This window comes from Nesoenas mayeri (assembly GCF_963082525.1).
Source record: "Nesoenas mayeri genome assembly, chromosome: Z".
In the NCBI taxonomy this organism is placed as follows: Eukaryota; Metazoa; Chordata; class Aves; order Columbiformes; family Columbidae; genus Nesoenas; species Nesoenas mayeri.
The window spans coordinates 37,320,122-37,464,300 of record NC_137542.1 but is presented as its reverse complement, the minus strand read 5'-3'; the positions used below and the strand labels follow the sequence as shown (position 1 = coordinate 37,464,300).

At 38.7% G+C, this 144,179-nt stretch overlaps 3 protein-coding genes across 7 annotated transcripts; 1 reads left to right on the top strand and 2 right to left on the bottom strand.

The window, feature by feature from the left end:
- The first annotated feature begins 26,042 nt into the window (after window positions 1-26,042).
- Window positions 26,043-91,697, top strand: CHD1 (chromodomain helicase DNA binding protein 1). Of its 2 annotated transcripts, XM_080362042.1 has the most exons (37): window positions 26,043-26,389; window positions 28,279-28,475; window positions 52,287-52,491; window positions 53,475-53,579; window positions 54,875-54,942; window positions 58,280-58,429; window positions 58,712-58,980; window positions 62,436-62,661; window positions 63,506-63,606; window positions 63,852-64,030; window positions 65,059-65,186; window positions 65,748-65,964; window positions 66,569-66,658; window positions 67,503-67,693; window positions 68,328-68,516; window positions 68,832-68,994; window positions 70,649-70,801; window positions 71,317-71,388; window positions 73,185-73,334; window positions 73,936-74,084; window positions 74,351-74,447; window positions 74,539-74,634; window positions 75,604-75,780; window positions 75,969-76,129; window positions 77,447-77,488; window positions 78,208-78,338; window positions 78,751-78,889; window positions 79,598-79,748; window positions 80,730-80,852; window positions 81,199-81,336; window positions 83,584-83,847; window positions 84,271-84,411; window positions 86,481-86,659; window positions 88,487-88,583; window positions 88,785-88,842; window positions 89,710-89,893; window positions 90,095-91,697. In XM_080362042.1, exons 2-37 carry the CDS (start codon window positions 28,423-28,425, stop codon window positions 90,456-90,458), a joined length of 5,400 nt encoding a protein of 1,799 aa, XP_080218168.1. In that variant the 5' UTR covers window positions 26,043-26,389; window positions 28,279-28,422; the 3' UTR covers window positions 90,459-91,697. The 2 variants fall into 2 exon arrangements, with proteins under 2 accessions (XP_080218168.1, XP_080218169.1); XM_080362043.1 differs by lacking the exon at window positions 83,584-83,847.
- Window positions 91,698-107,226: 15,529 nt separating this feature from the next.
- Window positions 107,227-126,481, bottom strand: RGMB (repulsive guidance molecule BMP co-receptor b). Of its 3 annotated transcripts, XM_080362780.1 has the most exons (4): window positions 126,428-126,481; window positions 125,943-126,145; window positions 122,536-123,047; window positions 112,211-113,210 (listed from the first exon to the last, which is right to left on the bottom strand). In XM_080362780.1, the coding sequence occupies exons 2-4, from the start codon at window positions 126,046-126,048 to the stop codon at window positions 112,545-112,547; spliced, it is 1,284 nt and encodes a 427-aa protein (XP_080218906.1). In that variant the 5' UTR covers window positions 126,049-126,145; window positions 126,428-126,481; the 3' UTR covers window positions 112,211-112,544. The 3 variants fall into 3 exon arrangements, 2 of the variants coding, with proteins under 2 accessions (XP_080218906.1, XP_080218905.1); XR_013923543.1 differs by lacking the exons at window positions 112,211-113,210; window positions 122,536-123,047; window positions 125,943-126,145 and adding exons at window positions 107,227-108,617; window positions 109,922-110,117 and having other exon boundaries at window positions 126,428-126,465; XM_080362779.1 differs by having other exon boundaries at window positions 125,943-126,450.
- A 986-nt stretch (window positions 126,482-127,467) lies between these two features.
- Window positions 127,468-142,836, bottom strand: RIOK2 (RIO kinase 2). 2 transcript variants are annotated; one of them, XM_080362098.1, is made up of 10 exons: window positions 142,704-142,836; window positions 141,477-141,615; window positions 140,469-140,585; window positions 139,306-139,481; window positions 137,598-137,686; window positions 136,287-136,478; window positions 135,776-135,868; window positions 134,296-134,832; window positions 133,234-133,330; window positions 127,468-128,220 (listed from the first exon to the last, which is right to left on the bottom strand). In XM_080362098.1, exons 1-10 carry the CDS (start codon window positions 142,767-142,769, stop codon window positions 128,059-128,061), a joined length of 1,668 nt encoding a protein of 555 aa, XP_080218224.1. In that variant the 5' UTR covers window positions 142,770-142,836; the 3' UTR covers window positions 127,468-128,058. The 2 variants fall into 2 exon arrangements, with proteins under 2 accessions (XP_080218224.1, XP_080218225.1); XM_080362099.1 differs by lacking the exon at window positions 142,704-142,836 and adding an exon at window positions 142,417-142,650.
- Between the last annotated feature and the right edge of the window lie 1,343 nt (window positions 142,837-144,179).

The window sequence follows — 144,179 nt, the reverse complement described above, 5'->3', positions numbered from 1 at the left end:
AGTCTTTAAACATGTAGTTTTAAGTATCAAAGTATCTGAAGTTTTCAGACCAGAACTATGTTAGCAGCTATCATGGCAAAGCTAAATATGCTATTTCAGGAATATTTTTATTGATACTATTATTGATATATTATTGAAGGATGAAAATGAGGAAATTATAAAGATATTGGTTTAGTCCTTCTGGTACATGTTTACTGGAATTTAGGCAGCTGAACTTTAATGTTTGTTATATAGCAACAAGCTATTAATTTGTATCTTAGCACTAGTAAGGAATCACAGAATCACAGAATGTTAGGGACTGGAAGGGATCTCAAAAGATCATCCAGTCCAATCCCCCTGCCAGAGCGGGAACACTTAGATGGAGTTACATAGGAATGTGTCCAGGTGGGTTTTGAATGTCTCCAGAGAAGAAGACTCCACAACCCCTCTGAGCAGCCTGTTCCAGTGTTCTGCTACACTTACTGAGAAGAAATTTCTTCTCAAATTTAAGTGGAACCTCTTGTGTTCCAGTTTGAACCCATGAAGGAAGTTACTTTATATCTAATCAGGTAGTAATCCATGCAGAGAACTGGGCTGTCTCAGTGTCACTGTTTTCAGTTACAGAGCATAATCTAGAACACATGCTAATTTTATAGTGCATTGCTAATACTTGTTGTTAGATACGCATATTTGAGACTCAATTTCTCTGAGGACCAAGGCAAAGCAGAGATAGTATTATATGGAAGAAAAAGGTGTGAGGAACAGTATAAGAAAGAGGGTAAGTCTTTACTCATTCAACATTTGCACTTCTTCTCACAGAAAGATTTTGCACAGGACCTCAGAGTAGATGAGGAATTTTAGAACAGTATCAGCCACGCTGAAATGTTAGTGCAGCTTGGCTGAGATGTACATTTTGTAGTAACTCAAAGGCAGTATTCACCAAGCAAGCATACAGGAAACTACAGAACCAAAACTGGCTTAACAATGCACATAAGACTGCAGCTAGAGAACATAGTACTTGGTTTGGCGGTAACAAGGAGAATGATCAAATGTGCCCTTAAGCTGAACAACTGATCTACTCAATCATTTTGATGGTATGAAAAAGGTCAATTTTTTTTCATATGAATCTGTGATGATGCGTGATGTTGCAATACTAAATTGGATTTCTGTTTGGCAAAAGATTTCATATAGAGTCTGAAGGAAATGGATTTGGAGACTTGAAAGTTTGAGGGGTTTTCAGGTTTTTGTTTGGTTGGGTTTTTTTTCTTAATAACTTCAGAATATTAATGCCTTTAAGTTACTGAAAATAAAATCTACTTTTTCTTATTCTATAATCCTCTTTATCCCTCTAAAAATATTTGGCACAAGAGAGTTTTCATTTGTTACTTTCATTGCTATGCTCCTCTCTCTCCAGTTTGGTTTTGGCTGTTAGCTATGATTTATCCAGGACTAAGAACAGCTCAGATCAACCACAACATATACAAGATCATGTATTGCTGTTTCTTTGGATGATTTACCATATGAAAGAGATATAAGGGACATCAGAAAAAAAAAAGGAAGACAGAATCCTAGCTCAGGTTAATCTTAAAAGCAACATGTTGTTCTTGGTTCCTAATAAAGAAGAAAATTGCCATGCTGTGTTCCAGGAGAAATGTTAATTACCCACATAAAAATATCTTTTAGATGCTCCTTACTAGAGTGTTCTCTTTTTTTTAGTCAATTTCAAATTTTTTTACCTCAGTAAGTTTTCCCTTCCATCCAATCTCACTGTCCAGGAGGGAAAAAGAACACAAGACAATAGAGAAAGTAATTACTCTTTACCAGGGCAAAGTAACCCTCATAGATTTGCTAGTATAACAGATAGACAGCATAGCCATAACTAAGGTAATTTAAATTAAGTTACGCACAGTTCCTCAAAGCTGAAAGCAGATTTTTATGTCTAAATTGCACTGCATTTGTGCTTTGAACCTACAGTCACATACTTGCAATGTTTTGATAAGATGTTAAGCTGGTTTCAAGAAATGCTGTAAACAATTTGGATGTAAAAAAGCAACTTTCCTCTCCTTAACAGGAGTTAAGGGCAGGTCACATTTGTTTAAAGTCACCCAATTAATCATAGCCCAAACAAACCTAAAGATAAATACAAAATATTGGCTTTAGTATCTAAATTCCTTTCAGTTTTAAGACTCGGACAATGTGAGATTGTGAATATATAATCAGTGTCTGCATAATAAGTAACTACGAGTACCAGCTTCAGCTCCTCTACCCTAACAATTTGTGAAGTCATTCTAGCCCTTCCACTGTACTAGTGAAGTTAAGAGCATTTTCTAACTCTGCTTTTTATACAATTTCCTTGTCTAGAATATGTCTCCAAGGCACGACAGCAAATGTGTTGTCTCCTCTCACCTTCACACTCCATAAGTCTCAGTAGAAACACAACACATAGGGGGATAATTTTGAAGAAACCTGTCCCTGTGAACTGTACAGAAACTGTAATTTACTTTGCATAATGGAACTCTGCCTGAAAGCACTTTATAGATCTAATAAAGTCCTGTGCATATAGAAAATTGGAAGTAGAAACTAAGCAGTAAAGATGTTAAGACCCTTCAATAAGTGGCATCATAATAATAGTTACACATTACAGTCTGAAAACATCTCTTGCATGTAAATGTATACTTGTAATGGCTCTGGCTGGGATAGTTACATTTCTTCATAGCAGCCCATATTGAAAAGAAACTGCTAAATTAATGTATCCTGCAATTAAGTTACAAAAGATGTACCCATCATCAACCAATTGACATGATAAATGCTTTCCAACTACCTGAAAAATGAAGGCATATTTTTCAAGTTTTAGATCCTTCTGCATGACAAGAGGGAGACAGAAGATTAAGTAATACATTTGATTAAAAGGTAAGAGTGAATTTATATACTATTTGGAAACAAGTGACCCAGCAATGTGAAATAAGTCTGGAAAACAATCTTAATACTGTAAATAGGGTACAAATAGGAACAATTAGAAAAAGGAAATGTAACAGGATTTCATTGGCAAATAAATTTCTTCAAACTCCCTAGAAAAGGGGGGTATTGGTATTTGGTGGTCTTAATAGATCCCTTCTTAAGTTGGCCAGAAGCATTCCCCTGTTGAACTAGTAAAGCCAGAAAAGTAACAAAAGCCCTACTAAATGAGATCATACCCCGATTTGGGGTACCCGCTGTGATGCCCTCTGATAGAGGGCCACATTTCGTTGCACAGGTAGTGCTGCAAGTCAATAAAGCACTAGAGATTGAGTGGCAGTTGGATACTACCTACAAATGTTAAGCAAGTGGGCAGATAGAGAAAAAAAAATAGAATTATATCATCAAACAGCAGTCAAATAAAATTTGTCAATAAACTAACTTGAAATAGAGTCAAGCACAACCTTTAGTGCTGCTCAGAATTTGTTAGTCAATCCCTGAGCCAAGGAAAACTTAAGTTGTTTCTTTCAAGCCAAGACATTAAGTTTATGTTAAAGCTAAACTGTAAATATACATTTGCAAGCTTTTGTATTTTTATAGTATCATTTTGATTTGCAATTAAAATGACACCAGTTTCTGCATAGGTTGATATTTAGCACAAGATTTCTAATATTGTGAAAAACATTTGCTCTAATTCAAATCCCTTAGTAGAAAAGCATTTCTACTCCAATTTCCTTTTGTTCCTCCTAAAATGGGGAGTGGGAGCACAGGCAGGCAGGTAGAGAGTGAGTTTACCAAAGGCAATGGACTCGTATCAGCTCAAGTGGCAAGGACTAAAGATTTATATGTTCAGGAAGTAAAAATGTATTATCCTACAGGGCGAGTATGTGTATTTCTTTTTTAGATCAAATTAATATGCAGTCTCTTCACATTTTCTTGGAAGAAATAAATAATTTACTCAGAAAAGCATTTTTCCCATCTTTTATTCTATTAAAAAAATTGTTAACTAACAAATTCTGCATGGGTGAGCCAGCAGCAATTTTTTATAGGTGTTAGTAGCTGGTAAATGTGAAAAGTTTGGTTTGGTTTTTTTTAAACTGCACCTGTATTAACCTAGGATTTTAAATGTTACAGAGTTACTTTGTTTCCTCAGGTAGATACAGAAAAATTCCAATGTTCATGGTGTTTCAACAATTTTTGATAGCTGTGATGAATTTATATATACCAAGTTGCTTAGTTCTCCAGAACCAGATTTACTACTTCACCTGCACTCATAGTTCATTGTTACAAAAAAGTACTTTATAAAAGCCTTTAGACTTCATTTACAGCAGCAAAAGAAGAATTTTAAGATGAACTTTTGACTGAAATTTGGTTATTTTAGAGATTTTAGGTAATATCCTTGCTCTAAGATTTTCTCACCTAAGCTACCAGTATTGGATCCTATATGTTTTGCCATAAGTAAGGCCTTTCACTATCACTGTTTTAAAATTTATCATGGAAAAAAAAGAAACAGTGATGTATCTTACATTCTAGTAGAATGATTAATGACTGCTTCTAACAAAACCCATAAACCTTTGTTTCTGTGCTGATTTGACTAAAAACTAGTTAATTTTCTTCATGCAGTTAGAAACCTTTCATTTTCATAGGTAGCAAAGTTGTTGTTTGAATTTAGTTTGAGAACAAGAGATAACACCCCAGAACAGAGTTAATGTTTTTAATTGCTCTGGTCTAAGAGCCAAGGATGTTCTGACTACCCTGCTCACAAGTGTGAGAGGAGGCATGGATGGGGCAGAGCTTGACTGACGTCCAGACTGATCAATAAGAATATTCCATCCCATTAGCATCATGCTTCGTATTTAAGGAGAGTGGGGATCTTCTGGTTTCTTCTTTGTTCTCTCTGGCTCTTCTCTTTGGTCTCTTTTCAGAGCCTGGATGAACACTTGTTCAGAGGAGTTCTGTTTGGGACTTTATTTCGGCTTGTTGCCATCCTGCCTTTTTGCAGAAGCCTCTGGGCCTTTCTGCCCTTTTTCTCTCTTCTCTCTCTGGGATCAGCTGTTGGGACCAGGGTGTTGCTTCCTGGGACTGGCTGTTCTATGCAGACAGAGTTTGTGAGAAATTGCATTGAGTATTTTTTATTTTATATTCTATTTTCTATATATATATTTACTAGCAGTGTATTAGTATTTTATTATTTTATTACAATGTGTTTATCTCAATGCAAATTTCTCCCTTGCCTTTTGATATTAGGAAAAAATTCTTCACAGAAAGGGTTGTCAGGCATTGTAACAGGCTACCCAGGGAAGTGGTAGAGTCAACATCCCTGGAGGTGTTTAAAAGGCATTTAGGCGAGGTTCTTAGGGACACGGTTTATTGCCAGTGTTAGGTTATGGTTAAGTTATGGTTGGGAGCAGGGAGGATGCATTGGGAATGAGTGAGTGGCTATGGTGGTTATATTGCTAGCTTGGGTTAAAACATGGCAGTTTCAAAACACACTTACGTAACACATCATGTTTCAAAACATCACAGTGAAACTCCTCCCTCTACTGCAAAACTTGTAAAGAATGCAAAACATACTGAGATTCTCTAGAGATAATTAATGATTAATTACATTATTGTCGTAATGCCACCTGCATTTTAACACAATGTTCTTTCCTATCATCAATTCACCCTATTTAAGCAGTAATTTTTCAGAGCTCTTCAGTCAAGAAAGAGCATGATGACGCTCTGAAGGCGACAGTACTAGCAAAATACTTATTCCAAAATAAATCTACCGTAATTTCCTCAATGATTAGGTGAGTATTCACATTTTTTAAAAGCAAATTATTTTTTTCCAGTTTGTGATGGCATTGAGTCTTTCCTATTCTCTGCAAAACAAAGGCCTCATTAAGAGTATATGTTATGCCTTAAGCAGCTGGCTTTTTGCAGCTTCTGACGGGAACAGATAAGTGCTGTGGAGACAGAACTTCTGTCTGTTCCTCTAGGTCTTTGCAAAATGAAGGTATAAACTTTTTGAGATAAAAGCATCAACAATGTTTCTTTCTAAGGCTTCAGTCCTCCTTCCTGATTAACTGAGCTGGAAGCAAGGCAGGGTCATTCAGTGATCACTCAGAAATAATGAATCACCAGCTACCCCTAGAGGACAAAATGACTCACTTCTAGGCACTTTCGAGACCATCGACCTATTTTCCAGGACTGTCGATCAATTTCTGAAACAACCTCCTTAATTAGCATGAAGAGCAAGTAGAGGGAGGAGATGAGCGGCCCTCTCCTATCTCACCCGCAAATCGACTGAAGTACAAAAACTCCTCAGTGGCAACACCAGATGTGTGCATAGCATTATTGAAGTTTCATCACACCCACCACCAAGAGAGCTACAGAGATCATCACTGGATTGACAGACTATTGGAGTGGTGAAATCTTACCCTTCTTCTGGTATCTTAATCTCTCTTTTCTCTCTCTCTTTTTCTCCCTCTAACTGTATTCTGGGCACTTCAGGGTATTATTGAGTTTTGTTGTTGAAGTCTTCTTGAGTTTTATAATATAGTTGCAAATTTTTGCCAAGCCACTGTTCGCTGTAGTCCCACTGAGTTTCCCACTGAGTTTTAAGTAAATTCATTATTTTATTGAACCTCTCAAGTTACCTTACTCCCAGTTACAGCACAGAATGTTCAAAAGTTAACTCTGCCCTCACCCCAGTAAGTAGGACAGGGCACAGTGATCAATCTTCTCATTTCTCTGTCCCTTTCTAGTATCTGCTTTATTGTACTACGTATTGTACTTTAGTTATTCTGCTTTAATGACCGTATTTCTCAATTATCTACAGAGTTCATCCTTCCAGAAGGGAATGTTGAAAACATCAAATGCAAAATCTCTTGCAAAAATATTCCCATTATGTCAAAGTAATGGTTTGATGACAACATGCCACTCTTCAGTTCCTCTGTTCAGACATTATTTAGTCCACTGAGCATTAACTGTTACAGCAATATTACAAATATAGTTTTATTTTAATATGTGTGATAATTAGGTGTGTCAGATGCTGTCAAACACCTCACACATGTTTGACAGGTCTAAACCATAATTTTACCATGAAATTTTTAAGTTAATTCAACAGTGCACAGCTCAGGGGAAAGAATGAGGTTGAAAAGTGAGGCCTGAGGGAAAAAAAAAAAAAAAAAAAAGGATTATATCAGAGTACTGTAGTTATAAACTATTAGCTATTATCCAATAAAACAGGGCATATACTTTGACAGTGTAAACTGTTCCAAGTTTACAGAATTATATCCATTTCATAGTTAATAAAAGTTACACTTTCACTGGAGAACATCCATGGTTATAGTTTTGACAAATGCTGATTGTTCAACCTACAGCTTTCTAGAGTTTTTTTCATAACATTTGTAAATTATGCGCATTTTTTCCTGAATTTTACTAGTTTTTCATAACACATATGTGAACAGATTATCTTGTATCTGTAATGATAGTAAGACATCATCATGGCATATAATGCAGCTAAAGTCCTGGAGAATTAACTAATTGAGCATTTACAGTTTATTTTAAATGGAAACACCTGGTATGGTTCCCTAATTTGGTCATGTTATTGTATGCCACATGTCTTCAATGAACTAAAAAAAAAAAAAAAAAAAAAAAAATTGCTTCAGTAACAAAGTTTTGGGGTCTCGGGTTCTTCTCTTTTAAATGGATATTCCAAAAACTGTAGATGTATTTTTGCAGTAGGATTTCTAATTCATGTATTTGTATATATACTTCCCAACTAAAAGATTGGAATAAGGCTGTCCATCTATACTTGATCTGACACTTTCTAAATTTTAAGTTATCAGTTTCTTTAAAGACTAACGACTTCTTAACAACATTCACACATTGAAACGACACAACACTTCCACTTTGCCCAGTATGCAAAGGAATGTTTGGTATTCATATCACTGGATGTTCTCCATTGAAAAACACTGAATGGTCAAATGCATATAAAGTATTCATTTCATCTGAGGCTTCATCTTCTTGTTTCATAATAATTTACTAAGCTTGATGAAATCCCTCTGAGGTACAGTAATGCTTTTACTTCTCTTCTGTACCTGGAGAGTGATGCTTCAAAAACATAGACAAGATGTCCAATAATTTTGCATCCCTAATTCAAAAAATCCAGGATCTTATCTGCCACCTTCCCAACATATAAGTTTAATCATGTTGTCTTGAATATCACGCTAAAAGCAAGGACATGCCCAACCATACACAACATGTATAAAATACACGGTTCCCTGTTCCTTCCTACCAACCATTTTGGGAAACTGTTATAAATTTCAAACACTGAGTCTTATTCAGGTTTGAAACAAGCTGGAACCTTTTGCCAGTTCCCTCCGGGTCTTGCATGCCTTAAAGAATGACTGAAGTTTTGCTAGTCATGAAGGGGATAGTTCCTCCCAACCAGCCTTGATGGAAAGACAGGCAGGGCACAGCTTCTGGTCACATACAACTCCATACCTCCTGTTTTCTGCTGCTACACAGCTTTACACATTTTACACAAGTAAATGCAAGGATATAAGAGCACAATTTCCTGCAGTACAATACAGTGTTCTTAAATCCAGTCATCAGATACCTCAAAGTCTTGCCACACAACTAGCAATTTACTAGACTTCCACAGGAAATGAAGGAGCAACTCAGCAAATTACTTTGTTAGGGCCATCAAAAGGAGGAGATAATTGCTGAATCTCTTGTATAACCCACGTCTTGGTGCACACATAATTCATGGTCCTCCATGAGACAAAAATCAGTCCAGAGCTGTCTCTCCTGAGCTGTGCTCAGAAAGACTATACAGTCCTAGAACAAATACTACACACCCTTTGAGGCTCAGGAGTGCCATTATTAATTGGGTGCATATCCAGATACTGTCAGCCACCAGAAAAATACTTCTTACTCTCAGAATTTTGGAGTACCAGCTCTCAAGTAGCTTGAATAGCTCAAGCTGGGGTATAACATGAAACCTTTTGGAGACATTGGAGTTCTGGTTACTGTGAAAATGACCCAATATCTTAGTGTGTTGGAGCTACAAGGCAACATTTAGGTAGTTGGGGTGGACTGTGAGAGTGGTGTCTGTGAGGAGAGGCTGGGGATACCCTGTGTCAGACAAAGTCCGTTCCAGCTGGCTCAAATGGACCCATCACAGGGCATAGCTGTGATCCCCAGCCAAGATGGAGCCATCTTAAGGAAATTTTATTTAAGAAATAGTAAAAAACACTGCACAACAGTTGAGAGAGAGGAGTGAGAAATATGTGAAACAGCCCCACAGACATGAAGGTCAATGAAGGAGGGGATGAGGTGCTCCAGGCACCAGAGCAGAGATGCCCCTGCACCCTGTTGGAGACACTTCATTGGAAGTGTTATTGCCTTGCAGCCCATGGACAGTCCACACTGGAGTGGGTTTATCCTGAAGGAACTGTGGCCCATGGAGAACCCAAATTAGGGTAGATTGTGATGGACTGTATTTCATGGAGAGGACCCACCCTGGAGCAGGGGAAGAGTGTGAAGAGGCAGGAGTGGCAGAGAGGAACCATTATGCCTATTCCCCATTTCCCTGTGTCGCTCAGGAAGAGGAGGTAGAGGAGTTGGAAACGAAGGATGAATTTGAGCCTGCAAAAAAAGCAGGAGGGTGGAGAGAAGGTGGTTTAGGTGTTTTGTCTTTGTTTCTCACCATCCAACTCTATTTTAACTGGCAATAAATTAGACTAATCTTTTCCAAGACTAGTCTGTTTCCTCTGTGATAGCAGTTAGTAAGTGATATCCCTGTTTTTATCTCAACCCATGAGCTTTTCATCTTATTTTCTCACCATGCTGCTGACAAGGGGGAGTGAGAGAGCTGCTCTGTAGGCATCTGGGAGCCAGCCAAGGTCTACCCACCACATGTGGTGGAATTTGTCACCATGAAGAAACAGAAGAGTCCCATAGAAATATTCCGTTTCATTGACAGACAAGTTACAAGGACAAAATAACTTGTTTACTTAAAATTATAGACTGTAGCAGAAACAAACAAGAAAATATTAAATTTCATATTACAATTTCTCCTTAGCCATGCCACCTTCTAAGCAAATCTATGAGGCTTTCTAATTTGCCTCTACAGTTCATACCTGCCATGAACTCACAGACTTTTATCTTTTTTGCTCCTGCTTGGCATTTCTAGGACATGAACCCTCTCTTCCTATTTCCTTGCCTTTTGTGACCAGACAGTGGAGTCTTATATGGTAGCCTGACAGCAAAGTTACATCTCTTACCTTCTTGGGGTTTTAGGGTTGACTTAGACCTTTTCTACTTCACTTAACAGATTCCTAGCTCTAAGGTGTTTCTTCCTGCAAAAGTGAGTTTTGAGCTCTGCAGTCATTGACTTCTACAATCTTTTGGTAGAAGAATTAAAACACAATATCTATAACTTGAGAAAGAACTTTTATGCCAGCTTGTAGGCTAAGACTCTAAGACAATGATCTACACTTCAATATGTTAGCGAACCAGGACAAGTCCTCAAAATCTGAGAAGGTCCCACTGTCCTTTTTTATTAGCATTAGCAGTAAATGAATTATGCAATTAGTGTCTTGAGGAAATAGATGGAGAGACATTGTTATATCTTTAGTCTCTTGATGTAAATTCCCAGCAGATTAATATTTTTAGATTTTTTTTTCTGCTGCTGCTATTGTATCACTGTAATTCTCATTTGTAGTGTAAGTACTTTTTTCTTGTTTTTCTTACTATAACAATAAGCTTACTATAGCAATAAGGTTAGTAACAACCTTAGCTTTGAGTTGAACCCCTACATGCTTAAATTATAGTCAACTGTCCGCTCTTCTCAAAGCTAGTCTAAACTGAATACTCAAACACTGAAAACACTCAGTTACTTTTTATAAACTTACTTCCACTTAAAGGTACTGAAGTACTAAAAGACTACTTGTTAGCATAAATGCTAGCATGACCTACACATTATACTGGTAAAACTGAGAGGAAAAAAACCCACTATGTTATATACCTTGAACTAAATCTAAGGCAACACATGATTTATGTTGTTATAGGGAGAAAATGGCATTATTCTGTGGATGGGTCTTGATAGATAAAGATTTGTTGCTGAATTAGTCAGGCTCAAAGGTATCTCAAGGCCACTTCGAGAACAGAGTCTGCTGTGAGAAAGAGGGGCGTTCCTCAATCACCGGGGTCCTGGCGTGGCATGAATCATCGGACGTATCATCAGTGAGACTCCAGAGCACGGACAGCCCACGATCCTCATTTAACGAATCCATGCTTGGAGCGTGGACGCGTGATTAGAATATAGTTACATATATAAGGAGACTTGTTTCTGTAATAAATGGCTTAGCGTGATTCACATTGAATCGACTTGTTTTGCTTGGTCCTTATCTCGCTCTACATCTGGTGACCCCGACGTGATACTCTGATCGGCGTACCACTGAAGTTGGGGAAAAGCCTAGAGCGGCCCAGCCGGAGGCGGATCAGCTGGACTGAGAACCGGGCGGAGGCGTACGGACGTTCCGCGTTGTTGAAGAAGTCACCGTAAAAGGGTGAGCGGCTGGGAGCGGGAGGAGGGAAGAGTGAAGTTATGGGGCAAAATAAATCCTTTGAGGAAGAAGCCGTAGTTAAACTCCTCCTGCCTATTCTCTCTATGAGAGGACTTAAATAAGAAGAAAGTAACATATGTTACTTTAATTCGGTATAGAATTAAAGACTACCCAGGAGAAAATGAGAAGGCTTTTAAACGTTAACTTTGGGATGATAAAAGGCAGAAATTATGGAATAGGGTCAGCAATGGAGATGATAAAGAAGCTAAATCACTAGCGACTAAATGGAAGCTTAAAATTTCCACCTTAAAAGACTTTAAGGCTGAGCGGGCTACTATTGCCAGAATTTTTCCAGCGTTGCAGCCTGATAACAAACCTAAAAATGACTGTGAAGTTTACCCGGATCGTGTCTTTTGACCCCCTCCCCACTCCATCCCCTGTTGTGCACTGATTCATCAGTCTGGGGCGGGGGGAGGAAAATTACGGAGTGGATGGCCTCCCATACCATCACACGACCCTAAAGAGACCAAGCAGTCCAAGGAACTGGAGTCAGATAATTTGTCAAAACAACTGTGTGAAATGTAACAGCTATAGATCATTTAGGACAGAACAATGGGGATTCGTCGAGGCGGGGCAGGTGTCCCACAACTCCTGGAAGAGACACTAATTGACATACCGCAACTACAGACACGATAAGTTTCTGAAATCCTGAGGCAGTCAACAGATCTTGCATATCAAGCTATGAGAGAGGTGCCAAATCATTTGCAACTATTAATCAGGATCCCAATGAGAATTACATGCGATTTATTGACCATCTTCAAGACGCCATCAGTAAGCAGGCCGAAAACTTAGAAGCTAAGGAAGCACTGGTGTTGAGATTAGCAGTAGAGAATGCTAATGTTTGCTATCAACGTGTTATTTGCAAGTTTTCCAGTACATATTATGTGCTTCTGTGTATTGCCTCTCTGAAAATCAAGCAGCTTGTCAGGAATGTGAGTTAATTGTTTTACTAGTTGTTTTTAAGTGCGCTGTAAAACCTTCTCCCACTTTTCCCATTCTCGCTGCAAGCAGCCCTGTGCCTTCCTCCCCCTCCCTCCCCCCCACTTCTCAAGGTTTTTACTTGCAAGATGGGGTCAGGAACAATTGTTTTCAGTTGTGTTCCTAAAAAATCAGTATTGGGAGGTGTTTTAAAACTTAGGAAAGCACTCGGAATTATAAGGAAGGAAGATCTTGTAAAATATTGTAATTAATGGTGGCTGCGGTATAACTTAAATGATTGGGAAAAGTGTCTGGAAAATAGAATCTTGTTGCGATTAATGTTGGTTTTAGGGCGAGAAGAGCAGAACAAAATAAATCCCTACAAGAGATCATTAAATCATTTCAGACAGTTTTACAGGCGGGGTGCTTTGAACTTCAACAAACTGAGAGAGAGTTAACTGATAACACACAGGTCACAGAAAACTTGTTAAAGTCTGCAAGATGCTTTCCTTATTAACCTGTTTTCTTTGTGGGTATCTATTTAAGTATGTTGCAATTTTGGTAGGTCTGTGCTATATGGTACAATAAGTTCACAGTCTGTTAAATCATGAGAATCCGTTGACTCAAAATGTGCATTTTGTGATAATTCGGAAGATCATGAGTAATTTAGTTCTTTACTGCGTGAATGTGATCGTAAAATTTTGCGTGTAGTAGCTGTTATTTTTTTTTTCTCTAGCATGCTAGCTTTATTCCAGCATTCAGACTTGCGCAACTCTGTGACAGGCTGTGTCTCCTCTCGGTGTGCTGGATTTGGTTTTTCCGTATGCACATCATGTAAAGAATCCTGGTTTTGGAATAACAGCTGTAGCGCACCAGATGAGACACTAAAACAAAAACAAAACAAAACACAGAAAGGCCTTGCTCAGTCCGGCTTGGTGGGTGCGGATGGGTTTCAGCACGCAACTGACCTTTTTTGTCAGGGAGACCCAGAGGTACCTCCACCTGGCTGAGCAGTGAGCGGCCCAAAGGTGCAATGCAAAAATTGAGATATTGTCTTAAATTGGTGTAACTGTGATCCATCTGCATATTTGAACTTGGTATATGGTTTTCATATCTGAGCTCAGTATTTTAGTTTGCATATTCATATTTGGTACCAAAAGAATCTTGTTTGGGGAGATAATTACAAAATGGGAACCGGTTCCACTGCTAAAATTCCACCTTGCTCCCCCTTAGGATGCATCCTTACACTTTAGAGTAATTGCTTATATTGTTAGAAAAGCATTTAAATTGTTAAAATGCTATGATAGATGTGCATTTAGAAGAGGTTGTATTTAAAAGTTGCTAGAGTATTAACTGATTTAGATTTAGGAAAATAGAATAATGGATTTATGTTTATTATACTGGTTTATACTGTTTTTTGACATCTCTAAATTGTAAAAGGTAAATAGAGCTAAGAAATGTAACTATTGCTGAGCTACTTGAAATTGCATATAAAGTGTATTATGGCTGAAATGAAATGGGAAAACAAAAGACCAAAACATCCCAGGCCTATGTGCAGCTCATTGTAACTGAGGAGTTTACCAGAGCCTTCCACCTCATACCAGCTGTGTGACCTTGGCTATATCTGAACTGCAGGAAGAAGAGAACAAAAAAAAAAAAATGGAGAAACCTGTTTTCCCGCTGCTAAGCGGAGAAAGGGGGGCTTTATTCCCCCCGCTCTGTCCTTTTTTCCCTGAAGTATTGTCATCCATTTTTGTTGTGGCACTGTGTTGTTTTTCGGCTTTGAATCAGGGGTTGTTGGTGTTTATTTTGCTTCTGTCTTGTTTCCTAGGTTTTGGCACATTTGGGAAAAAGAGCTCATAATTTTACCTCCTTGCTGAAGTCAGTCTTTTCACACTGGTCAGCTTTGGGGGGTCACAGTGTTCAGTGCTTCTCTGGGTCAGACTGGTACTGATTTGGGTGTGGAGTGGAGCCAGATTGGTTTGATGTGGAGTTCAACCTGATGTGTTTTCATGCTGGGCTGTACGTCTTGCCATCTCAGATGGGGGCGAGAGGGAAGTTTTATTCCCCCCCACACCCCTCCCCCAAGCAATGTTACTGCTAGAAAGCTGTGATACTACATGAAGGAGTCTGAGGGTGAAATTTAAAGGCATCGCCAGTGGATCCATAGTTCTAATGAAACTGGAAAATTAAACAAAAAATTTTTTTAATAGACTTATTCTGTGGTAATTAGTTGTAAGTGACTTCTTAGTAAATTCACCATGCTAGTTTTTGAGGTCATGAGAGAGAACAAAAGAAAGGCCGTTTTTTGAGACCAATGGAATGCCAAATTTGGAACAAAGTTTAAATACATGAATTCTTATAGTTGTTAGAAACTCCTATACCTCTCTTAGGTTAAGATTTGTTAAGTAAATTGTGAGCTCAAATAACGTTTTCTGAGACTTCTGTTTAGTTGCATGGCCTACAAGAAGCTGCTGGGATGCTGCAGATCTGCTTACTGCAAGTGAGAAATCCCCAAGGAAATTTCAAATGCTGTATTTCCACTACTATTAACAGCCAATGTTTCGATAAAGCAAATACTACACTGATAGATCTGAAACAGGACTTCGATCCAGTAAGGGAAAACAATATCCAATAAATATGACAGCCAAAATGGAGTTAGAAACTTTGAGGAATGAATTTATGACAACCTTACAGGCTGGCTGCATTCGATTGGACTTGCAGATTTGTCTGTTTATGGCTACAACATAGAAACAACCTGTGGCTATTGTGGGACAGTATGATGAGATTGCTAGCAAACTGATATACTGACTGTTATATACCAATTGTCACTCTGATCAAGAAAATGCAGGGAATGAATTTAAGTCTTAATAGGCCATGATCCTTTTGTCACATATGTACCATTTGTGAAATTTAATTCTGATTTTTTTTTATTTGTAATCTATGTCTTTGTAAATTGCACTAGCTGTTTTTCTTAACAGCACAGCTTTTGGCATGCATAAACGTAAATTGCTGCAGAACCTGCAAGCCTTTAACATCAGGTCATAGGCCATACTTGTATTTGGTCTGATCCTACATACTTGCAAAGTTTTTGTTGATGGTTCTGGGAAGTCTCATAAAGCTGTAGTGGTTTGGTGTGGAGATAACAATTGGAGTCATTCTGTAAAAATTATTGAAGGTTCAACCCAATTAGCAGAACTTGGCACAGCTTTAAATTACTTAGAGCTTTTTAAGGAGGAACCTCTAAATTTGATTTGTGATTTTGAGTACGTAGTCATGGTCCAACGCACGTATCTGGTTCTGAAGTTTTTGTTTGTTTGTTTTTAAAAAAAAAGGGGGGAAGTAGGGGAAGCACCACAAAACCAATTGTCAAAAGCATTGTATGTGATGAAATACTTTGCAAGTATGACCCAAAACCATGCTAAATCAGAAAGAAACTACATTAGTTATGGTCAAATCACTAGTCAATTAAAAAGGCCACATCAATTGATAACCTGGGGAAAAGGTTATGTTTGTGTCATTACAGGCCAAGGATTGAAGTGGATTCAACAAAGATTCAGCGGATGCAGGTGGACAGGAGGGAGATAAGTTGTGAGGACTGTTTCAGATGTAAACCATGGATCCTAATTCAGTGTTACAGATGTTCGCAGACCTGGTGGTCTAGAAGCCTATTAGCAAGCAGGTGGTGGACCTTCTGTGGAGAATGGCAATTTGAACAATCAGCAGGAGATCCAAAAGGGTGATATTATGATTAGATAGCCAACGCATAGATAAGGTAAAATTATGAGATATCTCTATCATAGTAATCTAAGTTCAGCAACTGATAAAGTTTTAGAAGGGATATTAAGGTTAAGCTATTGATCTTTTAAATAGGTTAAGATAACTTTTAAGATATTAATTCAATTATTAGTATATGCTGATGATATTAAGTATGTTACCCTATAAACTGCGCAGTTATAAATCTTTTGGGAATTTAAGAGAATATATTGTATTAACTTGTCTGGTTATTTTGAATCTATTAAAATAGTGTGTTAATAAGGTTGTCATAGTAGAATTAAGGTTTTAAGAATAGGCAGGTAGTTGTTTGATCTTATTAAGTAAAGTTTAACGGCATTGTATGTAATTGTAATTATGTTGTTAATCACGTGTTCTGTGTTGCAGTATATTTCAAAAATGATGCACCGTGCGGTTTAAGGGGCCTGACTAATTCAGGAAAAGAAAGGGAGAAGTGTGGATGGGTCTTGATAGATAAAGATTTGTTGCTGAATTAGTCAGGCTCAAAGGTATCTCAAGGCCACTTCGAGAACAGAGTCTGCTGTGAGAAAGAGGGGCGTTCCTCAATCACCGGGGTCCTGGCGTGGCATGAATCATCGGACGTATCATCAGTGAGACTCCAGAGCACGGACAGCCCACGATCCTCATTTAACGAATCCATGCTTGGAGCGTGGACGCGTGATTAGAATATAGTTACATATATAAGGAGACTTGTTTCTGTAATAAATGGCTTAGCGTGATTCACATTGAATCGACTTGTTTTGCTTGGTCCTTATCTCGCTCTACATTATTCCAGCATGCAAGAGGCCCAATGTTGTAGCTTAGCCCCAGCCCCGCCTAGCTGGCAACTTAAACTATTTGTCACTCACCTCCTACTCCCCCGCCCCTGGTGGGAGCAGGAGAGAATGGGAAAACAAAAGGCAAAACTCTTGGGTGGGACACACAGCACAGTATCTCATCATGTGGTAATCCCAGTATTGCCATTCATCTTTTCCAAGCAAACAATTCCTCCAAAGCAGCAATTGTGGACTCCCAACTACAGCCCAAGCTGAAACCTCACCCCCATTCTGGAAAGCAGCTCACACCTGAAACACAATAGCATTGAACCACACAGTCCTGAGAGAACCAAGAGCAACTCAGACCACTCTGCTCCCCAGCAGCAAGAGAGACTTCACCCATGGCCAGCTCCTGTTTTATAACTGACCATGACATTATATGGTACTATATAGTATACCATTGTATGGTATTGAAAAACCTGCTGAAATTCAACAAGGGCAAGTGTAGGGTCCTGCACCTGAGGAGGAATAACCCCAGGCACCAGTACAGGTTAGGGTTGACCTCCTGGAAAGCAGCATTACTGAGAAGGACTTGGGAGTTTTGGTTGACAACAGGATGACCATGAGTCAGCAACTGGCCCTTGTGGCCAAGAAGGCCAAAGGTATCCTGGGGTGGATTAGGAAAAGTGTGATCGGCAGGTCAAGGGAGGTTCTCATCCCCCTCTGCTCTGCCCTGGTGAGGCCACATCTGGAGTATTGTGTCCAGTCCTGGGATAACCAGTTTAAGAAGGATAAGGAATTACTGGAGAGAGTCCAGCAGTGGGCTATGAAGATGATTAGCGACCTAGAGCACCTTTCTTATGACGAGAGACTGAGAGAGCAGGGTCTGTTCAGCCTGGAGAAGAGGAGTCTGAGAGGGGATCTGATCAATGCTCGCAAATATCTCAAGGGTGGGTGTCGAGAGGATAGGATCAGACTCTTTTCAGTGGTGCCCAACAACAGGATGAGGGGTAATGGGCACAGAGTGAAGCATAGGAAGTTCCACCTGATTATGAGGAGAATTTTTTTTTACTTTGAGGGTGATACAGCACTGGAACAGGCAGCCCAAAGAGGCTGTGGAGTCTCCTTCCTTGGAGACATTGAAAACCTGCCTGGACACATTCCTGTGCAATCTGCTGTAGGTGAACCTGCTTTAGCAGGTGGGTTGGACTAGATGATCCCCAGAGGTCCCTTCCAACCCCAACCATTCTTTGATTCTCTGAATACCCCTTCAGCTAGTTTTGGGTTGCTTGTCCTGGCTGTGTCATTCCCCCAGCTACCTGTGGAAATTAACCCTATCTCGGCCAACCCAGCACCCAGCACCATTTTCTAATTCACTTCCAGTGAATTAGAAAATCTAAGGCTACAGTAACATGTTACAAAGAATGGGCATTTTATGCATAAGGTCACACAACAATAATACTTAGCAACTGAAAAATAGGTTCCCAGTAATACATGGTCAAAGAGGAAGGCCTACAGCACAGAAAATGCCTTGCAGTGGGAGTTCATTAAATCAAAGGTGTCTATTTCCTGACAGTTGCCCAATACCATAGCTTTTGGTGTGCCACTCCACCGGCCATGTTTATCTGGCCAACAGTCTACCAAGCATGTCAGCTGGCCAATGAGCTGAATTTGGGAGGACTGATCTGGAAAGAGGCAAATAGAAGTTCATTATAGACCAGCATGCAAGAAAGGCACCAGATTAACAAACCTGTATTATATTATTGTTGCAAACCCTGAAAAAGGCAATCTACCCTAGAAATGGTATAACAGCTCTCTAAAACAGACTTATAATGGCTTAAGTCTACATTAAGGAGTTGACATTTGTTGATTGTTCACGTCACGTTTCAACTAACTTTAAAGAGATTTTCTGGAGTATTTTGCAAGTGCACAGTAAAGAGAGTCTTTAAAAGACTGGCTGATTTCTTTCCCACACATTACTGGCACTCTTCTTCTAGTATAGCTTCCTAATGAAAAAAAACATGGTTGCATTTACTTTACTTACTTTCTAATTCTCTATCATCTTCTGCAATAACTTTTGAAATCAGGTAGCAAGTTCAACCAAGTCTATCCAAAGTGCTGGGGCTCTGAAAATACAAAGTCTGTGGTTATAAACAGAGGTCTAAATGAATGCCCCTGGCATCTGGTATCAGCTGCTATCCAAAGCTGCCAAAGCCATATCAGCCTCCTCCTGCCTGCCCCCTCCCTTGCCCTGCAGCAGAGCCCAGTTAGTGGACATGAAAAAGAATTTGAGGTGCTGAGCAATGGGAAATGCCAGAGAACATAACACAGATTGAGATAGAATACAAGTTTCCAGAAATAAAGATCTTACTTAGCTGTTCCCACAATACTTATTTGTTTTCCTTCTTTCAGGCACTTAGAGACTATCAGGTATAGTGCAAACCTGCAACAAAGGTAACAGCATGTGAAGAAGAAAAACCTGTCTACTAGCTGGTGTGCTTATGGCTGAGTCTGTTTTCTTTTCTAAAAATAGCCAGTTCTGTTTTTTATATTCAAAGCCTGAGTGATTTTAAAACCAAAGTGTTCTTTTGAAGTAGGATACTGATTTTCAAAGTGATAGGCGAGAATCAAAAGAAGCTGTATCCTGTCTTCTATGATGCTACTGATCCTATGTACTTTTCCTGGTAATTGAAGCACTCCACAGACATTGCAAGAAAGCACAACCTGTCCTAAAGGAAAAATGATGGAAAGTGGAAACACAGCCTGAAGATGCTGCCGTTGCTCAGTAATTGTCACACACACTGGAACTGCTCTGGTGTACAGGACCAGGAAACAGAATCATAGCATTAGCCATTTGTACAGCTACAGATGAGGTATTACTAGGCTGCTTACAGTAACAATCATCACATGTAAAGTGAGTAGTCTCAGTAAATCCTGGAGATTACAATGAAATTAGTTTTATTCACCTGACTGCTGCTCTACACCTTTCTTCAGCTTCTCTTGATTCACTTGATCTTGACCAAAACTTAGGCATGCCAATGACTTATTTGTTAGTTCTAATTTATGAGTGAATTTTCAACTAAAATTAGAACTAGAAAGGAAATTTAGAACACTTAACAAAATCAGTTAATTAGGAATATAATTGCTTCAAAAAGTGAGACCATTTGAAAACAAACCATATCAGAGCCTCAAAGTCAGAGTTAATATACAAGAAATCAATTGGTCCATTACAAAAGCTTCACTAATGTTACCTACCTACCTAGAATCAGGATTTACTTTATTTAGCTCTAGCCTCAAGTGGTGCACCAAAAAGCCTGCCAGTTGAAATACAGGCTACTTCAGGTTCAATTCACCTAGGTATTTACAGTATTTATTTTGGCTTTTAAAAGTCTTTTAAATTTACCTTGTACACAAATTGAATACACCTGTATGATAGACAGCTATAAACCAGAACTTAGTAGAGGTCATTCTTATAACAGTTGCCAGTTGTTACTATCAGCAACAAAGACAACTTTACTGGATTCTTGAATTAAGATACCGAGAACTCTGTCTTCAGAGCGTCTAGCCTCTTGGCTTTTGTACATAGTAAGCCTGTGTGTCCCCATCCTGCTCCATCTCCCACTCCCCCACCAACCCCCCAAGCCAAAACAACAACAACAAAACACAAACAAGCAAACAAAAAAGCACAGACCTAAAGCTATCAGGTTCCTAATATGGACATGGGCTAAGGCAACAACTTTTAATAATTACAGTAACAGCCATAATTGTACGTTCATAAGCAGAACAACCTGAGACTGTTGAAAACAGAGTGGGAAGAATAGAAAGCATAGGCCAAAGTTAAATCACAACAAAGCAAGGCCATCCTCATTCCATTTATATCCAAAAATGTCCTTCCCTTTCTAGACACACCAAAACTATCGGAAACTAAAGACTGGCTATATCATCACAGAACGAAGATACCAAAGGCAACTAAGAGAAAACAGTCTACTGTTTTCATTATCGGATTCCAAAGTATAATTAGACAAATGAAAAATCTAGAATTGACTGCATGACAAACTCTTTTTCTTCTCAACAGAGAAGTTTTCCACTTATTTTAAAAATCATCTGAAAGAATCACTATGCACATGATCATTCTGAAAGAAAAAATGCTGTAAAAATGGTGAGAACAAGAAAACAGCCATGTTTAAAACTACCATCTGACTATTCTTTACACAAAGGCTGCTCATAACCTGAAGGATCATTACCCTAAGTTTCTTCTTTAACTCTGTATGCTAGATTTATTATTTTTATCTGCAAAACAGAGGTGCTTACTGTAGTTAAGTAAGCCTCCAGGAATTAATTTATTTTCCCCTACTCCAGAACAGAGTCTAAAGCAGTCTACTGTTATTTCTGCAAGAAATAGTCAGAAGTTTGTCTGTATCTTAAAAATACCAAGGGTTATTGCATAAGAGGGAGAAAAAAGAAAGTTTACTTCAATCTCCACTTACACTTCCTCTAGCTACATTGACAAGATAACAGTGACAGACCCCATGCTTATAAGGCAGGCAAGATCTGCACCTTCCAGCTGCTTTTGGAGATAATAATGCCTGCAACAAATCAATGGTAATCTAGAAAAATCAAACAGAACAGCAGCCTAAATAACAGTGTGAACTTTTCTCAGCTGTCCTGATGGATGTTTGCTTTAAAGCCTCATTCCAGCCACTTAAATGTCAGTGTTTTGATTACTTTTTTGGTCTTTTCAGCAAAACATTCAGTTAATGTACTGATTCAATGTTTCTATTCATATATTCCAATAATGTAGAGAGATACTCTGTCCAGGCAAGGCACAAATTTGTAAAAAGTTTATTTAATTGTATTATATATGGTGTAAGTAAAGACTTGAATCATACTTGCAAACTCAGTTTGTTGTTCAATTTAATTAAACTCACATAGTTAAGAAAATGTGTATATACACTTGTGCCAGTTGAAGCTGTTACATTTTAACTTGAAAATAATTAACTTGGGGCCAATGGACTTACATATTTAAAGGGATTGTATAAATAATGTAAGAGATTTATAAATACATTATTTTTAAAATTATGTTTAGTTGGTCAAATTTAGCTAATTTATTTAACTAGCCACTAGGATTTTTCTTTTCTTCCATAATTCCAGTTTCCATGCACTGCACAGTCTATGCCTGCTGCATATCACATCTACTGAGGAGAAAAAAAAATCTTTGTTGTTGTATTGTACCTAGTATTGTGGTATTTGAGATTTCAGGACATGTTTTAGAATGAGTTGAAGAGTAAAAGGAGAAAAATCAAAGTACTAAATGTGATGGGGGAGTTGTTTAGAAAGAAGAAAAAGGGAAGAAACCAGTACCTAACTTAGCACATAGTTAAACACGAAGGTTATTTCTTGTGTCTCACTAAGGACTCCTAGATTTAAGGTTTAACTACTTTAAAAAGCAAAAAGCTTCTTTGTCCAAGAGAGCTTCTAAATGTTCATAGAAAAATGAAAAATCTTTTATTTAACATAAGATGCTGTGATAAACAGGAACCACTACTACTACTAAAACCATTTGTTAAGGTAAATAACCTGAAAATATAGACATTGAAATTGATTGTGCCGATTGCATAACAGTGCACCTAACTTGGATCACGTATGGATTATGTTTTGTCTACAAGCACAGATCCAACTCAAGAACACCGCAGGGACAGGGGTGGGGTAAATCAGTGACATATTAGGGGAGGGGAGGGGAGTAAAAGGAAAGAAAAAAATAAAAAAAAGACTGCTTATAGCAGACTACCCAATAGTAACAGGTTATGGTAAGGTTTACACATAAAAGCCTTCCTGGCAAAAAGGTGTTCACAGCAGGTGCAAGTATGTTTGTCTTGTTTAACTAATCTAAAACAGCATTGCCCACTCCAGAACCTTCTAGCAACAACAAGGCAGCTGTCCAAGGATATTTGGCATGCTGGGCTGCATGTAACTGTGAAGAGAATAGAGATGCTGTGCATCTGTAAACGGAATCATATGTGACAACAATTTTAAAATCTTGATACTGTTGTTGGTGGAATTCTTTAGCAGTGACTCTGATTATTAATTTTTGCTAATGTTCATTCTGTCATATGTTCACAGTTAGTTGCTTTCGATAGGTAAAACAAGCTATTACAAATACACTTAATACAAGTATAGTCATAACTTCCTAACATGTAGACAATCTTGCAAAATATGACCATCTTAATGAAGCAGAGGCCTTAATCACTCAGAGAAATGCCAAGAAATTGTGCACATATTTAAAATGTTCGCAGATACGTGGCCCTTAACCTGAAAAGAAAACTTTGTATATATAGTGTGATCAACATTTAAATGTAGAAACTGTCACAACAGTAACTCTAATCATGCAAAAGACAAAGGAATAGTTGCCATGTGAAATGGAAAACCTAGCCTTTCTCCCTTAATTCTTATCCTGAAAGAACAGGTAGTTTTTGTTAATTCCTGTACTAATTAGTAAGCCAATTAATTGGACTTACAGGAATACTACTTTACTTTCATTTGTTAACTGAAGTTGATTATTACTGTTGATGTTACTACAGATTAAAGATCAACACATATGGAAATGAAATCATGCACATGGCTCAAAGCAGCATCCTGGAGAGATATTTTCTAGCAGAATAAAACTATTTTCCATAGATGATTTCTTACAGAGGGGTAGGAAGGAGGAGAAACAAAGAGAAAGATGAAAGTCACTGTATCTCTGTAAATAATTAGAAACTTGAAGAGAGGAAGTTGGATAGCAAAAATAGAGGAATTTGACTAACATCTGCCTTTTTTATTGACATGAAGCTTTTTGGATGGTTAATAAGAATTGAGTGTATTCTGTAGCTAAGCAACCAGAATGTATTTAATTTTATCCTTTTTTTGGGTCCCTCAACCTCCTTTCTTTCCTGAGCATGTTTTATTTATCTCCAACTAGAGGAAGTGTAGCATTTTGCAAGAGAGATTCTGTGAAAACAAAAGGATTCATGTATTCCTTTTTATTTTTATTTAGGTTGAGCCGAATTATGGAAGGTTTCACTGATTCTGTGGATCATATTGATAATAAATATTTAAGTTACATATTTACATATCTATATTGACCTGTGGGAGTTTTGCAACCAGCTCTAAAACTCAGTTAAAACTGTTTTGTTATATATCTATGTAACTCAAATAATTAATATATGTAAGTCACATCATTTGTACACCTATCACTTTGCACGTACCAGAATTCTTATCAATTTGGTCTTACCTCCTGCTTGCTGCAGGAAACTGCTTTAATTCATCATTTCTGCATAAGACCTGTCCTTTCTGGTTGAACAAGGCAGTGGCTGTCTACTGTTTCTTTCCTTCAAATTAACAAATCCCTAACAGTAATAAAAATTCTTCCATTAGGGTGTAAGATATCTTTGGTAAAGTGTTTTGTTATTAATCACTTTAGTTTAAAAGTTACTTTCATTTTTACACTCTTGAATTTGAACTTCAGTCCATTGATCTTGCAGCACTTTCGTCCATCAAGATAAAATACTCTCCCTTAAGCTGACTTGGGCTTCAATTAGTAACATAGTGTAATATGGCCTTCTTGAAAGCTTTGAAGCTGTTTTCTTGTCTGAGCACTCCAGGTGCATTTTTTTAACTCTAGGGGGAAAAAAATACTCTCTGCCATCAGCCACTGAGATTTTGGGGTACTTTCCTACATGATGCTTGAGACCTGTGTATACACTTCCTCTAGCCTCTACTGCTCCTCAAACAGCAAGTCACTGTGCACGTCAGCCAATCTCACAACCTGCTTGGAGGGCTGAAGGTACAGCTCCAGGAAACCCCAGCAGCCCAGCTGAAGGGTGGTGGTTTCATTGGCTGCTCACCTGCCACTAAGCATAGAGGCAACAAGCTCTGCTCACCCTGGAAATGCAACCATAAGGTAAGCTATAGGCTGAGAGGTCTCCAGCTGACTAACTGGCTCAGACGTTGGCTTTTAGCCAACACAACTCTTCAAGCTTGAATTCATTTGACAGCTGTTGTAACCACCTTCCTCTAGTATACCACACAGTGACTCCCTTCCTTCGAGCTTCCTGTTGCTGACGAGCAAACTGAGTTTTGATGCTGATCTTGACCTCTTTGACTCTTGCAGGGTGCTAAACAATTAAATGTCCAAACACCTGGTGCCAGATGTCAGTCAGCAATGACTCCACAATCCTCCTTTATAGTGACAAAGCATAACCATGTACATGTGGCTCTGAATGGGAGGAGGCAGGTAGGCTGGTTCCTCTTTCCAATGCTGGGTTTGGCTGTGACACAGAGATTTTTACAGCATACTCTTTCATTACACTGCCACTACTTTGCCACTCTGGAAACATTTGGACACACAACTTACATGACCTTTTTCTTGGGGGGTATAGTTTTATTTGTTCAATGACGAACGTGAGGCACATTAAGCAAACGGCTCACAGTAATCATTTCGAAAAGTGCTAGGTTCTGGAATGGAAGAAGCCTAGTCCCCAGCAAGAGGGGAGACAAGCAAACCCCCAGAAGCAGCGCACCGAGCCTTCACAGATACGCACCGGTACCATTTGTAACTACGTAGTTAGACTAAGAAATGCGGCCCCGTTTGTCGCCAGGCTGTGATTCTACACCGAAAACTTCAGAGCAAACACAAAAAATTCCTTCGCAGAACGTTAATGTGCGACCCGTGCCGGGCTTGCGGTCGCACTGCTCGGGTTGCGGCGCCTCTCCGCGCCGGCCGCGCCCGGCGCCTGCACACAGGGCTGGGAGCTGAAAAGGCCCCCGCGCCCCTTCCCTGCGGCAGGCCAGTGAGGGTGGGCGCTGTCGACAGCCCCGCCGGCCCCCGGCACGGTGAGCGGCCCATCCTGCCTTCGCCACCCTCCTCCCTCCTCCAAGCGGCCCGGCGGCGCTGTCCGTCGCCTCCGGCCATGGCTCCTCCTCCTCCTCCTCCTCCTCCTGCTGCTGCTGCTGCTGCTGCTGGTCGGTCCCAGGGCGCAGGACTGACATCACGCCCGGGGTTTCCATCCGACCGAGGGAGGGGGAGGCTCGGCGGAGCGGCAGCATGATGGCGGCGGTCGGGAGGACTTAGGAAGCGGTGGCGGAGCAGAGCGGCGCAGCGCCCACTCTGGTTCTCCCTCCCTGGTTCGGGGCCCTATTGTTCGATCCGGCGAGTAAGCCGACCGCGCGGGGCTGTGAGGAGCCGGCGGCCAGCGAGAGGAGCGGCGGCCTAGGCCCTGCCGCGCTTTCAGCCCCCGACCCTGGGCTGCGGCACGAACCTCCGCGTGGGGCGTAGCGCAGCCTCGGGCCGGGGCGGCCCTGTGGGAAGGCCGGACCGGGCGCACACAGGTAAGTAGAGGCCCGCCATGGCCTCTCTCCCTTTCGCCGGCCAGGAGTTGTGTGGCTTCCGAGGATGGAATGGGAGGCGGCCGGTGCTGAGGAGATGGGGCCCCGGGCCCCTGTCGGCCAGGTGGGAATGGATGCCCAAGGCGGGCCTGGGTTCTTAGGCCTGCTCGCTGTTTTCGGCGGAGGGAGGGAGCTGCGAAGGCCGAGGCCGGCAGCCGGAGTCGAGCCGCTCTCGCTGGCTCCTGCGGGGGGAGCCAGTGTCGAGCCGCCCAGGAGAGTGGAGAACGGCCGTGGCTGTGCTGTGGCCATGGGGGGCGCCGGGGGAAGCGAGCGAGGGAGGACAGCTGCGGCCTTGGGGACATGCGAGGGAGCCTTGGCCGGGAGCGGCACTTGTGCAGGCCGCGCCGCCGTGGAGGGCCCGCTCTGAGAGCGGGAGGCAACGCTCGCCCCAGCTCCCACGGGAGCACTGTGAGGGCGGGCAGAGGAAGAGCAGGCGTGGGAGCGGGAGCGCAGTGCGGACGGCCGGGGCTGGGATCGCCGCAGGGCCGGAAACGGGTGCCTGGGAGCAAGTTTCACCGCTGCTGGAGGTGTTTCCCGGGGTTCAGAGGATACTGGGCCCTGAAACAAGGGGATGTTTGTACGCGCGGGAGGGCAGGCGGCGGGGAACCTGCTGCCGGGCGGCGCAGAGCGTGGGCTTGCGGCCGGGCCGCGGGGAGGGGCCCGGCGCTTCTTCGCCGTCGCGGGGTCCCCGATCGCGCTACACGGCCCCTCGGTGTTGCAGGCCTCCTTTCTGTGACTTTCTCCTCCCTCTCCGCCTTTGTTTGCTGGCCGGAGTGGCCCGAGCGTCTGACTGCATTTCTCACCCCGGAGCGAGGCTCCCTCGCCCTTCCGATGAGCCATGCTTTGGGCGGTTGCGTATTAGAGGAGAGCACCTCAGGGCAGGCGGTCATCAGGCGAGCCCCTGAACAGTTTCATACCACTAAATTGTGAGAGGGGCTGCACTTTATCAGCGAGTTTATACTTGCAGTCCATTTAATGCCAGCCCAAACTTTCTGTAGTTGCATCGGATACTGCAGTGATGTGATTTAAGATACTCTTGTGTCTGAATTAATGATCATTCCATCTGTGGGATCTTGCTTGTTTGATTTAGCGGAGACAATTGTTTTAAACGGGTTAGTCTTTATCTTCCTACGTCCACCTACAAGTGCATGTAAACATCATATGCATATCTAGAAATGCTTCCACTATGTTTTGTGCATGAAGTACTTTTTACTAAGCAAATCTTAGCAGAACATTAATATCTATGGTTTTTACCTACGTGTTCGGGTAGGCAGTTTTTCTTTAAAATTTAGATCTACTTTTCCTGAAGACAGTACTATGTCAAAAGTTAAGCCACAAGGATGCAGACATGCAGTAAACTGTTCTTCTCACCCTGCAATGCTAAAGTGAATGTATTTTCATAACATTTCATATTCTGCAGCTATTAGTTCAGTAGAAATTGACATCTTTATAACACCATCAGTGAAAAGCTGCATAAAGCGACCTGTGTGCTGGAACTCAGCTGCAGTCAAACAGAAAGCTGGACAGGTCTTTCATATATTTTGTGTATTTCATTTAGTTCTTCATTTTTTTTAAAGTGTAACTAATAAGAAGATGTGTACTTCTCTTGATAATTTTTTTTTTCTATTTTTCATAGACATCCAGAGAGATTTTAATTTGGGGGGGAGGGTTAAAAGAACATGGTGCTAAAATGATCAACCATGAACAGATAATACATAAAAAGCTTTGTGATGTCGTCTTTCACTGTTAGTGAAAGACCAAGTTATTTTTGGTATCTTTTTAGTTGAAAACATACTTTCAAATTGTGTTAACATTTTCCTTTACTATTTTAGGTATTTTGGGACAAATCTTGCATACTTCCAGAGAACAGTAGAGCAAACACATCACCTGGAAAACATAAAGTACCAAGAAGGGGATTCTTGATATCCACATTGTAACCTGAGTGGACTTATATTTTAAACTTCTTAATATTTACAATGAATGGGCACAGTGATGAAGAAAGCATAAGAAACAGTAGTGGAGAGTCAAGGTAAGCACTTCCTCATTTTAGTTATTCTTGGCTGTGTATTCTCCTGTATTTTGTTTAGTAAAGCTGGTTTATATTTGAACTTGGTGCCAAAGCTTCCTGGTTAGCTAGGATACCATAGTTAGGAGGACTAGGTGTGCTTTCTTTCAAGTGCCTCATCTGCTTGTTACATTCACATCACTTCAGCTAAGAATTGTAATGATCTTGTATACACCTTACTTAATAAACCTTAAATAGTATTAAAACTGCGTTAGCATCCAATAGAACAGTACTATCCTTTTGAGAATAAAAAATCTCTAAAGTGTGAAAAGCTGATACATTGGATTAGAATGTTGAAATAAAGCGACTGTCTATAAAGTTGTATATGTCTGTGTTGTATAAAACCCTCAACTAGACTGTCTCTAAAGGTAGAGAAGTGGGCTCTTCATTTTCTTTTTTGATATAGAGTACCTCACGATTATTTCCTTTTTAGAGTTGTCAGAGGAGTATCAGTGAAAGTGCTAACTTGGTTTTCTGAAGTGGAAGTACAGCTTCCAGCATGTTTTGTTGTTGGTTTTTTTGGTTGGTGTTGTGTGTGTTGGGGTTTTTTGTTGGTGGTGGTTTTGTGGGGTTTTTCTGTAATTAAAAAAAAAAGTATAAGTCCTCTAATGTTCAATGCTAGTCTTCAACATAGCATATGGAGAGCGTTCATGTGTTTGGAAGAGCCTGATTAGAACTTCCCTGCATACATGCAGGATGTGAGCCAGTTTGTAGGGGTGGATTTAAGCTCTCTTTGTGGAGCAGTGCTAAGTGCAAACAGTCCTTCCTGTGCTAGAAAGTTTAGATTTCTAAAACTGGAAATATGATGAATGCTGAAGGGTGAATAAGTCAAAGTAAACTTGCTAATAAAAGGTGGTTTTATACTTCCAAGACGTTGGTTGTGACTGTGCTGTTATTCTGCTCATCTGTCTTCCTGCTTCTCTTCCTGATCACAGCCTGTTGAACCAGTTAGCTGATTCTGTCAATCAGAGGGACATAAAGAAAACTATTTTCAGTGGACTTTATGGAAAATTCCAGTTGAATAGAAAGAGATCTAAATTATTGCCTCAAATGAAGAAATGCAAGAAGAACATAATTGCCAGCTCATCAGTCAGAACATGCTGGCCATTGAGCTTGCATGTAGCAAAGTGCATGATGGAGTGGGAAGAAGGGGAAGAGATAATTGTTTAGGCAACTTTAGGTGCAAATCACAAGGAAATCTATGAACAGTAAAACTAAATAAACTTTAACTTTGAACTTTATGTCAAGCTTCCTGTTATACAGAGAAATGTCCTAGAAATCCAGTAATCTTTCAAAACTAGGAGTAATTTGTAGGGTCTGATACATAATTATTTCTGAAAATTTCTGCTTTCATTGAAGTTGATACTATTTCAGTTAGCAAACAAATTCAGAGTTTCTCCTAGTAGGGGATGAAATATTCCTGGTTACTTAAAAAAAAAGGAAAAAAGCGTAGTCAGATGAGAAGAGAAGCATGAACAAATAAAATTATGTGAACAAGGCTAGCCTTCTGAAATGTAAGACCTCCAAAAACCACGAATTTACCAGAGGTACTGACTGATGATTTTGTATGTGAATTTTCTTACTACTTGAAACCAGCCACCTTGCTAAAGGTATATGGGAAACCTACTTTGTTTTGAACTGTGACTGCCCATAAATACCAGTATATCAAAGTTACTTAACAGTCGTAGCAAGTCCTAAGACTGAACAAGCTAAACATCATGAAGTTCCCATGAACTTCATTAAAAGTAAGTATGAGGAAAATGCATAGTACTCAGAACTTGATACTTGCCTATAAAGCAGGACTTTGGACTTCATCTTAAATGTTCTGCTGAACACACCTTAAAGCTTTAAAAAGCTTTAAAATGCTAAAAATGTTTTTTCCTAGGCTTGTATTGGCCATTAAGTACATACTGTAATTCACAAGCAGGTCTTAGAAAGCTTATTTTCATGTTTGCCATGTATTATCAGGAAACTCTTTTTTGTAAATGAAAGGTGAAAGTTTTCCATTTTAAATGATGGTACCTTCTTCTGTCTAGCCTAGTTCCATTATTAAAATAATTATTGCAAAAGGAGTGTGACACAAAATATCTTTATATGACTTACCCCTGTTGTTTAGTCTTTTTTCTGTCGTCTTTGTGAGTTTCTAGATAGTTTTTATTTGAAGAAGAATTACCTTAGCGAGCTAGTACTGCACACAGATAGCTAACTGTAGCTTGGGAAGTGTTGCTTTGTTTAGCCTTCAAGTCTGGAAATGTGAACTCTACAGAATGGAAGTAGACATCAGTAAGAAAATACGTTTACGAAGCTCCTAGTGGTCCCATTGCATTCAGAATGCTAGGGAGGGAAGGGGAACAAGTGAAGAAAGCAATAGAAAATTGCTGCTGGGAATAAATTGTAAAGAAGATCAAACTCTGAAGAATTCATAGAAAAGAAGAAGAGATGAAGGCCAATCCAGTGATAATCTGAACAGCAGCATTGATGATGACTACAAGAAATCTTTGAAACTTTGTGTCGCTTTGCAAATGTGACACTTTACAAGTACAGTAAAGCCATTCACTTCCTTTGATGTCTAGTGTAAACTTCCGTGGCTGTCATTCTGGAGTGACAAGCTTGATAACAATTAAATATAGCTTGATGTAGGGGAGCTGCTGTCATCACTTCTATCCTTGTGGATATTGCATTGTATTGTTTTATGTAAACACTGTGACTTGGAGAAGTTGTGGAAAGCCAGCAGTATTTCAGCAGCAGTAGGAGGGCTGGAGAAAGTACTGATCACAAACCTTCTATTTTTTTTTGAGTCAGCATGGTAGTAAGGAATTGTAGCTGTCCTTTACTCCCTGTGACTGGCTGTGAAGTTGGACTGTTTTCTGAAGTGTGGGAACGGAATGTCCAGTTTGCCATGCTCCTACACTTCTTTCCAGCATTGCATCTGTTCATCTGTTTAGTAGATGAGCCTTTCGCTTTTTGCTGGTGTTGAGCCTGAAGTTCTGTTTTGCTACAAGTGGAAAAGTGCATCTCTTGTGTTTTTGTGGTTGAAAAACTGGCTCCACTCTTCGGACTTCCCGTGCTTATTTCAGCAACCTCTGAAGCTGTAGTTCAGTACTAGAACTGAGCATGATGGAAATTGTAGACTAGCATAAACAGTATTATCTAATCTCATTGCTTGATGATCTAATTTCTGAGGAATAATTACAGTGGAATCTACTCTCCACTTTCTTGTTTACTTGAAGTCACTACTCAGAAATATTTTTAGGTGGCTCAAGGTAAAACGTCACAGATACTGTTCATCTGGACAGCAAATGAGTGTAGACACAAAAGCTTTATAGCAATACTCTGAGAAGCTGACTCTTAAGTCAAGCAAACCATCTTTGTGTAGAGCTCTTGAAAGCATCCTGTTGCAAACTTGAGTAAATACATTAGGGTTAGATAGCAATAAGAAAGCTTAATCAGCAAGGAATTGTGGTTATACCAGAACTGCAAGACAAACTCCAGGTAGAACAGGGACTGCAGAAGTAAAACATTGGTGCAAATGGACTAACAAGCTGATTTCCTGTCTTTTTGCCCTTTCGGTATTTCCTGCAGAACAAAGTATAGAGGACTTAAGCAAACCTTCGTTCTCTGTAGGTAAAAAGGGATGTGCTCAGTGCAGTTTAACTGGAAGGTAGCTGGCTAGAATGTATGGTAATCTTATTTTTGCAGGAAGCAGAAAGCAGCTGCTTACACCAGAGACTTTCGCCATTAATCACACACCTGAAAGCTGATTTTAATAGAAGGTGGTAATTTCAGTGAGTTTGCTTTGTCAACTGAAGATAGTCAAGACTTTTGTCAGTAGGTTTCAATTTACTATATAAATCCATACCTTCTGTAGGAGGTAAATAGATTAATTGAAAGCTACAACTTCAGGTTCTTGCTTTCAAGAAATGTGAGAGTTAAAACAGACATTCCTCAAACATATTTGCAGACTTATCTCCATGTGCTGGCTTCTTTCTGGTAGAAGTTCAATAGATAATAAAAATGGATGTGTATGTTGAAAGAGTATATACATAGAACTATGCATGTAGAGATAGATACTTACATGTTAGTGCACAGGAACTCTCAGATCAACAGAAGTCAGTGAATGGTAAAGGAAACTGTTGGTAGAACTTACTGTGAACAGCTAGCAGATAAAGCAAGCTCTTCACTTCTGTTAGCCATAATCTTCTCTTTGGTTAGGGAGTTGCTATTTTATCAGGAATAATCTCTTGCAGAATTAAGCATACTAAAGCATGAGGTGTCCAGATCCAACTTAAAAGCTTCTTTTAACTTCTTTTGGGGAAGAATTCAGATAGAAGATGTATCAAAGCCCAAGTGTTTGTTTTTTTTTTTCTAGAAACCTTTCCAACTAAATAAGAAATTATAAGTTTATTATGCAGCTTATTGTTGCTATGCGGTTTATTATTGTGCATATGATGTCTAGTTTGGCTTTTGGACTTCTGCTGAGTTTATCCAGGTCCCAGTCTTTGTCTAACGTAACTGGCTGCTAAATACCTGTTCCACATATTTTAGATGCAGTTCTACCCATTCTGAGATCTTCAAAATTTTAGCTGATGTGAGCCTTTCACATTCCTCAAAACAAAGTGAAGTTTTGTGATATAGGCAGTGTATACACCAGACCTATGCACATGTGGCCTCCCAAGTGTTGTGGAGGTTTTTGGGTTTATTTTCTTTTTTTTTTTTTTAATTTTCTTTTTTAAATTAAATTCCTTTTAATACTTTTCTGCTGGTTATCTACAAGGAGCTTCTGGTAAAGATATCCTTGTGTTGCTCCTGGAACCAGCTGCATGTTGAAAGATGGTCAGGTTGCACAAGAGAGTAGTAGACCCCTGGGTACTGCTGATATCTTCTGCCTGTGAAGGATTTCTGGAATTTCTTTGCTCTCTTAAGCTGCGTGACTTCTGGCTCTCAAATAAAGACTTGCAATGTGGTTCATAGGGTCATGAAGGCTGGTAGGTGATCAGTATAGTTTTGATACCTCTGCTTTGGGGGAAATTTATAGTAGTGGCAGCAGATTATAATCTGCAGGCCTGGAAATAAAATGCATCTCTTTCAGTTCTTGTCCCATATCAGAAAAACTCAGTGGAGTTCATGCTTTGTAATGGCTAAGGAAATAAACAGGAAATAACACTTTATAGCCTGACTTTATATTCTTTGGTCCCTCTGCTTTTCAGTGATGGTGATAAATAAGATAAATCTTCTGCATGCATTTAAACCAAATTAAATAGTTAAGATTTCTTTTAAAATAAAACTAAAAAACACATAGCATTTACCTAAACAGTCTTGCTTTTAGACTTGCAATTTTAAGTTTGCCATTTAGTATCTGTTACTTCTGCGTATTTTGAATGGGCTCTTAATATTTAAAGGCTTGCCTTCCTTCAACTTCTGGTAAATTTTAAAAACCAAAACAAAGAGAACAATGACAACAAGTCCACTGTCAGATGCTTTTCGAAGACCCCGCACAATTTATTTTTTTTTTTAGTGTGTTGAACTTTATTTTGCTCAAATTGGTATTCTTTTCCCTGCTGTTTTTAAAACAGAAGATTCTTAAGGTAGCTTAACCTAATGAATGCATTTGGAATCATCGATCCTGGATCCATTGTTAACCTACACCTCACACAGGAGTCTAAGTTCTCAATCAGTTCTTTTATAATGTGACTTGTGTAGCTTTCCGTATTAGAATTTCTCTTCCTAGTACCTTATGTAAATTAGCAGACTTGCTTCCTCGTTTTGCGATCTGTCAGGGGCACCTTATTTTAATGATTAAGTTAGTAAAGCTCAACATAAGGTGTTTGAAGGGAACTAATGACTTTCTGACAGGCTACTTGCTTTTAATTTGTTTCAGTGATCTGGCTGTTTAAGCCTGTCATCTCTCCAAAGCATTCTTCGGTTTCATTGTATTTATTGAAAACAAACAAACCACAGGTAAAAACAAATGTGAAAAATTCTCCTTTGGTGCTGTCATTAAGCTGCATGGCTTTTCTTGCAAAGTACTTTGTAGATAAGTACTACATGCAGACATAAATTTCTATTGAGTATGGAGGGAGCATCTGGAGACAGTGATTATAAAGAAGAGCAGAGAAATTATTTCAGTGTGTCGAGCTTCCACATCAAGTAAGATTTGACAAGTGCTGCTGTACAAATACAACTGCTTGACTCGAGGGCTACGGGTGAGAAAGGTTTCCTGACTACATATTCTGGAAGGTGCTTCTTATAGACTTTACACCTCAGTTTGTTGACGTGCATTAAACTATAATTTTTCAGGTAGAAATCCCATTCTGAGAACAAGCTACTTGTTTTTAGTATATACTGTTGCATGCCTGCTTCTTCAAGTCATTATTGACAGCTAACTTTGTCATCATTGCTGTGGTTTGTTTGCATGGTAGAGAAAAGTGTCTCAGTCCAACAGTACTGAAGAAATCATCATTAGTGCTTTATCTATCATATTTGTTTCTGTTTCCATAGCCTTATGATCCTCCACAGTTGTGTAGAGTCTTGTGTATTGCTCTCTGTGTTTGGTTTTGGCTTGGTTTTTTAGTTGCTGGGTTTTTTGTTTTCTTTGGGTTTTGTTGTTGTTGTTTTTTTGGAGGTATGGGTTTTTTTTGTTTTTTTTGGGTTTGGGGGGTTTTTGTTTCTTCATCTTTTTCAGTTGAACAAAGTGCAGTGAATGTACTGCAAGGTTGCTGATTCATGGACACCTTTAAACACATAATACCATTTTCATTTTACCTATTTATTTATTTAAAAAAATATATTATTTGCCTGGGGAAGAAGGCTTATGTGACACATTCTTGGAAGAGTGACTTAATAAAAGCAGGAATTGCATTTTGAGTAATGAAGTGCCTGAAAGCACAAATGGTCTTTAACAGTTAATGTTAGCAAATACTGTACTTCAGCATACATTATATTGACAACGTCTCTATTCTGTAGCCTAACCCCTCTTTCCATCTACACTTCCTATTCTAGTCTTGATAGTGTTTGTAATTTCTGTGGGAATTGGGTTTGTTGGAAGCCCATTAATGAGTGAGGAAGACAGGAAAAAAAGGAAGTTAGACTGCAAAATAGAGTTGGTTAGAAGCAGTCAGCAGTAGAGGACCAGGGCAAAGGGAATACAGAATGTGACATGATGAAACAGGGTAAATTGTCAAACACAAGTGAACAGTTAGCTGAGAAAGAAGTCTTGTATGCTGACTGTTTCTCAGATTGTGTTTAAGGTAGGCAGAGATAACCAGAGTTGTTGAACAAAGAAAGTAGGCTGGATTGTCCTGCAGAGAGACTTGTCTTGACTATGTTCAGAAAGGGTGATGGAAGGACAGCATAGTCTTAATTTATGATAGCTGCCTGAAAATAGTAGAGATTTTTCTCTTACTTTGCAGTTTTAATCAAGCATTTTTGGGAAGAAGTAGAAATGAGGGTACGGAAGCACAGGCAAAAGGCTGGTTAAGCTGTACCCAAACCATCTCTTACTCTACCTCAAGTGTCCACAGCGTGGTGGGTAAAAGCGTCCACTTTTGGCTTTTGCTGAACTGTTTCCAGTAAAACATCTTAAGCAAAGGCAAAGACTGTGGCCTGTACAGGAAGAGAAATGGCAAGAAATAATGCACTTTGCCTCTCCTTTTCTGTAAGGGGAACTCGAAGGAGCAGAGGACAAGAATTGCTGTTTCTGAGATAATATTTATGTAACAACATTAGACAACAGGTGAAAGGTAATTTTGACAGTATTACAGTCCTTTTCTGAGGAGATACTTAGTGTTCCTGCATCTTAGCCCTAGAGATATGATACCAGAATCTTGGTAATTAGGAGTGCCAGTCCAAGTGATTAATTTTGTGGAGGTCGGTGGTGTGACTTTGCAGTAATGGGCATTACATGTTGCAGGAAGAGTTAGTCAAATTATGGACCCTACCTAGACTATATGAGATGATACTTAAAGCTCTATCTAGAGGAGGAGTCACTTATAGACTACACCTTAAAAAATGCAGGGAAAATTAAGAAACTCCCTAGGGAAAGGTGGAAAAGTAAGTGACCAAGGTTGTTGTGTCTGCCTTCACAGCTGTTATCTCCCTGAATTTATGGTATAACATCTTTATTATATAACTTAGGTTCTGTTTCTCTAATGCAAGTAAACTGTCTTGCTGTCAGACAGGGCTTTTTTTGTCTTTAATGCAGCAATTATTTTTAAAGTCAAATTTTAGTACAGTGTGAAATGCTTTTACTTATTATTTGGTTTACAGAGGTAGCTTCCATTGATTTTGTGTAGCTAATATGCATATTTCCTTCTTAGATTATCTTGCCTTTCTTTTTGCACCTCAAAGATTAAACCGTTTCTGGACTTCTGCTAATAAAACTTGTTAAAAGAAGAGATTACTTGTATTCAAGCTCTGAAAAGCTTGTAGACGTCTTTCAAGCTGATAATGATTAGTTTTGCCTTGTTATAGCTGGCTGTTAGGGTATCCATTTCAGCAGATCAAGAAAATGTCATCTGAGCTATTAGAAATCTATATCAAACCTCCATATCGTGTATGAATTTTCATATGAATTTCAAAAACTCGAACAGTTATGTTTTTAAAAACTCTGGCAAACAAGCTCTCTAAATTTCCAGTGATGCTGGTAGGCACTGCAGTGTAGTAGGAGTTCTGTATGCTGTTTCCCTTTTTCTTAGTCATGTCAGCAATGATATGCTTTGTGGGAAATGGGAGGAGTTACACCATGTAGCAGTTTAAGCACTTCAATAAAATATTTGCAGTATATTGTCATACACTGTGGAATGTGTGTGTATTAAAATTGAAAAATACCAAAAAAACCCTTTTCCATTTGAAATCTGTTTAGTTTTTGTTAAATTCTGCATTGATATGCACTGTTTTATACTTCAGTTTCAGGACAGCGGTCTTAAGAAATACTGCCTGTTCACTCCTGCTTGTTCCGTTCCTTCATCAGACCTTTAGAATGTTTATTAAAACAGGCTGTTTTGAAAAGCAGAGGCTGTTGTCTCTAAGTGATGGTACTGACACCACAGAGGGGATTAGAGAGCAGCAACAATGATGTCAGAAACAATTATTCTTGTAGAGCCCTTAGCAACATGTGAATTTATTGACGAGGAGTGAGAATGTTTTCAGAGTGCTCACACTACTGCTTGTACTGTTGTACGAAGTGTGTGAAAATTGCTGAAACTTTAAGCAAAGGGAGCAGTTAAAGGGAGACTTTAAAGTTACTTGTTCCTGAGGCTCCCCTTTATTGTGAGGAGATGACAGATGTGAATTTTCTTCTTGAATACATGTGTGTGTAAATATGTGCGTACTCCTAGTGTTAGCATCTAGAGTAAAAGGATTTAATCTGAAATACCGCTTATGTGGAAGAGGGTCTTAGGTAATCCTGTCAAAGGGATTACAGATTTATGTTCAGTTTCAATAGGCAAGTCTTGCTTAATGTGTCTGGGATAGGGAGAAAGGAAGGCTTCTCTCTGCTATATGGTCTCCGATATTTTTGTTGGTGAACTCTTATCAGTAAAAAATATTTGAACATGCACCTCCAATGTATGTATAGTTCATTTGTAAATTACATACATGTACTGCCTTACTAACACCACCATTATTAGACATAAAAATGAAATAGAAATTTTAAAATTATAAGATAAAGATCTTATAAAGATCTTCAGCTAATCTGCAACTACCTGAAAGGAGGTTGTAGCATGGAGGGTATTGGTCTCTTCCCCCAAGTAGCAAGTGACAGGACAAGAGAAAATGACCTCAAATTGCGTCAGGGAAGGTTTAGATTGGATATTAGGAAAAAATTCTTCATGGAAAGGGTTGTCAGGCATTGGAACAGACTGCCCAGGGAAGTAGTTGAGTCACCATCCCTGGAGGTGTTTAAATGGTGTTTAGATGAGGTTCTCAGGGACATGGTTTAGTGCTAGAGTTAGATTTAGGTTATGGTTGGACTTGATGATCCTGAGGGTCTCTTCCAACTGAAATGACTCTATGATTCTATTCTAAATAATATTTGAAAATATTTTACTTTGTTAATAGCAAAAAACTACTTTTGCACTCACTGAAAAAACAACGATGAATATTCTTATTGAAGGTATGGTTCTAAGTTCAGTTTGGTTTGGTACTTGGTTTCAGTGGCTGGCATGGCTGAAAAAGATACCTCAGAAAGATACATAGTTCCAAATGAAAGAAGTGCATCCTTAACTGTCCTTACTAAATTATTATAGTAATTTTTTCAATCCTATCAACTAATTAATGCGAAGTTTTTTCTTAAAATCTGGCTAGTAAATTTCTAGCTGCCTTAGTGTCAGTCTGTTCTTGCAAATTAATGAGAATGTCTTGCAGTTTGATTTTTTTAACAAATGTATTTGAATCCTACTGAAACTTTTTGGGAGATTTTTAAACAGCTTAGAAATTTCTGTCTCCCAGCTTTTTAAGTGTATAGATATGACAGTTTTATAGGTGACATGCATTGGTTTTGCCAATAAAATTTCATAATTATGGAAACCTTTCCAAACATCTGTTTTCAAAGTGCTCTCTCCAGAGCATCAGTTTCTTTTGAAAAGCAGTTGCTTTCTCATTTTTATAATGTCACTTCACCTGGAAGGTATACACTAAGTGTATTTACTTTTTAGAAACTGCTAGGTAGTGTCCTACTGGTGACCACGTGTTTTCACAGAAATTGTCAGCAAATTTGCAACACTTGTCTCTTGTTTTAAAAAAAAAAAGAAGCAAAAACCCCAGACCCCACCAAAAACTAATCTTCAAGGTCAGAAATGGTTTTAAGAAGTGAACCTTTCTTGGTACAAAAGGTTTTTATGGTCACTCCTCATCTCATCACAAAGCATTGTAAAAATTTTACTATTGAACAGTCTTGTTTTTATAAAATGAGCTATATCAATGACATACTTTCACACTTTGTACACTTCTTGCTTCAGATTGTTTGCTACAGGAGCTTACCTGTGGGTGACGTAGTGGATTAATTTCATGTGTAGTGTGATCTCTGTCACGCTTACTAGAATTCTGCTCTTCATGTATTTCATCATTGAAACAGAATGTAGCAATGCTCTAAGATGGGTCATGTTAGAAGCATCTGTACTTTCATGCAACTGAAACCTTATACAGTGCATGGTTTGTTCTAATAGTTATTCAGACATTTACCAACGTTTCCTATGCATCTTTCAATAATGTTTGCTGACAAAGAAATGCATGTGGTATGTTTTTCCCTTTCTCTTAGATACAAGAACCTCAAAAGAGGCTTCTAAACATTTTTCATTAAGTTTAGTGCAATTTTGTAAAGTACATTACTGAGTGTCACATGCCTTGAAACACTACTGGGAAAAAATAGAGGTTTGTTGTTTGTGATCTGGATGGTTATTTATAAAAGGTCTTGCTGATTGTGATGGCTTAATATTATTGTTAGCTAGTGTCTCAAGACACAGTATACACTTACGGCAAGGTAGGGGATGTAAACACATATTTCAAATAGTCTTGATAATGCCAGTTTTTTTGGTCCAATTTCTTGTTGGTCATGGCTTTTTACCTTGCAGTGTGTCAAACAGATTGTACAGGAGAAGTGTCAGTTCCACCATTTTCTTGTGCTCATAGTATTAGTGGCATCTACCGCTAAAAGCTTGGCTTCTTACAGGATGAGAAGGCCTTTAGTTAAATCTCGGCATTCCTCATGTCAGTTAGCAGAAATATGGATTGTCTTTCTCACAAGGGCTGCTGGCTTTCAGAGGTACATTTCTCAGTTAAGTCCCGAGGCAGGCTGGGCATGTCATAATGAGAGGCAATGACTTATGGTTAAATTTTGCATATGTCAGCATTACATGTGAAACAAATAAAAATCCAAGTACACATAACGTCCAGTGATTTTACACCTATAGTGGGAAAGTTCTTGAGGAGATTGATCTCTGGATGTTGAGTTGATAGGGTGTAGCAAACAGCTAGTATCTATGCTGAATAGAAATTGCAGCTGAAAACTACTGCTACAGTAGTTCTTCAGTAACACTTCATTTTCAGTACCCCACTTTTTCATTACGGAGACTGCTTAAGAGACATGGCCTTAAAATGCCACAGAAATATTTTGCTTTTCCATTTTACATTTCAGTACTCTTTACGTAGCGCTCTTTCTGTGTCCCAAGCAAGTATTTGCATATTTTGATGGCTTTCTTGATTTTTAGGAAAAGTTAGGTCTATGTTTTTGCTTGAATGCTGCTGCTTTCTTACAAGTGTTATTTAAAAGACAAGGTGCTCATTTATATCAGAAGTTGATTGCGAGCGGTGGAGGAACAAGCTAGGCCAACTCAATGTGAGGGATAACGCATTGTTCCTCCGCCGCTCGCAACTGGCGCCCGAACAGGGACCCCCTCGCCAAAAAGGGACTTAATTCGACATAAACGGAAACAACTATTATTACGAGAGCGGTGGACGCAGACAAGCACCGGTACCGCAGCAACCGGGGGGTCAAGAGCGACCGAACGCTGGTCACACGGCGTGTCGTTCCGAAGGCCTGAGCCGTCCGAAAGGGGTTCGCCGTCTGCGGGGGCTACCACAAAGGGCTGCAACTGGTGCCAGAATCAGGGAGGCACCAGCACCTGATGCCAGAATCGGGGAGGCATCAGCGATAATTATAGGATAAGAGTATATTTCGTATTATAGATAGTGTATAACTGCCGGCAATATGGATCTCGAGGTAGCCCTAGATTTATTACAGCGCTTTTTAGAAAAGCGGAGAGTAGGCTGTATCAAGCATTTGGCGGGATTAGTAACGTTAGGTAAGGTTAAGGGTTGTTTTCAGAATCCGGATTCTCTTTTTAATGTTAGTGAATGGCGAAAACTAGGGGATGTGTTATGGGGTATGGTTATAGATGAGGATAAATCAGCAAAGAAACCAATGAAACCATGGCGGGAAGTTGTAAACAATATTAAGAGGTATCAGTTACAAAACAATTTAGCCGCGGTTGTAACAGAGCGGCCTGGGGAGGAAGGGAGTGTATCGTGTTCCAGTCCCCCCTAGGGGTATGCCCATTACAGTAACTAAAAAAGTAAAAGCTGAAGTTACTGGTTCTGTAAGCCCCCCTCCAAGTCCCTCCTGGACCGCGCTCCCCCCATCAATCCCTCCGCAGCCGCGCCCCCCCCCCAATCACTCTGCGACCCTGCACCCCCACGGCTCCTCCGCCGCCTGAGAGGGAGGAGGAAGACGAAACTGTGGGTCTGGTAGCTAAGCCGCCGGGGTCGCAAAGGCGAGCCAGAGTAAATAGAGATAATGAAACAAGCGGCCGAAAACGAACACTATGATATCATTGGGGACCTCACTAACGCCCAGGCTTTTCCTGTTCGCTTTGAAAGAGTTGATGATAACACGCTTCAGGGTTCTTATAGCCTGTTGAGCTGGAAGTTGTTGTCTCAACTGCGTAGCACAGTGAATGAGTCTGGGTTGCATGGGGAACCCACAAAACAATTACTAAACTATATCTAGGGGGGAACCCTCCTATGTCAGGAAGATATTAAGGTCATCATGAGGATGATCATGACCCAGTCTCAATTACTACTCTGGCAAGCGCATTGGCAGCGCTATTGTGAAATATCAGCACACCACCCTAGAAATCCAAATGATCCCCTTTATGGAGTGACGGCTGAACAATTAACTGGGATGGGGAGGTTTGTTGCTATCGACACCCAACTTCAATTAGGGCCGGACATTTGTCTGGAAGCCATGCGAACAGCACAATTAGCTATAGGTGTGGTAAAGACCTCCCCCCTCGCCATCATACATGGCTATAAAGCAGGGTAGAGAGGAGCCATTCACGCAATTTATTGACTGCGTAGCTGCAGCTGTAGAACATGCAGACGTACAGGAGTGGATGAAACCAGCATTATTAAGGCAGTGTGTTTTAGAGAATACCAGTCAGGCCACAAAAGCCGTAATACTAACATTGCCAGGGGGTGCAACAGTAGAACAGATCCTAGATCGCATGAGTAGGGTGCCGGTAGGGCCGCAGGCGATGCTAGTGGAGGCAGTGAGGGAGCTAGGGAAAGACCTGATACATACCCAGCAGCAGGCCTTTGCAGCCCTAGCCCCCTTGCACCAAGCTGAGAGGCAACCTTCGACCCTACAACAGCATCAAGTGCCCGTTCCCAGCTCCAGCCCGTTCCTGCCGGCTCCTTGCGCCCAGCCACAGAAGGGAGCCTCGGCCTGGACCTGGCAACAGCAGTAGACGTGACACTAATAGACCAACACCCACAGAAGATCCAGGTGTGCACTCTTGGGCCAGTATTAATCAATGGCAAACCACAAGGCGCACTGCTAATCGGACGTTCATCCAGTGGAATAAAGCGACTCTTTATTCTAGCTGGGATTATTGATGCGGACTTTAAAGGGACAATGTCCGTAGTTGCTCAAACGCTATTTCCACTGGTGCATATCCCAATGGGGAGCAAGATTGCCCAATTAATTCCCCCTCCTCATCTGACCGAGGAACATGGAGGCTTTGTCAACTGCGGATAGAGGAGCAGCTGGATTTGGATCTACAGGAGGTCTCGTTATGTTGACCATGGCTATGAATCGCCGACCAGTGACCACAAGGCCCGCAGTGGATTTCAGCTAGATGGACTAAAGCAGTTCTGGACAGCCGACCACCGAGAACATCTGAGGGTGAAGAATCCGCATAGTCCGTCAGAGAAAGATGTGGTGACCTCTGTTTGTAATGTTACGTTTCTATATAGTTACCGGGTTTGTAAGTAGATCATTGTTCGATCCTTGGGAAAATGTTTGGGTAACCCTTGGGAGAGCCGCAAATACCACTACCTTCTGTGCAAGCTTGGCAACGCCAAGTGCACCCTTTGTTACGTGTCTTATCGGGGTGCCATTGAATGACAGTTTCTATAGTCTATTTAATCGATCACTCTCTGAGCAGCAGGAAAAATATCACCGTCCCACCCGGGATGGAGTGGGCTCAAGGATTTTCTCAATCAGCCTCCAAACTGGCAGAAGCTTCCTTATGGTCCTGATCCACAAGAACTTGAATTGGTAGACTCCCTAAATGCTTCCTACTGCATATTCTTCCACAGCTTAAAAGCCACCTGCGCAGTAGGGAGTTTGCCCTGCAATCTCACCGTGACCCGAGTCTCCCCAATAGATAATGAAACACAATGGGAGGGCCAATGGTGTCAAAAGGTTCTGCATAATAAGAGTCACCCAGTTGGTGTCTCCCATTTCCCTAAACGTCTACCTGTGGGGTGGTTTCTTATTTGTGGCAACCGTGCCTGGAACGGTATACCAGCCCGAATGATTGGAGGTCCATGCACAGTCGGTCAACTTAGCCTAGCTTTGCCACACCGTCACCCAAATAGATCCAATCCTGTAAGGTGGAAAAGGGACATTACAGAAACCCTTGATGACACCTGTGATGATAATGTACGGCTCTGGAATAAATGGGAAATAATATTTGCGTCACTTTTTACCCCAGGTGTTGCTGCTGCCCGAGCACATAGAAATTTAGAGAAGTTATCTTGTTGGGTAGTGAAACAAGCCAACCTTACCAGTAGAGTGCTTTCAGATTTAGCAGAGAGCATGAGTAGTGTGCAACATACCGTGTTACAAAATCGGATGGCCATTGATTTTTTTGCTCCTAGCCCATGGCCATGGATGTGAGGACTTCGATGGTATGTGCTGTATGGATCTAGAAGATAAGTCACGATCAATTCACAGAGAAATTAAGCAGTTAATAGATCACTCACAGAAAATCAAAGAAGATGTAGGGCTGTTTGGCCTGGAAGGCCTCACAAAGTGGCTGGGACTGGGAGGATGGATCAAAGCAATCTTGCAAAGTTTGTTAGTTATTCTGATTATTGTAGTTATTGGACTTTTGTGCCTAAGTTGTGCCTTATCTTGTATTAAAAGAATGTTTGAGCAAACATTGGGACAAACTCTGCTCGTACAAAAAGAAAGAGGGGGAGTTGTTAGGGAGTGGCTTAAAGATAAAGGACATGAATCCATGGAGCAGTTGCACGATCAGAGTTTGTTCTAATAAGAGTTGTGTTCTAATATTTGTTCTAATAAGAGTTGTGTTCTAATGTTTGTTCTAATAAGAGTTGTGTTCTGATAAGTTAATGGTTTGACATGTTTTAGGAGCTTAGCATAACCAGGCCTCAGTGCCTCAATAGGCCTCAGCAGAGACTGCTGATCATGAGGGAACAGCAAGGACACTGTGACTTTGGCAAGTCTGGTAAACAACTCCAGGGAGGGGGGAGTCGAAAAGGCGTGAAACTCAGGCGGCCAGCTAGCCGCAGGTAGGAGGGTCAAGGCAAATGTATCCTTTGGACTTAAGCCAATCAGCAGGTGACAAGTATGCATAATTACTGTAACCCCTATAAGTATGTGTTGTTAACGGCAATAAAGTTGAACAATGCGTTATCACTCACATTGAGTTGGCCTAGCTTGTTCCTCCACCGCTCGCAGTTGATTGGTAGCCTATCAAGTTATTAATAGTCTCGTCTGATGCTGGTATAAAAGTGTTTCTCATTAGAGATTAATAAAAGCAAGAAAAAACACAGTAATCAAATCTGTTCTTTCTTTCCATGTGTCTTGTAGATCCTTACCTTTAGAGATAACTATGAAATAAGTCTTAGGCTGAAAATTTCCATTCAATTTCTGTTTGTATTGATAGTTAGACCTGTTAGGCAATAGAGGGGGTTTTGTGGTGTCGATACAAAAGGTTTTCTTTTAACTTCTGTCTTTTCCAGATAGTTAGGTTAGGGACTGAGTTTTCCTTTTTTTTTTTTTTTCTAGTTTAAGAAAAAAAATTCTGTGTAAGCAGAGGCAGTGACTTCGATAGAGACTGGCCGAATGAAGTTCCTTTTCTTCAGCCTTTTCATGATAACACCTGTGTTAGTGTAAAATAACTTGGAATAACCTAGTAGTAAGTTTTTCTTTAAAAAAAAAAATCATTATCATAGTTTGAAATTATGATATCTTATTGTTAAATGTTGTGAGAGAGTATCATTAGAAGTGCTAGACCAAACTTTTTTTTTTTAAATTTTTGGACAGGAGAAGCAAGGACACAGTCTACACCCAGAAGTGTGTGATATTTTAATCTCTGCATAAACATGTTCTCGTTTTTGATATTTGCATTGACTTAAGTGATAAAAATATCAATTTTCTCTCTAATTTTGAAGATATTTTTAATGGTCAAAATTGAGCACTTAACCTCTAGTTCTTACTGTAGGTGTGTGTTTTGCCTCTCGATCCCCACATACTGTTACTCTTAGTTCAAATCCTTTCAGTTTCTCAGAGGGAAGTTCTTTGAGGTATAGACTGTTGCAGCTGTTGGGGATTTATAGGTATTACATGTCATACAGTGCTGCTTGGTACTGTCTCAACAATCTACAGTGTTTATTGCCTGTGTTTATGCAGCATGTACTCATGTATTATTCCATTTACTGCCTCCTTTGCAAACAAGAGCTCTAGTTTCTGGGTTGTAGTACTGTCTTTGTAGAGGTGACTCCAAGTCAAGGTGCTACTGAAGCCCAGGGTGAAACATCATATGAATGGACATGATGAAATAAACATGCATTGGTATCCTCAGAGCCAATCAGTTGCCTGTCCTGCGGGTAGTAAACAGGAAAGTTCTTCAGATTTCATCTGAAATGAAATCACATCTGTTATCTTACCTATCTTTTCGTAGGTGCTGTAGTTGCATCAAGATCTTTGGTAGTATGTGGTGCACATGAGGAGGCATACAGGCAGAAACTCTAGTATAGTTTCACAAGTCTGTATTAATTTGGATAATTAGAGCTGAAGTAAGTTCTGACCAACATAGACTAGTTTTGTGTGCTTGAACTCCTACAGTGCTTTTTACTAGTTAATTTCAAACTGGTTTTAAGTATGTATGAGTACTGCCATAGCCTCTTAAGATTTTATAAATGTTTTAGCAAGTCCTTGCTGTTTACCTAGTTTGAAAATTACTTGATACTACTCAGTTTGTCTTTTCCCATTTCTTTGTGCCGATTTAACACTGTGGGATAAGAAAGCTTAGTAAGACATTATTGATGCTATGTTCTTTAAATTATATTTTTCTGTTTGTTCTATATGCCAGTTAGCTGTTAGTCTACTATAGTGATCCTGCATTATCCTTTGTACATGGTAACATTTGTTCTTTGTTATTATTTCTTGTAACTTTTTTTCTCAACCCACCCTTTTTATCTGCAGGTTTGTTTTGTAGTCTTGCATTTATTAATAACATGGTTGAATATTGACTTTAAGGTTTTTATGCTTGTCAGATATTACTGTTAGTTAATATGCAGTTGATCGTATTAGTCTGCTCTTTGTCAGATCAGGCCAATTTATTGTGAGAAGAAGGGTTTATTAAGTAGCTCTTATTTTGCTGGTCCTGCTCATAAGCATTGAAATTAATTCCCAGACTTCTAGTTTTGCTGAGAGCTACACTTGGCAAGATAAAGGGTATATGTGTTTTGTCTAAATACTGAATATTGTGTGATCCACATCTGTTGACAGGTTGGTATTACTTAATGAAGACCTTGGATGATAGCTACCTGATCTCTTTGTATAGAAAAATATTTCGGATTAGTTGAGTTTTTTGCATCCAACTCCAGAGCAAATGGCATTACCTACTAAACTTTTTTCCCCTTATCTCAGTCACTTTGGTTTTGAACTTACCACTTAATTCATATGTTGAAGGACACCTAACTGTGTACATCAACTGTGAATCTAATTGATGTGACTTTTGCATACTTATCTAAGTAAACTGTAATTTTTTTCTTTTATTTTTTTCCTTTTTTTCCACTTTAGTGTCTCCACCATTCTGTCCTGTAGCTGGTTTACGTGTTTCTCATAATGTTGACAAGTTGTTTGACCAAGATGGCTTATTCCAGTGTCAGTTTCCCCTTGCAACCTTAGAAAAGAGGTACTTTGTTTTGGTTGCCTCTGGCTCCCTGTGATATTGAACCTATGGTTAGGACGGTATTCGTGTGTATGAAATATTTTAGATTTGATAAATACACATTAGTATTGCCCTACTTGAGCAAGTGTTGTCCTACATGGAAGTATTTTATTCCCTTCCTTCAAGGTTACATAGGATTTACACATTTTTGTTGGCTTTTTGTTACTCGTATTTATCTGGCTGGTATTTACTTGTACCTCAAGATTTCTTCATGCTCAACTTTGTTCTTTTTCTCTTCATGTATAGTTAGAACTGACTTCCACAGTCCCCGTAACATTTACTTATGGCACTTCGCTATGCTGAGAAATGCTGTTGTTTTATAATGGTCTCATTTACCTAGAATTAAAGGTAAGGTAACATTACTGTACAAGAACACTATTACAATTAAAATATCTTCAGAAGATTGTCATGCAGTGCCATTAACTTCTGGTAAACAGTTTAAACTCCAGTTATGTTCTGTAGTGGGTGCCCTCTTTTATTTGGCAAATGAGGTTAGTGTTACAGCACCGTGCCTGAAGTAAGACTTTGGTGACAGAAATAGGAAGTTAGTTGCTTCCCAGTTTTCCTCTTGGCAGGTGCAAAGAAACCCAGCAGCAGCATGTTTCTCTGTATCTCCCCCTTCAAAAAAAGTAAGCTTCACCATGGTCTGCTTGTTTCTTTCAAAGCTGGTAGTTACAGATGGCTGATTGAGGTGCAGTCTATAGGAGTCTGTTTATAAATAGCTTCATTTTTTCTTTAATGGTACAGTTTTGCTGGTGTTAGAAAAGCAGAAGGAGGAGCGATTTTGCTTTGGTTTGTGGTTTTAAAATGTTTCCAATTAAGTATGTTCTAGGGCAGAGGATGATCAATTTGTCCTCTCTTCCCAACCCCACCTCCAGCTGACTGTCAGATGAATCGTTCTGGCAGAGATTGTCTAGGCTTTGATACCAGCTTTTGTTTTATAATTTTTGATTCTGGCTTCATGTTTGCTCTGTTTAAGTGTTTGAAGGCAATGTGTACATAATTTGAAACTATTTTGCTCTGGGGTAGTGGGATTCCAATGTTTTTTCTCATTATATCTTTGAGATATGGGAGTATTAACCTAATGAGGAATCTTATTAAAGCCTTAACTTGGCTGCTTTGTGAACTTCTTGCAAAAACCCAAGTATTTCTAAGTTTTTGAGGGGTCATAAAATATTTATCTTTAGTTATGGTGCTCTCTAGCTAAGTATGTTAAATTTGGTGTAAAATGAATATACAGTTGGAATAAGCTGGCAGCTCAAGTATATCCCAAGGAAAGTACCTTGGCACAAGTCATACCATCAGTGACAAAGCCAGAGTTCTCTGCATGGGGAATTTTGCTGCTATGTTTTCAGCAGAAAAATGTGGTCTGGATAGTTTTTTTTCTTTGTTTTTTTTTTCTTTTTTTAGAGAGAGATATGTGCTGCTAATTTTTTTTTATTATTATTTTTTTTTTTTTGGTAAGTATTGCTGCTAATATATAGCGATGGAAGAGAGTCCTTTAGTTGGACAGATTGTTGTGGACTAGACTTAGCTGTTAAGAGGTGTCTATGTATATATGGGGTTTGATGGAGCTAAACAAGGATTTTGGAGAGAGTAGGGGTGGAAAGTTTGCATGAGTAAGAACCATTTCTACAATTTTTATTTTCCTTGCTTGACTCTTCCATATTAATTAAATTTCCCCCAAAGCAGGAACTTTTAATAGTAGTGGCAGCAGATTATAATCTGCAGGCCTGGAAATAAAATGCGTCTCTTTCAGTTCTTGTCCCATATCTGAAAAATTCAGTGGAGTTCATGCTTTGTAATGGCTAAGGAAATAAACAGGAAATAACACTTTATAGCCTGACTTTATATTCTTTGGTCCCCCTGCTTTTCAGTGGTGGTGATAAATAAGATAAATCTTCTGCATGCATTTAAATCAAATTAAATAGTTAAGATTTCTTTTAAAATAAAACTAAAAAACACATAGCATTTACCTAAACAGTCTTGCTTTTAGAATTGCAGTTTTAAGTTTGCCATGTCGTATCTGTTACTTCTGCATATTTTGAATGGGCTCTTAATATTTAAAGGCTTGCCTTCCTTCAACTTCTGGTAAATTTTAAACAGAATTAAAATTAAACAAAACAAAGAGAACAATGACAACAAGTCCACTGTCAGATGCTTTTCGAAGACCCTGCACAATTTTTTTTTTTTTTAGTGTGTTGAACTTTATTTTGCTCAAATTGATATTCTCTTCCTTGCTGTTCTTAAAACAGAAGATTCTTAAGGTAGGTACTAAGGGAACTGCCCAAGAAAAGTGCCTTCCTATATTTGATACTCACAGAGAGGGCCTTGTGGGAGAAGTGGCAATTGGTGGCTGTGTTGGCCACAGTGACCACAAAGCAGTCAGGTTTAAAATCTGTGCTATTGGAAGGAAAACTCCCAGCAAGATCTCAACTCTGTATATAAGGAGAGCAGACTCAGGCCGCTCAAAGAACTACTTAGTAAGGTTCTCTGGGAAGAAGCTTTTGAAGGTGCTGGGGCCCTTCAGTGTTCATCGCCATTTAAGTACCACCTTCTTAAAGCACAGCACTACACAATTCCAAAAGACTGAAAATCTATTAGGCGAGGCAAAAAGCTAGCTTGGTTGGGTAGGGATCTTCTTCTTGAACTACAGTGAAAAAAGAAAGTGTGTGGTCAGTGGAAGCATGGTCAGGTTTCATAGGAGGACTACAGAGATGCTGCTCACCACTGTAGGGAGGAAATTTGTGTGACCAAAGCCCAACTGGAATTGAAACCGGCCAGTACAGTGAGGGGCAATAAAAAGGGCTTTTTCAAATATGTTCATGGCAAAACGCAAACTAGAAATATTGGCCCGTTACTTGATGAGCATGGTCACCTTATAAATAGGGACACAGACAAAGCTGAGGCATTTAATGCTTTCTTTGCCACAGTCTTCAGCACTAAAGATGGACTTGGAGGCCCCCATAGCCCTGGGCTGAAGAACCATGGCTGCGAGAATAATAAACTCCCAACGAATCTGGAACTTATACGGGATTTGCTGCTCCAGCTAGATCCTGCAAGTCAATGAGACCTGATGGAATTCAGCCAATGATACATAAAGAGCTGACTGATGTCATAGTGAGACCTCTCTCTGTGATTTTTCAACCATTTGGGGAATGTGGAGAGGTCCTGGTTGACCAGAAGCTGGCAAACATCCCAGTCTACAAGAGGGGCAACAGGGAAGACCCCGGCAGCTACAGACCTGTCAGCCTCACTTCTGTGCCTGGCAAAATAGTGGAGAAGGTTATTCTGGGAGTTACTGAAAAACACCTGAATGACAGTGTAGTCATTGGTCCCAGCCAGCACGGGTTCATGAGGGGAAAGGTCCTGCTTGACCAACTTGATTTCTTTCTATGACAAGGTTGCCCACCTAGTTGACCAAGGGAAGCCTGTTGCTGTCATCTTTTTGGATTTCAATAAAGCCTTTGGTGCTATCACAGTATCCTCTTGGACCACATGTCTAGCATACAGTTGGATAAACATATAATGCAGTGGGTGAGCAGTTGACTGGTGGGCGGGCCAGGCTTAAAGGGTTTTTGTAAATGGGGTTATGTCAGACTGGTGACCAGTCACTAGTGGGGTTCTGCAGGGATCCATCTTAGGGCCAGTACTCTTTTGTGTCTTCCTAAATCACTTGGACTTCAGGGAATACTAAGTAAGTTCGCTGATGACACAAAATTAGGAGGAGCTGTTGACACTCTCAAGGGCAAAAAGGCCCTGCAGAGGGATCTGGACAAACTGAAGAAATGCGCAATCACCAACCACATGAAGTTTAACAAGGGCAAGTGCTGGGTTTTGCACCTGGGACATGGCAACCCTGGCTGGATATATAGACTGGGGGATGAGATGCTGCAAAGCAGCTCCATGGAGAGGGATCTGGGGGTTCTGGTCAATGGCAAGTTGAACATGAGCCAGCAGTATGCCCTGGCAGCTAGGAGGGCCACCCGTGTCCTGGGTGCGTCAAGCACAGCGTTGCCAGCCGAGTGAGGGAGGTGATTGTCCTGCTCTGCTCTGCACTGGTGCAGCCTCACCTGTGTGCAGTTCTGGGCACCACGGGATAAAAAGGATACAAAGCTACTGGAAAGTGTCCAGAAGAGGGCTACAAAATTGTTGAAGGGTTTGGAGGGGAAGCCTGATGAGGAGAAGCTAAAGTCACTTGTTTTGTTCAGCATGGAGGAGACTGAGGGGAGACCTCATTGTGGTCTACAGCTTCCTCACAAGGGGAGGAGGATGGGCAGGCACTGATCTCTCTAGTAACCAATGACAGAACCCAAGGGAATGTCAGGAAGATGTGCCAGGAAAGGTTTAGGTTGGACATTAGGAAAAGGTTCTTCTCCCAAAGGGTGGTGGAGCACTGGAACAGCCTCCCCACGGAGGTGTCACAGCCCCAAGCCTGACAGTATTCAAGAGGAGACTGAACAACACCCTCAGACACATGGTGTGAACTGTGGGGTTATCACGTGCAGGGACAGGAGTTGGACGCAATTACCCGTGTTGGGTCCCTTCCAACTCAGAACATTCTATGATTCTATTATCTTTTTTTTTAGTTTTCACAAAGAGTGAATTCTGAATTCTCATTTCTTGTTGATTTTTAATTTTGTTAATCTCAACTTATTTTATCAACTGCATCCATTTGCATGCTACCCATTTGTCTGATCTAGCTTAACAATTTATAGGTGACACTAAGGCAACTTTTTTCTTTAGTCCTGTTACCTTGCCAGTTGTGTAATATCCTAACTTCTTATTGCAGCCAATCAGATGATGATTCTGGGTCAGCATCGGGTTCTGAATCTGGTTCAAGCTCTGGAAGCAGTAGTGACGGAAGCAGCAGCCAGTCAGGCAGCAGTGATTCTGACTCTGGTTCAGAATCAGGCTCTCAGTCAGAAGCAGAGTCTGACACATCTAGAGAGAAGAAACAAATTCAAGCTAAACTGCCAAAAGTTGATGGATCTGAGGTAAACAAAACATATAAAAACATATAAATGAACCCTTTGTGGGGGGGGGGAATATGATTTAAAAAATTATGCTGTGCAGTTAGTTTCAAGAGCTGTTTTCATTTAGAAACATTAAAAGAGGTAATGAAGTGCTTTTAATTAGACTTTAACTTAGTTGTGTTAGTGAATGCCTGTGCTTAGCCATCTAAAACATAGGGCTAAATTTCTCATTGATAAGTACTTGAAGTGACTATATTAAAATTCTCGCATTTGTAAGTATTTTGAGTCGAATACTTACCTGAACTTCATTATACAGAAGCATGTGCTAATTTGCTGGAACTTAGATTCTACAAAGACACATATAATGTTACTTATGTTTTGGTTTCATTTTTTACGTTTCTTTTATGCTTAGTTTTCTTGTATCGACAAATGATTGTATAAAAATTTCAAGCTTACATACAGTTGGCTTTCTTTATCAAGAAGTCACATAAATTCAGGAAGAAGTGGTGTTTAGAAATCTCTTCAATCCAGTGGGCCAAAATTGTTTGCACTTTCCCATGTCATATGGACTTAATTGGGGTGGTAGACCATATTTATAAAAAGTAGTCATGTATTAGTTACCACAAGAATGTAAGACTGTTAGGGATTCTCTTTTATATTTTTTTGTTCATGTCCTTCAGTATTACTGTATGAATGTGAGAAGATTTATCTGGATCAGTTTAAAAATTTACTTTATAAATGTTTTACCTTGACAATACCTACACAGCTATTGTCAGCACCCTATATAAACTGTCCTGGCAATTATTATATAATGTTCTGTTTTGCAGAAATCTTACTGCTTTAAAAAGCTATCTGATATTACTAGTGCATGCAGTATTTTGCAGAAAATGTTAAAATTGGTAAAGTTAAGATCAGTCTTAATAATGATGCTAATCTGGAAGAGTAAATAAGTGGTCAACTTGAGACTTTCAGTATGTTTATTTGACTCTTGTATCTCCATCCAGTTTTGGAAGTCTAGTCCAAGTATACTTGCTGTGCAAAGATCAGCAGTGCTCAAGAAGCAACAGCAACAACAAAAAGCAGCTTCATCAGACAGTGGTTCAGAAGAGGTGAATAACATAATTTAGATTTTTAAAATGTGAACATTCTGATATCATCTCATATGTTAGAATAAAATGACATAGAGCCAAGTTATATTCTCAAGTGTGTGTAAAAGCCTGGGTTTAGTTTATAAAAGTAACATTCAAATAACTGATATTTTTATAAGGAGAAGTAGAAATCTCTCTAGTTACTTGTTTTCAAGTGAGTTGTGCCAAAATTGTATAGCCTCAATTATGCTGTATTTTTAGGTATTCTGTGATGTATGGCCAGAATTTGCAAGCCACACAGTGCTGACTTGCATTGTATTTTTGGCTGCTTGAGTTTTGTAAAGACAGTTAAAAACGCTAAAAGATGTTCTTCAACTTTTTTCTGTATAAAGTTACCTACTGTGGTTTTCAAAAATGGTGTATGGAGTAAAAAATGGCATTTCTCCCAATGATGTAATTTACTACAAAAGAATTCTTGTATTTTAAGAACAGCACCTGTATTCTTCACATTTTAAGACCTAAATCATAGGCTAAAGTAATGTTGGCTTTGTGCAGCAGGAACATCTTTTAAGGACACTAGTGTCTATTAATTGGAATCTATTTATAAAGAAGACTTCTCCTTCATTACAAAAACTGTGCAGTGTAGTCACACTCATTGGTTAGGCTTCTGGTTTTGTTTGGTTTAACAGCTCATCATTAAAACAGTCACAGAACTTAAATCACGTATCGTTAAAACATTAATTTACAACTATTGTGTAGTACTCTTTTTCTGAAATATTTTTTCACGCTAAAACTTAATCTACATCTAAACTTAATCTCAATTAGATTGATTTTGGGAAAATCTAATTTTAAGAGTGTCCTTGATTTTTTTCTTTGTGAGTACAGAAAGAAGAAACATACTATTCTCAAAACTTTCTTAAAGTTATCTTTAAATGTGAAAGAATACTGAAGGTGAGAAAACTCCTTAGATTAGGAGATTTTGTTAGGAATCTGATAGAACCATCATATTGATTAACTTGGGGCAGCTTAAACCATGATTGTTTTTGTGTAAGCACAATGGTTATTTTAAGACAGGCATTTTTTGTGATGTACTCTAGACCTGTGCTGACACAATATATTCATAGATGGAAAAATACAAAACCAATAGCAGTTTATCTCATTGTGCATCAATAGGTACACTGTGGCAGATGAAAAGGATAAAACATGAATAATGTGTCTCTAGTTTGAAACTGGGAGTTGATTTCTCTTTTTAATGTTAGAAGTGCTTCATTCTTTTTGTGATAATTAATTGTTGGAGTTTTTTTCTTCACCTGCAGGACTCATCAAGTAGTGAAGATTCTGCAGATGACTCATCCAGTGAAACCAAGAGGAAAAAACATAAAGAGTAAGATATTTTGCTGAGTAAAATTATGTAATCATTTTGTTATAGTGACGTGTGCTCATAATTCATGCTTCATTTCTCCACACTTGAGAAGCTTAAGTTCCCTTTGTGATTCATCTTGATCTTGCATTTCCAATTTTGATAAATGTTTTTGAATATTTAAAAGAAACTCTAAAAGGAACATGTATATCATACCAATTTCTGAGCAAGAGAGTCTGCATTATTGTTCAAAAAATTCATAACTGCTTTTATTTTTAAAATACTTTGTTACAGTTTATTTTTGAGCTGAATGCCCTTTCTAAAAATTCTTGCAGAAATGGGAAGCTATTAAGTAGATTGTCTCAGAACAAATTCAATTTAGAATCCCTTAATTAATGCCAAATTGGTTTTGGTGGTGGTGGTGTTTTTCGTTGTTCGGGGTTTTTTTGCCTCCTTCTGACATGTTTAGAACTTACTAGAGTTCTGATAGTAATTATAGACTAGCAAAGGACTTCAGCTGTAAAATTCCTTCAATTAGGTTGATGCAAAAGTAGTTGTGGTTTTTTGCATTGTTGAAATTCGCTGTTTGATATTGGAATACGTTATTAAATAAATATGGTTATGTCATCATTTTAATGCGTTTTTCTTGCTTAATGTTTTTTCGCTGCTGACTTATTACTTGCTGTTTATTTTATATTTATTTTGGACTATGGACTATGTTAGACAAGAAGCAAATTCGAGCAGTTTTCTTGTTTGAGTTCAAAATGGGTCATAAAGCAGCAAAGACAACTTGTAACATCAACAATGCCAGGAACCGCTAATGAATGTACAGTGCAGTGGTGGTTCTAGAAGTTTCACGAAGGAGACAGGAGCCTTGAAGATGAGGAGCACCGTGTCTGGCCATCAGATGTTCACAGTGACCAACTGAGAGCAATCTCACAGAATCGCAGAATGTTAGAGTTTGGAAGGGACCTCAAAAGATCATCTAGTCCAATATCCCTGTCAAAGCTCTTACAACTACACGAGAAGTTGCTGAAGAACTCAATGTTGATCATTCTAAGGTCATTTGGCATTTGAAGCAAATTGGAAAGTTTAAAAGCTCGATAAGCGGTTGCCTCATGAGCTGACTGAAAATAAAAACAGTTGTCATTTTGAAGTGTCATCTTCTACGCAACAACAATGAACCATTTCTCAATCAGATTGTGATGTGCAACAAAAGTGGATTTTATACAACAACTGGCGATGACAATCTCAGTGGCTGGACTGAGAAGAACCTCCAAAGCAGTTCCCAAAGCCAACTTGCGCCAAAACAAGGTCATGGTCACTGTTTGGTGGTCTGGTACTGGTCTGATGCACTACAGCTTTCTGAACCCTGGTGAAACCATTCCATCTGAGAAGGATGCTCAGCAAATTGATGAGATGCACTGAAAATAGCAACACCTGCAGCCAGCATTGGTCAACAGAATGGGCCCAGTTCTTTTCCATGACAATGGCTGACCACACGTCACACAACTGGTGCTTCAAAAGTTGAATGAACTGGGCTATGAAGTTTTGCCTCATCCACCATATTCACTTGATCTCTCACCAACTGCCACCTCCTCAAGCATCTCAACAACTTTTTGCAACGAAAACACTTCCACAATCAGCAGGATACAGAAAATGCTTTCCAAGAGTTTGTCAAATCCCAAAGCATGGATTTTTATGCTACAGGAATAAACTAACTTTTTTCTCGTTGGCGAAAATGCATTGATTGTAGTGGTTCCTATTTTGATTAATAAAGATGTGTTTGAACCTAGTTACAATGATTTAAAATTCATGGTCCAAAACCTCAACTACTTTTGCACCAACCTAAAAAATGATAGATCAAAAAGTTTGTGAAAAAGATTATATGTTCTTATTGTGGCAGCAAGAGGCAGTGACCTGTGTCTCTTAGGAGTGGAGAGTAGAAATTGAAGTGTTCTACCATTCCTTCTCTCCCAATTCAGGAATCACCTCAGTGTTCAGGGTTGCCAGTATAATATGTTGAAGAAATAGTAGTTGAAAAAAAAAGGGGGGGGGGGGGCATAAAATACCACTAACTGTGCAAAATGGTACTTTCCTAGCAATGAGCTGTTATTCACAGTCTTTTGTTGGTTAAGAATTTGATTATATCCAATTGCATACTCTATTACATGCAAGATATTTAAGTTTAGAAACCTGTAATCAAATAGCTTTGTATATCCAGTGCTTGAATTTTTGTCCTATATCTCTTCTGAATATGTCTGCAGTTGTTATCTGGTGTGCAGATCGGAGATGTCTCAATATATAATTTAGTACATAATCAAGCCTTAGAGGATGGTGATTTATACCTGTTTCTTGTATTTCCAAATAAATACAGGTCATGGATTTTTGTTATTATTTCTTCAACTTACTGTTTGCAGAAAAAGTATTTTAATAAGATATGGCGATATACCATGAGTATAATAGACACATATATGTATTTGTCTTGGATGGCTAGAACAATAGGAATGTGATTTCCTCCAGGACCCAGTGTCCTGGAAGGCAGGAAAGAGGAAAGAAGAGAGGGATCAAAGCACTGATTCCCTGGCTTCCTGACTGGAAATGTAAGGAAGAGATTTCTTGGTAATATTCCGACTTTCATGAATATTACTATTGCTCTAACACCTTCGTCATGTAGACCTAAACCTGATGTTACTATGAAGTTTAGCCACGTTTCAATAATATATAACAGATTTTTTTTCTTTTTCATGAAGCTATCAAGATTAAATTTGCCTATACAGAGAGTTGAAACATGTTACTATTCATCAGTGGTTATATCTTTCCTGTTGCAAAATAGATCTCAGTTAAGCAGGAGATGCTGCTGCTCAGTCACAAGTGTCTTACTCATACTATGTTGCTTGGTTGTGAAGGTCTGATCTGGGAGCTCAGTGGGAGTTTATGGGAGCCAGTGCCACTCACAGGTTGCTGCAATTCAAGTTTTTCTGGGTGTTTCTCAAATCTGCCTCCATTATCTTTTGATTCCTGTGCCAAAGTTGCTCATTCTTCACATGGGCTACAGGTACCATACACATTAGACAATATGGGCCTCTCCAGTATGTAACATGACAGGGCTTTATGATTTAGGCATGTGTAAGTTCTAATAAATGTGTATCTTTCCGCTTAGACTTGCTAAGTGCTTTGGTTTCTTAATGTCATGGTAACTCATTTCTTCATGTAGAAATGTATGTAGAAAACCAAATTTTTGTTTTATTTTGATTTTTAAATGTCTCAATAACAGAAAACGTAGACCAACTCCATTTGAAGCTGCTGCGTGTTTTTATTTATTCATTGATGCTACTCTTTTGTCTTCCAATATGTATAGTGAAGACTGGCAAATGTCAGGATCAGGTTCAGTATCAGGAACTGGTTCTGATTCTGAATCAGAGGACGATAGAGAGAAAAGCAGTTGTGAAGAGAGTGAATCTGACTATGAGCCAAAAAACAAGGTCAAAAGCCGAAAACCTCCAAGCAGGTAAGGAGTCATGCATTCAGATACTCTCATACTAGTTCTGAAAAGATAAATACATGTGAATGAAAACATTAATGCTTAGTAAAAGAGAAATTAGGGTTGTTTTTAAAGCTACATAGGATGTTAGTATACTAGTATTTTCTAGTGAATACTTTTTTGTGTGCTGTAACTGAAAATGGAGTAACTGAACATTTATGAAATAGACATATTCAGGAAGCAATACAGAGAATTTATACTTGTCCCTGTTGAAACATCATTGTTGTGTCATACCTTACTGTCTTCAAGAATTAAACTAAAAAGTGGGAAAAAGAGTGCAGGACTGAAAAAGAGGCAACTTGATTCATCAGAGGAGGAGGAAGATGATGATGATGATTATGATAAGAGAGGATCACGTCGCCAGGCAACAGTCAACATCAGTTACAAAGAAGCTGAAGAAACCAAGACAGATTCTGATGATTTGCTGGAAGTTTGTGGAGAAGATGTCCCACAAACTGAAGAAGATGAATTTGAAACTATAGAGAAGTTCATGGATAGTCGAGTTGGCCGTAAAGGAGGTATTTTATTTTTTTTTGTCAGTGTTCTTAAGTTCCTGGAGTGCATTGTGGTGCAACTTCAGCAAATGTTCTCAGCTGCAGGTCACCTGTGAGGCTTATAAACAGCAATCATTTTAATGTTACAAAACTCATCTCACTTTGTCTTTTATTTGTAAGGATGTTCCTTTTTAAAGCCCATTCTAAGTGTTGCAAAGTAAAATGTAGAAGAATTGCATACCTAAGTAGAAAATAAAAATGAAGTGGACAATAACTCCATATTGTATAAATACATACCATATTGTTATACCACTATGTGTACAGTTTAGTGATAGTTGATCATTATGAACTTTACATAGTGGAGTGGCGAAAGTGGACTAGATGTGAGAGCTGACCAGTAACCTGAATCCTGAAACGTTATCACAGTATCACAGTATGTTTGGGATTGGGAGTGACCTCAAAAGATCATCTAGTCCAATCCCCCTGCCAGAACAGGAACGCCTAGGTGAGGTCGCACAGGAACATGTCCAGGCAGGTTTTGAATGTCTCCAGAGAAGGAGACTCCACAACCTCCCTGGGCAGCCTGTTCCAGTGCTCTGTCACTCTCACTGAGAATAAGTTTCTTCTCAAATTTAAGTGGAACCTCTTGTGTTCCAGCTTGATCCCATTACCCCTTGACCTATCCTTGTTTGCCACTGAGAAGAGCCTGACTCCATCCTCGTGGCACTCACCCTTTATATATTTATAAACATTAATAAGGTCACCCCTCAGTCTCCTCTTCTCCAAACTAAAGAGACCCAGCTCCCTCAGCCTTTCTTCATAAGGGAGGTGCTCCACTCCCTTAATCATCTTTGTTGCCCTACGCTGGACCCGCTCCAGCAGTTCCCTGTACTTCTGGAACTGAGGGGCCCAGAACTGGACACAATATTCTAGATGGGGTCTCACCAGGGCAGAGTAGAGGGGAAGGAGGACCTCTCTCGAACCACCCCCCTTCTAATACACCCCAGGATGCCATTGGCCTTCCTGGCCACAAGGGCACAGTGCTGGCTCATGGTCATCCTGTTGTCCACCAGGACGCCCAGGTCCCTTTCCCCTACACTGTTCTCTAATATGTAATTTCCCGACCTATACTGGAACCTGGGGTTGTTCCTGCCCAGATGCAGGACTCCTCACTTTCCCTTGTTAAATTTCATCAGGTTATTCCCCACCCAACTTTCCAGCCTGTCCAGATCCCGCTGGATGGCGGCACAGCCTTCTGGCGTGTCAGCCACTCCTCCCAGCTTAGTGTCATCAGCAAACTTGCTGATAGTACACTCAATTCCCTTGTCCAAATTGTTAATGAATATATTGAATAATATTGGCCCCAGCACTGACCCCTGAGGCACTCCGCTAGATACTGGCCTCCAACTAGATTGCACACCATTGACTACCACTCTCTGGCTTCTCTCCTTAAGCCAGTTTGCAACCCACCTCACTACTCTATTGTCTAGACCACACCTCCTCAACTTAGCTGTGAGGATGCTGTGGGAGACTGTGTCAAAGGCTTTACTGAAGTCAAGGTAGACCACATCCACTGCTCTGTCATCATCCATCCACCTTGTTACATTCTCATAAAAGGCTATGAGGTTGGTCAAGCATGACTTACCCTTGGTAAAGCCATGCTGACTGCCCCTAATAACCCTCTTATCCTTGATATGCCTTGAGATGGCACCAACAATAAGCTGTTCCATTACTTTCCCAGGGACAGAGGTGAGGCTGATCGGTCTGTAATTACCTGGGTCCTCCTTCTTGCCCTTTTTGAAGACTGGAGTGACATTTGTTTTCCTCCAGTCCCCAGGCACCTCTCCCGTTTCGCAAGACTTGGCAAAGATGATGGAGAGTGGTCTAGCAATGACTTCAGCCAGCTCTCTCAGCACCCGCAGATGCATCCCATCTGGACCCATGGATTTATGGATGTCCAGACTATTTAATTGCTCCGTAACCCAGTCCTCATCAACTAAAGCAAACTCCTCCATTGACCTGGCTTCATCTGGGGCCTCAGGGGTACAGGGCTCCCCAGGACAGCCTCCAGCAGAGTAGACAGAGACAAAGAAGGCATTCAGTAATTCTGCCTTCTCTGTATCTTCTGCCACCAGGGTACCCACCCCATTCATCAGTGGGCCTACATTGCATCTGGTATTAATTTTATCTGCTATGTATTTGAATAAGTTCTTTTTGCAGTCTTGACCCCTCTCGCCAGGTGCAATTCTAAGGAGGCCTTGGCTATCCTAGCTGCCTTCCTACATCCTCTAACAGCAACCTTATATTCCTCCCAAGTGGCTAGCCGCTGCTTCCATGACCTGTAAACTCTCCTCTTATGTTAGCAAGGCTGAGCCACTGCGGTTATGATTTCAGTTACTGCTGTACTAATTGTTTCAATACAGTGCAATGTGTGGAGTGACTACATAATGTATCTGAAAAATCAGTGGTGCACTTGAATGTGAACTCTTAAAAATATTTCATGAATAGTGGTAGGTATGTCATATTTCCAGCAATAATGGGATGCAGTATCTAGCAGTTCTGCTTATGTGCTTGAGTCTACAAATGAGGATCCTAATTAAAAACAAAACAAACAAAAACCCAGCATCACCCTGGTCCCCTTGCACTTCAGAACTGCCTTTCTCTATTAGTTATACCCAGTCTCTAAAATTTCTGATTCATCTCAGAACCTGCATGCTTCTTCCTCTCAACTTTCTTTTCCCATGCTGTCCCAAATTCTCGTGTTTCCTGTTCCAGTGCATAGTGTTACTGCTGTGGTCAAAGCCTTTGGAACTAAGCTGCTTATTTTTCTTACTCAGATGATGTTGCTGCTTGTGCTGTTTTTTTGCTGTTGCTGCTGTCTGTTGCTTTGTATGGCCCCTTCAGCTTGCTGGGCTCGTTTCCCTACCTGGCCATTTTCACAGAAAGGAGCCTTTTTCCTGTTGCTAGTTTGGTTCAGATGCAATAAGGACTGTACTGAAATAAAAATGTTCCCAGATTAGATAAAAAAGGCAGAAAAAAGTAGTAAAACATGTTTAGGAATAAGTAGCTTTATATTATCCCTAGTAGTAGGTTATTGAGGTCTCAAGGCTGACCAAGCATAATGTCAGATGTATTTTATATGCTCAGGAGATGAGAGTAATATAACAGAGAAGACAACTAGCAGCAGTAGTGGAGCGTTTCCTGGTAATCACTTTAGAAATGCAAAGAATATCCTTGTGAGAAAAGATATTGTAGGTTAAGTGCAGAAGTTCTGGTTACTTCTTTGATTTTCTTTTGACTAGCTGTGCATGTGTTAACATACTACATCATAACTGTTCAAATAAGAGTAACATGAGAGCTGTAGATACTAGTCAGGTATGTTCTCTAGAAGTATCATTAATTGCATCCTACACTACATTTCATTCTGGTTAACTTATGACAATGTACACTTAATGCTTACGATGTGCTTGCTTTCTCAGCCACGGGTGCTGCAACCACCATATATGCAGTTGAGGCAGATGGTGACCCAAATGCTGGGTTTGAAAAGTCAAAGGAGCCAGGAGAAATACAGTATCTTATTAAATGGAAAGGTTGGTCACATATCCATAACACTTGGGAAACGGAGGAAACGCTGAAGCAACAGAATGTTAAAGGAATGAAGAAACTGGACAACTATAGAAAAAAGGATCAGGAAACAAAGCGATGGTGAATATTTTATGTAGACTTGCATGATACTTACTTTGTAACAACTTAGATGTTATGATCTGTTTTTGAGACTTGTTACCTGTTTTTGAGGGCATAATTTTGAGTGTCTATGCAACTGGAAGACAAAAGCTTTACACGTTAAAGTCTTCTTAATGTGTTCCTGCAAGATAATCTTCTGAACCTGATTTTAGTGTGTGTTATAAATAGAGTTTTGAAAAGATGGGTAGTGTTTCAAAATAAATTACAAATTGTACCTTTTAGTAATATTGTCATTATACTTTGGTCAGAGTTCTTCAGGAATCACTGTAGAAGTTAATGTTTTCCTGAGGCATTAGCTGTTTCATATTACTTTGAGAATCTCAGTTGTCTTGGCTCAAACATGAGCACAAAATGCTTAAGAAATCCATAAATTTTAAAATCACCTTTTTAGTGTTCAATTTTATTAGTATGTTTAATATAATCAGTGAATACTGGTGGCATTTTTAGCAACTTAATCATAAGATGTATTCTTGTAGAGTGAGCAACCCTGAATACTTTTCCATGAAGGTACACTGTAAAGTACACTACTTATTGTTGAGAGTAGGTGTTCTGAACTAGCTGCATGACTTGTACCACCTGTAGCTGTAGTAGTTGTGTCTCTTCATGAGCATTCTCAGTCATTAATGATGAGGCACCTAGGCCAGATGCAACAATTTTGTAGCAGGCATTTCTAAGTTCTCCCTTCAGAAAAGCTGTTGAAGCAACATTCCTGTGAGGCTTATGTTCAGAACTTTGGAGTTGCCAAACTTTCTTGGGCTTAGAACCATACAATGTAATAAGTCTTGTAAATTAATTTGCATTACAGGCTGAAAAATGCTTCTCCGGAAGATGTGGAGTACTACAACTGCCAGCAGGAGCTTACAGATGATCTGCATAAACAGTATCAGATAGTGGAAAGAATAATTGGTATGTTACAGACTTGCAGACAGAAAACAGGATGGAGAATTCAGTATGTTCACTGCTTATATATTACATTTGTAGTTAAGAAATTTAGAATATGAATTTCACTAACTTTTAAATCCAAAATGAAACTTTTGAGTGAAAAGTTGTCATACTGTCTGTGCTATGAAGCTAGCTTATATTGTCTTTCTACCTAAAATCAGTATTTTCATAAGATACAGAACTAAAATTCTCTCTGGTGCATTCTGCAGCTCATTCAAATCAGAAATCAGCAGCTGGTTACCCCGATTACTATTGTAAATGGCAGGGTCTGCCTTATTCAGAGTGTAGCTGGGAAGATGGTGCTCTTATTGCCAAAAAGTTTCAGACACGCATTGATGAGTACTTCAGCAGAAATCAATCCAAGACCACTCCTTTTAAGGATTGCAAGGTATGTTGTTTGCAATGTATTTATAATAAGTTGTACTCGCGCTGGCTGGGATAGAGTTAATTTTCTTCATAGCAGCCTGTATGGTCCATGTTATAGATTTATCGCCTAAACGGTTTTGATAACACATTAGTGTTTGGCTGTTCCTCAACAGTGCTTGTACAGTGTCAAGGCCTTCTCTGTTTCTTTCTGTGCCCTGCCTGCCATGAGTAGGCTGGAGGTGGGCAGGGGACTGGGAAGGAACACAGCCAGTACAGCTGACACCAATTGACCAAAGAGATATTCCATGTCATTTAATGTTGTGCTCAGCAATAGAATGGCATGGGCTGAGCAGGGGGCTCGAAAGTGGCTGTTACTTGGAAACTTGCTGGTCGTCAGTCTAACGGTGAGTTAATGTGTTCTGTCGCTTGTGGGGTTTTTTTGGTTATGGATTTTTGTTTTGATTGGTTGAATGTTTTTCCTTCACCATCTTTTATTTTGACCCATAAGTTTTTCTATCTCATCAGTTCTCTACCCTGTCCCACTAGTGTGGGGAATGAATAAGCAACCAGTTGTCAGCTTAGCTGCTAGCCACATGGAAGCCACCACATCAGTTGTAATAGTAAAAATGTGAAAATCTTATATGAATCCAAAGATAAGATACATAATAGGAAATATATTTTGAAGAGTATTCAGAACAGTAATAAAGATCTATAGTAATAGATATAGAAAATTTCACTAGTAAGAGTAGCTTTTTGTAGATACCAGTCCTCTGCATTTTTACTGACATTCGAAGATGGCCTTGTTTAATATTGTAGCTTATTTTAAAAGTGAACTTTGAGTTAAAGTCACTCATGTTGTTAAATTTAGGTTAGCAATCAAACTAATTTCAACTTGCAAATTGCTTGGTGTTTTTATATGGCGTAGTTTTTGTCAATGGATAAAGACTAGATTTGGTCACCCAGTAGATTCCTAATACTATTTTTTCTACAAGAAGACATGTTGGTAGCTTCAGACGATAGTAGGACTGATGATCAATTTGCTTTTGACAGGTTTTAAAACAGAGGCCAAGGTTTGTTGCGCTAAAGAAGCAGCCATCTTACATTGGAGGGCATGAAGGTTTAGAGTTAAGAGATTATCAGTTAAATGGATTGAATTGGCTTGCTCACTCATGGTGCAAGTAAGTATAGACGGAAATGAGTTTTCTATGAATCGTAAGCATTTGTAAAACTTTGAAATTTATTTTTCTGTATTTTTCTTTGAAGGTGGAGGGTTTCATACAGTAAGCTCAAAGTAGAGGTATGAAGGGAGTGGTTTTGTTCTAAGTAGTACCAAAATTTATCATTTCATGGCTATTCTCAAAAAATAGCTAAGCTCTGTTGTTGCTTTGATTTTAATTTTGTGGGGGGGTAGGTTTTATTATTAGAAAACAAACAAGCCTAAACCAGTGAAACCAGAAAATCCAAAGCAAACTCTTCTGAAATGTCAGCATGAATGTTATACTTTTAAAATTAGATTAATGAGAAATGCTTACAAGGTTTTTATTACTTTTGTTAATTGAATTCAACTATTAATTGGGGGTATTGGAAATTGTTTTTATGGGAAAAAATTGAAATAAACTTCTTCAAGGTATATAGTTGCAAAATCTTGAAAACTTGTATGAGTGGTTTTTATGCTCATGAGAGAATAACTTCTTGTCCAATCCCTCTCCTTCTCTACACTCCCCCTACATTTTTTTTAGAGGGAATAGCTGTATTCTTGCAGATGAAATGGGTCTGGGTAAAACAATACAAACAATTTCTTTTCTGAACTACCTGTTCCACGAACATCAATTGTATGGGCCTTTCTTGCTGGTCGTGCCACTTTCTACCTTGACATCTTGGCAAAGAGAAATTCAAACTTGGGCTCCTCACATGAATGCTGTAGTTTACTTAGGAGATATAACTAGCAGAAATATGGTGAGTATTTCTCATTATCACTGGAAAGGCTTGTAGATAAACAAGACACTTCTTATTTCTATCCTCTGCTAATCTCCAGTATTTTGGTTAGGACTGAGCAAATACTGAAATACTATGTATTTAAGATGCAAATTGAAAGCTCAGATTTTGATCTGATATAAATGAGTAGGAAAGATTTCTTTCCTGCTTAATAGTGAACAGGGTTAAAAATTTAGTCTTACATTTGAAAACAGTTTCTCTTCTACCATCTGATTATTTGGGTGGATATAGTAAAAATAATAAGTATGTAAGCAAGGCATTCATTGTCTTAATTTATTTCTTGAAAAGTTGTTGTGTTTTCTGAATGTTAGTGATCTTATCCATTAAATTAAAAAAAATTTTGTAGAAATTTTTTGTTGTTTATTTTAGAAGTTTAACAATATATTTTTAGAGTGCTTAGACAGGTTGGAAGTTCAGTCTTGTGTATGTAAATATATTGTGCTTCTGTTACGTGATTACACTACTGTATGTCATTAAACATTTACATTGCTGCAGTACTTAAATTCATCTCAGTCAACAAGACACGTTTTTCTCTATCTTATAGTTCACTTCATTCTTTTTGTAGATAAGAACTCATGAATGGATGCATCCCCAGACCAAACGATTAAAATTTAACATACTTCTAACAACATACGAAATTTTGCTGAAGGATAAGGTAATTGCATTTCTCCAGGGAGATAAAGTTTGTTTCTCCAGTGTAATACTCTATAGCATGCGTTTGGTTTGTGGGTCATTACGTTTGTGGAGACTGTGATAGCTTTTGTTTTTGGAGGTATGATAGTGCATGGTTTGGGTTTTAAGGCAGGGTTTTATATGTGTGTGTATATATATATATATATATATTTTAAGCACTTAAAGATTTTTCTCTATGCATGATGAGGCTTTCAGCCTTTTTCCATTTTGTTAAGTCAGTAATGCTTCTTTTTTTTTTCCAGTTTGCTTGGGATTCTCATTACTGTAATAATCTCCTCCCATCTTTTTTGCAGTTCCAAACCCCTAGCCCCAAACACAATACAGAACTCTGAAATCCCATATAATTTTCATTTGTTATTTTGCATACAGTAGTATGTGTACATGTATTAATACTGTCCCCAGAGTGGTAGCACAGAGTTATTGTTAATCCTTATAACAGTGTATGGAAATTCTTTTTATATAGGAAGCAGAACAATCTTACTTGATTTGTTTCTGCCTACTAGGAAGAAGAGGTCAATAGTCTTTTTTTTTTTCTTTTTTTTCCTGTCAAGTAAAAATTAATGTGGGTCAGACTTTTGGCCATTTTTTTCCTTTTAAACTTAATTTATACTTTCTTGGTTTGCTTGTACAGACGTTCATTGAATCTGGCAAATGTAAAAGACGTAATTAGTACTAAAAACATAGCTATCGATGTTTTATTATGACAAACCAAGAAGTGATGGCATTTATAGCTTGATTATAAAATGTGGGAAGTTGTGCTATATGTTTATTTGTATAATGTTTCCCTCACCTCCCATTTCTTTAAGTCATTCCTTGGTGGTCTGAATTGGGCGTTCATAGGAGTTGATGAAGCTCATCGTTTAAAAAATGACGACTCTCTTCTATACAAGACTTTAATAGACTTTAAGTCTAACCATCGTCTTCTTATTACTGGAACCCCTCTGCAAAACTCCCTCAAAGAGCTCTGGTCTTTGTTGCACTTCATCATGCCAGAAAAGTAAGGAAGAGTTTTACATTATTCTTCTTAACATTTTTTTGGTCAAGTTTGTTATTGTGAAGAGAGAATAAATAGAGGTGTAGAGTTATGTTGAAAGTTATTTTAAATATTCTATATAAAGTAGATAGACATATTTTTTTTTTCATGCTGCTCCTGATCAGGAACACTGGTGGCAGTTTTCACCATTTTCAATTTTAGCAGTCCACAAAAATGATGGATTGACTTATGCAAAATGTATATTAAGTAGTCTCTTGCTCTCTTGTACACACTCCAGCCATGCAATTCTTTTCATGCTGCTCTTGATAAATGTAATAATGGAATTTCTGCAACCATCTAGTTGAATACCCTTGGAGAAAATGTTGGTTTCTACTTGGGAAGTTAAAAGTCAGTAATCTTCATTCTGTCAAGGTTTTTGGAAAATGCCATTCTTCTATTTACAGGCCAAGTATTTGGAATTTCTTGTGAGATGAAAATTCAGGAATTGGATAAATTAAACAGAAGGGAGTGGGGAAGAAACCAAAATGTGTGGTGTATTTATATATATCCTGTGCTTCTGTTATCTTTGTTCAGTTTTGCTTCTTCAGGTTGTTCACAGTATATCATTATTTTGCATTCATTCTTCATTATGTTGAAGGTTTTCTTCCTGGGAAGATTTTGAAGAGGAGCACGGCAAAGGAAGAGAGTATGGTTACGCGAGTCTTCACAAAGAACTTGAACCATTTCTTCTGAGACGAGTTAAAAAAGATGTAGAAAAGTCTTTACCTGCAAAGGTTGAGCAAATTCTGCGGATGGAAATGAGTGCATTGCAGAAGCAATATTATAAGTAAGTAACAAGACTTTTTAAGTTGTGCTGGTTTAGTGATATGTCTAAATGCAATTTACTGAGGTACAGCAATTTTTATAATGCAATTTGAACCAGAACTTGCTAGAGTTTCACAATGGTAAAATTCTGTGAAGCAAGGGCTCAAGAATTACACTGGTCTGATGTCAATTCATGTAGTTTCTTCTGTTTGGCATGTTTGTACATTCTTTTGGGAGCTGCTTTTTTTCTTTAGCTTGTTTATTTTTTGAGAGCTTACACCTGATCTGCTTCTTCATATGGTTAGAAATTACTCGTATTGTACATCTTATATCATAGGTGGATTTTAACCAGGAATTACAAAGCCCTCAGTAAAGGTTCAAAAGGCAGTACTTCAGGCTTTTTGAATATCATGATGGAACTCAAGAAGTGTTGTAACCATTGCTACCTCATTAAACCACCTGATGATAGCGAATTCTATAATAAACAGGAGGCCTTACAGGTAATGCCACTCTAATACAATTTTATAATTTTAATACAATTTTATAATGCTTTGACAGTTTATTCTTATTGAAGTATATTAAGAAAAAACAGGTTCTCTGGAAAATGTGCATCCTGGGTTTTACAGGTAAGTAAACTGATTTTTGTTTCTTGATTGAATTACTGACAGATTGAATCATTTCACAAAATCACCTCAAAAGATCATATAGTCCAATCCCCCTGCCGGAGCAGGAACACCTATAATGGACAGATAACTGACTAAATAAAGTATCTCTGATTTTAATTACAACTGAAGGAAAAAGGAATTAGTTTGAAACAGACTGTTTATTTTCATGCAAAATAAAATTGAGACCTGTTTTAAACCTAAGTTAAATAAAGCAGCTAGGCAGGTAAATGTAATGTGAATACACATGACTGGCAGTGATATACTGGTGATCTACGTGATAGCAGAAAGTCATCTGCAGAATGCTTTTAAGCTTTTTTGTATTCAAATACTGTTCCCTGTATGCTTGCAAACAACCTAAGTGAAAGGAAATGAAAGTAGCAAGCATCCAAAGCTCAGCCATTTTATTATGGTTGTTGTAACAGATGGAAACAATTATGACTACCAGAGATGGTCTGTTGTGTTTTGGTTTTTTTAAGGTTAACTAATATTTGTACCAAAGCTATTGAGAAGCACAGCAGCTGATAAGAAGACTATTGTTGTTGATGCAGGTTATACCAACATAAATGTTGCTAAACATTTTTTTTTTCTGTAAGCTTGCAAATTGGTAACTTGAATACATTCCCAAAGCTACTAGTTTGTGCAGTGACGAATATCATGCTCCTTTCTGACATAAAGAATAAAAGCGCTTAACTCAAAATTTAACATTCCCCAAAATTCTATTCCACGCATCTTCATCTCAAGAGGTCTGATGTTTTCAATATTATATTTCACATTTGCTTGAGTTTCTGTGCTGATTATTCCCAATGGAGCTAAGAAGGCTTAACAGGCTTTAGGTGGGTTATGCTGTTAGGCACCACAAACAAGATTCCTCTCACTTCATCTTGCCTGAGAAACTTGATTGATAGGCTTTGTTTAAAAATAATTAAAGGGTTCCAGCAGTACCTCTTTCTTTTCAAGAAATGGGAAGTGCAGAGAAAGTAATACTAAGGTAGTTTTTTCTCAGTTTTATGTTTTATTGGTTACCAAATTTCAGATTTTTTACTTGGCAGAGAGGAACTTGGACCTACCTCATAACTACTTGAATTCTTAAGCCCATATATTTACTTCATATTATTAAAATATGACTTGAGAGGGAACTGAACAACGTGTTTCTTTGAAAAATATGTGAGTTAGTAATCCTGTTGGCTTGTTAGATTAAACTAAAATTAGAGTGAATTTTCATGTTGAGTTAATGCTACATACTAGTGAATGTGTTGTCTTATGATCACATGAATTTGGTGGGTCTTTTTTATAGTTCTAGGAGATTATATGTTGTATGTGCATTTTAAATGATAAATTTTTTTTTAAATGTTAGAATTTGCCTGTTTGCATTTTTTTTTTCCCGCAGGAACTGAAAGAAAAGCAAACTCAAATGAATGTCTAACCAGTTGAACTGTGTGTTAGAGTTGAGATGAACTTGTTTTGTAATACGTATTTCCTGGTTTTGTAGCATTTAATACGCAGCAGCGGGAAACTAATCCTTCTTGACAAGCTACTGATACGTCTGCGAGAACGTGGCAACAGAGTACTCATTTTCTCACAGATGGTGAGGATGCTGGACATCTTAGCAGAATATCTGAAGTATCGTCAGTTTCCTTTTCAGGTAAGAGTTGTGGTGGTAGTAGCCAAGAAGCTTTGACCTTGAATATAAGAAATATCTTTTCTTTACTCTGAGGCTTACAGAGCACTGGAACAAGTTGCCCAGAGGTCATGGAATCTCCATCCTCTTTGACATTCAAAAGCCACCTGGACATAACCATGTGAAACCTGCTTTAACTGTCCCCACCTGGGTAGGGGACTTAGACAAGATGACCTCCAGCGGTCCTTTCCAAATTCAACTGTTTTGCGATTATATGATCTTTACCACTTTGCTTAAGAAAAGATAAAAGAAAATGTGGTTTTGTTCTAAAAAGACTGGCAAGTGCTATATACTAAATAGTATTTTGAAAGGAAATAGATTAATTTAAAAAATTATGTGCAGTGTTGCGTTACTTTTTTCACCTTCACATAACAGTTTTGGCAGTTGAGAATTCAAGGTGCTCTAAAATTTTGTATAGAGAATATTAGAATAATTTGAATATAAAATTGCTTTTTAACTATAGTATTCAATCTCTTTAGAGACTTGATGGATCAATAAAAGGGGAACTAAGGAAACAAGCACTGGATCATTTTAATGCAGAAGGATCAGAGGTAAGGTATTTTTTTCCTAAGGAATCTGGTCTATTTTTTTCCAAGAAATTTAAAAAAAAACATTGCAAGAAAAGGGCAGACTGGGAAGTGAGGAATAAATCAATAAGGTGGAAAATTCCTTGGTTTTGCATAGATTATAAGGTTTATATCTGGTTTTTTTTTTCCTCAAAGAGGAGGTTAAGTAGAAAGTACATAACTTATGAAATGGTATTTAATCGGTTGTGTAGTTATGTAATCGGTTATGTAGTTATGTTTTTTTTTCTAAAGCTCTCTGTCAAAAGTGATTTTAATTACTATATAAGAGCTGTAGAAATTTAACCTCAGCTTTGCTGTGTAGAACTTAACCCAACAATGTTTCAAAGGGCACTGAACTTGCACAAGCAGTTAGCATGAAAAAGGTCATTTGACAAGGGGCAGAACTAACTTGTGTATGTCCTTGCATGAACACCCATTTTTAATTGTTTCAAATCTGGTTTCTGTTATCTTCATTTGTTGCCACCTACTTACTTGCTCTGGAAGAAATAGGGAAGAACCGATTTTTAGCCATTCTTTGCAAACAGCCTGTGAATATATGTGTCTGTTACAGATTGTCTTCTGAGTTGGAAGAGTTGTAGCTTATTTCGCATTCCTAATGTGCAAGCCATTTGGTACCTTGGTCAGCTTAAATCTTTTGTCCTACACTGGCAGATCTTTGGGGAAGGGAGGTTTTGTTTTTTTGGGTGGCTGGGGTTGTTTTGTTTGTTTTTTTTTAAATCGGTGATTGAAGGATAGCATTTGTTGGTTGCTGCTGAGCTTGTTTCTGCTATGATGGAGGCAGAAGGACTTAGCTCCATAGTGTGAACTTCAAATATTTTTTAAATACACAAAGTAATTATCTTTCAAATTAATGGCATAGACATGTTCCCTCTTCTGAAATCTCTGTAGTAACATTGTACATTTTTTTGAGCTAAGGAGGAATTTAAACTTCATGCATTTAAAAAAATTGAGGCAATAAAGTGCAGCAATAAAGTTGTTCTAATTTTATTTTCTACTTTTTTTTGCTAAAAATTCAGAACATTCCATATGTTTTTTGGCCATTTCTGAGCTAAGGGCTACATGGAAATTTCTAACACAATTCTCAGGATTTATTTCTGTGTGTAATGGTTTGCTGTTTCCTGTAATGATACTGAAGATTTGGATTTTTTTTTAATCTGTTTTACTTTATCTTGAATTTCATATGTCATTTCATTACACATCTCAAGATCCTTCTGCAGTTTTTCATAGTTGTCTCTGAATGAATAATTTTATATAATCTACATGCTTTTTCACCTTGTTACTTATCCCATTTTAATGTAGTATATGAGTATGTTCAACAGCATTGAACCTGGCAGAAGATGTTTCTTTCCTGTCTCTTAACCCATTACCTGTAGGCTCAGGCATCTTCCTTGCTTTGGCATGGTTTCTTCCATGACTTGGGGCAGAGGATGTGGGAGAGGGACTTTGCAACATACAAGGCTTTAACAGTTGTAGTTTTGTACTTTTTGGCCTGTCTTTTATTTGGGATTTTTTGGTCAGTGGTCGTCCTCTAGGATGCTGCTTCCTTTAAGCTAGTGAGAAGTCATGAACTATTTATGAAAGAAAATGGTATCAATGTTTGCTTTATACTTAAAGAAGCTTTAAATATAGAACAGCTGTGCAATTGGTAGTCTGTGATTTTGTAGTCTGTGCCACAGACTGCATAAAAGAGTGTCATGTTGGTTCCTTTAAGAACATTATAAATATTGTATATAAAACTATTTCTTATTTTGTTATTTCAGGACTTCTGCTTTTTACTGTCTACGAGAGCTGGAGGATTAGGTATCAACTTGGCATCTGCTGACACTGTAGTTATATTTGATTCTGACTGGAATCCACAGAATGATCTGCAAGCACAGGCTAGAGCACATAGGATTGGCCAGAAGAAACAGGTATATACATTGAGCTTTGAGTTCCAAACATGAAGGAGGGTTCTGTGCAGTAGGTGTCCACTCTATGTGCGCACCATTCAGTCTTTGTGTATTTTTGAGAATAACTACTACTTGCTGCATGTGTCCAAAAATGTTAGTAATGCTCATTTAACTTTTTTTTAAAAAAATCTCCGTATATGGAGAAAGAATATGGTAGCTGTGGTAGATGAATGGAAGAAGGAGAAGAGTTGTGGGGTTGTGTGTCCCACATTCATTGCTGTCATGTCATTCTAGAAAAATCTGCTACATCAGGCACATATTGCTTGCTTAAATATTTCTTAGTTCTCATCAGGTTTCTTTCTGGTAGAAAACGTACAGTAATAGTTGGGAATGCCACAGTTTTGCCTGTGGCAATGCTTGTGCCATATCACTGCAGTTTAAGACAGATCTAAGAGGTTTGGGTTTTGGGTTGGTTTTGGTTTTTTTAATGCTTGTGTAAAGACTGTGGTAGCATAATTGAACTAGTATTTCATATTTGAAACCAGTCAATAGATTGAGAATATATGCAGTGAAGACTGAGATTTATCCTTATTATTGTGTACTTTAAAAAAATTCTTTATAGGTTAATATTTATCGGTTAGTCACAAAAGGATCAGTAGAAGAAGACATCCTTGAGAGAGCCAAGAAAAAGATGGTGTTAGATCATTTAGTAATTCAGAGAATGGACACTACAGGGAAAACTGTACTACATACAGGCTCTACTCCTTCAAGGTATATTTGTATTTATTTCCATACTGATTTTACCCCTAAGTATATTTGATAAGTAAATAAAAATCTAATGGTTAATAAGGGGCAAAGTAAGTGAAGATGCAAGGTGTATCGTCTTTGTAGATTTTTATTTGCATATTGAAAATATATATTAAAACTATATATATAATTTTTATTTAACAGTAAAAAATGTTAATTGACTTATGATTATAGAGAACTTTTTCAAATTATTGAGATAAAATGTTTTCCTGAAACATCCTTTATTTCAGCTCAACACCTTTTAATAAGGAGGAGTTATCAGCGATTTTGAAGTTTGGTGCTGAGGAACTTTTTAAAGAACCTGAAGGGGAAGAACAGGAGCCCCAGGTAAGTACTGTTTCTGGACTAGATATATAAAAAAACAACAACAAAAAAAAGTGAATTATTTTATTGAAAAGAGAAACTACTTCTTTTTTAGGAAATGGATATAGATGAAATCTTAAAGAGGGCTGAAACTCGGGAAAATGAGCCAGGTCCATTAACTGTAGGAGATGAGTTGCTTTCACAGTTCAAGGTATTGCTGTGTTCTCTCCCTCCTGCCATAATTACACTCTCCTTTCTAAACAGTGCTATTATTCTTTTCTGTGCCTATCCATCTCTTCATTCTCATTTAATAGATGCCTCACTAATTCAACTCTTTATCTCTTTCCTAGTAAAATGTCTTTGCGCCTCTATAGGATATCTACCATCGGTATAAACATTTTAAAATACATGATGTCTTTTGCTAATAAAATAAGAGATATTTAGTGAATGTTAATGATTAGAATTCTAGAAACGTTTGTGTTTTAAATGGTGCCTTTGCTGTTAAACAGCTGTGGTATCGTAGAATGCAAAATTTTAAAGTTTGCATTTCTTAGTTGGTGACTTCTAGAAGTAGCTTTTAGCCCTGAAGTAAACTTTAATGTCAAGTATTTTAAACTGTTAGCAGTTAAACGTATTATAATTGGGGTGCAAAAAATGCAGAGCATGATGTATTTGTTTAGATCAGCAGATTATTAAATAGCTCTTCTGCTGATCATTCATTTGCAACGTATTTTGATTTATACAACGTATTTTTATTTATACAGTGTATGGATGTTTGGTTAGTTTTATATTATTATAGTTTCACATCAACTCAGGCATTCAAATGTTGTTAGCCCTAATTCAAAGGAAGTTAAACAGCAGTCATACAGCTATTGGAGAGGTGTTTCATTATGCATTTGTGTTAGTCAATTTTTAAAAGAAGAAAAAGGTTCTTTTATTTAGGCCATGTTGTGTGGAGTCTGTGGCTTTCAAATATGAATAAAAATGCTTTCATTAGAGACAGTGTTTTCTGATGCATTGGGTATGTATGAATTTTATATATATTATAAAGCAATATCATAATATATAAATGCATAAAATATGCTGTCTAGAACTATTTTCCTAAAGTAGTAGTTGCTCAGTCATTTTCAAATAAAGTCATGTACTATTTGATGAAAATACCTATATGCTAATACACAAGGTGGCCAACTTTTCCAATATGGATGAAGATGATATTGAATTGGAACCAGAAAGAAATTCAAGAAATTGGGAAGAAATCATTCCAGAAGTCCAGCGGCGAAGAATAGAAGAGGAAGAAAGACAAAAAGAACTTGAAGAAATATACATGCTTCCAAGGATGAGAAACTGTGCAAAACAGGTGTCTCTTGGTTCTGATTGACTTGTGCTTTTGTGTTGCTGTTGGTTTAGTTTGTTGGGGGTTGTTGTTGAGTTTTGTTTTTTTAGGGTTTTTTCCGTTTTCTGAACACATATTTTTGATAGGTTAGGCAAAACTTGACCTGTGTTTGTCAATCGCATAGCTTTGAACTACTTATTCTGAAATTCCAGATCAGCTTTAATGGAAGTGAAGGAAGGCGCAGTAGGAGCAGAAGATACTCTGGATCTGATAGTGACTCCATATCAGAAAGAAAACGGCCAAAAAAACGTGGAAGACCACGAACCATTCCTCGAGAAAATATTAAAGGATTTAGTGATGCTGAGATCAGGCGGTAAGATATGGGGGAACATACATTTTTAAAGGGACAATTTGTGTTGTTGTTATTATTGTTATTACTATTATTATTATTAAGCTGGAAAGTACAGAAACCAGTTTGTTTTTCCTGAATTTTTTTGAAATTCTTTTATTCTAGCATTTATTGTTTTACCTTGTGTACTTTGTGGTGCTGACATAGTGAACTGTCATTACAAGAATTTGAACCCATTTTAATGAGGGATAAAAACTAGGTTTGAAAAATAGTATTGATTGCTTTGTATTTTTTAAGTCCTGTTATCTATGAAGACAGTGTTTTCAAAAACAAGTTGTCACAATGGGTGAGCTTTACTTTTCGCATACAAGCAAAATAATCTGCTTCCAGTCACTTTATCTGAAAACTGCATTGTGGAAGAACGTGTAGGTCGTCTTGGTGACAATTATTGAAATTTAATTTGAGTGGATTTTGGTTTTATTTTTAAAATTCTTGATGGTGTAGCTGAATTAATGTTACATTGTGGTTTTTTAAACTAAAAAAATATAAAATCCTATTTGAATCTTGGATAGCAGGTCCCTTCAATATTTGGCACTAAACTGTTTTCTTGGTAGAAGGAGGAGTAATTGTTTTGTTTTACCTTTTTGGGTTTGTGAAATGGTAGTTTGCTTCTGAAAGTTAAGTATGCTTCTTTCTCTGAAATGCTGTAGAGCTTTCAAAATATTTTTAGTTAGAGAAATAACTTTAAAGATCCTTTCTGCCTTTCCATTTCATTTAACAGACAAATTGGTGCTTTTTTCAAGGCTGTTTTTTTTGTTGTCTTTTATTTTTTTAATTTTGTTTTCTTTCTGTTGCCGCTATCTTCAGATTCTTTCCACCACTTACACATTTCTGCAGAGTATCTTTAATGTCGTATTTGTCAGTCTTCAAATCAGTTGTTGCAAATTGCTCTTTTTACTCCATAAGACATAAACATAATGTCTGAAATTTTTATTTAGTGTAAATCAACATTAAATTTTTATGATTAGACACATCCAGCTGCTGAATCTTCTGTCTCGTGAAATTAATAAAGCAATATCTGAAATAAATTGTACCTTTTATTATCTTATTTACATCAGTTCTTAAACCAATTAATCTCTGACTTTGTTTGGGTTATCTGAGTATAATGACCTGTCCCACTCTCTACTTCTTCTTTTTCTTTCTTTCTTTCTTTTTTTTTTTTTTTTGCATTGTCCATATAGTATTATACTAAGATTAATAATTGTATTCATAAAATTTTTAAACGAATGTAGTAGTTAGCTAAGCATACATTTACATGGCAAAATTATTTTCTGTTACTAGGTTTATAAAGAGTTACAAGAAGTTTGGTGGCCCTCTTGAAAGGTAAACTTGTCTGATTACTGTTTGTCTAGCAACTTGGAGACTTGTTTTTGTAAAAATTAGAACAATATACCAAGAAACCTTAGGCTGAAGACAAGATAACGGTGTCTAGTTTTTTACCTTGAATATAATGTGACATTAGCTTGATGTCTTCCCTTTCTTCATGTATGGTATGTGTGCTAACAGCCACACAACAAACCTTCCAATTTTCAGGATTACATACTCTCTTCCTTTATATTAATACTATACCTTCTGTCTTGTGTAATCTTCATTGGTGATAATCATTCAGTTGTCTTGTTTGATACCCTGTTTAAAGCTTACCAGTTCATCTGCTGTAACTGTCAAAGTTAGTTTTGCATTTTCCTTATTGTCAGTTCTTTATTATTCCATAGTTTAAGAAAAACTTCCCATCCTTGTTTTCCTTTAAAATATTTAAAGTCTATATGAACATATTATATATAATGATACCGTTTCTTTTTTAAAGGAAATGTAGAGTAACTCGAAACTGTAGGGTTAAGGTCCTTTACAATTTCTTGTTGTATTGTCCTTTGATACCAGAATCACTTTTTTTTTTCCTTGGATCAAAATTCTACACAGCATAGCAAGTGCAGATGACTGGTAACTTACTTACATGACCATTTTTCTAGTTTCAAAGTCTGCAGGAGTCATTCACAATTACTCAAGTTTCAGAGATTTAAAAACATCTATTTGTTTTATTACAGGTTAGATGCTGTAGCTAGAGATGCTGAGCTAGTTGATAAATCAGAGACAGATCTTAGACGTTTGGGAGAGCTTGTACATAATGGATGCATTAAAGCTTTAAAGGACAATTCATCTGGACAAGAAAGAGCAGGTAAGATGTATTCAGTGGGCTTGAGGGCAATAAAAATGTGAAGAAGTCTGAATTATTCTTGAACTCCAATCATAACAGAAAACACTTTTGTTGGGGGAGAATAAAAACAGAAACATTGGCATGCAGGGTGACTTGAAAAAGGGTTATAGTAAGACGACTTTTTTTTTTCCCCTTGCTGCATGTGAATTTTGATTGGAGAATGCCGTATGGTTTTGTTTTACTGTGAAATTGAAAAGTAATGTGTTACTATCCAGAAAACCTTTTCATTCTGGAGCTTAGTTTAGTTAAGAAGATGTCATTTGATATAATTTAAAGTTTGCTGCTATAGCATTAGTCTTATTGTTTTCTTTGCATTTTTCTGTAGGATATTTATAAAGGTAAAAATTTTAATAGCTTTGTAATTTATTTTAAGGAGGTAGACTAGGGAAGGTTAAAGGCCCAACATTCCGAATCTCAGGAGTGCAGGTGAATGCAAAACTAGTCATCTCTCACGAAGAAGAGTTGGCACCGTTGCACAAATCCATTCCTTCAGATCCAGAAGAAAGAAAAAGGTACTGGCTTTTTTTTTTTTTTTTTTTTTTTTTTTAAAGAGGTATTAGTGTGGAAAACTTTTAAAGTTTTATTAGCTTTTTTTTCAGACAACTTGGATGTAAAGCACACTGTCACAGCATTGTCCCTCTGTTCCCTGTAAGGACTGGTGCAGTAGCCTGCTGCTCATTTGTTCTTGTTCTTTCCTCCCTTGCTGTAGAAGCCAGTACCAGCTTTGGCTTCTCAGTTGTATTCACTGGGGACTGTGTGCAATTAATAATAATAATAATTAGGACTAGAATTCAGATTTGCTGAGGGGCTTCTGTGCGTGTCATCTCTCTTTCAAGGAAAAGAGTCCTTGTCAACTCGCAGCAGTAGTTGTTTCTACCTTCTGAACTTTCTCCTTTGCCACCTCGTGTATCACAGTCCCTAAACCATCCACTTAGTTAGCAGTTACACTTGGACGATGATTTGTTTTATTTATAGTTAGCCAACTTTGTGAGACAGTTCATGGCCACAGACAGATGTCCGTTCTACATATTTTAGTCTTGTTTAGCTTCAAAACACATTTCAGGGCTGATTTCCATAAATATTTATTTATGTCCTAAATATACTGTTATCTTGGCAGAGACAATAAATCTGATTACATCAATTCTAGTATGTTCCCTTCCCCCTTGCTAAGCTTCAGAAGTAAAAGTCCTTTATTTGTCTTTCTAATTTATTTCTGCTAGATATGTCATCCCATGCCACACCAAGGCTGCTCATTTTGATATTGATTGGGGTAAGGAAGATGATTCCAATCTGTTAATAGGCATCTATGAATATGGTTATGGCAGCTGGGAAATGATAAAAATGGATCCTGATCTCAGTTTGACACAGAAGGTATGTCATCTACAATATTTCATGAAGGACTCTTTGTTTAGGTAACATTAGTGCTAAGAACAGTACCTCAAAGAGCTTATTTTATGATAAATGGAATTTTAGAGACATTGTATTTATTACTATCATTGTGGCATATTGTTAGACTTTAAGGTCTTGTGTATTTCGTTGAAGTATGCCTTCTTGCAATCAGGTATGTTGCCATATTTCCATGTAAATGGACCTCTGTCATCTGAATTTTTCTTGGTCTTTTCCTTCTTTATTTTAGATATTCTAGTCTTGTCCATTTTGTGTTCTTGAACTCTTGGGAGGGAGGTTTTTCTAGAAATTTGATTTGGTTTCCCCATCACCACTTAATTCCCAGGTTCTTAATTTGAAGCTGTCTTCCACTCACAACATGAGACTAGCTGTACTAGAATTAGTGCAGTAGCTTCTTAGCAAATAGTGAGCAACAGGTATTGAGGGGAGGACTCCAGTGAAGTAAACTTTGTGACAGTGCCAACAACCTATAGCTTTGGGATTTGAGGAGCCACGGTTGTGTCCGAATTTACTTAGTAATGATTCCTACTCCTGCCTTCTGTTATTTGCCTGTTTTTTGAAATCACTCGTTAATATTTCTGGTGTGTGCAATACCCTGTAGCAAGTTCTGCATTTAGAAGATGAATAGCCAGGAGTTCTGACTGGTACAGGACCTCAGAGTTTCTTAAAGTATCAGAGTAGAAATGGAAATCTGAGGCTGGTTTCTTGAGTTTTAGACTGTGAGGCCATCTCCAAGGCTCTCCATTGGCTGTGTGATTGGAGACAAAATAAAACATGAAGAAATTCTCCATTGCTTCAAGCCTCTTGGCATATTGATAGATAGAGCTGAAGTGAATTGTTTTCCACCTACTTTCACACAGGTCTTTCTGTTGTGTGTGCTCCAGGCTAGCATCATCCAAACTTCATTAAATGTACTTATAGCTGTGATGCCATTGTTCTCCTCAGATTTTGCCTGATGATCCAGATAAGAAACCCCAGGCAAAGCAGTTACAGACCCGTGCAGACTACCTCATTAAATTATTGAGTAAAGACCTTGCAAGAAAGGAAGCACAAAGGCTTGCTGGTGCAGTAAGTAAAATTTGGCATTCATTAGCGAGATAATAAGGGCATGTCAGCTGATAATTTTTCTTTTTTTAGTTCCGCTCTTTGTGTAGTATTACTCTGTTATTGCTAATCATATTACGTGAGACTAACTCAAGAAATTAATTGCGAGTTTTGTATTGCATTACTCCCTTACTATATGTATGTATTTTATACTGCTTTGTCTAAAGTCCTGAGAAAAGTGGTGGTCATTAGCAGCAATAAAATAAAATTAACCCTCTACTTGATGTAAAAACAAGTCGGGGGGGTTTTTGCAACTGTGGTGAAGAGGTGCTTGTCAGTTTACATATTAAAGAGACCAATTTGCCTTTAGGGTAATTCAAAGAGGAGGAAAACAAGAACTAAGAAGAATAAGGTGATAAAGACTGTAAAAATAAAAGAAGAAATAAAAAGTGATTCTTCACCACAACCCTCAGAAAAATCTGATGATGATGATGAGGAGGATAACAAGGTAAATATCTTTCATATGTCAAAGATGGCTATTCAGTTTTTCCTATTAGTATAAATTTATATTTTATCATCTACTTTACTTAATAAAATTGAAGCACCTGAATGTGGTCATTTTCCTTTGGCGACTACAGTTGATGTTGCATCGGTACAAGCACATGGAAGACTGTATCTATTTTAATTTATGGAAAAGCCAGTAGATGAGGAGTTAGGAGTAGTTTTCCAAGTTATATTATTAAAAAAAGCTGGGATCTAACTACAAGTAGCCTTGCTCTAGTTGCAGCATTCTTTAAAGACTTCAGCATTGTATCTGCCAGAAATGCAAACCTGATATAACACACAATTATAAAACTAATGTTTCTGGCTAATGTGTTACAACTACTGATAGTCATTCTTCAGATAAAGTTTTTTACTCAGACTCAGTAAAAAACATAAAACTCAATTAGAATGGGCACTGTGAATAAATGATAAAATAAAAGACTTGCATGTGAATGCTACTGTATATGCCTTGGCTTTTGTTATCCAGAAAGACAGTTTAACTGAATAGTTAACCTTGTTGTCTTCTGTTATTTCTGATGTGTTCCTTTTGGCCACTACTTTTGTTGAGTCTTTTTATTTCTGACATCACATGGCAGAAACCACTTGAGACAAAAAATTACGGTCATGTCACAGCTCGTTTTATTACTTTGAAAGTAGTTGAAATATATACATGCAAATCTGTACGTATCATTAAAATACGCCCTACTTGGTTTAAAATAAACTAAATTGAAATGTCTTATATAACCATTTTGAACTATTACAAACCATTGTACTTGTCAACTCTAAAGGAAAGAATACTTAGTGAATACATAATTAAAACTGAGTCGGCCTTAGAAGAACTATGATAATCTATGAAAAAATACTAACTTTTAACTAAAGCATTCCTATATATATTTAAATTGTAGTATGAAGAATGAAATATAAAGCCAGAAAAATCGCATGTAAGCTGTCTTATGTTTGTAGATAAAATAATTTGTCTGGAATGTAAGACTAAGAACTGTAAACGTAGTCACACTTCCCAGTAATTTAACATGGGCGGCTGAATCCTAAAACTAAGCAAATAGTGTGTTCAAACTACTTAAAATGGACTTCATCTCTACTCAAAACAGAAGACACTGTGAGTCAGTTGATTGACTTGTTATGTTTTGGAAAAGTGCCTAGTGTGCTGTCCACTTTTGTATATTTAATAACAGATATTCATCACTTTAATACTTTTGGACACAGACTGACAATTACACTTCTGAAAACTACACTATATACAAGAACAGGCTTTAACCACCTAAATGATTGGCTTTAGCTACATAGCTGCCATACTGTGTGCAGTATTTAAAACTTAATTTCTTTAACTGTTAGAACATTCAGAAGACTCTTGAAGTTGTATTTTTGCTGGGAAGCTTCCATGATATCTAAATCCTAAAGTCTTGGTTGGGCTGGTTACTTGATACCTCATCTAAGTAAATTGTTTGAATTGGTGTATGGGGCATTCTTTCATCTGTTTTTCTGCGATGTATTCCATATATGCTGTTCCAAGGTATATTCAAATAAATTCAAATATGATAATAATACACCCGTGCATAACACTTGTTACTTATCATAGTATTTTTCTGTGTCTGAAAGGATCTCAGTTTTTATCTCACGCTTTATAAAGACTACTGGAGTGGTATTTTGTTCACCTTTAAATAATTACATGGGTCCCTATCAGACAATCTGTGACTAAGACTTCTTTTAAGCCTAGTAAAAATAATGCCTCTGGAAAAGAGAAAGTTGGAACTCTGTTACCCTCTCCTGTGAATGTTTAGTATGGGTTTGGTAAAAAGGTCACTGGGACAAAGCTAACTAAAACAGGGATCTTCTAACATCCCCATCAGTTGAGTATCCTGACTAATGAGCTCAGTTTTGTGAGACCTACGTTGTTATAGGCTGTAGCTCTTCAGAGACTGACTACCTTTTAGAGGGCCAGAATTCTAAGTTAAGTGGACCTAACTTCTCACTCCCACTACCGCTGCCAAACCAGTACTTGCTCTGTCACATCAAGGAAATGAGTTGTTCTCATCTTTCTTTACAACTGTATTCAGTTCTATTTGATAAGTGTTAAATCAATGTCCAAAAAGAAAAAAATGCACAGATAAAAAGTATGTTTTAATCTGATAGTCGCTACACTTGTATAGCTAGGAACTCAGTTTGATGTGACATATATGCTTGCATATTGCAGGATGAGATTGTTTCAGTGAAACATCCACATAAAAAAATTAAAGCAGAAAAAGAAAATGAAGAAAAGCCTGAGCCAGATATTGGTATAAAGAAGGAAGCTGAAGAAAAAAGAGAGACAAAAGAAAAGGAAAATAAAAGGGATTTGAAAAGGGAGAAAAAAGAAAAAGAGGATAAGAAAGAATTAAAAGAAAAAGATATTAAAGAAAAGAGAGAAAACAAAGTAAAAGAATCCACACAGAAAGAAAAAGAAGTAAAAGAAGAGAAGGTAACTAGGTTTACTTATCTTATATAGCACTAGAAAAGGCCATTAGGTTGACGTGAATGATTTTGAGACGAAAAGGTGTTTTGGATCTGATCAGTCTTCATTTCATTGAAGTCTTTTACATCATTTGAAACTTTATTTTTACTACCTGAAACCATGAGGACAGGCATTTGAAATGTGAAATTACATCTTCAATGATACATATTTCAGTTGGACTGAGAGTAAAAGTGTGTACAAGAAATTCTTCTATTCCTTTTCCATTCTTCTTTTTCATCCCACAGAGAAAGTAATGTGTACTGTCACTGAATGTCAGCATTATTTTTATTATTTAATAGAATGGAGTAGTTGCAGAGATTGTCATATGTTGTAGGATAATTCCAGAACAAAAATCAAGTTCAGTTAAATATTTTTGTATCTTCTCCTTAGGTAAATGAAATCAAATCTGAAAATAAAGAAAAAACTAAAAAAATCCCATTGTTGGATACTCCAGTTCATATTACTGCAACTAGTGAACCAGTTCCTATATCAGAAGAGTCTGAAGAACTGGATCAAAAAACTTTCAGTGTGGTAAGTCCATTTTTGGTAGCTTAGTGTTCATACTTTGTAGTCTAATTTAGGACACTTTCTGGTGTTCTTGATTTTGTTATTGAGCACATTAACATAGATTTTTTTTTTTTTTTTTGCTAGCAAAGTCTCAGATCAATTAATGTTATTGATACTGTACTGTATTTTTTGTCTAAATTCCAGCAATTTTATTGTGTTGTTTACTCTATGCAGGATAGTGGGAAAACTTATATAGTGATGTGTGTCCTGATTTAGAATATAGACTGCGAAGATACACAAGAGTATTCTTAAGAGTATCCTGCTAATTAAAGAGCACTGCAACCACTGGAGGCTCTGGCTTTACTGTGTCATATATCCTTTTCTCCTTTGTAAGATAACAGGAGAAATTCAGTTTCAGCATTTCCTTTCTGAAGTATTGCAGACTTAGGAAGGAAAAAATACTAAAGCCCCTAGAAATACCTTGCTGGAGTAATGTCTCTGATACCAAAAGTATTGTGTTTAATCACTATGTCTGACTAAGAACAGAGTCAATATTAGAGGAAAAAATGTATGTGCGTACCATTTATTTAAAGTTTTATAGATCAGCTGGGGCCTTTAGAAAAGGTATAAATGTGTTACTTTGAGCAGCTACTTTCCTGTGGGTTTTTTGTCATTTAGATTTCAACAGTTGTTTATTCTGCTAGCTAGGTTTCATTTGGTCTGTTGTGGGTACTGTATCTGACATGCAAATAAGATTCTCTTGACTATGGCAGTGACTGGTCTGTGTATGGTTTTGTTGTAAACATTTCAAGTAACTCACATGATATTTCCAGGATGAGCCTGAAGTGCTTCAGGTGGCTGTGTGGCCAAGTGATAGAAAAGCACTTGATTTCCACGTACAGTTATATTTTTCTGATCACTTCCATGTTTAAGCAGCTCACTCCCTAAGCTATCTTTTAATGGTTACTTTAAGCTATGGCTAGTGCAATATGTAATGCAGCTGCTTAATTACTTTGTGGCATGAGCTGGCAACGGAACAGCTTGATTTTTCTGAGTTGTCCCTAGATGCTTACATGGTAATTGAGATATACCATATACCATTTCATTCCATTCCAAACATTTGTTTGGGATTTTCAATTTTCTTTATGTGCAGACTTCCATTTGTTCTTACTGGGAGTAAATCTAGGTGGTGTCTATGTATAACCAATTTTTTGTCCAGGCTTTTTGTTCTGGCATGTATGTTTATCATTATGCCATTGTCATATACAGTCTAATTAACATATTTAACTACACTTTCAAGTGGAAATTACTACTGTGGGTTGCTCAGGCTTAACTAATTGGTCTTTTTGTGACGAGGAGAACATGCATTTCATCTATTTAGCATTCCATTGTAGTTGCATGGTATTGCAAAGCAAGTGTCTGTAATTTAAATTAAATGCTAGCTGGTTTTATCTGAATTTATTATTTGAAGTGTGAAAATTCAAAACCACACATATGACATCTGTTGCCATCACTGTTTTTGCTAATTTAGGCATACCCAAACTACCTTTACTCTAGGTAGCACAAGTTCTGCTAGTATCTCCATAGGACTGAGGTTTAAAAACTGTTCAGAGAAGCAATGTTGATCCTCTGCTGGTTGCCAGGTTTAATTATTGCAGAAAGTATCTGCTTGAAGTGTACTGAACACTCTCATACTAATTTTTACATTAAGTTTGTATAGCTTTCAAGGTGCCAAAAAGTATGTTGTGTCCTATATGCTTATGCAGAAAGTTAAAACTGATGGTAAAATCCAGTCGTAATGAGTCCTTTTCCTCAGAAAATCCCTTGAAATAGTGCTTTCTAAAATCCTTGATATCTGTGTTTTATGCAATCTAATGCTTTCGAAGAGGAGTAAATTTCCAACTGGATTTAGTATACAACTTCTACAAAAGGAAACCTGGAAAATATTTTTAAGAGCTGTGAGCAAGTCTTATGTTTTATTTGGCTTGTAAGAATACTGCCTTTGTCTGCATATATTTATCATAGAAAAGGGTAGGTAATGTTACAGGGTTTTTTTTTACCTTTGAATTAATATATTTATTTTTATTTTACAGTGCAAAGAAAGAATGAGGCCTGTCAAAGCAGCACTGAAACAGCTGGATCGACCAGAGAAAGGCCTTTCTGAAAGAGAGCAGCTGGAACATACGAGACAGTGTCTGATCAAAATTGGGGATCACATTACTGAATGTCTAAAGGAGTACACAAATCCTGAACAAATTAAACAGTGGAGAAAGTAAGTAATTCTCAGTGTTTTTTCTTGAAAAAGGAAAAATCTATAACTCTTTCTATTAAACAAAACAGGTATTTATTTTTTCTCTCATTTCTTATTTTCCCTTTCTTGTATCTTTCTGCTGTTTTAAGTAGGAATCTATAAGAAGATTATTATAAATGTTTCTAACTTTTAATTGATTTACTTTTTCATACTGCACACTAATGTATTTTGTCCGGTAGGGGAGTCATCTCATTTCTTAAAACTGAAAGTAAACACTATATAATTTGTTACATAAGCAGTCTTACCTTTATGGATCTGTTTTTTTCAACTTTGAGTTGCTTTTCGTTTTTTTGTTAATTTCTGATAAAAATAGGCAATTCTAAATTTGTGTTGACCTTTGTAACATTTTGAGTTGAAAAAAATATTTATTCTTACAATACTCTAAAATTAAATTACATATTGTATATTAACCATGACTCGATAGAAAGTATTTTCATAACGTGCTCAGATGTATTGAAGAAATGAAAAAAGAGTTTACATCTTTAAGAGGTGGCAATTTAAAAAAAAAAAAGTTTGGTTTGTAAACTTCTCTATTTAATTGTTAAGTTCTTAGTGCAATTTGAGTTACTTTTATTAGAATGTGCACTTCAGTCTTTTATAGTTGAAAATACATCCTGCACTTCCATATACACACATCTGTTAAGTGTTTCATTTTCCTGAAGATTTCTGTTAGTGTAGAATACTTCTGCTGTTTCTGTTTGCTTTACTTCAAAATATTAAGGTGATCTGAGATAACAAAACCAAGATCTGTGTCTTACATTTTAGTAAATGCTGGATTTCTTTAAGTGGAAACTCATAATAGTGCTATTACTAATAATAATGCTATGATATTATACATAGATTAATAAAATATGTATTTCAGCTTTTTGATAAGGTGTATAGTTAAGCTACGTAGCTTACATTAATAACTTTATGTAATGTTATACAGGTGTAATTAGGCCCACCACTGACTGGTTGTCTACCTTTGTGAACCTCTACACTAAAATTATAATGTTTAAATAATCACAGTGAAGGAGCAGACTGTTGTTTCCTGAGCCTGTACACTTCAAATATTTCTGAACACAGATATTCTGTGGTCTTTTAAGCATTGAACCTATAAATTTGACTGAAAGAATTCTAGAATTCAGATCTGTTATCAGTGATAATAGAAGCAAATGTTTTCTTCAGGGTTTTGGCATCTTAACAGGAAAAGACTTGATTTGTTATTCTTCCATTCCTTTGAGCATAGATTAGGCACAAGTTTATTGCTGTGCCACTTCCATCCTCTTTCACAGTTCCGATTTGGTTTCAAAAGCTTTGACCAGGCTTTGGAATTCTATGGAAAAAATGTCTGATATTTTCGTGAAATAGGGCTTGGTCAGATGTCTTACACTGCAAGAGATTTCAAGTTTGGAATAATTTTTACTTAAATTTTTATTTACTGAGTGGTAAATACTGAAAATTCAAACAAACTTTCAGAAGACATACTTAAGCTGATAGCTATTTTTTTAAGCAGTTTCACAAATCATTCTGTTAACAGTTGTTATTAGTACTACTTTTCATGCACTTTGCACTATGAAGTAAAAAGTCACAAATTGTTAAAGAAATTAATCTTCCAAATGGTTGAAATAAAGCTAGGTAATGTTTGCTATGCCCTTAGACAATGTATTGCAAATTTTATAGTGTTTCTGGTTTACTGAATAATTTCAGTAATTTACAATAATTTCAGTAAAACCCACATTCTTTTGCATAATACATGAAAAACTAATGTATAGAAGAATTATAACTTCTCTTTTCTTCTTCCTTCAGAAATTTGTGGATTTTTGTCTCTAAGTTTACAGAATTTGATGCAAGAAAGCTACACAAACTGTATAAACATGCAATCAAAAAACGCCAAGAGTCTCGGGTAATATTTTCAGTCACTTTCTCAATACACAAATACATATTTAAGTCTTATAACTCTTTATTAGATTTAAAAGATTATAAGGAACATAGAAATAACATTTCAAGTAGCATTTGTAGTAATCTCTTTTGTTAGAATACTCTTCCAATGAATTCAGATGAACTTCAGGACTTAGCAATGAGTTTTTGTACTTGTCTCTTGTAGCAACACAATGACCAGAATATTAGCAGCAATGTGAATACACACGTAATTAGAAATCCAGGTAAGAAACCTTAAGTATATTCTTGTGTTAGATATCTTAGTTTTTATTTCATCTCTTGTCTCCTAGATCCGTCTCCCACACTGCTAATCATCACAGAGACAGGTTGGTTAGCAAAACCAGTAGTTTGCTGATGAAATCCAGCTGAGTACACACTGAAGCTGGTTCTTACTGGTTTTAGTAGCAAGTTATTTGACCAACCTGTAAATTTCTTGGACATTCTGTGCCTATTTGTAGCTGTTGTAATGTCACTCCTATATAAGAAAGTAAACTATTGCTTGAAGTCATCGTTTGTAATTAAAATTAGTCACATGTGCTGTCTTTTATTATTCACAATAACACTAATTTTTCTATGCTCCCACACCTGCCTTCTTGTAATACTTGATTTTATCTTGTGTTATATAACACTTTTAGTATATTTTCATGGACTTAAAATCAACGGTATATCTTAGGAGTACCACTAGAAAGGCTTTCATTAACAAGGCATACCTTTAAAACTTTTATTCATGCTAAGGCTATCCCTTCTTGTAGAAGAAGGTGCTACCATTCTGTCTAAAACTGCTCCGCAAAAGGCACCTCTAATTACTGCTCATTGGGACCACACTTCACTTCATAGACTGAAGAGAGGCTGAAAAGTTCAGTTCCTAAGTCCTGTACATCCACAGTCTAGATTGCTTCCCTCTTACTTCTGAGGTTACTTTCAGTTCACTTGTATTAGTGCATTTGTATTTCCAGTATTTAGATCTTGTTTCTGTCATGTTATAATGTCAATTTCATACTGCTTTGCATCTGATGTTTAGAAGTGCAATCTGAATTAGTTGAAGAAAAGACTTTATGATACTTTCTTTTAACCTCTGCTTTATTAAACAGATGTGGAAAGACTCAAGGAGAATACAAACCATGATGACAGTAGCAGGGACAGTTATTCTTCTGATAGACATCTGTCACAGTACCATGATGCTTACAAGAAAAGTGACTGTAGGAAAAGGCCTTATTCAGCCTTCAGCAATGGCAAAGATCATAGAGACTGGGACTACTATAAACAAGACAGCAGGTGAGTTTCTTCAGCAGTTTCCAAATCTGTTTAAAATTTCCTTCCTGTTTTTGTAGTATGCTTTGTAGCAAGCACCAAAACATCTTTTTTGAGTAATGCAAAATTGCAATGATGATATCTCTCTAATGCGCTTCTGCTGATTTGACCGTGGCTCTTCATGTATGTTCAGTAGCACTAATATAAATCATTTCTGTTTTTCAGATACCACGGTGATAGTAAACATAGAAAGTTAGATGACTACAGGAGCAGAGACCACAGGTCAAACCTGGAAGGAAGTTTAAAAGACAGCTGGGCTCATTCAGATCACCATTCCCATTCAGACCACAGGATACATTCAGATCACCGTTCCACTTCAGAGTACAGTCATCATAAATCTTCTAGAGATTACAGGTACCACTCAGACTGGCAAATGGACCACAGAGCTTCAGGTAGTGGCCCAAGGTCACCATTAGATCAGAGGTCTCCATATGGTTCCAGATCTCCTCTAGGACACAGATCTCCATTTGAACATTCATCAGATCACAAAAGTACACCTGAACATGCATGGAGCAGCCGGAAAACATAACAAAGACTGAAGTTTTGTGGACTCTCTTTTAGCCATATACAGTAAACTAACACAGTAATTGCCTTACATGACTTGAAAGATAAGGACTGGATATTCTATCAGTAGCAGTATTGTTACTCCTTTCTAGGATGCAAGGTCTATTATCCCAACAGAAGAAAAATATTTTTGTATTTAAAGTTTATGCTGCACTGTGCTGCAAATGTCGTGGCACTCTTTTTTAAGAAATGGAAGATGTTTACTTTTACAGGGACCTCAACACTGCCCCTTTGAGACTGGATCTTACTATAAAACTCTTAATGTCAAGGTGGTTTTAGGCTGAACATGTTTTAAATTATGTTTGTAAATGAACGTTTAAACACTGACCTGTGTTTATTTCAGGAAGGAATGAGGAGTTTCTTTTTCTTTAGTTTCTTAGTAAAAACTCTCAAGGACTTTGTTCACTTCCCAGAGCTACTTGTTTACATTTTACACTGCGACCACCCTGCCGCTTTTCATCACAAGCTTGAATATTTAAATTCTGTACCTATAACTGTAAAATAGCCAGGATTTCTCCTGATTGTGATCAGTTATAATGCCTTTTTACAAAACAAACTAGTAATAATAAAAAAATAAAAATTAAAAAAAAAAACCACGAACAAATGGTTGTAAATTACTGTAAATTAATTAAATGAGCTTTTTTCCCTCTCAGGCTTTTTTTGACTGTTCATTTCCCCATCAACTCAGGCCTTCTTATCTTAAGTGTGAAATAAAATCAGTGTACCTACATATTCTAATAAAATATCTTGATCAGGACACTGTTCAGAATGTAAAAATGGGGAAAGGGAAAATTTTATTATGTTTCGTGCTCCTTTTTTATTAGATACTTTAGATACATGTTTGGGTGTTTGTCTTTTTGTTTGGGTGGGGGTTTTTTTGTTTATTTTTGTCAGGTTTTTGTTTGCTTTGGGTTTTTTGTGGTTGGTTTTGGGTTTAGTTCTGGGTTGGTTTGTTTCTTTTTCCTATTAAGCTGTCAGTGTTGTGACTGTTTGTAATAAAGCAGTAAGAAACATCCAGCTAAACTGTGCTCTGGAAAGCTTTTCAGGTGCATTGGTTTTAAAGGAGTATTAAATATCTGAACACTTCAGAATCCAAATCAGCCAAAATTTTTTGTAAATCCTTTTGTGTTCCCTCTTCAACATGGGCAATAATGTCAAATGTGCTATGCAGCCAGTTAATATTTTAGAAGATTTGAATGACTTTACTGACAGAATTGTTACAGTGCACACTGATTGTACATAGATAACTTCTATCTGAGAAATTAAATTTAAACTAAAAGGATCTGTGGGCTCTTGTAGTTTTCTGCTGTGTTTTTCTCTGCAGTGTCACTTTTTCTCAAGTTTACCCATTAAAAAAATTAAATTCTTAATTACTAACTAGGGAAGATACCTAGCCTGGGATCATGGCTGGAGCTGTATCTGTTGCTTCAGTTTTTTTCTCTGCTTTTGCAATGTTAAGCATTTCTTCCAATTAAACAGGTTTGTGTGAAAGCATTAATATAGAACCAAAATCTGTCCATGGAGTATTTGTTGGGATCTCACTGTAGGCACAGTTGGTGCACATTAAGTTTTAAGCTTATTTAATGTGGGCTGGGACTCAATTAATGCTGCTTCATGTCTTAATTCTTCATCTTCCCAGGATCTGGAGGGTCTGGAGCTGTTTGGCTTTTGACCTTAATTGCTAAAGCAGTGTTTAGGCAGTGGAATGGTGTCTGATAATGTTGTGCATGTGTGCCATGTGTTTTCCACTTCCAGTAGTGAAAATCTAGAAGTTGGAGCACCTTTAACCACTGACTGATGCTTGCTGCTTGGGAAGTGCACAGATCCATCAGTGGAGCGTAGAGAGAGCAGTCCCAACAAGCCTGGTTTAGCGTTAGTGTAGCTGTATTATGGCATTGCGGATGAATGTGTAATTTGACATGCTTAGTCTGCATCTTTTTTTGTTAAAGGTATCTCAGGTCTCTCTGAACAAGCAAGACAACATACTTAATTGGTGGCTCTGACGACTATGATCTTTGGCATTTAGTCTGCTTAGTTTGGGTTAACTTTTATTCCATTGTATTTACAGATTTACCTATCTGTATGTAATTCATTTTCCATACACATCCTTCTGTTGCTCATTTTTCGTGAAGAGCCTTCATGGAGTTTGTCCAGTTTCAAAGCATCCGTCTCATGTTGCCTGTCCATAAGATGTTTTGGGAAGAATTTTGGCAGCTGCAAGAGAAGTCCTTGTTGTTGATAAAGATTTGGGTGTTTCATGTGCTGTGCAGGGATGTCGAAGATTTCTATCTTAATCCTGTCATGTATTTCTAGTCTAACATTGCCGGTACTATCTAAAAAGAGTAGGTTGTTGGTCAGTCCAAAAAAGCACATGAAAAATATATTGCTGCTATTAGCTGTAAGGACAAATGCCTGCTCTGACTGGTTGCCCTTAGTTCATCAGCTGCTGTGTTGGCATCATTTACCTCCTTTAAGGCACTCTGTTGTCTCCATTTTGATCTCCAGTGCAGATGTCCTGGTGTCTGAGAGACACTCAAATAGCTTCTGGTTTCTGAGAGCCTTTCACTACCATCACAAACAGGACTTGGAAAAGATTGAAGCACCAGCCACAAAAGGATGGCAGCTTATGCAGAAACATGTCGCTCCTACAAAAGGAGTGTGCCCCAGCTGCCCTTGAAGACATGGTCATCACAGCAACCAAGAGCATGGACTTGTAGGCAGAATACCTTTGATGCCTTTCTTCCTTCTTTTCAGAGCTAGATTGAATTGTTTTGTCCCTGTATGATGCCCTGTCATCAACAAATAGATCTTGTCACCTCCACTGTTTAGCTGCAGGGATCTCCAGAATTACACTTAGTGTTCTGTTCAGTGACAACAGCCAAGACTGAAGACACTAAAGGAGATCATCCTGATACAGCTTTTCTTCCTGATGAGACATTTAATTGCAAGTTTCTCCATAGTCAGATTTTATTTGAACAGCAAATTAGTTAAATCCTAGCTTCTTTTTGTGTACTATGGCTGAAATTAGGTCCTTTTTTTTCTTTTTTTCTTTTTTTTTTTTTTAACAGAAATAAATGTAGACAATCTCTTGCTTTCGTTAGAGACTAGTAGAGACTATTAAAATAGGCAACACCTGGTGTGAGTCATCCACTTGTACTGACCAAAGTTTGTTTTTCTGAACTATATTGGTACAGAGAGGTAGTGCTGTCACTTGTGTATCTTCATTCTTCCAACAAGCTAGTATGGTTGCACCTGAAATTTAAGCTTTATTCTTAAAACTTTATGGTAAAGCTTTTACTTGACGCTTAGCCTTTTCCTTTTTCTCTGTAGTACTATTATTATTCTTAAAATATAAGTTGACAATGACTGGGTAATGGGAAGCACATTCTGGTCCACCCATCTTTATACTCTCACACTGTACGGGGTCAGTGAAAGCTCTTTGTTTGGATATGGCTAATACTAAACCAAAAGATGCTTCTAGTGTGTGTTTTCCAGCCACCTACCCCTACCAATTCATTGGTAACTATCTTTTTTATTATTTTCAAAACTTTTTTAACAGGTGAAGTTTTGCTTTGGGATAAATAATGACATTTAATTATGATTGTTAATTTGGATAAAGAATTGCTATTGTCCTGTTGAAAACAAAGTAACTATTTCTAGACGTAACATACAAAGAAAATCTGCTTTTTTAAATTATGTGTAGCATCTTCGTAAACCTATTGTGGAAGCTGCTTACTTTGTTTTTTCACTCTAAAGCTCAGCATTATGCTTTTAATTCACATTACATTGATAAATTTAAAATGCAGCAACAGAATTTTTTAAACAAGTGTTATTTGTTCATGTTCTGTATAATATATATTGTAGATAAAGTTGAGGATGGTGTTGATTTAAAAGAAAAGTGGCTAGTTCTGGTCAAGTGCATAATTTTTCATTTACTCCAAGACTATATGATTTATGTAAACCGCTGAACACAGAATATTTGCATGCATTTATTGTCAGTTATCAAGACTGCATTTCAAATTTGTTTTCCACTGTATGACTTCATGAATCATAATCATTCACAGGAAATAGACTGAGCAGATACCTGTTACCTGGATTTCTGAAGAAACTTCAAAGCTATTAGTTACAGTTCTCTGTTTAGTCAACACCCAAGATCTAGCTGTAATCCCAAACTACTTAGTCCAAGCTTGATTCATTATAGTATTTTTATTCTAGCTGTAAGGAAACATGTAGCCATTTAATGGTCTACAGTGATATATGTGAATTATATGTGAGGTTGCTGCTCTCTGAACCTCGGTTAAATGTTTAATCCTTCTGTAACAAGTGACCCACAACCTTTGGCCACAGCAAGAAACATGGCTTAATAATCCTGTGCACCTGGATGTTTCTTCCATTGTGGAACTAACAGAAGATACCTCTTGGACATGTAATGGATGTGTCAATAGCCAAGCAGTAGTGGTCTATTTTGCCCTCCTGAAGTGTTTCCCTGGCAGCATATATTATCTGTTACATGATTGAACATAAAGATAATACTGATCAATTTGTCTCCTATCCCATGGCCACAAAGGGCCCTACAGCACTTTGAGAAAAGGCCAGCTTGCCACAGGCTGCTGGACCAATTCATACATTGGACAGGTCAGTCTGGTAAAGTCTGCAAGGAATGGGTCATGGGCCAGATCTGTTTGGCAAACCACAGAATGGTACCGTGTTTGCACCAACAATAAGGAAGGCATTGCTGTAAGGATGACAGTCTTACAGCTGTGTATGAGATTAAGGTCTTACAGCTGTGTATGGAGTGCATGTCTACATTTGTAGGGAAGAGGAATCACACAAGTGTGTGCTTCCTGGGTGCCACCCAAGTTATCACTGGGGAGATGGTGTTCCAGGGTACTGCCTGTCCCCTGACCCCTACTATTCAAACCTAAAGTATCCAAGCCCAGCCTGGTACTAAATACCCCAATTTTCCCAGCCAAAATTCCCACCCCACAGCTTTTAGTGGTTTTAGAAACACTTTTAGTGTTTCTCCGTGTGTGGTTTTGTCAGCTTAACCCAGAGACAGGGAAGAAAAGCCCTTCTTTAAGCTTTCCTTTCCTTCCAGTGTACTACTTCTGAATCCATCTTCCCAACCCTATCCCAGCTTTCTACCAAGGCCCTTAACTACACCATCCGATCAATTTGTTTTCTCCAGGACCTCCAACTCAGCACACTCACACGCACACACCCTGCAGCCTATCTACAGCTGTCTTTTTTTTTTTTAAGTGTGCTGTTTCTGTTGCTAACCAACACCCACCTTTCCTCTTGACTGGCTGTTGCCATTTGCATCCTTGTAAAGTCGATGCTTGATTTTCTTGGCGAGGATTTTGGAAACCCAGGCAGATAGCTCTTCCCCCGTATCAATGAAGGCAGTTGTCAGAGAACAGAAAATGAAGCCATCCCAGGGGAAAAGTTATTAATGCAATGTATCTAGGATTCTGTGAAGCACATTGTGTTCTTGGAAAATGTTTGTGTTCATATCTGACCCAAGATGAGTTCATACATCTAAGATGGGGGCTTACTGTAATATCTACAAGGCTAGAAGTCACGTAGAGGAATGAAGGTGAGATACGCCACAAGTCTGTTCTGAAGCTGTTAACACAGAACTAGCAAAACTGGTAAAACCAGAGTGTTGCAATAGCCCTGTTCTTGAGAGTTCTTCAGACCATTGGAGTAGTTTAATGGCAGGTGAAATACTATAATCAAAAAGTTGTTGTCCTAAGAGCAGCTACTGTTAAAAGTACATTTCATGTGCTTTATTGAAAGTGAGCTGAAAAATACATGATGATTGAAGACTTACAGAAATCACTGAATCACAACTTTGTGAAGTTTTAAAATATAAACTTTTGGTCCTGTTAGAAGGCTTAAATTTAGATCTAGATTGAGTTCATGAACTAAGGATGAAGCCCAAAAAACATACTTGGACATGTAAGTATTTTGTCACAGGTATTTCAGAAAGCTCGGGTTTAAACCTGTCTTATCTAAACATAAACATCCAGAAGTCATGTCAGAAAATCACATACTACTGATCATATGTAATAAATTAATCAGAGAGCTTTTATCACTGCACTACTCTAAGACCTCAACTGAGATTTAATTGCAATAGAGTTAGTATTTGCTGAAGTAATTGGAGTATTTGAAAAATAATCTTATCACCACTTAAAATTAGCTACTGGTTTTGGTTCGTAGTAATCCTACCACTGGTAAGTGACTACCTGTAGTGTATAGACCAATTAAAATTAGGAAATGTTTCTTTAACATTCCTTTTAATCACAGAGGAGCAAAGAGAACTTCAAAGCTTTGATTTTTTTTTTTTTTTTTTAATGAACATATAAAATCATAATTATTTTAAGTGAAAATTAATTTAATCCTGTAAGTTTCTGGGATACTTAAGAATATATTCTGTGAAACTATCTTTGTCTATTAGCATCATGTCTTGTGAATTTTGGAAATGCAAAATGTAGTTGATGACTAAGCAACACACACAAATACCATGGCACTGAGCATCAATAATAAAACTGTCAGAAGTCCACTGCCTTAAATGCCTTTCAGTTCTTTTGTCTGGAAGCAACTGTTCCATCTCTTTTTGGTACTATTTGAAAAGCTGTTCATATGAGAGAGAGCTTTCTGTCCCAAATTTTTAACTAAATTAGATTGGGGGGGGGGGGGGGGGGGAGGTTGATGATATTTTTCCTGTAACGAAATTTGCAGATGGCTTCTCTATCCAGAATAGGCAGATCAGTTTTAAAATATCTCAGACAGAAAACTGTCATTCTACCTCACTGAAGTCTATCTAAACTATCAAATCTAGAAGGGTATGGTCTAATCCAGTCTTTACTCTGAGGTGAGAGTAAACAGGGCTGGAAAATTACCCTTACCTTCTCCAGGTATTAAGGGTTCAATAAGTCATGTCAAATTCTAAATACATCTGGAGTTAGGATCCAGATATTCATTAACCATAATGCTGAAGGGAAACATGGGCAGGAAATACTCCATGAGCTTTAACAAAAAAGAAAATGCACATGAAGCACCACATTCTCTGGTTTGGTGCTTTAGAACTATATTCTTCTCTTCAGTGTATTGTACTAGGACAGTCTCTAGCTACTGCCTAAAGAGAGATGTTTGGAATACGTCACAGAATTGCAGAATGTCGGGGATTGGAAGGGACCTCAAAAGATCATCTAGTCCAATCCCCCTGCTGGAGCAGGGGATGACGTTACACAGGAAGGTGTCCAGGCGGGTTTTGAATGTCTCCAGAGAAGAAGACTCCACAACCTCCCTGGGCAGCCTGTTCCAGTGTTTTGTTACCCTTACTGAGAAGAAGTTTCTTCTCAAATTTAAGTGAAACTTTTTGTGTTCCAGTTTGAACCCATTACCCCTTGTCCTACCATTGGTTGTCACCAAGAAGAGCCTGGCTCCGTCCTCCTGACACCGTTTACATATTTATAAACATTAATGAGGTCACCCCCCAGTCTCCTCCAAGCTAAAAAGACCCAGCTCCCTCAGCCTTTCCTGATAAGGGAGATGCTCCACTCCCTTAATCATCTTTGTTGCTCTGCGCTGGACCCTCTCCAGCAGTTCCCTGTCCTTCTGGAACTGAGGGGCCCAGAACTGGACACGATATTCCAGATGGGGTCTCACCAGGGCAGAGTAGAGGGGAAGGAGGACCTCTCTGGACCTCCTAACCACTCTCCTTCTAATACACCCCAGGATGCCATTGGCCTTCTTGGCCACAAGGGCACAGTGCTGGCTCATGGTCATCCTGCTGTCCACCAGGACCCTCAGGTTGCTTTCCCCTACACTGCTCTCTAATAGGTCATTCCACAACTTACACTGGAACCTGGGATTGTTCCTGCCCAGGTGCAAGACTCTACACTTTGCCCTGTTATATTTCATTAAATTTTTCCCGCGCAACTCTCCAGCCTGTCCAGATCCCGCTGGATGGCAGCACAGCCTTCTGGCATGTCAGCCACTCCTCACAGCTTGGTGTCATCAGCAAACTTGCTGACAGTGCACTCTATGTCTGTGAGCTAAAAGATCACCCTGTAAGTCCTCCATATTCCAGCACGTCTGGTCACTCCCATTCTATCTGGTGTGTTACCTGTGATAGTGCAGCCTTCCCCATTGTGTTTTAATTAAGTGAATGCATTATAAGATGAATAATATTTACTCTTAGACAAGAATATGGCCAGCACACTAAAACACAAAGTATCTGAAAGGCACAGTATGCCCAGTTATTACAGTCTGCAAGTATGTATATCTCTTTGAACAATTACCTTTGTGAAGCTCAAGAATGCAGTCTAAGACAAGCACAGATGACTGCACTTCTGCAGTTTTAAAATTCTAGAGAAATTCCATAATCATGACTGTGTGGGGAAAAAAAACAACCCTAGTTGCTCTCTCACAGAGACACAATGGGAGAATATGTGAAGTTTAAAGAATTTCCATTCTTTCAAGTTACAGTACTTAAACCAAGGATGTATGATGTATCTTATAGCATCAATTTACTCATAAATCACCCAATTTCTATTTTTTCAATATTCCGCCTGTTCTTAAGGATCACTGTTGTAATTTGGTGGAAAATTATTAATAGGGAGAACATGTCATTCAAGTATAAAACTTTAAACAGACCTTATTATTAGAACCACAATCTATGTGTCCATAATTACAAAAAAGATGCTGTCTTTATTAATGTGAAATTCACATTAATAATGTGCACAGCACTGGCATCATCTGTGGACAGCATTTTCTCAAAGTAGTTAGTTGTGAGTCATTTTTTTCCATTCATAACCTAAAGGCTTAACATATGAGTTTGTAGTATACTACCAAAAAGAATAAACAGATGGACTGTTTCAATAGATACACTGCAAACATTCATAATTGAGGTAAGACTATTTTTAGATTATTAGTATTTTCAATTTTTTTTTTCCATAAATGTAGGAAAGACTTGACATTCGCACAGCTGCAAAACAAATCACTTAAAAGTTAGGAGATTCCAGATCTAAGTTTTCTTGCAGAATCTTAATTCAGACCTCCCTATGCAATTCTCATTATGTGATTTTCAGAGTCCCAAACCACTTTTTCTAGGGAAGCCAACCTCATCCATTGCAGAGAGTACACGAAGAGAGCACACTCCAGAACGCACATGAAGTAAATTCAGTATTTCTTTTATCACTATTCAGTGTATGATCGCAGAATAAAAAATTGTTTCTTCTCAGGTGCAGTGATGCACTCCACTTAGTACTGCAGACACTTTAAAATATGTTTTATGAGATGAGTTGGTGTCATTCCAGCATAATACAAGGACACAAAACACAAATCAGTTAGTACTAATGTATGTGAACACTACAATTCTTTAACGTATTTTATTTTAACCTCACCTGGTGGTTCCAAATACTACAATTTATTCAGTGTTTGTTTATTCCCTAGCACCTTCTTTCAGCCATCAGTATTGACTCAGATCTCTTGGCCTAGGATTTTTTCTTCTATGTCGTTCCTGAGCCCACCAGGTATCTCCAGTTGCAGCAGGTTGGCAAGCACAGCTGGTGGCAGGTGTTCCTGTTGGGGCAACCTGGGAGACAAGCTCATTCATCTGAAAAATAGCATGTGGGAATTCTGATCGCTAAACCAGGTCTTTTCATTGGCTCCTAAAAACAAAATAGCAGATATGAGAAACAAAATGAGGAAGCTGAAAGCAGGCATAGTGAGGGAGGCACGTTCAGAGTTACACACCAGTTCACAAATGTAGGAAATTAACTGGGTACAGATGTTGTCCTGTTTCTCTTGATATCTAAAATCAGCAGTTAGTAATAAAATAAGTTAATAAGGTCCACAGATGTTAGGTTTTAGGCACTTATTAGGCTTTAAGTCACAAGAAAAGTATCTGTTGAGATAAGCAGAAGGATAGGAGACAATGTGCTTGCTCTCAGAAGATCTGGTGGTGACACCAGTGCAAGCAGGTTACAAGCCAAAAAACAAATGTAATGAATATGCAAAGGATTTCCTGGAAATATAACGAATATGTATCATCTGGGAGAATATAACCTGTGTCTGGGAATTGTTCAGGGCCCTCACTAGGCAGAGCTATCCCCTGAGATGCCTGAGTGATGTGTCAGTCATTAAATGGAATGCTTGCTTTTGATACCTTCACTCTGGTTTTAGAAGTTCCTTCAACATCTTAGGGTAATTTTATGGTAATTGCTCTATGGTAGGAACTCGCAGACAAAATTGCTTCTTCTCGAATTTTTTTGAACAGAAGTGCTCATCAGGATCATGAGTGAGACAGAGTCCTGCCTGTACCTCTGAGAGAGAAAATGTGGAACAGCTGCAACCTTCCCTTGGTTCTCTCTTCCCTTCTGTTGTAGAGATTGGTGACTGGGTTGAACATAATGTTAAAACTAAACATATTTGGCTTACTTGTCATGTTGGTGTCACAAATATAAATACCCTGGTATTTCCAGATGCCAAAATTACACAGAATGACATAATAAGCAACCTTTGGGCTCTGTAGTTGGCATCATCTGTGGACAGCATTTTCTCAAAGTAGTTAGTTGTCTCACCATACACTGTGGATGACTACTTCAGGATATCTTCCATCTGCATTTAGGAGTGTGACAGCGATGTAGATCTGTGAGGCATCAAATCTTTAATCTTTTTATGTTGGTCAAACACTGAACCTATCTGCAAGGCAGGCACCTGGGTTGGAAGACTGGCCCTGAAATAACTGTTCCACAGAAACAGTAAAAAAAAAAACAAACACCAATCTGGATTTCAGTCAGCTGTGAAAGCAGTTGCTCCATAGTCACACACAGAATGACAGCACACAGCTGAGGATGAAAGAGCACATGTGTCTCCGTGGTGGTCAGCAGCACCTGGCTCTCCTGGCCTGCCCCTCCATGCATGCTTCTTGGGAGCATGAGCAAAACAGGGAATTGAGACAGTCCTGCGGTTATGCTACTTAAAGAAAACACAAAATATCTTCTGTCAATGTCCACGCCTTGCCACCCAAATAGCAGATAGGTGGAGGTATGGGAAGTTATTAACTCTGTCATAACTGATTCCTCAACTCCAACATCTTTAAGAATCATAAGTGGGGGGGGGCAGAGGGAATAAATAGTTATAGCACCTACATGCCAGTAATTAAAATTCTTTATTTAATAACCATTTGACCGGCTAGATTTGGATGCTTCAGATTCTATGGAGCCTGAGATTTTGGATAACAGGAAATCCATTTAGTCATATGTAAAAGGGAGTTCTACTAGTGGAGATAGTCTTTTGAGGAGCCTACTAAGGAAGAAATGCCTTGATTTTTTTTTTTTTAATTTTTATTTTTGTTGTTGTTGTTGGTTGGTTGGTTGGTTTTAGTATATATTTCAGCTCCTCTTGTCCCAAATACCTGTTGTCATTTCTGCCTTACTCCTTTCAGAAACTCAGAACTTCTACTACATTGGCCTAGAAGGTTTGAGTTCTTCAGTGTTCTCATTTTAAGCCAGATGCCTGATGCTGGATACATTGTGGATGTACATAAGCCTCCAGAAAACATTAAATACTAGGCAAAAACCCCATCTACAACAGGATTTTAGGCTGACTAATGACTGGATTTTTGAAGTGTATTTCCTGATGCCTTCCACTCTTGGCAGTTCTACTGTAGAGCAGTCTCTCTCTGCACACAGCTGGGTATTTCAGATGAAGCCAAAGGAGAAGACACTCTCCTCACACGCCGGTCACAGCAGCCAAAGCTTGACTGATATAACCCCCTCCCCAAAGGTGTGGGGTGTGGATGTTGACTCCTCAACTGTTTTTTGGGGTTTTTTCTTTTTGTTTGTTTTTCCTCTGGAAACCCACTCCTAACTGCACTGCATGATTTGTTAATGCAGACGTAGCTTTCCTTCCCCCTAAGGAAAGCAGAGGAATAGCACAGAAACATTTAAAAGCTTTTGCATACACCCCACCTTGGATAGATCTTGTCAGACTGGTGCTTTCCACAAGATGCAGGGATGTGTGTCTGTCCTTTTTGTACCAATTCCAGCATTTTCATGGCTATTCCATCTGTGCCACATGAGGGAACAAATAAGCAAAGACCTGCCACAGTACCAGCGCCTTTAGGCATTGCTAGCTTCTGGGTTATCAATTAAGAATTTGAATAAGTCAGTGAGGTACTCTCCATTTGCACAAAATATTCTGTATTACATTAAAAATATTTTTTTCTGTCACTTCAGTAAAAATGATCAAATAGAACAATTTACTGTACATACTGAATGCAGCTGATTAAGTGGAACGTGTGAAAAGACAGGTTCTAATAAATTACCCTCACTAACTTCTTCATGATTATTTCTGCCCTTCAAATACAACACCAGCCCCATGGCAGCTACTATAAATGGTTGCTTGTATGTTTCAAATATCTGAAGCACTTTATTATTCCTATCACCATTTTTTAGATAGTAACCCATTTTGGTTTTGCCTTTCAACATGATTTTACAAACTGGAAATAGGGAGAGGCTTTTATGAGTGAGCAGAAAGTACTGCACTATTTGCTAATCATAAAGTACTGCTTGAAGTGCAAGATGTTTATTTACTAAGTTCAGCTTCATTTTGTTCTGTAAATTCACTTTAAACAATGTAGTCTTTGTAACTAGATATACTTTCTTTTCTCCTTTACTCTGCTATTCAATTTTCTGATATGATAGAGACACATTTTTATAATTAGGGTTTCATTTTTCATCTTGAGAAGACAGACGTACGATGGGAATGCTCCATCTCCTGCCAAATATTCAGAGCAGCAGTCTGAGCCACTCGAGGGAGATGCACTTCCGGCTATGTTAAACAGCAAGGGAGTGGCTGAAACGCTTCCCTTGGAAAACATAGTGCACGGTCTCCACTTAATACTGCATTACTGTGAAAACTTAATGCCTAAACAGGGAAAAGAAATCTCCTTACTAATATTGGCATGTGAACAGTAAATACTGATTTCTCTAAACTTACCAGGAATTGTCAGTAATTTCAAAGAACACAGTACCCCAAATGTTTTTAATATGATTTCATTTTTTGAAACATCAGGAATGTTCAACTATAAGTTAGATGTTAAATATTTGACAATGAACCATAAGATTATTTATATTTATTTTCAGCTTTGTGAGTAGTTTGATTTGACATATGAGATCTTTTTGCTTCCTATGGTCTGTGTATTTCCTTCAAACCTAATTGTTATGTAAAATATATATGTTCATGGCACTGTAAGTTCCAAAATGGAGCAACCTTCTTGTATTCCAAACTGAAAATTTTAGAACTAGACAGTGGGCATGATTAGCTTCAGATCTTTATAGACTGTGAAGTCAGCCCTGATTTATTTTCCCACTGAAAGAACAATCAGATTCTAAAGTGACCACTACAGCAAAAATATAAGGAGGTCATGATGGCTATTTCTGATGTACTTTTTTGTCTGAAATATATATCTCTAGGAAAGATTAAAGCAGCAGAAGAAGGGATGAGAACAGAGAAGCAAAGCATCACAGAATCTAAGAGATGTTTAAAATCAATGTCTCATCTGAAGGATAAAGAAAGTGAACCTTTCACTACAGATTTGGATAACAGCATGATAGCACTGTGCAACCCTTAGGGTTCTTGAAAAAGAGCGAAGCAGACAAAGAGCAAACAAAAATTTTTCCAGCAGTCCACGGATCTTAAAGTCTAGGGCAGTGCTTCTCACCATTGCTAACCTCTGCCTGACCTTGCTTAATCGTGTCTCCCAACAGCAATAAGGAATATGTCAGTTTCTCTGAGATGCTACAGCTTCAAAATCCTGAGTTCCTGCTCTGCCTGAGGAAACAGGCAGTCTGTGCGTACGTGTATGAGAAATGAAAACTCCCAAGAGGACAAAGACTGGAAACTGGTGGCTGTGAGTCCTTGGAGGGTATTCTGCTCCATCTGCAGAACTTAAGGAGAAGTGGATAGATCCTGCAGGTCAACAACCACTTTTACAGCTCCTATCAATTACAGGATTTCAGCTTTTATGACCACCAGGCCATTTTGAGGATCACAGACTGCTAACTGGTCTCACTTGACTGTGACCAAACATCTTGTCAGGTTTGTCAAGTCTGGTCAAACTGGTGAGAAGAGCTTTAAACTAGAAACAGCAAGGGAGGGAGACTTTGATCCACAATCAAGAGAGGAAGTTGTGGCCTGGACTAACAAGCAAAGGGCACAGGGTGATGTGGACTGGAGAGATCTCAAAGCCAGCAAAATGGGGTGGAAGAGGGCCCATCCCAAGTATAGGCACACAAATAAGGATGTGAAGAGAGGACTGCATGCTTGTGAAAGCTCTCACAACCTCTCTGTAAAATCATCATGACTGGGTGCCTCTCTACATGCATTCATTATAGCATGTAGCCCCTAGGGATGTTAATGACTGCCATGACTTTTCAAATAAAACAGAGAGCAGCTTAGCAAACTACCTCTGCCAGATCCCTCAGGATCCTGGGATACAGCACATCAGGTCTCATGGCTTTGGATCATCTGCAAAAATTGGAGCTTGTTAATTTACAGGGATTAAAGCCTTTAATCACTGAATAATTCAGACATCTAGATTCAATACTGCAGTCCTCAGAGACTGCATACACCTATTGCCTAATCCAGTAGTACCTGAAGGACCTCAATTTCCTATATTAAAATTTACTTCCTTTCTAAATTTCTGCTTCTCATCACATGCCCACACTACCTCCTGGCATCAAAGGTCTGAGCAGCTCAGTGCTACCTTCTGCCTACATCCAAGAGGATACACACTTCTATACGTCTTCCCTCAGGGTTCAATTCTGTAGACATTTTCATTTGCCCCTAGATTGCCAGATCTCTTTGGCAAGACTTTTCCTAACATAATCCCAGAACTGCGATAGGTATTATCTATGTGTAGAAGGCTACGCTGCGAACTTCTTCAGTCAAGGTAGAAAAATCTCTAGGTATAGGAAAATGAGAACACAAATCTCTGTTAATTACACAATGAAAAACAGGTTTTTTCTTGTGGGCTGCATATCTGCTTGCTTGAACTAGATTTGTGGGTGTCAGAGTGGGAGGACACTGCTGAAAACCTAGAGATGAGTTAGTAACTTCACCTCCACTGCTTCTTCCTTGGTAGCACAGGGCACTCAATGTAAGGAAGTTATGAGAAGTGTTTTGATCCTTTATGGAAAAATGCAGTTAATGGCAAGCGCTATGAGCTTGAAACAAAGCTTTGGAGGGCACAGGCAGGGGAAAGAGTTTCCTCGAGATTCAGGGATGCAGTGCGCCAGCCGAAGCTGATATACAATACTCTTATTCCTATATTCAATGTTATGCGTAAGGACGAAATAAATTACGAATGGAAGAACTGTATCCACCCTTTATGAGTAGGTTAGACTCAATGCTTATTCTGTGGATAAAGAACAGAGGTGAAAAGGACTGGCAGGGGATATGTGCTTCATTCAAGGTGAAGAAATGCCTAACTGTCTTAGATGGTCTATACAACCAAATAAAGTCATTGGCACATTAGAAAATAATATCTTGAGACTAAAAAAAAAAAAAAAAAAAGATCAAGCAGACTACATACATACTGAGCCACAGGCACACTTAAAATAAAAAGATAAAAAGAAACAAACAACGAACTCTTAAATTGTTATCTGGAGAAGTTTCATTAATTATTATCAGGTAATCTTTATTGCCCATAATCAAAGTGCAGTTAGCAGCTCTGTGTTTAAGGCAATTACCCTACTAGTGGTCACTTAACTACTGGTAGTTTAAATATCCAGTAAAAATATCCCCTGAGCAAAACTGAAACTGGGCCTTTTTTTTTTTTCCTTCTTGTCATTAGACTACCTCATTCACTTACAAATGAACTGCTTTTAGATTGCTGGGCTGCAGGTTTTGGGTTTCATTTTTTACTCAGAGAGATATTACATTTTTATTTCAAGGATAACTGTTAGCACTACTGGGATCTTTTCTTAATATTGAAAGAACTGATAAGATTTTAACTTTGGAAGTGAACATTCTTATGTCCCCCTCCCTCTTGTCATGCTTTGGTTCACATCTCTGACTGAATGAAATGGATCTTTCCTGTGGAAACTGAATAGCAAGAAGTGTTGAGGAAGATCATGCGATGCACTGCAGCTGATGGCACCTGTTTGCTCTGAGACAGTGAGGAACTAAGCAAAAGCAAAATCCTCTGATATGTGCAGAAGCAGAGATTCCACTATATATTTATGTTCGCATCAGACAATGAAGGAAAAATATCATAAAACTTTTTTGAAAAAAGTTCTATTTGGCAGTTTTTTCATAATTGTGAAGTTAGACTTTTTACCAGAGTCTGAAGCCAGAAGCAGAAAGCATTTCCATTTGTAAGGATCCTCTGTTTCAGTCAAAGAGCCATATCAGAATTACTAGGTTTTCTGAACAAGTCGACAACAAAAAATAATGTATCTAGAAAAAGACAAAAAGTAATCCACAGTCTTATAAACGTTAGCTGAAGATCTGCCGACAGAGTTAGCATTTATGTCAGTGAACATGCATGTCTACTTATGGAAAACTTTCAAGGACTCAGTTATCACTGAAATACTTGGTATTTTTTGACTGAGGAGCTTCAACTAGTTGCAAGAAGAAGGTAGACGACTGTGATTGCCATAGACATAGTTACATCAGAAATTATTTTTCACCAATTATTTTATTATAGAGGAATATCTGTATCTGATTTCTCAATGAGACTATTTATTGATCTCTTTAGCATACATAAAGGCCATATCATTTGCAAGAAGAGGTGAGACTTCTGACTTTTTTATGTGCACATTAAAAATATATATATATGTATTCTAAAATGGTGGCATTCCAAAGAATCACAAATGCTACTTGTGCAAGCCACAGTATAATTACCAGGGCTTTTTTAAAGGATTTTAAATTGCTGAAGTGTTATAAAATTAATAAATAAAAATAATTGTAAAAGCACAAACCAAATTACATTTTTCAAGTTCTGTTATCACCTGTCTCTCATAGCTTATTATCAAATTACTTATTTTACAGAGAATTAGTTCATCATGTTTTAAGCAAACCAGGAAGAGATGATTGGCAGCGCCTGAAAAACAAAGGACCAGATGAAAGCAGGTCATACCAAACCCCTGGCATGGCATCAAAGCCAGGACAAAGGGATTAGAGATGGCACCACAGACAGTGATGTACATTACTTTTTAACTTGCCCTAGCCACTAAGAGGGTTTGCCACTCTTGGTCTATCTATAAGAGAGACGGGTTAGAGAAAACATCATTACTCTGGCAGGAGACACTTCCCCACCTATAGTTTCAATTCCAAGCAGTCTTTGAAGGCAGGTCTCACATGCTTCCAAGCAGAGTGGTGCAAAAAGCTATTTGTTCTGAGAAAGGACAGCTGCTTGATCAGACGCCTGGGGTTCTTAGAAAAGAGAGGCCGAGTTAAATGATTTAATCAGATATAACTAGATATGGACATATTTGTATTGAGGATGTTACAGGCATCAGCAATAATTTCAGGAGTGAGCTAGCTTTTAAAATCACTTAAGTCATACACTGGACTGCTTGTTCAAGCACTGTGGTGCTAAGAAGCATACCATGTATGCATTTGGGCTGCACTGCCATCTAGTCAGACTTTTTGAGAGTGAGATACCTTTGAGCAAGTAAGACCTGTCAGGATCTACTGCAGGGGCTTGTAGCCTTTAGCTATCCAGTAAGAACTACTGGGGTAAAATTCTCATAGGACTTGACTTGGCAACTCCAGCTCAGAGGTATGGCCTGCCTCTACCAGAGTTCTCAGCTACAAGGCACCTTGCACTTTCATCCATCAATGCCAGATAAAATCTGATAAACCCTGTAGGATAATGATTATTACAGTAGCCTGAGAAGGCAGGAAACCTTTATTTAAACATCTCCTTCACATAATTTGGAGTGGAGAGTCCAACATAGATCTCTTACTTTCTAGTCAAATACGTTAATAATTTGGCTGTAGGGTATTTAAAGGATTTGGCAATCTCACCTGCTGGAACTGTTCTGCTTTCTGTAAAAAAAACTTGTATGGTAATGGCAGCATGGGACACGCAAATGACAGCCTAAAAGATAAAACACACTAATTAGAAATCAGAGCCCTCGCTCTTACACAGACTTATGTTATATACCTTGTGTCATTCATTGGAAAACGTAAATAGTCTGAGAATTAAAGGCCAAAATTAGAATGCTTAACCACTATGATTCCATTCAAAATCTCTTCTTTCCTCTTTGTATCCTGACTCCTGCTTATTTTTCCTTTTTTTTTCTTCCCCACACAGAGCTGCTTTGGGAGTGGAGAAGGGGCCAGTACCAAAAGGATGGAGTGGCCTTGTTGCCTTTTTTTTTTTTTTCAAAACACATCCATCAATGAAAGCCTTATTAGGCAGTGCAAAGCTTGCAACATCACTTACTTCACTTCAGAGTGTATGTAAGTAAGTTGCACTTGCACATCCTCAAAACCCATAAACAAATGCATGGTATCCACAATGCTAAGGTAAGAGAATGTAAATAGTTGGTGATCTATTTTCTGGCAGAACAGCAGCAGTTTGAAAGGAAATCCACTACTGAAGGGCCCTAACTTGACCTTAATAACAAAAGCCAGGTTGTTCTCACACCCTGCATTCTCTCAAGTTGTGTTCAACTTAGCAGATGCTCTATGCAGACTGTTATTCCAGACAGGTTTTCCAGGAAGAGATAAAAAAGCATTTTTGGTTTGACAGTCAGTTGCGCATACTATTTCCTTTTCTAATACCCTTGTTAAGGAGATGCATGTACATACAAAACGAAGGACTAAGCTCCCAGTTCTCTGCCCAGTTCCATGACATGCTTCCTAGGGAAGCTGCCAGTTTCCACAGCTACAGACAGCTATCCTCAACTGTAATTAAGCACTCTGTTAGCATATGATTAAGGAATTTTCTGGTTAGAAATGCTCAAAAAGATACATAAAATAACCTTTTGAATAAGCCACTGACAACCAAGGTATCAGTGAACATTTTTAAGACAAAGGCCAACAACTGATAGCATCAGTAGAATTTTACTACTTGTTGCATTAAAGTACTGATGATCATGCTATATTGCCTTCTGTAGCACTTGTGGTGGTAGATCAACACATCTGAAAGCAAGCTCTTACAGATATGATGGCCGCCTTCTACATACACTAAACATACACATATTTAAAGCTCCCTTTGCTTTCCACAGTCTTCTCCACAAAGCATGTCAATGATTTATCTACCATGTAAGATTGTTCAACACACACCTCAAATTCTAGCTGAAACACAAGCCTAGCAGAACAACATTCACAGCTGTGTTTATTAGGTCAATCTTTCTTGATACATTTTTAACTTAAGTTTTGGCACTTTCAAGTTACCTTCATACTGTGTTAATTAGATCTGCAGCTGAAAAACTGCAGTTCCCACGTCTGCTTCGCAGATTGTCTTGTAATACAAAGTCCTGTAATCCTGTAGACTCTTCTATATAATTTATTCTTTCAATGCCTCAATCTCTTCTAAGGCTCTTCTGGTCTGGGAACTTTCCAGTAACTTTACAAGAAGATGTTTTAACACCTGTCAAGACGGATGCAGCAATATCAGATCACTGTGTTAAAGCTCTTCCAAGTTCCTTCTGCAAATACTGCAAAGTAACTGTACAAGTGGGATCCTGAAGGGATGGGTCCTGCTGTTCGTTTCCCACACAATGCCTCTTCAATAAACCAGCCTCCTTTGCAGCTGCTGGTTTTAAGTTTCACAACACAGTTTATTTAGTAGAGGGGAAACAAACATCTGCAATGATTGTATTCAGCATGTTCCTATCCAGCAACTGATGGCTAGGAGGTAAACTGGGGCTTTTTTAATAGATTGCCTGCCCAGTATATGGCCCAAGACCCCAGTTTCTCTACACCCCACCAGAGGTCACTAACACCACATCACAGATGTTCTTCAGGAGGGTCGGCAACTTCATTCTTCTGGCGTAATAATTGAGAATATTTACACACTGCACAGTCATTCTTTTGTTCAAACATATACCTACTGGTATATTCATGAAGCAAATCTAAAAGGTTTTGCAAAGACTAACACATTGTAGGGCTTCCAAGCATGAAAAAAATATCCATAGCCTTCAAAAAAGAGAGCCATTTAGAGGTCCTGTGAAAAAAAGTGTTCCCTCTAAGCTAAAGTTCTCTCCAGAGACCATTCACCAGCTTCAAAATATCCACATTTAGTGTTGACTAAAGCTCTCTTGGTGATAGCAGACTTCAAGAATGAACATGTGCAAATAACATTTTCTCAAGAATTTCACAGCATGAACAAGCAAATGGAAAACTCCTTAAGGGAATTACTACATTTCTGAAATATTATTAGAGAGGCTAACAACTCAGTGCTAGTATACATATATATGTAGAGAGAGAGAAAGAGAGAGACTGAGCACACATATATATATGTATATACATACAGAATCCAAGGACAGAGGAAATTAACTATTACATGGCACCTGCCCAATAAGTATGTGCACCACTGCAAGCAACATTAGGTTCATCCTTCAGCTTTCAGACATGAGAACTTTAAATTCATAAATCCACAAGACTAACTCATCTGAAACAGCATCATCAGACAGCAGAGACAGAACAAGCTGCCAACAGCCTAGTCTAAATAAAGTTTTACCTTCAGATTTGACTCAGTTCTGAGTACTTTCATCTCAGGTATTCCCAGAATATCACCTGTATGCAGTTATCCCCCATACAGGGAATTAACTAGTTTCTTTGAGAAGATTACTGCTGTTTTTAATAGTCAAAAATCCCTAACCTAGCCAAAAGAGTCTTCATAAAAACTAGGAGATTTCATTCCATGAATAAACTCCACCTCCCTCCACCAAGGTAAACACAAGCTCAGGTTTGCATAACAAAGGCAAGTACTATTTGAGTCTAATTCAGATAGCACTTCTAACATTACAGTCCAGTATCAAACAGTTTTAAGAGTGAAATAAGCCCGTCTTGGAGTTGGGTTTATCGCAGCATGTACTGGAGTTTCCACTGCTTGCAGCACATTAAGGCACTAAGTAAAACCAGCCATCAGGCCACCAAATCATTCTCATCCTAGCTCCTCAGTAGTCAGAGCCTGTGGCCCCACTCCCCTCCTCCTTCTGAATTTATAGATAGAATTAGCCCCTAAGCAAGGGTGAGAATTCAGGCTTGTGATTCCTCCAGTCCATCTTGGAGAATGACTTAACTCTTGAGGTTAGAGGCAGCTGAACAGTTACGTTACATACGCTATTAAACCATTAATACATTTTAAAAATGATCTCTCCACAAGTTCTATAAAGCTACATTAGTCTCATTCCAACACATTCCCACCTCTTCTTTTGAAACACATGCCATGAAACTACAAAATGCAAGAATTACAAAGAAGATTCTGTAACTCATGTTATCCAAGACAGCCATCTGAGCTAATGGGAAGCACTTCACTCTCCCTCCAAAGAAGGGATGGCCATTTATTTGAGGGAAAGAATACAACTCCATTCATAATGATTTTCAGTAGTGAACTCAGAAAGTTACCAGTGTCATTACAGGACATGGGATGTGCTGTCTCTAGAGTAAAAGAAATGACAGGGAAAAAAACCCACAAATTAATCCAGTTTTAAAAAAGTGTTAAACCAGGTAGTACTTAAAAGGAAGCACTGAGTATTGTATATACATGTTTATATGTATAATACATAGTTACTCAGATACACACATAAATATTAAATATGTAAAAAATAAAGTGCTTTCTATCAGGTCCTGATGCAGGGATATTACAAAACATTTAACCAACTGCAAGACAAATAGATAAATAGAATACTACATCAAACATACATAGAAACAGTTAATATGATATGTACAATCCAGTGGATTTTCCAAGACAAAACATCCCTTCACATACATGGTATATGCATATATACTCATCTTTACTTAATATATTATGACAATATATATTTCAAAACTTTTAATAGACAAAAAAAACCTACAAAAACACAACAAGGATCAAGCACACAAGTCCAAGACCAACAAAGACTTTGCTACTCTTGCCCACATCACCTCTGCTGCTGGGAAAGATGTGCCAGTGCTCTTTTTTGGGGTGCAGTGCTTCCACATCCTTCAAGGCACTGTGAGCAGCAGTCGTGAAGTTAGCATCACCAGTGGTGAGTAGGTCAAATACACATGAGTAAAAATAGATGTCCTTCACCATCATCATCTCATTGCATTTGGCAGTGGCAGTTTCCAGTGTGTATGCTGACCAGGGATGAGCAGCACCACCCTGAGGGAGCAACTGCCCCATCACAGGCAATGGTAGGTGGCCACCATCATCAATACGTTCACCTGAAGGGCAACCGTTCACACACAGCTGCAGATCCTGGCTCTCCTCATAGGCCATGACCAACTCTTGAGGCATGCGAATGGCCAGTGTTAAGTAGTACCCAAGCTGGCGTACATACATGGTGGTCGCGATGTATCTGGCATGCATTTCAACATATTTGCCAGTGACTTTCTCCACAATTTGCAAGTTCTTGGTGTGTCCATCGCCTCCAGTTGTTGTACCATCAACAAAAGCTGCAGGCAAGTCATCAGTCACTGCTTGATATACTTTCTGATCTGTACAGTCTTGGTATGATTTAAAGATAATAGTTATCTGAGGGAGTGAGGGGATAAGGGGACAGAGGGAAAAAAAAAAGTTAGTGGGGAAAAAAAAAAATCATTATTTCAATCCCTTTTCCACTTTGCAGCTGAATATATCTGGGATTGCTCACTACCTTGGAGTTCAATAGTTGTCCCCAGTTCACACCCAAAGGAAAACAGTCTGCACACATGCTTAAAGCAATATTTTACCAGACAGCAATTGTTAAATTTGTTCCTAGGTTGGCTTGGAAGTGAGACTATTAGCATGTGGCAACCACCAAAAGATCAGGAAAGCAAAAGGCTTTACATTTAATTAAGCATCACAACTTCCTCCTGCCTGATGGTTTCTTAAGACTTTGGCATGCATCCTGCAGTCACAGAGAAGTCTATGTGCTAGCCACTACAGCAGAAAGAGAATGAGACTGGGTGAAAGCATGGAAAAGTGCAAGAGAACTCAGTTTTCCCCACTCACAACATTCTCATCACTTCTTTTACAGTGACTATAGACTCTCATCAGGGTACTGTACACTGTCAGATATGTTGCCAGGAATAGCTGTGTGACACTACTTTAAAAGCACTGATGTATTTAGTGCTTTATCAGCCACCAACACAACAAACAGTAAGATGAGAGATGCATGACCAGGAAGAACAACCGCTTGGGGGTCCTGCATCATTAGTCTTGGGAACTGGGAGATTCGACACTTCCAGTACACTGTTGCTAGAGAATGTTCCCATGGATAAACAAATCCAGACTGAAAATACTCAGACATGCCTTTGAAGACTGACTTCCAACACAGAAACCAGGAGCATAAAGCCATTACTCTTTCTTTTAATATTACAATCAGCCTTTTAAACCTTTACACTAATTTGACTAAGCCACAACAGAAAGAGTAGTTCCACCAGTCTTACTTGAAGGAAATAATTAGGCTATTTGGCAGATTGAGGTTGGAGTATCTAGTGGTTTTTCTTAAAATAAAAAGTATAATGGGGAATAATATAAATATTAATAAAATATATACTGCTTCCTTCACAATTTCCAAGGGGAGTGATTTCTTGAAAAGGGAATTTTGTACCAGGAATAGGTACTTTTATCATTAGTTTCATCATTGACTGATTGCATCAAAATTACAGTGTCTATGACTTAAGCAGCCTGCTACAAGATTCACAGTAGTCCAAAACATATGGAACTCCGCACCATCTGGCATGCCCTTACTCCTGTGTGAACCAGCTTCTCCTCTGCTGTTTATGCTTGCTATGTAGACCTTAACTTGTTTTGCCACAATGTTTGAGACATCAATATACTTTAACTCTTTCAGTCTCTCACACCGGTGTTCTTCCCTGTCAGCTCATCTTTCGGCACATACAGACAGCCTGCTCCTGCACCTCTAATATCTCCTTCTTGAAGAGAGACCAGCCTTCCTGGACTACTTTGCCCTTCATCACTGCCTCCCAAGGGACTCTGCCAACCAGACTTCTGAACAGGTCAAAGTCTACCCTTTAGTAGTCCAGTGTAGCAGTTCTGCGGACCACCCTCCTTACTTCTTCAAGAATCAAAAACTCTATCCTTTCATGATTGCTATGCCCAAGGTGACTTCTGAACATCACACTACCCATGAATCCTTCTCTGTTGGCAAAGAACAGGTCCAGGGGGGCTCCTTCCCTAGTTGTCTCACTAACCAGCTGTGCCAGGAAGTTGTCTTCCATGCACTCCAGGAGTCCCCTGGACTGTTCCCCTCTGCTGTGTTATATGTCCAGCAGACATCTGGTAAGTTGAAGTCCCTCATGAGAAAAAGGGCTAGTGATCGAGAGATTTCTCCCAGCTGCCTGCAAAAGATTTGACCTGCCTCTTCATCCTGGTTGGGTGCTCTGAAACAGACTCCCACGAGGATGTCTGCCTTGTTGGCCTTCCCCCCCAGTTTTTACCCATAAACACTCAACTCTTCCTAATACACTGGGCTACCCCACCTCCTCTCCTTCCTTGTCTGTCCCTTCTGAAGAGTTTATAGCCATTCAACGCAGCACTTCAGTTGTGAGAGTCATCCTACCATGTTTCCATGATTCCTGTAATATCATCGTTTTCCAGCTGCACAATGGCTTCCAACTCTTCCTGTTTGTTGCCTGTGCTACAAGCATGGGCGCAGACGCACTTCAGTTGGGCTATTAATCCTGCCACCTTTTTTGGTAAGAAGCCCTAGTTCCTACATGACTGTTCTCAGGTGTTTCCATGGTTTCTAACATATCAACAACCTTTTCTGCCACTGGATCTCCATCCCACACCACCACTGAGACAGCTACGGTGCTGCAGGTATTAGCAAAGACATTTCAAATGTGCTCCAGTGCACACAGAACATTGTGCACAGACTGAAGGTCCTCACTAGCACACCATCCCTCAAACACTGGCATGCTGCCCCGCTAATAAGTCTGGTTTTATCCCTTTCCATCTTCAAATCTAGTTTAAAGCTCTTTCAATAAGCCCTCCTAAGTCCTGTGCAAAGATCCTTTCCCCTTGTTGAGAAAGGCATACCTGAACTGTCACCAGCAGGCCTGGTGTGTAAACCAACTCATGATCAAAAAAACTAAAATTCTGCCTGTAACACCAGGCACAGACCCAGATACTGACCAGCTGGGTCTTCCTATTTCTTCCAGCATCACTCCTTGCAACTGAAAGGACAGAGGAAAACACTATTTGTGCTCCTGATCCCTTAACCAGTTGTACCAAAGCCCCAAAGTCTCTTTTGTTCACCCTTAGATTTATTGCAACCTCATCACTTCCTAAATGATAAAGCAATAATGGATACTAATTTGAGGGCTGTACCAGAGCAGGAAGTTTCCTCATAACATCTTTAACCTGGTCTAGCTCTCCCACAACAAGACATGAATACAACTCATGTATCCAGAAATGCAATTTCAGGCATTCAAGTCTTTTACACCTACTACAGGAAAAACTACTGAGGAAAGAGTTTCAACAAAACCTGCCTTAGAATTAAGACTTCATCCACATGTTAAAAAACAGACATACAAGGTACCATATGCAACAAGGCAACACTACTTACAGAACAGGCAGTGACTGGAAAAATATTAAGGTTGTTGGTTGTTCCCTAGTTTTGGTTTTCTGAGGATTTTTGTTTGGCTGGTTTTTATTGCTATTTTTGCTTGTGGTTTTTGTTGTTGGTTTGGTTGGTTGGTTGGTTTTGTTGTTTGTTTGTTTTAACATAGAAGGACAGAAGGTTCCTGTCCTTCTATGGACAGATTTTGATTGTGCCTAGTTTTACTCATAATTTTACTGTTACAGTGCCCAAGTCTGTTTTCCTCCCTGGACACTTGTCATGACTGGATTGTACTTTCAGGCAAGGGCTTATATCACCACACAATCATGCAGAACCTACCCACAGACCACTGGACACCCATGCTTTAGTGGTGCACCATTTGCTGAAGTCAACATAGCTCAAGGACACCAGCAAAAGGTGTATGTGCACCAAAACACTTGGCTTCTTCCATGTATATTGCGGGAGGGGAGGGCATGATGACAGCAAACTATCCAGAAAAGATTAACAGGATGCCTCAGTGATGCTGCCGGGCACAACTTCTCAGAAGCAAAGACTGTTGGGAGTGTTATAAAACTAAATACAGTAATCCTTCTTCAGCCTGCAATACTTTAGCCTGCTTCTGTGGTAAAAAAGCACCATGAGATATTACATCATGACACACTCCTATTTCATATCAGAGGAGAAAATGGGAAGGGAAGGCATGTGGAATCCATCGTGGATTCTCTGCACAGAGAAATAAAGAGGAAGTCAACCCAACAACAAGACAGTTCAGCATTAGATGATTCCCAAAAGGAAAGTCAAGATCACTCAAGAAAGCGTTTCTTGAATGTGGTTAACCAAGAAGGTGACTTCATAAGTTACTCTAGAAATTAATCTACTATTGATTAATTTCACAACTACCCAGAACCTGACCATAGTTAAGTATTCTTAATCAATGGAAACAGTAACTAAAAGATTTCACCTCCTTTCTCAGGTGGACAGCCCAAGAAAAAGGGTTCTTGCCCGGCCTCACAGTGGGACTATAAAGCTTATATGGCAACAAACAGGAAAGTCTTTTTAAGTGCACAACACTAATATTTAACTCCTATCACTATGTCTGAGAAAAAAGCTGCCACTTATAATCATTGATTTATTTACTCTCTGTCCTACTGCCCCCAAGAGACCCTCAGAGGCTTTAAAGACATTCAGACAGAGGCTTCTGATTGACTATATATGCATCTCTCCTTTCCTCTCCACCCCCAAAACAGCAGGCATTGAAGGTACTGCAATGTCAGTAACAGTTGTCTAGCAGCCCCACAAACATCATGACAGGAAAGAGTTTAACACCTAACGAACTGCTATACCTCATCCTACAAAAACTCCAGTAAGGCCAGGCTGCCCTGAACACCAGGAAACAGCATTGTTTATCTTTACACTAGTAAAGCTCAGTAAGTTTGCAGGTGACACCAAGTTGGATGGGAGTGCTGACCTGCTGGAGGGTAGAAAGGGTCTACAGAAGGATCTGGACAGGCTGGATGAACAGCCTGAGGCAAACAGTGTAAGGTTCAGCAACATCAAGTGCCAAGTCCTCCACTTGGGTTGAAACTACCCCACGCAATGCTATAGGCTTGGGGAAGACTGGCTGGAAAGACCCCTGTTAGAAAAGTACCTGGGAGTGTTGGTCACCAGCCACCTGAATTTGAGCCAGCAGTGGGCCCAGGTGGGCAAGGCCACAAATAGCACCCTGGCTTTTATCAGAACTAATGGGGCCATCAAGACTAGAGAAGTGACCCTGTACCAGCAACGAAGCTGGTGAAAGGTCTCAAGCACAAGTCTGACAAAGAGTGGCTGAGAGAACTGCAGCTGTTTAGTCTGAAGAAAGGGAGGCTGAGGGAAGACCTTACTGCTGTCTACAACTGCCTGAAAGGAGGTTGTAATGAGGTGGGTGTTGCTCTCTTTTTCCAAATAACAAGAAATAGGTAAGAGGAAACGGCCTCAAGTTGCACTAGGGGAGGTTTAAACTAGATATTAGAAAAAAATTATTCATTGAAAGAGTTGTCAGGCATTGGAACAGGCTGCCCAGGGAAGTGCTTGAGTTACCATCCCTGGAGCTATTTAAAAGACATGTAGATGAGGCACCTGGGGACATGGTTTAGTGCTGGACTTGGCAGGGTCATGTTTATCGTTGGACTTGATATCTGAAGTCTTTTCTAACCTAAATGATTCTATGATTTTACAATGTCCTCCAACAAAACTGTAGTATCTACTACTTTTGAGAAATAAAGACAAATCCATCTTTACCTTAGGCAGGATGTCCATAAACACAAAAAAACCCCATTCAAATGCTATCACATACCTGATGCTCCTACTTAGAAGAACAACTGAATAATAACTGGAAGACAAATATCTTAAGATTACTTAACGGTGACTGCATTCAGTCCGCAATGATTTCTGGTGAAAACAGAAACGATGCTACAAAAGCGATATTTAATTTTTTTTACTCTGGAAAAAAGAAAGTTCATACCCAATGTTCCCAATCCTTGCTAATAGCACCAGTTCCCAGGTTCAAAACTTTTTGCCCAGTAAATACAGCACAGTAAAATCTCTGATTTTTTTATTTCTCTGTCCTTCCATTCACTCTCTCACCCTCAAGCCATTGTGAAACACCTGGATAGGAAAAATCTCTCTTTCCAGTTACTGCAAACAAGAAAATTTTCCATAGACAAGCCCAAGCATCTCTGCCTCGTTGGCCATTCAGGAACAGCTACACTAGTGATATCCATAACACCTGTCACAGCAATGAAAGTCAACAAACACTTTAAACTCTCCAAATAAAGCACACAATAAATTTTCAAAAACACCCTTCTATTTGATGTGTACTACAATATCCTGGCTACTTGCTCCCTTTACAGCCCCTTGTAATAGCCATTTATTCTCAGGAAATGCCAAAACAGCTCCCAAGATAGGAGAGCTCTTTACCTATTAATGCAGAAATCAGGCATAAAGAGGCCAGTGACCTACCCAAAACGTATAAGGGCTGTTTTCATGCTGCTTGGTGATGATTGTTCGTTCTCCATTTGAAAGCCTCTGGGATTCTATGCCAAGGGGGACAGGCACACCTGATGAGCTCAAAAAAAATCTGGAGTTTCAAGTTTCAGCTAGACCACAGAAAATAAAATAGCCCTGCTCACTGAAGAAACAGATGTTGTTACTATGAATATCACAAATATGCAAAACACCTACAAACGAATTGCAAAGTGCATTTTGCGAACAAATACACAAATCCCACAAGAGGACATAGCCTTTTAATTAAGGAATTAAAGGAAGAGTTTTCCTGCTTTTCATACTTGCCTGCCTGTGTGGCAGGGGCACACAAACCACACTTCTACTCTTCACATTGTTTATTAAAGTCTCCTGACATTCTCTAGTCCCTCACACTGTTGGTATTATGCAAGTCTCACACGTTCTGGAGAGAGAAAACACTTTACACGTAGTGCTCCCTTCAAGCTTGATATACCAAAAAGCCATGATAAATCTGAAGGTAATAACCACTTGTAAAGACAAGGGATGGTATGCCCCTTTCAAAAGCACACTGCATATGGAGTAAAGATTACATATTGTGTTCCTACAGCTGCTTAAATCAATTCCCCAAAAAATGCATTCAAGAAAAACTAGATTTTCTACCCTTTTTGTCTTTGTTTCCATTAGGTCTGATTTAGAGTGGATTAAGTAGGCTAGATAGCAACTAACTATTTGCTTCAGCTTCTGCACAATTTAAGTTCAGCATACTCCTTTGCTATTATTTCCTATTTAACATCTATCTCAAATATCTGCAATGAAAAAGCAGCAAGACTAACAATGAATAATGTTCCAGAAACTTTTCTTATGAAGAATGTAGAAGACCTATTTACACGCTCTCAGCTAGGGAGAAAAAAAAAAAAAAAACACAACCAACCAACATACAGGTAAGTCACTGAACTTCTTGTTATAGCTCTTTAAAGGTGCCCTAAGCCACCCTGTGGCCCAACTTCGGAAAGTATATCCAGCAGCAAACAGTCCACAACCAAAATGGAATACTTGCAGAGAAAAATGGTACAGAAATGAAACTATCAATGGCAGTGTAGTTTAACAAGCCTTTTAATGTATCTTCTATAGCAGCCTGATCCTTAAAGAAATAAAGGAGTTAAGAAGATGCATTAGAGATATTAAAACTTATCTTGCTAAGTTACTTATACCTTCAAACAACTTTCATTTCCTACAAACAGCTGTGCTGGAAAGTTTGATTACCTGCCAAAGAAAGAAAAAACTCAAGGACTGTATAACATGTAACAGATATTAGCATTAGAGACATTTCTAATATCCTAAACCATACGTCTTATTTCATTTAATTGCTTCTGCACATTTGTCTCTACTTGTGCAACAGCAGGGATATTAAACCACTATTATAAAGAGAAAAAGGTATTACTATTTTTTTTCCACAGTGACAAGTCAAAGAAAACCACAAAAACATCGAGAATAAATAATGCCCTTTAAAATACATACTTTTTTCCTCCAACACATACAGACATTTATCTCCTAAAGTTCTCTGCTTGGTTATCTGTGTGAGAAGACATATACCAGCATAATATGCTACCATAATCAGTCATTTTCAGAATGTGGCTAAAGGGTAAGATAAGGTCATCTATCTACTACCATTACACCCTAACCACCCACACAATTTGTTCACAAGATGACTCTCAACTTGTTTGTCCAGTACCACCAGGAACAAGGAAACAAAGAACATTCTGCAAGATTTTAGCAAACCTGAGGATAAAAGCTTACTGCACATTACTAAACTCAGCTTTTTCTAGTACTTATTTAAGAGTCTTTAAAAAAAAAAGCCAGTGGAACAGATTTTTAAGGGATCTAAGCATCTTTTGCAAAGCTTACTCAGGTTAGCTTCATTCCCTCATTTTAAACTCCTTCAAAACTTGTTCACCATTTTCTTGTAACAGGCACAAGACAAGAAAAGGTGATTCTGAATTTCAGTGATGTATATCAGTCAAATCTCTGCCTTCTGGCAAATGCAAAAATCTGCCTCACTCATGCAAGCACTCACATTGGTCAGTACCTCACAATCCAGCACAAATGCCATAGCAAAACTGATTTTCACTTATTAATATTACTGTACAGCTACCTCCATTGAAAGTATGCTGGCTCTAAACTACTGTGACTGGCACCCCCTGCTCCTGATCCCAGTAAAAAAAAAAAATACTACTTCCGAGTTTAACAAAACAGCGAAAATTCTCCAATATTGATGGTCTTGAAACTGCATACACATAGCTTAACATACCTTGGCAATACAAGAGCTACACTACCACAGTTAAAGAAGGCCATTTCACTCCAAAAAGTGAACAAGATATGTGATAGCATCAGCCTCAAATGTATGTTCAAGGAATTTCTTTTATTGACAGAAAGATGCCCCCAAATGTTCAGAGCCTTTTCCACTCCTGGCTCTGGAGGTAAATCTAAGGTCATTTTAGTCAGGCTCATGCTTCATGCCTCTTCATTGTCTTCCTACAGACACATTTGCTTTCAGAAGAAAGAGACAAGTACTTTTCTTAAGATAAGGAAATTGCATAACCTATCAGTATTAGTGCATGTATTCCTTCTGTAGCTACCTCAAGTGGCTGAGAAGAAGGCAATCTTAAGTCTCACCTGTCAGAACAGAGACTTAGACTCCCAGCAGAATTTTCAGGCTACTGCTTCTTTAGTAAAGCCAGGATACGAAGATCTCCTGACAACCATTTGGCATCAGTGTAATTTTTTTACTAATACCTCCCCTCAGCTCTCTACAGCTCCCTGTCTTGTCTCCGGCTCTGAACTCTCAGTATCTTAGGAACCCATTCATTGTGCCACCCTGTCAATATTTTTTGTTTTCTACTGGTATGGCTATACAGTTTAGATAATTAAATAAAAGCAGAGTTTTACATTCTTTCCTTACTCCTTGCCTAGAATTTCTACTTAGTGCAGCAGCAGTCGCAGATGCTACAATCTGATAACTGGTTTAAATGGGTAAATTTCATATTCTTAAAGGCTTATGTGATTATATGTACAGGGTTTTCTTGTGGTGGGGAAGAACAGAAGAAAGAAAAGGACAAGTTTTAAGTTTTGACTGATTCTCAGGAAAGAGGAGGCTAACAATTTTACTTTCTTAGACTACTGCACAGAAGATTCTTAAGCTGCTACACTTCTTAACAGTTAAGTGACGTAGTCTACTGTCTTGTCCTTTTAGTTCTGTATGCATGCACAGTGCTTAAGGACAAGCCATACCTTTTTTGTAGCAGTAGCGCTGGATCCTGGGACCACAGGCACATTGGTCACTTGCACTGATAAATAGTTATTGTCTATGAGGGGCCAAGCACCTTCCACTTTGCATGTCTGGAAGTGATCCTTAAAAGTCCTCAGATGAGGATCACCAAACAAGCCACAAAATAAGTAAGTAGTAGGAGGAGTCTTCTCTCCTCTCTGATGTTCTCTGGCTTCTGTGTGGTCACTGTAATTGCAGGGATCATGGGTCACTTCAGGGTTGGTGGAAGATGCGGGTCCATCTTTGGAACAGTTTCTCTGGTTCATGAGGTCGCTGATCCCAAGCACTGCTGAATGGTAGACTAGGTTTCCACGGCATACCTTGGAATTGCGATAGGTACAAGCCGAGTACGCTCGCAGGGCCTTGCAGAACTCCAAATCAAAGCCCTCAAGAGCAGAGTTTAGATGTGAAGTTAAGGATACAAAATCAGTGGCGCACTTCTGGATTTGACAAGGTGTTTGGAGATGGCAGTCACCTAAGCAAAAAATAGATGGCAGAGAGAAACCAAGCAAACCTCTTAGATTGCAGTACCCCGTTACTCACCCACAGGTACCGTAGAAAATAACCTGAAGAGAAATTACAGTGTTCATCCATTAGGGAAACATTATATAATAGAGAAAAAGGGACTGGGAGGCAGAAATATAGCAATACAGACCATCTCAAAGGCTGAGATGACCCATGCAAGACTTAATCCATTACTTGATATTGTCTAGATGGAAATTAAGAGCACTAATTCCTGCTGAGCATGAGCCCAGCATTTCATTCCAGGTATCAAGGTGATGATGCATTTCATTCCATGTATCAAGCTGATGATGCATTTCTGTATTTAAGTTAATCGCATAGTCAATAACTAACACTTCATTTAGTCTTTCAGTGTTTTATACAAGTTACTGAACTTTTAAACAGAATTCTGCCCCTCAGTAGGATGTGGTAAAGACAGAAAGTGACACAAGTTTAGACAAACACAGATCAAATCAAGCAGAAATCAAAGTTTATCTTTCTTGAGGTTTAACCTGGCAGACAGCTAAACACCACACACAGCCATTCACTCACTTCTCCCTCGCCCCCACAGTGGGATGGGGGAGAGAATCAGAAAAAAAGTAAACTTCATGAGTTAAGACAAAGACAGTGTAAAAGCACAGAAAGGCAAAATAATAACAACAACACCACCACCACACAAAATAAGTGATGCACAATGCAACTGCTTACCATCAACTGATACCCAGCCAGTCCCTAAGCAGCAGTTGCCCCTTCTCTTCCCACTCCCCAACAAATCTCCCCCCAGAGCATGACATTATACAGTATGGAATAACCCTTTGGCCAGTATGGGTCAGCTGTCCTGGCTGTACCCCCTCCCAGCTTCTTGTGCACCTCTTCACTGGAAGGGCATGGGAAGCTGAAAAGTCTTTGACTTAGTATAAGCACTACTTAACACACCGACGTTTTAGTTGTTGCTAACATTATTGTCACACTAAATCCAAAACATAGCTCTATACCAGTTACTAGGAAGAAAATTAACGCTATCCCAGCTGAAACCAGGACACTCTTCTAGAAAGCAGGGTGGGGGGAAGAAGGGTAGGGAAGTAGGCAGACTATAAATTCAGTTTGCTTTATTTCCCTGGCACTGCCACAGCTAAAGTTTCACTGCTTGCCTTCTGAGACTGAGTGACAGCACCCACAGCTGCCTGAAGTGCCTACTGCCAGCTAAGGAATCCATCCACTGCAGTAACAGCACCTCTTTACAGTGTGATTCAATAACAAGACAAGGGGCAAAGAAACGCTCTCTGCTCTAAAACCTGAAGTACTCATGAGATGTACTCAAAAGGTACACAGTTTAGTTTACATGAACAAAACAGTTAGACCTTATCTGTTCACCAAGTTTCCACAAAGAAAGCGTAATTACCATCCCAGCAAGCAAACAGACTGTTACAGCCCCCTCATTCACAGCTGTCACTGTCATGATCTGAAATTCTTTCAGACTCTCATGGCAGCTAATATCCATCTTCTGCAGGTAACTTTTACACACCAACTCATGAGGAGCAGAAATGAAACAAACAAGACTGCAGACTGCACTAAAGAAAACAGCCACATGTTCCTCCGAGGTTAAAACTAGGAGGACCTCAGTCAAAAGGGCTCAGATTCCCTCCAAAAGAACTGAAAACAACTGTAACAGAAAATGGATCTTCACAAAGAATATGTGTAAAGCTTCATACAATAGCTGTCCAAGCACCGAAAGTTATCTACTAAAAACATGATGTACTAAAAACATACTTGTTCCTTTTATGACTTATAAAATTCAGCTATGCATGCATTAATCTGCCGTTTCAAACTATCATAATGCAGATTTTGAATACCACAAAAATGCTTTCAAAGATACATGGAAGTGTGAAAAAAGGGGGAAAATACAATATACCTAACAGTCTCTTCCCTCCCCTCAAGCCCCTCTTCACATTTCCCACGTGCTTTGTGTGTCATCAAAGTAAAATAGGCATTGGTCCAGTCAAATTTTTACGGCCTAATTAAAACGTTCCTAAACAACTGAGGCATGAGGAGTGGAAAATGGACTGAAGAGTAGTGTAGCACTTTACATTTTTAAACATAGTTGTTTTCTGCAGTTCACACAGGGATGAGAGGATATTAGCAATTTCTTTGTTCACCCCTTTGCTGACCCTCCTGCAAGTCTGCATCCACATGAATCTCTTAACTACATATAAATTAGTCTAGCTGAGCAAATGAGTCAAGTTATCAAATAGTGTAATACATCAGTCCCTCCACACTCCTTGCAACTTAAGGAAATTTGCTTGCTGCTTTCAGTGGATTCTTGCTGGGGAGAGGGGCAAATGAACAGCAATTTGACTAAAATGGGACGAACTCTCTCTACAATTTATTTCATTAAAAAATGAAAAATGTATAAAAACACTCAAGCTAGCGAGAAGCATTTTCACAGAACAACAACCGCTCAGATCACTCCCGACTTGAACACGCAGACCACTTTGCCAAGCATCCGCAGTGTGCGTGGCACTTTCCACCTCCTTCCCAGTTTCCAATCCGCCAAGCAAATGCTGGCTCTACCTGAAGGGAAAAGAAACAGCACTTCCCCCCGTGTCTTCAGCACAGCCCGGCTTTACTCTCATCACTTCCAGCGCTGTTATCAGCCTCACGGGCCGCAGGCTCCCGCCCCTACCCAGATGCTGCCCATGCAAGGGGGGAGGGTGCGCCCAAGCTCACGCCGCTCGCAGCCCCGCAGCGGCCCCGGCCGCCCGGGAGCGTTAGACACTCCCTCACACCGCTCCCGCCGTTGCCGGGCCGGGGCTGCGGTCCTCGCCAAGCCCCAGCCGCATGCGCTAAGGCCCCCGGCCCGGCCCGGTACCTGAGCCCAGCAGTAACCCCAGGACGGCGAGGAGGCCAGCTGCGGCGAGCGACGGGCGGCGCGGCGGCTCAGCCCCGGAAGCGTGGGAAGGCGCAGCTCTCCCCATGCCCGTCCATGCAGGTGCCCGGGCTGGCGGCGGGACGAGGCCGCGGCATGAGGCGGCGGGTGGGCAGCCTCCTCCTCGCTTCTTCCTCCTCCGCTTCCTTCAGCGCCGCGGGGACAAGCGGCAGTCACCGGGCCATAGTGGGGCGGGCGCGAGGCGGCGCGGCATGGCGGCAGAAGGAGACGGCCACAAATGGAAGGAGCCGGTGAGCAAGGGAAGGGGGTAGAGATGGCGTGCGATGGCGCCCTGCAGCCCCGAGCAGTCCCCCGCCGCCTGACACACCGCACCCACTCCCCTCCTGGCAGTGGCTGGCTGGCCGGCCTGTCCGATAAGCCTCACGACGTACCACCAGCGTGGCCCTACCTCCCACACCGTAACTTACTCGAGCCGGAAGGGCGTCCCCAGGTCCCCACCCCCTCAGGCCAGGACGTCCGCCCGCGGCGCGTTGTGCAAATGAACCCGTCCCGCCGGCCCCGCCCTACCGGCCGCTTTTGCGCACGTCCCTCGGACGCACGCAGCCAATCGTGGCCACGCTCTCGGGCGGCCCCCAGCGCACCCCTCGGCGGTGATTGGTTGTGCCAGCACACACACGGCAGAAGGGGCCGCAGTGTCACGCGCCGCCACCAGGGGTTGCGGACAGCACGCGCGGGGCCGAACGGAAGCGGCGGCGGGGCCGAGGCGGGTGGAACGGCGGCCGGAGCGGCGCGGCGGTCTCTGCCAGGCAGAGGTGAAACCTCCTCTTAAAGGGGCCCATCCCGGCACAAACGGTATCTGCGGCATTTTCATAGCAGCCAGAGGATTCACAGCGCCCGCTCACTCGTCTCCAGTAAGTGCTCCAAGCACACTCGTGGCAGAATCGGGAAAAACAGCGAAATTAAACGGATGTGCTAGTGCAAAAAGCACTACTGGATTTTGAACTACACGTGGTTTATTTTCCAAAAGACAAGTGTGATGCCTGGGCTGTTCCCCTGTGGACAGGATCTCCAACCCGCAAGGCAGCCCCACTGGCTGTCCTGGGTGCTGCAGGGTGCACCATGTTGCTCTGTGTCCATGCATGGAGTGGACAGAATAAGAATAAGAATAATTTAAAGTGCTCTCTCTTGCTTCAGTGTTCACAAACACTAATGTCCTTAAGTTTATTATGTTTTTAAATATAAACACCATTTAATTCTATTACTAGATGTATCTTGCTTAAAATAAAATTTTTAAAAATCATGATACTTGTTTTTCTTCTAGGTCTTCAGACCCCAAGCATATAGCATAGTAAGTGTCATGGTAATATTTTTGAAGAAAGAAGTTCCAGAATCCTCATCACATTATGTAAGTCATAAGATATAAAGGAATTAAATCTATTGTTAACTGTGCAGGCATATTTAAAAAGTGCTTGCCAGGTCTGTACAACACTGTCATTATTATGTATTTTTCTGGGCAAGATTTATACATGAGATCATGGAAGGAGTGAAGGAAAAAATAAATGAGAATTGCTGGCTACAGAGAATGCATATTCATCATATGGATTTCCATGTTTGTACAGGTACAAAAGAAATCTTGGATTACTAATTGCTATCAGGTTCATACTTGTGATTTTTAATTAAACCTTTATAACAAGGACAATATTTTACATTTAAATTTCATGTCACTGCAAAAATTTCTTTTTAAAGATTTCCCTTCCCTCTTAAAAGGAATCTGCTGCACAACAGAATATTCTTAGTCTAAACAAACACAGCAAAACAGATTTACAACAAGATACTGTTAGAAATTACTGCAGTTAAATGATTTCAGGCAGTACTACTAAATTAATTTAAATTGCAATCAGCAATTTTAACCAGAAATACAAAACAAAATCCCCCAATCAAAATCACAGGAACCGGAATGAGCTTTACTAACTTCCAGAAAAACATTTGGTTGTATAGAAGCGATTCCTCCATCATATAAAAGGATTACTGGTTATCAGCATAATTCTTTCAACTATATACATTATGAGTTTTCTTGTTATATGTGAGTTTTAATAAACTATCCCCAGAAACTAGCTGCATCCAAGCTTGACTTAATGTTGTGCATATTTTCTCGACGTTGTTTGGTATAAATATTTGCCTCTCCTTTGCGCAGCCGTTGCCTCAGAGCAGTCTTTTGTTGTTTGGTCAGTTGACGTTTTATCTTCTGTTTCACCAGTTCCTACAAATAAACAAACAATTCAGTATCAGAACTTTTTGAAGATCATTTAGTACTATGACATGGCACATTTTCAGTACCAACATGAACGTGCATGATCCTAACTGGAAGACCTCCGTACATCGAGAAGTTAGTGATTTACAAAACAGTTAATGTGAGTTAAGTCCAGGTCACTGCTGCACTGCACTAAGCTGCACATATATAGGTCTGTCTTCAGGCCTGTGTTTGCTGCACAAATCCGTTGCCAGTGGGATAAACTAAGCCAGCCCCCACTCAGTACTGGCAATTAGCCTTCCTGTGTGACCCTGCCTTCATCCAGAAGTGCAACTGCAAGTTCTCATGGGAACATCATAAAATAAGTGAATTGACTGAAAAGAGATTCTCTGCTATGGACAAGGTGTACACGGCATACTATATTTGTGCTGGAGTCCTATTCAGTGTGACACCTTCAGGGCTGCCAGCGTCTAAAGGGGTATGGGATTATCTATGCTATTCTCTTCTGATAGCATTAGCTCTAATAAATTTTCAATCACACCTTATGGAGTTTAAGCATCTTTCTTATGGGTATCATAAAGGATAAGCACCTCTTGGTGCAAAACATATACCTTCTACAAAAATGTAAAAGCTGGTAATATTCTATGCTTGAAGATTAGACAAATGTATTTTAAGTTTTAAAAAAGGGACCAGTAGAACATTTCATGTCTTGGTTTGTGCCTATTTCTTTTTAGCATCTTGTTTTTTCTAAAGTTTGGATTACAAAGATCTGAATATGATTCTAATGGAAAACAACAACTCTTTGCCACAAGTGTGGCAAGAAAAGACACGCAGTCATAATGTAAATTCAGCAGTGATTCGCAATTCCTCTTGCAGTTCCCCCTCTTGTAAGGCACTCTCCTATTAAGATTCATTAGGGCAGGACTGTCTCATACCTCTACAGCAAAACTACTGAAAGAGCAACAGTGACTATTATTTCCATAAAACTGCAGTAGTTTTATGAAATTTCATCTTATTTACACCTATGCTTTCATTCTGATTTCTACTCTCCATTATGATGGCAATAGCTATCCATAATAAAAATAAAGCCATGATTTAGTAGATTGTGGCTGTGATTTTGTAATTTGGAAAACAATCCCAGCTCAAGCTGCTGCACTGCTGTTCAGTGCATACTTGCATATCTTGTCTCAGAAGAACAAGAGAATACAAATTATTTTCACTTTTCTAACTATTTCATCATGAAGGAATTATATCTTGTTGGAAATCACAAAGGAATGTATTTTATTCTAATTAATATCACATTTTTAAAATATGAAGTCAAGGAATAAGTCTGCCCTCAATAAAAGATCTATTGATGTCCAAATTACCGGACAAGAAAAAAATCCATCTGCACAGCATCAGCGAGATCGGGTTAATTTCCACAGGAATCTGTAAGGTACAGCCAGGGCAGCTGACTCAAAACTGGCCAAAAGGATATTTGACACCATAAGGTCATGCATGCTCAGTTTAAAACTGGGGGATGGCTGGGGGTGGGCAGCTCTCTTCCTGCTGCAGGTGGCTGGGGTTGCTCTTGTTCTCTGGGACTGCAAAGGGTTGTGGTTTTTTTGCCCTTGTCTTCGAGGAGTGAGCTGGTGTCCAGAAAGGTGCTGGGAGGAGGCAGAGCTGCAGTCTGGAGTTTGCAATAGCTGCTCCAGGGAATCGGGAACCACTTTCACAGAAAACAAGCTGCACATCTGTGCTGCCGCGTGGTGAGACAGCTTTGAGCACCTCTCGCTATGTATATTTTTCATTATTACTCTTCCCCGTCCGCCTTTCCTTTTTGCTGTTCCTTTAAACAGTTCTTAACCCAACCCATAACTTCTGCCTTTGTTTCCCGGGTCTCCCCATCTCACTGGGGATGGGGGAGGGGCGAGCGAGCAGCACGTGGTTCTCATGGCAGCGGGGGTGGGGCTGGGGTTAAACCAGGACATTCTAACTACACTTCTTTTACAGGTAGCCCAATTCCAGTTGCCTTGTTCTGCTTTCTTGATTGTACTATCAACTCAACTTCTCTGTAGCCTATGAAGCAGTAAGTTGGTATCGAGCAAATCAGAAGCCAGAAAGCATAATTTTGACAAGTTATGCACTTAAGAATTGCTGTGACTAATACAACTATAGTAACATAACACAAGGCATTTAATGAAGCCAATTACTCAATCCTGGTTTCAGTAGGAATCCTGTAATAACTAGGGAACCACCTTAACTAGGTGTAATAACTGTAATAACTGTAATAACTAGGGAACGCACCATCTGCATATTTTTTAAGTTATGTTGCATGCAGGCCGCCTCTCAAAATGTGGGTAGGAACAGTTTCATGTAGCAGTCAGTATTTAACCATGAGCTCTTTGAAAATAAAAACTATAGAACCTCTTTAAAAACAGTCCTGAAGAAAAACTGATCAAAACTAATTTAAACTGTTGCACTGATAATTTTAGTTTGCCCATAAAGCATCTGCGATTCTGTGTCTTCTATATGCAGAAGTCTGAAAGAAGGCTTCTCTATTTCTCCCACTGTGGTCAGGACAGAGGAGTACTTTATACAAAACTACCTAGAAGAAGTTTTGCAAGATGGATACCAGAAGTCTTTGACATGTAATCATAATGTAAATTCACCAAATTTTATTGCTCAACCACAGCACGTGTTGGGAAGACTCATTGGTCTTTCCATCATCATAACCTAAATGAAAGCAAATACTGAGAAATACTTATAAGTAAACAGATTTACATTTTCTTATTTATATTTCTGATAATTTACATTGTTTTATCTAATATAATTACATCAGTGCATATGAAGATCTGTACAAGCACAGAAAGATACCTTACTTCATGTGGAGCAGCAGATTTTCCAAAATCATGATCCTTTTTTTTTTTTTTTTTTTTACACAGCCTACAAGTTATGAGTGTATCTACTGCTACTACTGACATTGTTCATCTATGCCTATTGAATTTGTTTGAATAATTTTTAAATTTCCTTATATTATAATATGTTTTCTCCACTGAACTAAAAGAAAGCTGGATAAGTAGATAAAAGCTAGCAGTAATAACAGGAATCAGCTCTAAGCAGCCCAGTGAGTCTTACTGCACTGCCATTACTTTGCATTTTTACTTTTGTAATAATTTTCTTACGTTACAAATGGCTCATGATACATACCATTTCTTTAGCTCTAACACTCAAAAGTCAAGACTCAGCAACAGGCAGAAACATTATCTTCCTCAGCATAAAAGTATGGAAGTAGAAACATTATGCAAGGTAAATTGGCACAGGATAAAATTTTTAATGTGTCTGAATCTCCTGAAAGCTTTCCTGCTGAAGTGCGTTCATCTTTCTTTTAGAACAGAAAAGCAAGTATGTACGCACCATCTGCATATTTTTAACACACTGTATGTGTCAGCCTACAGAATAAATGCACATCCTCTAAACACTCACAAAGGCTTCTATTGCTACATAATGACCACTGCTACCAGCAGGTGGTGTACAGCAGTACAACATCAAGTAATTTTCTTAATAAGACTTGGTAGCACTAATCTGTTTGTTTTATTCTGCACACTTAAATTAGTAAACTAAAGAAAAAAAACCAAACTCATAAAACCACCAAACCAAAAGAGCCCAAACAATAAAGATTGTCAGGACTAGAAGCTAGGTAACTTCTGACATGTCATCCTCATTCTTGCTGACTCGATCCCATTGTTTTAGCCTCATCTTTTGTCTCCTTAAAATGATACAATGGCATCCCCTAGATTAAGAACTGTGATGACAAAGGTGAAAGTTGCTGTTGGTTTTTTTTTTTCCTGCATGAAGTCCTGTAAAAAAAGTCTTAGACAAGGCGCAAACATGCTGTTCCTTAACATTTATTTAGTCATGTAACTTTATTGGTTATTGGTGTATCTTTAAAATACTTATCTTAAAAAAACCATCCAAACATGAAAAAGTAAAGCAACCAACTATTCCAATAATATAATAGGCATCGTCAGGCACCTTGTGTAATACAAGGCTGCTTCACAGAATAACATCACTTAATAGGACAGTAGCCAAGTCTTTGCTAGAAAAACACTGAAACAGTAAGTAACAGACTAAAAAGACTGTAAATTAAGAAGATCAAGACTAAAACCAAACAATCACTTTTGCCAACACTAGGGGTTTCAGATATAGTATTTCTAGGACTAGTACTCTAATAAGGCAACAGAAATGCTTTGAAAAGACTCAAACTGAAAAAGTAAATATTTACTTCTGGTACATGCCACAAAAGAGATGAAACTACACTAATGTGCTCCCCAAACAAAATTTTTTCAGAGTTTCTCCTCCTAACTGCAAATGAAAATAAGACTGAACAGAGATACCTATATTTACAAAGGGAAGTATGTAGTTTGACCTAATTTTAAAAATACCTTATGGATTAGGTGTCAGCTCAAAGAAGTTTCTTCCCATTTTGTACAGGAATACTTTATAATTAATAAAGAACATTTGCCTTTCTTCCCTTTAAAATGAAAATGAACTTTTAAAGAAAAAGATATTAAATTCTGCTGTAAAAATGTTCTGATTTATATAATGCATACTGCCAAAAAATGACTATTGAAGTGAGTTAATAGAAATGTTTCAGAAACAGTGTCAAGAAATCTCTGAGAGGTGAAAAAGGTCAAATTAAATCTTGAATCAGGCATCCACTATTAAAATTTAAAAAAAATAAAATAACTGTGTTTAACAACAGAATGAATTAACTGATTATATGTTTTTGCATTAACCTACATTAGCCTGTTGCTGATGTAGAGCTTTGGGAGCAGAAAGCAACACATGAAGGTAAGTGCTAGAAATGATTCCCTGTAAACAATTCCAGAAATATCACTTCTATTTTTCTGTGGGTACATGAAAAGAGTCTTTTAAAGATAATGCTAGAGAACATTTTTACAAACGTGTACTAACAGATATATGCAATTTAACATAGTCTGACAGTAAACTAGGTAATAAAAAAGTAACAATAATATTTACCGCTGGAATGGTTGAACAGCTCCCAACACTTCTGACTGATGTGAGACTTTCAGTCCTTGTTCTGTGTTCAACAACCTGAACAATATTCTCTTCATTTCTAAAATACATAAATCAATATTTTATTTCACTAGCAAAATAAACACAATTTTCCTTTATGAGCAACATGTTTTAGTCTTTCTGAGATATAATCTAAAAACTCCCAACAGAACATGCAAGTACTACAAAACATTGATATTCTAAATATTAACACTAGTTGTTCAATACCAGAACTTTATGAAAGGAAAGATCTGATGCACAATAGCCACATGTATACCAAGCATGTGAAAAGAAACTTCAGAACACTAAAAAACAATTATTTTGGATTCTGCACAATGTTTCAACAAGTCATTTCACCAAAAAGCAAAAAAGCAGGTGGGAGGGAGTATGAGCTTAGCATATGCATCCAGGTACATGGTGAGCTGGCAAACTCAGTTAGAATTTCATGTACAAGGGGCTAGCCTGAAGGTAAGCAGAATTTCTAAATATGTCAGGAAAGGAATTAAAAGCTAGAACAAGACAATACAATGAATTTGAATAATACATTCCAAGGAGCTTGTTCTTACTAACTTCAGCTGAGTGAGCAGCAGAATAATTTGGGTTTGAGACAAAGCTTTCAAATTATGAACCTATTGCTAAAAGTTATTTAGAAGCCGTAGTTTAATATCAAGAACTCTTTCACTTCCAATCTTAATTGAAATGAAGAAAAAGGGAAAAAATTCCACCGCAGAAAATAGATTAGTCTATGAATTAAATCCAACCTGTTCTCTCATTAGATACTACTGTACAGCTGGACAACTGATCTGTCATATATTACATATGAAGTATTACATACGTAATAGCAAAGAACAGGTTACCTATTGAGACACCAACAGGAAAGATATTCACCGCAATGTTTTTAAAATAAATTGCATTTTTAGTCTTCAATTAAAACAAGCATACCTGAAGAGTAGTTCTTTTTGAGCTACTTGAAAGATTTAGTTTTACGTTTATATTTACTCCTAGATAGTAAATATGAATCTTTACCTGTAATGCTTGAATTTCTCATTTAAAGCTGACAAGTCAACCAGATTATGGCATTTGTCTTCATGCTCCTCATCATTACAGCACCCTCCTTGACCTGGCTGATTTTCAGCTTCAGTAGCATTCCCAGTTATGCTTTTGCCTATATAAAAAGCAATTTCAGAACTCTCTGCATCTTCACTGGACTTCCAAAGGATAGTTTGCCCTTCAACTTTTTCTAAGGCTGAGCTCAACTTTGACATATTCAGTCTTTGTGTATTTTCCCTACTTTCAGTCGTATCAGCCTCTTCATTGCTATCCATAAAGTTGTCACAGGTTGTGCTTTCAGACAAATCATCCACTCCACACATGAAGTCTGCATTGTATTCTTTATCTTTGCTGAAGAAGTTGAACTTATTCTCAGCATCTTCTACAACTTCCGATGTCTCTGCTTCATGATCATCCTCATCAGCACCTGGTGGGTAAAGAAGTTCACCATCTTCCTGCACTTCTTTGGTATAGCCACTGGCAGCAATCTCTGTATCAAGAGAACACTCTCTCCTGTGAAAGAAATATGTTTTCTTTTAATATGCTGAATCATTGAGCTACCAATATACTACATTTTGAATTAAAAATATTAATATAGACTTTAATTATGCATACTATTAAGAAAGAGGATGTACTCTGTTGAAACACACAGACTACCACATGATAGTGCTGATCTTTATGTAAAGTATTAACAGAATGTGAGCTAAGAGAAGCAAACGTTCACAGAAGATGATTCTATCTCCATAACAAGCATTTATTTGTTTGTTTATTTATTTATATGAAATTATTTTATTTTAGCAGGAATACAATTTGGCTTTAAGCTCAAATTATGTTTAAACAAACAGAAGAATAAAGGGTACACTGACACATGGAGACTGATTCAAGCGCAGTACCCCTTTGGAAAAGCCCTCAGACCAAAATAAATCCCTTTTCATTGTAACAGCTTCAGTCTTTAAAATAAGTGGAAAACTACTTTACTTTTCAAAAAGGGACAAAGGACCTTAGGAAAAGAACTTTGAACATCATGATGTTTGAAGCAATCATCATTTTTACTAGTATTAAAAAAAACAAATTGAAACCCAAATTAATCCTCTATATACTACAACTGTCAAATAGGCTTTGAGAAGTGAGAGACACTGATTCTGCATCACTGTTAGCACTTCCTAGACATTTTCCATTTGGACCGAGCTTTTGGATTGATGTCTCTTCCTTAGCTGCAAGAGAAAAGACAAAGGAGGCAGCAGTGGATCTTGAAGCACACTTTAGCTTTTGGAAACCACAGTGACTTTGGTTGAAGAAAACACAATAGGAATGGCAAAAATACGATCTAAAATGGCATAGCTGGGCCTATTTTTTTAACTTCTCCAGAAACAGCTCTCACAGGCACCCATTCTTCTCACAAAACCAACACAAACACCATAAATAGGAGAACTCAAATTCATCTGGTAGTTTCTACCTGATGTCTTTGAATGCTGGGAAGAGTTCACTCTCATAGTTGAAGCGTTTCTTAAAGAATTCCTTAATACAGTTAACATCTCTATCAAAATACCTGTAAAAAAATACAGACTTGTACAAACATGAAATCAAGGTAATGAAGTCTACTGCAAAGACAAACTTCTACTTGACACTTCCCATCTTTTACTGATCTTATTTGAAAATTATTTCTATTAGTGACTTCAAGACAAACAGCTAGGGAGACAAATTGCATGCAGTTTATTTCTAAGCATTTCTTAACCGAACAACATCATTCTCTCTGATAAACTATTAATTACATATTTGTTCTACAGAGACATTTCTATTCATTCATAAATCAAATTATGTTTGGAATATTATTTGTGCTGCATTTCTACAACAATGGTAGAAAAAGAATCAGAAAACAGGCTTATGGAAACAAGTCATGGTTGACTATTTGCTGTTATCAGCACTTGTCAGATTTACTTTGAAAACACCTTTAAATTGGAACCCACCATTCAGCATTTGCATGTGATGTGGAGATCATCTGAGGGAAATCAATCATAGTGACATGGTCATCATTATCCAATATGAGATTAAATTCATTGAAATCACCATGAATCAAACCATGACTGGCAAGTTTTACAATCAGATCCATTAATTCACTGTAGACAGAGGCAGGATCTTCCATGTGGTGCACCTGGCACCTGAAAAGTTAAATGATGAAAAATATTCTGAAGCTTGAAAAACTTAACTTAAAAATACAAAGTATATGAAATATATCTGACAGAATGTCAGGGTAATTCATGTTAAAAGGGTCCTCAGGTCTCTTGCCCAATATGCTCCACAAAGCTGAGCCAACTCTAGATCAGACCAGATTGCTCAGGGCTTTGTCTAGTTGGAGACTGAAAAATTCATGGGATAGAGAGGGACTGTGCAACCTCCCCAAGCACACTATGCCACTGCCTCACTGTCCTCAATGGGAAAAAATGTCTCCTTCTATCCAGGCTAAATCTTATTTCAATTTATTCTTACTGTCTACCACCATGCACCATTGTCATAACGCATTATTTAAATAATGGATGAATAACTTATGTCTCTCCTGTTCTAGGTAATGTTACAGTCTCAGTAGCAACTGCTCTTCCTGTATCGGAATTCAAATATCCCATTTGAATGTATTTTCTAGACTAAGTTGCAGAGGTGAGGGAAAAAGGTTAAGGCATTCCTGAACATACACTTGAGAAAGCAAAGACCCACAAGTGCCAAAATATAAATCATGTAGTCTTTAGAAACAAACCAAATAAAAAGGCAGTTATTGTACCATAAACTACCAAGAAGTAGTCAGCAATTACAACTATCATGTGGAATATTTTGGTCCAAATGCAGCAACACAGTATTATGAGAATGAATCGTTTGTACAATACAAGGAACAAACAATGGAAGTCTAGCAGCTCTGTAACAGGCCCCAGCATAGTATATTCAATACTGTATATATCTGATGACATATAGAATGTGATTTATGTCTAGAAAACAGTTGCAGTACTAACTTGCGTCACACTGCACTTTTGATGTGTTCTTACTTAAAAAAAATTACTCTATTTCATCAGTTTCTTTGGACTAAGATAAATACAATTTCTCTAAATAAAGAGATAAGAGAAACAAGACTACAACTAAGTAAAATGCCAGTGAGTGTGGACTAGAGAGCATTCATTATGGTGAAGTCAGAATTCATTCACTTGACAAGGAAATCCCTAACCCTGTTACCTTACTGAACCTAACGTTGTTAGGGTTTCTATAAAACAGAAAATACAAGCTTCAGTTCTTACAAAGGATACCCATCAATAAGTTCCATAACAACTGCATGCCTGTTGTAGTCTACAGGTTTTGGAACAGGAAATTTTCTGTCATGCAAAGCCTGGAAAGAGACAACAGGTTGAAAATTTAAAACTATATAGTTAAGAAAATATTACATATATTGACAAACTCCCTTCTAAGATAAGCAAGAAATAATACTGTGGAAGCAGCATACATTACTCAAATACTAACTGGAAACATCCAATCACATGCTTCAGAAGAAAGACAGCATAACAGTAATTTGAATTTACACTGCAAAGACAAATCAAACTTTTAAATTTAGACACTGAGTGCACTGCTACATTGTCTACCGTTTAATTACGGTGCATCTGGAAAAGAAACAAAACAGAGCAGAAAAATGACAGAATCACATCTGGTCCGATAACCCAAGTAATCAATAGCAGATAACTGGCAATAGGGTGTCAGGCATTAGAAATAATTCCATGCTAAGCTGCTGCTTAGTGTGGAATAGTTAATCTACACTCAGTTGCTCTAAGACATAAGTTCATTTTTTAATAAGTACCATAAAACCACATTCAAGATTAACCAAAGGTGAGTCATAATATTTCAAAGCTATCCTGCTTGCCTTTTCTAACACAAATGCAGTCATTCGCTTGATCCACTCAACAATTTTACTTCTCTTGTTACCAGTGAGGTGGTAACTTCACCTTTTCTAAGGCGAAGTTCTAAGTTAAAGCAATGTAAATACAGCTTTTGTTACTTAAATATTATGCTATTATCATTTTTCAGCACACAATTAATTCTCCCCCAACAATCTTTTCAGGGAAACTGACTCCCACAATTATATTCCTACATGTTCTGACCACATAATGTTTCATCAATTGGGTGAACTGGACCATATAGAGGCTCTAAATTATGCCAATAGTTCTTCCTCTCACTGCGCACGCCACTGGTAGAAGTGACCAAGATTTTTTAAGAAAAACGAGAAAACAATATTTAATGTATATAGCACTGTTGAATAGCCCAAAAGGAGAAAGGAAAACTAGTTTTTTATGGAGATTTAGTTTTCCACTATCAACTTTCAACCACTATATAACATCTGCATTTGTTTTAAAGCATGTCAATAGAATATGGAACTCTGAGAACTGGAAATAAAATCTTTTCCCACAGGACAGAACAAACCATGCCTTTTCAGATCAGAACACTAGTGTGCACAGAAAGATTTCCCTCAACAGCACAGCAACAACTGAAAACATGGACAATTAAAAAATAATGAATTTTTTTTAAATGACAGGTGAATAAAATGAAGAATAATTCTGACAATTAAATGCAAGTTTCCTTGCTTTTTAAGATTTTTTGCAATCTTATGCAATACATTTTAAAGGAAAAACAGCAGAACTGGTGATACATGAATTATCTGATAATTATCTGATAATTCATGTATCCGGTGATACACGAATTGTAACAATGTTAACTTGAAATTCTCTTATGACACCTGTTTCTGTTCCACATGACTTCCTTGGCAAAGCTTCATTTTGTCATTTGAAAGTATACAAAACATATAGCATTGAAATTCTCTGAAACATTAACTTTAAGTAGGACTGAAAAAAAATGCACAAATCCTACCAGTACTGCAAATACAAACTGATTAGAAGACAGTCCGAAAAGTGTCTTCCGGTCTATTACAACATTGCTGATATTATGTGAAGGGCTTCCTACCTTCATATAGGCGAACTCCTTCATCGCTGCTAGCCGGGATAAATACAGCCATGACATTTTATGTCTGTGCTTGTGGTAGTCACGCTTATTTTTCAGACTGCGAAAGGAAGTTCTTCCAAGCCTATGTAACTTCAATGCAAACTGTTGCTCCTCTTCATTTGCAACAATATAAATATCTAAAAGACACGTAGTGGCATAGATCTAAGAAATAAATGGTATCTAACAAGCTACTATCCGTGAAAAAGTGCTGTGATAAGTTTCTTAGTTCACTTCTCACAATTACAATTTCTGTTATGGCAAGCTCTACTATAGCTAAATTTACACACTGTATATTAGAGATCACAAAAAGAAAAAAGTATTGTTAAAGAGACCATGGTACTCCATTAGAAGAAATATTGATGTGATCTGAAACATCTTTCAGAGTAAGAGACCTTAAGGTTCCTATATTCAGGTTAACATTCTCAGGCTATCTGCACAGCAAGAAAAATATAAGCTATCCTTGAGAGAAATCTAGGTCAGATGCTGGTGTTTTCAATCACACTCCTGAAGCGCCATCTTCTTTCTGTTGAACAGACAGTCAATCCAAGCGACCAGCCTTTCAGTTTAAACAGTATTACCAAATAGCCTGCTTCATTTTACCATTTGTCCCCAACAATCTTTCTCATTCTTCAATTACACAAGTTACATGCTGTGTCAAATTACAATCCACATGAACATAAGAGGAACCAAGATAGTACTCCAATAGTTTTGAGCCTATTTTAATTTACTATCTTACATTTAAGTGGGATAAAAAAGCTGAAATTATCTGTTTGCTCAAATGGTTTGAAACTTTGAGAAGCGCGAGACAAACAGCATCTGCTTCCAAAGTACGTATTTAAGTGATGAACCAAGAAGCAGGCAAACTGGTCAAAATAGAATGACGCTCTTGTGAAGAAATATTCAAATGCAGTCAGAGACCTCACACAGCATTTCAACAAGTGACCCAGAAATCTTGGTGTTTGACAGATTAACCGATGTGACTATCCAGAGGAAAACATACCTAGTTTCTAGAAAAATATTGCACCATTACAGCTGTGTTTGCTGTAAGAAATTATTGAAGGATTTTTTTGTTGCTTTGTTTTTTGGGGAGAGTTTTGTTGTTGTTGTTTGTTTTTAATTATTACCTGATTCTTTGCCAACACCCATCTGGTTTCCAACAGAATTTATGACTTGTCGGGATGACAGAGTTTTCAAAGCAAGGTAATCATATCCTGCATTAGTTAACCGATAACCCTGGATGGCTAGATAAGAATAAAATGCAAAGCAATTAATTCCTCATTATATAGACATTACATTTAAAATCAGTCTCAGTTTAATATTGTTTCAGCTTACAGCATACAACACACAAGTAATATTTCACCTGTTGGCTAATATCAGCCCAATTTGATATAATAGTAAAGATGTTTAAATTCCTGCAAGTTTTATGAAAACAGACAACTGGGCAAAACATAGACAGGCTGTTTGCCTCTCTCTCATTGAGGCAATGGCAGTATTTTACATAGTTTTGGAAAACCCACAGAGCATTTTGGAAGATACACGTCTAAGAGACACCATAGGAATCTGGGATTGTTCTGATGACCAAGAAAAACCCCTAATGCTCTGAGAAAGGGACAAAAAGGATAGGAAGTTCATGTAGACTCCAACAGTATGTTTGCAAAGCCAGATACAACTAAAAGGCTGAAGAAAATGGGGAAAGGCCTGCACAACTACTACTTGTCACATGACAGGGAATAAAATCTACTCTAGTAGCTATTTCTGGAGGTGTGAAATGTACAAAGCTTTTGCAGTCTGCTCCAGTTTGCATACCGTAAGACTATAACTCATTTGGGTTGATTCCTGTATGCATCTGAATATCGCCTTCACTGATTATTCTTTTATTTTTCATTACTTTGGTGACTGAGCAAAAAAGAAAGTTAACTGTTTCTTTTCTGCTTGTCATCTTCATAGGCACAAGGAGCTCAGCAGACACTTGCTGCTGCACAAACCCAGATTCCCAGGTAGGTCCAAGAGAAAACAAAGCTAGCAAGTGCTCTGGATGCTCACACGTGCCAAGCTGTGGTACTTCTGCAAGTACCATTGTGAGGCACTGGGGACAGAATGAAAGAGGGAGCCCAACACAAATTCAAACTCACTTTTAGTTCTTTCATAAGCTAGAAGTCTGTGCTTCACCAACTCTCTCAAAATTTTATTACAGCCACCATGTTTAAGGCTGGCAATGGAAGCAATTAAACTAGCAGGAACTATTTCATGGTTCTTCATGCCCATTTCCACCTAAAAGGGTAAATAAAAATAGATTTGTTAGGTCTCACCTTCAACAATGAAATAATATCAGATCCCACTTGAGACTAAAATCACTTTGCATGGATGCATTAGGTGTTTTTATGACTTAAGCAAACTATCAATATGCACCTTGCCCCTTGATACCCTTTGTATAATTCAGCCTCTAAATGTCTACAGTACTGATCAGAAGATCACAGATTTACAGAATGTCAGGGATTGGAAGGGACCTCGAAAGATCATCTAGTCCAATCCCCCTGCCAGAGCAGGAACACCTAGATGAGGTTACACAGGAATGTGTCCAGGCAGGTTTTAAATGTCTCCAGAGAAGAAGACTCCACACACCCTGGGCAGCCTGTTCCAGTGCCCTCACTGTGAAGAATTTTCTTCTCATATTTAAGTGGAACCTCCTGTGTTCCAGTTTGTATCCACTGCCCCTTGTTCTATCATTGGTTGTCACGCAGAAGAGCCTGGCTCCATCCTCTTGACACTCACTCTTAAAGAAGATGAACAACTGGTTAGATTTCAGTCTCAGGAGTGGATCAAGGCGCTGTTCTGTATTTCTGAAATAATACCTTTTTCTCATGCTTACACAGTCAAGGCTTAACTTGCCTTTGCACAACTACTTCTGCTTGTCCGTACAATTACACGGGCCAACTGGTGAGGCCTGCGCTTACTATGCAACCAGCCCAGGCAGCCTGCCACACACTGGTAAACCTTCGCTCACCCCCCCGTTCGACTGGGTGCTAAAAAAATATAGAGTACAGTAAACATAAACTGGTGATGCTGCCTTACCGGGGGTCACCACGTGGGCAGCCGCAGACACCACCCTGCCGTTAACGGTTCCTCCGAGGAGGCCGGCTAAGGAAATAACAGCACGACCCTCCCCACCGTGATATACCAACACCGGACCCTAAGCGGAGCAGCGACAACAGCGGCAGGTCCGATTCCCTTGCAGCCTTTCATCCACTGCCATTCATGGCACAACAAACCCGAGCACGGAACTGTCCCGACGCGCCGAGTCAACCGGCCACGCGGCGGGCAGGCCACCCCTTCTTCTGCCCACAGCCAGGCCTCCTCACCGCCGTCAGGACCCTGAAGTCCTCCCTGGAGAGGTACCGAAGCATCACCACATTCAGCTTCCCCATGACGGCCGCGGCCGATACACCGGAGCAGCGCAACCACCCTACTCAACCCTGAGCGGCGCGCCACCAGGCCCCAGCCCGGCGGAAATGCTCCCGCCTCACGGTTACGCTCCGACACATGCGCACAGCACTCGACACTGCCGCGGCAAGCACGTCCCGGCCGGAGGCCGCTGCCGTTTGGGTCCTGGCAGCTGCATATGTTCTCGTGTCCTCTGACGGATCCATGTGCGCTTCCTTCGTCACTGAGTCACTATCAACGGAAAACAGAAGCAGAACAAGCCTATACTCCGCGAACAGCTTGACCTCTCTCCCTCTTGTGAATGAGTTAGTTGGGTGGCTTGTACGCATCTGCCACGACCGACAACCTAGAAGAAACCCCTCTGGAGACGGGCCGGGCACGGCAGGGTCGGCAGCGCCTGGCACGGGTCACGACTGGGGAACTGCCTTGGGGCTGCGCCTGCCCTGCGACCTGGGGGACTTCGGAGCGGGTAACTCGGAGCAGAGGCGTTGTGCTGCCCTCACGCCTTTGACACAGTCTCCCACAGCATCCTCACAGCTAAGTTGAGGAGGTGTGGTCTAGACAATAGAGTAGTGAGGTGGGTTAGGAGACAAGCCAGAGAGTGGTAGTCGATGGTGGGGAGTCTAGTTGGAGGCCAGTATCTAGTGGAGTGCCTCAGGGATCAGTGCTGGGGCCAATATTATTCAATATATTAATTAACGATTTAGACGAGGGAATAGAGTGTACTATCAGCAAGTTTGCTGATGACACTAAGCTGGGAGGAGTGGCTGACACGCCAGAAGGCTGTGCTGCCATCCAGCGGGATCTGGACAGGCTGGAGAGTTGGGCGGGGAATAACCTAATGAAATTGAACAAGGGAAAGTGTAGAGTCCTGCATCTGGGCAGGAACAGCCCCAGGTTCCAGTATAGGTTGGGAAATTACATATTAGAGAGCAGTGTAGGGGAAAGGGACCTGGGCGTCCTGGTGGACAACAGGGTGACCATGAGCCAGCACTGTGCCCTTGTGGCCAGGAAGGCCAATGGCATCCTGGGGTGTATTAGAAGGGGGGTGGTTAGTTGATCGAGAGAGGTCCTCCTTCCCCTCTACTCCACCCTGGTGAGACCACATCTGGAATATTGTGTCCAGTTCTGGGCCCCTCAGTTCCAGAAGGACAGGGAACTGCTGGAGAGGGTCCAGCGTAGGGCAACAAAGATGATTAAGGGGATGGAGCACCTCCCTTATGAAGAAAGGCTGAGGTAGCTGGGTCTCTTTAGTTTGGAGAAGAGGAGACTGAGGGGTGACCTTATTAACGTTTACAAATATATAAAGGGTGAGTGCCATGAGGATGGAGCCAGGCTCTTCTCGGTGGCAAACAATGATAGGACAAGGGGTAATGGGATCAAGCTGGAACACA

What these genes read in the sequence shown, in the direction of transcription:
- CHD1 (XM_080362042.1), top strand. Translation starts at nt 28,423, where the DNA reads ATGAATGGGCACAGTGATGAAGAAAGCATAAGAAACAGTAGTGGAGAG. An exon ending in AACAGTAGTGGAGAGTCAAG is followed by an intron (nt 28,476 to 52,286) that starts GTAAGCACTTCC and finishes TTCTTATTGCAG; the next exon opens with CCAATCAGATGATGATTCTG. An exon ending in AAATTTTGCTGAAGGATAAG is followed by an intron (nt 66,659 to 67,502) that starts GTAATTGCATTT and finishes CATTTCTTTAAG; the next exon opens with TCATTCCTTGGTGGTCTGAA.
- RGMB (XM_080362780.1), bottom strand. Translation starts at nt 126,048, where the DNA reads ATGGGGAGAGCTGCGCCTTCCCACGCTTCCGGGGCTGAGCCGCCGCGC. An exon ending in GGGGTTACTGCTGGGCTCAG is followed by an intron (nt 123,048 to 125,942) that starts GTACCGGGCCGG and finishes TTTTTTGCTTAG; the next exon opens with GTGACTGCCATCTCCAAACA. An exon ending in GCGCTACTGCTACAAAAAAG is followed by an intron (nt 113,211 to 122,535) that starts GTATGGCTTGTC and finishes TCACTCCCTCAG; the next exon opens with ATAACTATTATCTTTAAATC.
- RIOK2 (XM_080362098.1), bottom strand. Translation starts at nt 142,769, where the DNA reads ATGGGGAAGCTGAATGTGGTGATGCTTCGGTACCTCTCCAGGGAGGAC. An exon ending in AGCTTATGAAAGAACTAAAA is followed by an intron (nt 140,586 to 141,476) that starts GTGAGTTTGAAT and finishes ATTCTTATCTAG; the next exon opens with CCATCCAGGGTTATCGGTTA. An exon ending in GGGTGTTGGCAAAGAATCAG is followed by an intron (nt 139,482 to 140,468) that starts GTAATAATTAAA and finishes CGTGTCTTTTAG; the next exon opens with ATATTTATATTGTTGCAAAT.